A 116199-nucleotide genomic window follows, 5' to 3' on the forward strand; every position below is an offset into this window, starting at 1 on the left:
GTTAGGGTGCAGTACTGCAGGCCACTTCAGCTGACTGTTATCTGCAGTTCAGCGGTTCTAATCTCACTGGCTCAAGGTTGACTCAGCCGTCCATCCTTCCGAGGTGGGTGAAATGAGGACCCAGACTGTGGGGGCGATATGCTGACTCTGTAAACCGCTTAGAGAGGGCTGAAAGCCCTATGAAGCGGTATATAAGTCTAACTGCTATTGCTATTGCTATGCATGGCAGAGCTGAGCTAGGGTGATGGCTCGCGTGCCCATAAGGTGCTACGTGCAACCTCTGGCACGCGTACCATAGGTTCGTCATCACGGGCATAGAGTCTTTAATTTGCTTTTCTTAACAATGGTCTCCCTTCCAGGTAATTGCTGCTTCTGGTCTTATGAGTTATTTCTTGCCATATTGGCTCTGATAAATTAGTTCAACATAAAATCAACATATTGACTATATTTTGTTTTTACCCAGTTCAGGTGAAGGACCTGAGATGTCATTTTTATTTGTTTTAATTTTAATTGATGAAATAGAAGAATCAAAACAATATATTTGTGATTGCACAGTTTAAAATGATTGCTACATGCACTATAGAGTGATTCAAGCAAATTGGACACAATGGGAGAAAAAGAAAATGAGGAAAAGGATTAAAAATAATATCATTTAATATCATTATAAGATTAAAATTAAAATCTAGAGCAAACATATTGCTCCACCTTTACATTTGTTGAATATAAAGGCATTAAAAAGCTGAATCCCAGAACTATGACTATTCTGAGATTAAATATCAGAAGATAGACTTTAAAATATAATATAAAAATATAAAATATAAATAAATACTGGACATTAGAATCCCTTGTCTTTTTCATAATAAATTACCTTTTAATTGTATAGTGACTTCCTGAATAATTGCTTTAGAAAAAAGACTATTACACTAGCATTATATGTTATTTGCAGAGATGGGCAAAGTTAGAATTATGTTCAAGGTTGAATTAGCAATCAAATAATTTATTCTCTCAATATTTGATAGCCACTCTCAGCTGTCAAGGAAGGTGGCAATTATACCTGCAGTTTTATGGAAGAATCAGGAAGTCGTTAGTGTTTATCAGAGAGTAACAGTTAAGAGTTGACCACATTTTAGTTGGGTAATATTCGGACATAAATGGGTATAAGAGAGACGCATATGTATTTGTATGGTATTTCTAGTTTATACTGCTATTCCAAATTGCTCATTTTAATTTCTTCTAAGCATTTTAGCATATCTTGATTTATTGTGGTCTTTTAGCCATTGTTAAAAATGTACTTTTTTAAACAATCCTGACAATTTGTTATGGATATTTTGAATATTTGAAAGCAATTCTCTAATGCTGGTTAATATCTGCAATAAAGATAAGTTGGAAAATAAATGTGCTACATTATTAATTGAAGGCCTCTAGAATAATTCATAATTACTGCCGATTTGCTACAAGAAGAATGTAAAATATTTTCTCAATATTGTTTCACCACAATAGAATTCATAGGGACTAGCAACTTAGAGCTAGGATATGGCACTTCCTACACCAAAGACACACTGCGCACAAAAGACTTCCAGAGTTCACACTGCATCTGCTGCAATTATATGAAAACTCAAACATGACAGGATATAAATTTATATTTAATTACATTAATGAATCTCAAACTTCTTAATCTTTCTGCCTCCACACTATAATAAAAAACAGATACATCAAATGTGCCATACTTTAAAAAAATCAATCAATCAATCAATCAATCATAATAGAGCCGGAAGGGACCTTGGAAGTCTGCTAGTCCAACCCCCTTGGTTGAATAATTATCATGCAGAATCTCATATGAGTAGAAGATTTGATATATAAGATGAGGTGTCCTGTCCTTAGAATTCCAAGTATTTAATATAATTTAATAAAGATTAAACTACTCAAAGATTACCTGGAAGTTAAAAGAAAATTTGAATAAAAACACTAAATAAATCATTAAAATCACAGAAATAACTGAATTTGAGTTGACAAATGGAACTCCATTTTATGACTGTCTTTAAAAACAATCTTGTTGGATTTTAATGGTGATGTGATACTAGGAGAAGGAAACAGCAAAATATATGTTTATGGCATTAAATTCATCAATCTCATAATTAACAGTTTGAATACCACAGAAAGAATGTAACCTAGTTATACCCACAACCTTCTTTAGACAATTAGATAAGAAGACAATTTTTGTATAATCTAAGATTTTGAGTTATCTTAGTAAACAGATGGAGCACATAAAAGTGCAATGATTTCTTAGTTTATATTTGAGTAAAATATTTACTCAGTTGTTTCTTTCAGCTTCCACGGTAGCAAGGAACATTGTTAACATTTATAATTGAGTCTTTCAGAGCACAATAAATCCAGCAGATCAAATAGTGAGCATCCTGGTGTCCTCGTGCTGTTCAACAGACACATTGGTCTGGATGATAACACAAGACAACATACCAGTGGTGGATTTCAAAAAATTTTAGAACCTCTTAACAATGGGTTCATTGTTAACAATGAATTAACAATGCTCTTGCTTAGCAACTAAAATGTTGGCTCAGAAACTCTGGCATTTGAAGCACGCAAGTCTTAAAGCTGTCAAGTTACAAGGCCCTTGCACCCCTAACCCTTTAGAAAAAAAACCCCAAGGGTGTTCAGCTCCATCACTCGCTCACCTCGCCCGTCCACACTATCCTAGCCCAATTCAATGTCAAGTCCCATACCTGGGAGTGGAGGTGGTGAAGGGAGAAGCATGGAGAGGTCCAGCGGCACAATCCACCAGACAACAACGGCAAGCTCAGGAGTTTTCTCCTGGATTCCTCTCTGTCCTGCCTCCTCCGATCTCCCAAAAGGGGGGGGAGGTTTAGAAACATTATTAATTGACTTTTACTTAAAAGATGTCATAAAGGTGTAATGTTATTGGATGATTTTTTGAAATAGCTAATGAATGCCATTATGTGGTTGTGTCTTTAAGTATGAATGATTTGAGGTAAAAACATGTTCAAATAATTGTAGTCAAATGAGTTGTAGTAGTTGTAGTTGTAGTTAAGTTTATTTATACGCCGCCCTTTTCCCTGAGGGGACTCAGGGCGGCTAACAACTTGTGTGGGAGGGGGAAACATACAATGACATATAAACACAATGTATAATTAAAATTGAGCAACATTCATTCAACTTTCGGGTGGGGGCGGATTATACTCTTTACCCCCAGGCCTGACAGGATAGCCAGATCTTGAGGGCTGTGCGGAAGGTCTGAAGGGTGGTGAGGGTACGAATCTCCATGGGGAGATCGTTCCAGAGGGTCGGAGCTGCCACTGAAAAGGCTCTCCTCCGCGTAGTTGCCAGCCGGCACTGGCTGGCAGATGGCACTCGGAGGAGGCCTAATCTGTGAGATCTAATGGGTCGAGAGGAGGTGATTGGCAGGAGGCGGTCTCTCAAGTACGCAGATCCACTACCATGAAGGGCTTTATAGGTAGTAAGAAGCACCTTGAAGCGCACCCGGAGATCAACAGGTAGCCAGTGCAGCTCGTGGAGGATAGGTGTTATGTGGGCGAACCGAGGTGCGCCCACGATCACTCGCGCGGCCGCATTCTGAACTAGCTGAAGTCGCCGGATGCTCTTCAAGGGCAGCCCCATGTAGAGCACGTTGCAGTATTCCAGCCTAGAGGTCACAAGGGCACGAGTGACTGTTGTGAGAGCCTCCCGGTTCAGGTAGGGTCGCAACTGGCGCACTAGGCGAACCTGGGCAAATGCCCCCCTGGTCACAGCCGACAGATGGTAATTAAAGGTCAGCTGTGGGTCCAGGAGGACTCCCAAGTTGCGAACCCTGTCTGAGGGGTGTAATGTTTGGCCCCCCAGCCTGAGCGATGGAACACAAGCCAAATTATTGGGAGGGAAACACAACAGCCACTCGGTCTTTTCGGGGTTGAGTACAAGTTTGTCCAGTCCCTGACGGCCTCAAGACCCTGGTTCATCACGTCCACCGCTTCATTGAGTTGGCATGGGGCGGACAGATACAGCTGCGTATCGTCCGCATATTGATGGTATCTTATCCCATGCCTCCGAATGATCTCGCCCAGCGGTTTCATGTAGATGTTAAATAGTAAGGGGGACAAGACCGACCCCTGCGGCACCCCATATGTTAGGGGCCTAGGAGTCGATCTCTGTCCCCCAACCAACACCGACTGCGACCTGTCCGAGAGGTAGGAGGAGAACCACTGCAAAACAGTGCCTCCCACCCCCACCTCCCGCAGTCGTCGCAGAAGGATACCATGGTCGATGGTATCGAAAGCCGCCGAGAGGTCAAGGAGAACCAAGATGGAGGCATGGCCTCCATCCCTGGCTCTCCAGAGATCATCGGTCAATGCGACCAAAGCGGTTTCTATGCTGTAACCAGGTCTGAAGCCCAACTGGAAGGGGTCAAGGTAACTGGCTTCCTCCAAGGACCGTTGAAGCTGGAAGGCCATCACCTTCTCAACAACCTTCCCTACAAAGGGAAGGTTGGAGACTGGACGGTAGTTGTTGAGGACAGCTGGATCCAAAGATGGTTTCTTCAGGAGGGGTCTCACCACCGCCGCTTTAAGTGCAGCGGGGAAGTGCCCCTCCCGAAGGGAGGCGGTGACAACCGCCTGGATCCAGCCTCGTGTCACCTCGCTGCTGTTGGCAACCAGCCAGGATGGACACGGGTCCAGTATACAGGTGGAGGCACTCACAGCTCTCATGGCCTTGTCCACGTCCCCAGGGGCAACATCCTGAAACTCAACCCAGGGGTGGTCTACCAATTCATCCTCTTGTGCCTCAGCTGGATCTGCAGAGGAGGAGTCCAAATCCGACCGAAACCGAGCAACTTTGTCCGCTAAGAATTGGGCATAATCCTCAGCCCTACCCTGCAAGGGTTCCCCCGTATCCCTCCTATTTAGGAGGGAGCGGGTTATCCTAAACAGGGCGGCTGGGCAGGACTCAGCGGACGCAACCAAGGTGGCAATATAAGATCTCTTTGCTGCCCTAAGTGCCCTGATGTACTCCTTGGTGCAGGTTGTTAAGAGTGCTCGGTTCGATTCGGATTTATCGGACCTCCATAGGTGCTCTAGGCGTCACCTCCGGCGCTTCCTCTCCCAGAACTCCTCGGTGAACCAAGGAGGCCTCCGGGATCCGCCGCCTCGAAGGGGCCGTAGTGGCGCAATCCGGTCAAGGGTCTCCGATGCTGCCGAGTGCCAGGCAGCAACCAGAGTCTCCACCGGACTGTGGGCGAGAGTATCAGGAATAACCCCAAGCTCCGTCTGGAACCTCAAGGGGTCCATAAGTCGCCTGGGGCGGAACCACTTGGTCGGTTCCTCCTCCCTACAGTGGGGGTTTGGCCTTCGAAAGTCAAGCCTCAGTAGGCAGTGGTCTGACCACGACAGGGGTATGATCTCATTACCCCTCAGACCAAGATCACAAGTCCACTGCTCCGAGAGGAATACGAGGTCGAGCGTGTGACCCGCAGAGTGGGTTGGGCCCCGAATTATCTGGGTCAAGCCCATGGCTATCATGGAAGCCATGAACTCCTGCGCCCCATCAGAGTGTTCACCGAGCATAGGCAGATTGAAATCCCCCAGGACCATAAGCCTGGGGAACTCAATTGCTAGCTCGGCTACTGACTCGAGGAGCGAGGGGAGGGCTGCTGCAATGCTGTTGGGAGGCAGGTACGTTAGCAGCAGACCCACTTGACCCTTGAGGTCCAACTTCACCAGCAGGGACTCACACCCGACAAGCTCCGGAGCAGGGATCCTACGAGGTACTAAAGACTCCCGAATAACAATAGCCACACCCCCACCCCTTCCCTGAGCTCTCGGCTGATGAAGCACCTGAAATCCTTCTGGGCACATCTCTACGAGGGGGACTCCTCCCTCCGGGCCCAGCCAGGTTTCAGTAATACATGCCAGGTCTGCCCCCTTGTCTAAAATTAAGTCCCGGACGAGGGGAGCCTTGTGAAATACAGACCTGGCATTTAGCGACAACAGCCGGAGACCAGGGTCCTGATTACTCGCGCCATCTGGCCTCGGAGTGGGACTCATAGGGCCGGAAGGAGGGATCTCTGTGACGTAGCGAACCCTCCTTCCCCGGTAATGGCCAGCCCTAAAGTCCCCGCCATATCTGCCCCTCCCCATTACGACCGTAATGCTCCGGCCCACTCCCGTGTCCGTGGTCCCCCCAACCACACCTATAGCTCCCACATTCCCTGACAGGCCCTCCGAATCAAACACACTCATTCGTTCACTCAGACAATCCCCACATGATAATTAAAAACACATAAAATACAGCAATATAGGGTAATAAAAAAGTGGGAACATTCACTCAATCACATGCAATCTCATACACTCATCATACCAATTAAAAATTAAAAATTAAAAATTGCGCAGCGTGCAGAGAACGTATGAGGCTTATGTAAAAGATCTTAATAGTCTTAGCCTTCTCTTCTGTAAGTCTGGTGAGAGTTCTGGTGAGAGTTCAATGAGGGGGTGCAGTCCAGAGAGGGGTGCTCCGCCCCTCTCCCTTCCTCCACGTCCCAAAAACTGTGCCCAAGGCCGGAGGAGTTTCCTTTGAAAGGGCTGAGATGACATCTCTGAGCCTCCACGGGTGGTAGTAGACACACTAGGTGGGCCAGGTTGTAAGTCCAAACATCCAGCTACTGTAAATAAGGGGAGCCAGGTGGCAAGAAGGGCCCCGTAGCCGTGAAAAACCACACAGGACAAGCCACACCTAAAAGAAGGCCAGATTAAATGGGGCGGAAGGGGGGCATCCAAAAGGGCCACAGGGGCAGCAAAGGCAACTGCCTGATCTCACCCGGTGCCTTGCCAGGCCAGCCCCTTCTCTGGGATAGTCTAGTGCAGTCCAAGTAGTATAAGAGCGAAAACAAAAGATGTCAAAAGGAGCCGAGGGCGCTGCGTTTCGCAAGCCGGCGGGGCCGATGGAGCGGGGGGGGTCACTTAAGGAGGCAGCGGCAAACAGACCAACTGCCCAGCTTCATCCAGCGCCGCTCCGAGTCGTCTACCACCTCCCCGGGATTAGGATCACAGCCACCAGACACCTTCCAGGGCTCCTCATGGTCGACGGAAGAGACGGGGCTAAAGTTGCAAAAAGAAGCCGCCGAGGACGGCGCCGTCAGCGCGCCGCCGCCATGATCGTGGTTTGTGCCGCCGAACGCTGTTGGGAATGCTGCGGGTAATTTCCTGGCCCAGGGGCTGCCCAGCCGCGACAACTCTCCAAATAAACGGCAATTCGGGTGCCCCAAATGTCGCTCTACCGCTGGGCCCCCCTCCTGCATGGTCCCAAGCCAGGTCGCTGGTATATTTTAATGTTTTTCCGCTCACCCAGACCAGAGTGGAGAAGGTTAGCGGCCATTCGCCTCGCACATGCGCAGCTCTGAGAATTGTGATACATTGATAGTAAGATATTCAAAGATTTTTGATTTAAAGTGTATAATCTAATATGAACTATAAGTAATGACTGTGGAAGAAATGCACGAAAATTATCTGTAACCAATCGACATGCTTTCTACAAGATGTAATGAAGGATGATTCTTTTTTTTGTGTTTTTGTCCAATTAAAATAAAAAAAACTTTTCAAAAAAAATTTCATTGTTGGAAGAAGAACAATAAAGTACAGTAAAACTCTTTCTGATAGGTTTCCATTTTCAGTTCTGCCCTAAGAGACTCTTGGGAGAAAAATTCAGATATGGACATGAGGAAATTGGTCATTCTGTGATATCATTCTTGCATTGTGCTGCACACATCACAGGTGTCTGATATTTTTATTTTAAACTGTCTAGTTGATGAAGTGCAAACACTTGAGTTTTATTATGATTACATTATAATGAAATAGTCTTTCAGGTTGTAACTCTAAAGAGCTTGTTTCACAAAAGATAGGAGAAAAAAACTTGGAGGCTTTCTTTTTCTAATAGGATTGTGGCTGTTGACAGTAATTTGGGCATCCCAGTTGTTACATTCATTTGAAAAAAGAATTAAAGAATTAAAAGAACTAAAGCAAAATATTTACTTTAAACTCCAGCAGTTTTAATCATAATTGCACTATTAAGATGTGTTACTCTGTACATGCTCTAATCCTTTCAGATGAGTATCTCATGTAACAGACTGATGTGAAATTCATTTGAAATAGTCAAAAATGGTGTTAAGGGGGGTTCATGCTGGTAATAAATGCTTGTGAGGTCACAGAACAGAGATTTCAGTTATATAAGGAATTAGAAAGAGGTGTTCTATTGGGTGATCACTATTGGGTGATTCTTCAATGGTCCTGATCTTCAAGTTTTGAAGTTGTAATTGAGAATTTAATGTTTTCACTGTAGGGTACACGATTTGGAATCTACAAGAAAATTTGTTATTAACAAGGACAAAAAATATGGTCCTCAATTTCAGTGGAATCAAGATCAATAGGAAGATTGCTATTTATTAACAAAACTGAAGTGTTCTAAAGAAAATGGTTTTATCATATTAAATATAATAGAATCTATAGCTACCTATATTTTGGGCTATTGCCTGAATAAAAAATTGCCTGATACTGATAGGCGACGGTGATTTTTAAATACAGTACTTTTTAATGTACAGTATATCCTTGAGTCTCTAGGTATGATGCTAGTTCACTTCCTCGTGGTGCACCGTGGATAGCACGGACGTGTGTACCAAATGACTAGCAGCAATTGGCAATCAGACTACATTGAAGAATTGGCAATTAATGACAGACACCATTGTAAAACTCTTGACTCTCTAAATACATGGCAATGGATAAACAACATCAAAAGCTTACATCGGCCCAATGTCTGATTTTTTCAGCCTGGACCACCTTGTCCTTGGATGGCTGGGTGGACTGGACATTGGCATTTGAACTACTATAAGTAGTAGTTCAACGGTCAAAGGTGTCCCTCTTTACCAATGTGAAAATCTGGTCACCTTAATCTAATGTGAAATTTCTATTTAAGACTCATTCTACCAGAAAGAAGAGAAAAGCTGTAGGGAGTTGGAAGTGCAGCATCTCTTGAAACACTGCTGCTTTCAAGAGTTCCTGATTAAGATAGCCTGAAATGGATGGGGCCTATATTATTTGATCACACAGACTAAAAGCCTTCATGTTATTCGAGAAAAAGATGAAAAAGGAAGCCAAGCTTTCTATGCCCAAAATATCATCTTCTCTGTAAAGACTACTTATTATGTTGAACACTGTTACGTTGGAGGAGAAAACCTCAGTTTTGTGATAGAAAGGTAGATTAAAAATATCTTAAATTGATGAAATGATTTTGCTAATTAATTATTGCACCACGTTTATGATTTTTTTTAGTGATTTGCTACAAAAGATTTATAAATATCCCAAACAAAACTAATGACATAATGATTTCTGACAGTTACAGCCCACTGAATTTTTGTCTTATTAGAAAACCACACAGCGTGGTAAGTGGTAGCGAACAGATGTAATAGTGGCAACATCATATTCTAATTAATTAATGATTGCAGCATATCAAATGGGTTATTTATAAAACTGACAACTAGGTCTATAAGTTTAATTACTCATAACACTTTAATTGGCTAAAAGGTGTTTCTAATTTTTCAGTAAGTGGATGATTATAAAAAATATTTTTAATGTATGTACTATCCTAAAAGCAATTTTCTAATTGCTCACAAAAGAAAAAATATTTGTTCTAAGACAGGGATGTCAAATTCAATTTCATTGAGGGCCGGATCAGGATTGTTGTTGCCCTATGGGGGGCTGGGGTGGGCATGGCCAGATGGGCCCGATCAACTGGGTGGGAGTGGCCAGGGTGGGCATTTCGAGCTCAATGTCGCTCATGTGGGGGAGGGGGACCAGGTCTGGCGCCAGGGCCTGATCCACTGGAGGCACCTCACCAACCCTTTTGGGCAATGTGGGGGCCCCTGGACAGCAACATGGGCTGCCTGGGATCCTGAGAGATGGATGTCTGGCTCTTGAACTTCCAGGCACTGGGACCCTGCAGCCTGACCCCACTTTCCCTAGGGGATGCCTGGTCATGTTTGCCTCCTCCTCCAGGTTGCTGCTGCTATGCTCACTCTTCTTGCCTGGACTGGGCTTCCCGGGCTGCGGGGGGACTGAAGAGTGTCAGGGCTTCTGCTGGTGAGGGCTGCTGTTGCCAGTGCTGCCCTCACAAAGTGAGGAAAGGATAGGCAGGGGGTGAGGCAGGGGTGCCCTGATTGTGGGGCTGTGAGTTGTGCGGGTGTGGGGTGCATGAGACAGCTCTGGGGCTAGGCTTGGGTAGGGCAGAATGGATAGGGGTTTCTTGGGCACAAGGACTCCCCACCCTTCCCATTCACTGGGGCTGTTGTGGCTGGGGCGTCAGGCAGGAGGCTCATCCCATATGTCTGGCGGAGCTGGAGGAGGAGGTTTGGACAGTGTAGGCTGAACCCTGTGGTGACAGCAATGGCAGCAGGCAAAGGCAGAGGCATGCAATTTGGCCCACCAGGTAGCTGTGTGGCTACCTGTCACATCCCAATTGCAATAGCCAAGGTAAATAAAAACAAATGATGAGACACAGGCAGAGGTGTGGGGAGAGGCATGTGATTTAGCTGGCCAGCTGGGTGGCCATCCACCCCATCCCAGATGTGGTGGCAATGGGCAGCCAAAAATAAATTGAGGACAGAGGCAGAGGTGTAGTGTTAAGGCATGCAATTTGGCCTGCTGCGCAACCATCTGCCACATCCCAGCTATGGCAGCTGTGGGCAAGCAAAAATAAATGGTGGGATGGAGCAGGTGAATAAGTGGGTGGCCGCCCGCCATATCCAGCACGCCGGATCACATTCCTACCTCTGCCTCCACCTCCACCTGCTCCTGGGACAGCTGGCCTGGTAGTCTCAGTGCTTGGACCCACCTGCGCTGGGCAGGCAGCAGAATCCCAGAGTGCACCAGTGGAGTACAGCAGCTGCTGGACAATGTCAGCTCCTGAAGTGGACCATGGAGTGCCAAGCAGTGTTTGAAAAGCTCAAACGAAACGCTGGTAATTCACCTGCTCCTGGGACTAAATTACAGTCGCTACTCCCCCCCCCAATCCCTTCCTACCCCTGCAGGGGAGCCTTTGACCCGAGAAATACTGCAAAAAGAATTAAGCGTGGCCTTAGCCGATGCCTTAAAAAACCATGCAGCTGTGATGGAAATTAAAATAAAGGAAGAGATATCTGCTGCTCATAAGGAATTGTCAGAAGAACTTATGGACTCGGTTCAGACTCGGAACCAGCAAATTAGAGAGGATATTCTTGAGGCTTCTAAATGCCTATCTGGTTATGTCTCTGGAATGGAAGATAAATTGGAAGATTTTAGTGATTCCAATATTAATCTGGTAATGAAAATAGATGTGGTTCAACAAAAGGTTGGTGATGCAGAAAATGAAATTATGATGTTGCAGTATAGACAGATGGAATTTGCCTTAAGGATAAGTGGCCTCAAAGAGAAAAATCAAGAAAATTTGAAGCAGATTTTCTCAGAAGCCTTTGATCAATTGATGGGAAGGTCAGGAGGGAATTTTGACTGGCAAATTGACAAGATATATTGTGTTAATTCCTGGCTTGCCAGACAAAAGCAACTTCCAAGAGATATTGTGGTGTATTTTGCTCCGAGAGATATGAGGAATTTGATATTGCAAGAGTCTTACAAAACTAAGCTTCAAATTGGGGGTCAGGAGGTGACTGTTTTGAAGGAAATACCACCCAAAATGTTGAGATCGAGGAAAGACTATGCCTTCTTAGTCGATGAGCTCAAAAATCGCCAGCTACAGTTCAGATGGGAGGCCCCAGCCGGGTTTGCAGTTACTTACCGGGAGCAAAGATATCGTCTTAACTCAGTATGGAAGGCTCAAGATTTTTACAATAATATACTGAAGGCTGGACATCCCCCCCTCCAGGAACCAGAGAAAGAGAACAAGAAGGGCAGGATAGACAGCAAGCTATCCAAGGACCACCAAGGCTGGACTAACTTCCTCTCTCAGAGTTACAAGGAGCGAAGGAGCAAAGACAAATCTGCGTGATTACCAGGTGAATGGAACAAGAGCTAAAAAAGCAACAAGCTTTACAACAAACACATGCTATCGTCCAAGAATTCACAGGTTTTAGTTCTGAAGCAGTGGGTGGAGCTAGGCTGAAAATCAAACTACAGGATTTCCAGATGGCTCTTAAAAAGCTTCAGGGAGCTAAGGATGACAACTAAGTTCTTAACCTGGAACGTTAATGGTTTAAACTCCCCACAGAAAAGGAAGAAAATAAATCATTATTTGAAGCAATTTAAGAATGACATAATTTGCCTGCAAGAGACTCATATTAGATTAACTGACCAGAAATACTTGATTAATACAAGACTTGGACGACACTTTGTAGCTTCTGCTCCTGAGAAGAAAAATGGTATAGTTATTTACTTAAGAAAGGACATGAAAGACGAATTAATTGAAGCAGATTCTCAAGGAAGATATATTGCAATAGAACTGGTATTAGAAGAGAAAAAGATACTCCTATTGGGAATATATGTTCCCAATCAACAGCAAGATAAATTTTATAAAACGCTCCACACTAAGTTAGTACATTGGGAGTATAGATCTTGCATATTACTGGGTGACTGGAATGGTGTTATGGATACCAAGAAAGACAAGAGGGGTCTCTGGCAAAATATCCAAACGCGAGCGAAACTACCTAAGTCCTTTTTTGATATGATGGATGATTTTGAACTGAGAGACATCTGGCGAGAAAGGAATGCAGAAGAATATGATTTTACATTTTTCTCCAATAGAGAAAAAATTGATTTCATACTAATAACCAATGATTTGCTTTCTAGGGTAAAGAAGATGAAGATATGTTCCAGAGCTTTATCAGATCACAATCCGGTTTGGATGGAACTGAAACTTGGGGCGCAAGCAAGAAGAACTTGGAGATTGAATGAAAACTTATTTAGATATGAAAAAAATATTAATGAATGTAAAAAATTGCTAAGAGAATATTTTGTTTTTAATATGAACAAGGGTACATCTATGGAAATGGTTTGGGACGCAAGTAAAGTGTATATGTGAGGAGTTCTAATAAATTTAAATAGGTTACGTAGACATAAACAGAGGGGAAAAAGAATCAAACCACAAGAAGAAATCAGGAAGAGAGAACAAGAGTTAATACTAAACCCAGGAGATAAGAAGATTAAAGAAGCAATTATTTTATTAAGAAAGCAATTTAATATGCTGATATCAGACCTATTTAATAAGATCCAAAGGGAAGGGAAGGTACCCCCATCTTGGAAGACAGCCTTCATATCTTTGATACCAAAAGAAGATCAAGATCTTAGTCAACCAAAAAATTATAGACCTATATCATTACTTAACACAGATTATAAAATCTTTACTAAAATACTAGCGAATAGGTTAATGTTGGTTATTCAGCAACTGATTCATAATGATCAAACAGGTTTTATACAAGGGAGACAAATGAGAAGTAATGTAAGACAAATTGTTAATATACTGGAATTTTTGGGAAAGAATAACCAAATCCCTGCTGCGCTTATATTTCTAGATTCCGAGAAAGCCTTTGATCGAGTGAATTGTCAATTTTTATTGAAAATAATGCAAAAAATGCAAATAGTAGAGCACTTTTTACAATCAATTAAAGCAATATATCAGGAACAAACAGCCCAAATTATAGTCAATGGAAGCTTAACAGATTGTTTTAAAATTGAGAAAGGTGCAAGGCAGGGTTGTCCCCTATCCCCATTACTGTTTATTATAACTCTGGAATTATTGTTGAATAAAATTCAGGGATCAGATGATTTACAGGGATCAAGATTAGGCATCAAGAATATAGAATACATGCTTTTGCGGATGATTTGGTTATAACATTAACTCAACCACAGGAATCTAGCAAGGTTTTAATGAATATGATTAATCAATACGGCCAAGTGTCCGGATTCAAAATAAATTTGGGGAAAATAAAGATGCTAGTTAAAAATATGAACACTAAACAAAGGGAAGAATTAGAAGGAATGACAGGATGTGAAATAGTTAATAAGGTGAAATACCTAGGAGTCTATATCTCAACCTCAAATGGGAAGTTATATAAGTATAATTATGAGCCACTATGGCGCAGTATTCAGACAAAGATGAAAAATTGGGAAAAATTACAATTATCTTTGTTGGGAAGAATAACAGAAGTGAAAATGAATGTGCTATCTAAATTTTTATTTCTTTTTCAAATTATACCAATACTTTAAAAAGATGCAAATTTGCTAGAATGGCAGAAAGGCATTAATAAATTTGTATGGGCAGGGAAGAAGCCGAGAATAAAACTAAAAATAATGCAAGATGTGCGTGAGAGAGGAGGTTTGAAATTACCAAATTTAAAATTATATTATGAAGCAGTAGTTCTATCAGCAATCAGTGATTGGATTAACTCAACAGATGATAGAATACTTAATATCAAAGGGCATGAGTTGGTATATTGGTTCGCATGCTTACTTGTTATATGATAAAAAGGTGGATAAGAATTTTAAAAGTCATATTTTAAGGAATGCTCTACTGCGGGTCTGGAAAAAATATCAGTACAAACTAAATTATAAGATACCCATGTGGGCAATTCCTAGACAAGCAATAGAAAACATAAATATAGTACAAAAACAGGATGTAATTACATACAGACAGCTTTTCACCTTAGAAAGAGGTGTATTACAATTAAAACCCTTGAATGTACTAAAAGAGGAAAAGGCAATTCAAACATGCTTTCAGTATGGGCAGTTACAGGCCAGATGAAAATAAGATCAAAAAATTGAACAGAGGTGGGTGATATGGGAGAAGGTGATGCAGGAGGGGGTGCACAGGTAAACCCACCAGTGGCTGGCCAGGTTAGGTGGTCTTAATAGAATGGACCTTATACATTTAGATTAGCGTGACATTTCACTCTGGTGCCCTGGAGTTCCAACTTTGACTTTTAGCTTCCAACTTTGACTTCTGACTTCCTCATAAGTATTAAAAATAGTGCTGGAACAGTGTGGCAAGACCCTGTAAAGGAGGGGCATAGGAAGCCAGGCGTGGGTGTCAGATAGAACAGAGGTAAAACAGCTGACAGCTTAAGACATTATACGAACTTCTCTTTTTGTATTTTTCCTATGTACTTCTCTGTTTGTAACATTCCAAAATGAACTTCTCCTTTTCGAAATGTCATGTTTGTCTCGTGTATGGAAACGCCTTGAGAATGCACAGTGTGGAACACGGCATAAAAGTTGCATCCTGGGCAGAGCCCAGACAGTTCAGATTTTGGTGTGTTAGCACGTTGAACTCGATGCATCAATAAACCTGTTTCTCTTGCACCTTCGTGGTCTCGAGTCCTGGTCTTTCGTAAGTAGATTGCAAACCTCAATCTGCTGCAACAAAGGGAGTGTATGCAATGCAGTGGGTCCTATTCACTTGGCGGCATTTCCTGGAAGGGGCAAGGATGGCATTTGAGGTACGGACTGACCATAGAAATGTGGAAATGGCCTGAAAACTACATGCAGGTTATCCCCTAAACAAATCCATTGGGCCCAACATTTTAATCATTTTAACTTCACCCTGCATTATGTCCCGGGAAGAAGAATTGTATGGTGGATGCTTTGTCTAGATTACCCCAATACAATGGTGTTAAAGCTGAAGTGGTCAGACCTGTTATCCCCTTGAATCAGCTAGCAGCCCTGGTAACCACTAGAGCTCAGGGGAAGGAGGAGTCTGAGATTCCAAATGAATCGCGTGAGAAGCTCAAAAAGACACTAAAAGCTGATAGATGGCTTACTACTCACAAAAATGACTGGTTTGGGTCAGGGCCAATTATACATGCCCTCAAGCTTGAGAAGCACCATATTAAAGGGCACCCATGACTCTAAGTCAGCAGGACATTTTGGATTTGTTAAAAACCCTGCAGTTGGTCAAGAAGCAGTTTTGGTGGCATTCCTTGAAGAAAGACATTATAGGTAGTCCTTATGATCTGCCCATCATAATTCTGAGTCATACATTGGTTCCTAGTGTGCCTGACCCAATTTTACAACCTTTTTTGCAGCAGTTGTAAGTGACTACAGTGGTTGTTACGTGAACCAGCGATTTGCTATGGGCCAGTTTTGCTGAAAACTGGAAGTAAATGCTGGTTTTTAGCAAAAATGTCATAAAACCAATCACTTGACAGTGGGATGTTGCAAATGGCCATAAATGCACCCTTTTGCCAAGTGCCTGACATGCAGTCACATGATCGCAAGGGTGCTATGTGGGAAACCCATTGGAAGTTCAGAATCTGGTAATACATATCTCGGGGAGTTCTGTTGTAACTTCAAATGGTCATAAGTCAAGGACCACTTATAATTGTTAAGGAATTATGAAGGGACACATGTCATCAAAGACATGACACACTCTGCCTTTCACTGTATAATCATCATTCCAATGAGCTATCTGCACTCATGGCTTTTTATTCTTCAGCTATTCCAAGAGAAGTTAACATGAATGACTTTGTCATTTGACTTTCTCAGTTGCATGTTACTGTCCCTGCTAAAGAACCATGCCCTTGAGAAATAGGTGTATAATTAATTTTTCTTTGGAAGAAATTCAGACAAATTATTCAATCATTTTTTCTGTTGATTAATTGGATAGAGAAAGTTGAAAGATCATTTATACCCTGCTCATATATAACTTGTTCCAACTCAATAACATCTGGATTTTGTTTTTAGGCTGCTATGGTATTCATTCATCAAATGGGAATTAACTGAGACTGGAGCTAACAGCATAGAAATATATTCCATAATATATTACCTGATTTAAAACCAGTTCCTTCTATTTGTTGATGCATTCATCATTAGAGTTCAGCAACCTCAACTTTCCCTTCAGCAGCTGTACTTGCTAGCTGCCTCAGACCTCATTTAGGAGGACTTTCAGGACAATCAAATGATATTATTTCAGAGAATAGAGGGAAGGGGGAAAAATTAGCAGCTCTAGTAACAACCAAACAACAAAAACAGCAGGAAAAAAAGGCCAGAAAATATAAAATGAAATATCCATCTGGCTGACTAGACAGACATTTATTGCAAACACTTACAATAGGTCAACATTTCCTTGCTGAAATTGATCTGAGTAGATATTTATTACACATATAAAAAGATTTTGAAGGAAAGCATTTATAGATTTATAGGCACCCTTCATTCAAGCAGTGTACATATTGTTCTCTTCTATTTTTCCCACAGCAAAAATCCTTAGAGCAGCTCAGGTCCATGCTGATAGTAAACTAAAACCTGGGCTTTCCTCTCATTAGTCCAATGGTACCTCAGCCCAGTTTTTCTCAACTTTGGCAACTTTAAGATATGTACACTTTGACTTTTATAACTCCCCAGAAACACTGTCTTAGCCACTACATCAGTTAAGTGCAATTTAAAAAGAAACCCCAAAACATTTCTACTGTATTCTTTGGTCTCTAGGGAGCTGAAAAACACAACAAGCTGCTAAAACAAACAAGATTCAGTTATCTTATTTAACAACAGTAAAGTGTATTCCTAAAATCCCTATGTTGTCTGTCTTTTGATTTTACTTACAGAAAACTGATATTCTGAAAGCTTCTCCTTAAAAGTTTGCTCATTTCTTACTTATTCCCAAGTATTGTACATTCTACATCTAGTGAAGAAAAGTTCAGGATCTTTCAGAGTACTAATATAGATAGTCCTCGACATACAACACTTCACTTAGTGACTATTCAAACTTACAACAGCTGTTTAAGAGCGATTGCGCATTCCGACTCTCATCACCCTTCTCACACCCCTAGGTGCTCGGGATTACAGGACCCTGGTCTCCAGCTGGTGTTGCTTAACGCCAAGTCCGTGGTACATAAGGCTCCCCTCATTTACGACCTCATACAAGAGGGTAGACCGGACCTGGCATGCATTATGGAGACCTGGTTGGGCCAGGAGGGGGGTGTTCCCCTTAGTGAATTATGCCCACCAGGCTTCTGGGCATTTCACCAGCCAAGAGCCCAGGGCAGGGTTGGGGGGTTGGCGGTGGTTATTACAGAAAGTCTCAGACCTCAGGAGGTCACTGTGCCTCAGATAGGTGGGTGTGAGTCCCTTTTTGTGAAATGGGGCCTTGGAGTTCAGGTGAGCCTTTTTGTTACGTACCTGTCTCCCTGTTACGTTTCATCAGCCCTGCCGGAGCTGCTGAATATGTTAGCTGGATTGGCGGTTGATTTCCCCAGGCTTATGATCCTGGGGGATTTCAATCTGCCTTCCATTGGTGAGACATCTGAGTCAGCTCGGGAGTTCATGGCTTCCATGATGACTATGGACCTAACTCAGTTAATTCAAAACCCCGCCCATAATGGGAGGTGTCCCCCACCCATAATGGGGGGTGTCCCCCACCCATAATGGGGGTGTCCCCCACCCATAATGGGGACACATGCTTGACCTGATTTTTGTCTCTGGGCAGTGGATGAATGATCTAGATTTAGGGGATATTTCTATCCAACCCTTGTCATGGTCGGATCATTTCCTCATCAGGCTTGACTTCCATATTGCTACCCCTCACTGCAGGGAGGCAGAACCGACTAGATGGTTCCGCCCCAGGTGCCTGATGGACCCTGAAAGGTTCCTGATGGAGCTTGGGACTTTTCCTGAATCCCTTGCTCACAACTAGACTGAAGCCCTAGTGGAAGCCTGGGATAGGGCAGCCACTGGGGCTTTGGATCATGTTGTGTCTTTGCAGCCTCGGACCTGGTGTCGATCCCGGGTAGCTCCCTGGTTTACCGAGGAGCTCCAGGAGATGAAACACCAGAAAAGACACCTAGAAAGTCGTTAGAGGGCCAGCCGGTCCGAATCTGATCAAACAATAGTAAGAATTCATATTAAATCCTACTTAGTGGCGATAAAAGCGGCAAAATGGCAACGTTTTTCCGCTCTTATCGTGTCCACAGATAACTGCCCAGCTGCCCTGTTTAGGGTGACCTGCTCCTTACTTAACCAAGGAGCTGGGAAAGACCCCTTGCAGGGTAGGGCTGAAGAATTTGTTCAGTATCTGCAGGATAAAATCGCTCAGATCCGGACAGGCTTGGACTCTGACTGGGTAGACTCGGGCAAGTCAACGGGGATGAATCTTGTGGAGACCATCTGGGATGAGTTTGATCCTGTGACCCCCGAGGGCATGGACAAGATTATGGGGAGACTCAATGCTGCCACTTGTGTGCTGGACCCGTGTCCCTCTTGGTTAGTCTCAGCTTCCCAGGAGGTGACACGAGGCTGGCTCTAGGCAATTAGCAACGCTTCATTGAGAGAGGGGTTCTTTCCCACTGCCTTGAAGGAGGCGGTGGTGAGGACCCTCCCTAAGAAGCCTTCCCTGGACCCAGCTTCTTTAGCCAACTATCGTCCAGTCTCCAACCTTCGCTTTGTAACAAAGGTTGTTGAGAATGCAGTAGCACGTCAGCTTCCCCAGTCCCTGGATGAAGCTGTCTACCCCGTTTCAGTCGGGTTTGAGGCCCGGATACAGCACAGAGACGGCATTGGTCGCGTTGGTTGATGATCTCTGGCGGGCCCGGGACAGGGCCTCTGTCCTGGTCCTATTAGACCTCTCATCAGCTTTCGCAGTAGGATACCATCGACCATGGTATCCTACTGCGACGACTTGAGAGGTTGGGAGTGGGGGACACCGTTTTACGGTGATTCTCCTCCTACCTGTCAGATCGATTGCAGTTTGTGTTGACTGGAGGGCAGGGATCGACCCCAAGGCGCATCACTTGTGGGGTGCCCCGGGGGTTGGTTCTCTCACCCCTCCTGTTCAACATATATATGAAACCACTGGGTGAGATCATCTGTGGTTTTGGGGTATGGTATCATCAATATGCTGATGATACCCAACTTTTCATCTCTACCCCAAACCACCCAAATGATGCCCTCAACGTGATGTCCCGATGCCTGGAGGCTGTGCGGATCTGGATGGGGAGGAACAGGCTCAAGCTCAATCCCTCCAAGACGGAGTGGCTGAGGTTTCCATCATCCCGATTTGTGCATCTTGTTCCATCTTTGATGATAGGGGGAGAAATTTTAGCCCCCCCCTTAGTTTAGAACAGTGATGGGCAACCTTTTTGGCGTGGTGTGTCAAAAATCAGCAAAAAATCTAGCATAACTCGCGTTGTGTGTCACTTCGACAAAAACATAATTTTGCGCAATTTATAGTTTAAACTACAAAAATGTATAATGGCGCTCACAGTTCCCGTTGGCACTCCGCTGTTCCCTGCTGTGGTGCGGTCGTAACCGACAGTCCCAGGAGTAGACTCTCTGTGCCGGCCTGACTGGAGAGAGGCGCACACTGTTCCCGCGCTCCTCTCCTGCGGGTCCTCCCTCGCCGCGCTGATGACATGTGTGCGCACGGCACGCACGCCTTACCAGCAGCCCCTGCGCTCAGAAAGGGGCGGCGACGATACAGTAAGTGAGTGTGGGCGGGGGAGATCACACGTCCCCCCCCGTTCCTCCAGCACAGATTCTTTCATCCTCAGCGGCCGTGCAGGAGCCGAGGATGAATCGCATGAAATCCTGTGCGTGTCACCCCAAATGGCTACGCGTGTCAGCACTGACACGCGTGTCAAAGGTTCGACATCATTGGTTTAGAAGAACACCTGATGGCTGTGACCAGGGGGGCCTTTTACCAGGTTCGCCTGGTACGTCAGTTGCGCCCCTTCCTGGATTGGGATGCTCTGTGCACAGTCACTCATACCCTCATCCTTTCTCGCCTGGACTACTGTAACGCTCTCTATATGGGGCTGCCCTTGAAGAGCACCCGGAAGCTTCAACTGGTCCAGAATGCAGCTGCGCGGGTTATCATGGGGGTACCTAGGTGCTCCCATGTTACACCCCTTTTAGGCGGCCTGCACTGGTTGCCGGTTGTCTTCCGGGTGCGATTCAAGGTACTAATTATGACATTTAAAGCGCTCCATGGCTTAGGCCCAGGGTACCTGTGAGATCACCTACTGCCACTGGTAGCCTCCCATCGTCCAGTGCCATCCCACAGAGTTGGCCTCCTCAGGGTACTGTCGGCCAGACAGTGTTGGCTAGTGACCCCCTGGGGGAGAGCCTTATCTGTGGGAGCTTTGGATCCCTCTGGAATGAGCTGCCCCCGGAGCTTTGTAGAATCCCCGACCTCCAGTCCTTCCGACGTGCCCTAAAAAGTTGGCTTTTCCAGCAAGCCAGCCTGGCCTGAACAAAACAAAATAAATTATTGAGCACTATTAATTTTAATTTTAATTTTTTTTAAAAAAAATGTCATTGCCAATTTTAATTGGCTTTGGGATATTCTATTTAATTTTTTTTTAATTTTTGTATTATGTGTTTCTTTTAATGTTGTACGCCACCCTCAGTCCTTGGGAGAAGGGCCTCATATAAATCTAATAAACCTATAAACATAAACAACGGCACTGAAAAAAGTGGCATGACTGTTTTTCACACTTCTGATCTTTGTAGCATTTCCATGGTCAAGTTATCAAATTGCAGAAACTCACTTAACAATAGAAATGTTGTAGCTTAATTGTAGTTGTAAGTTGAGGACTACCTGTAGTGTTTTGGCATAGCTAGATTAAAGCCTTGGGGTGTTTTCTTGCAATAATAATAATAAAAAGCAAAGCTGCAAAGACAGAATCATAGCAATAACAATAGCACTTAGACTTATATTTCACATTATAGTGCTTTATAGCCCTCTCTAAGTGCTTTATGGAGTCAGCATATTGCCCCTAACAATCTGGGTCCTCATTTTATCCACCTCGGAAGGATAGAAGGATGAGTCAACCTTGAGCCAGTGAGAATCGAACTGCCGAACTGTTGGCAGCCAGCAGTCAGCAGTAGTAGCTTGCAGTACTGCATTCTAACCACTGTGTCACCATGGCTCATTATAGTGAGAATGTGGCATATAAATAGGAATTTAGGAAATTTTAATACATGGAACAATGACATAAATCAATTACACAGTTATATCTTGGGCATCAGCAGATTGAAATCCTGAAATCAGACAATTTCAATCAAAATATCATATTGTTGAATACTCAGGTTTTGAAAAATAATGAAGGGCCAGCATTAATAGGGAAGGATATATTAAGGACAGTATTCGGGAACAGTACAACCCACAATCAAACTATAACAATTAGAGTTTGCAGCAAGTTTTGAACATTAAAATCATCAAGGTTTATACTTCAATCACTGATGCAGAAGCAGAGGCAGAACACAAATTTTATGGTCAAGTCTATTCTGAAATTGATAGAACTTGCAAGTAAGATGTACTCTGTGATGACCTGGGCATGGCACGAAAGGAACACAGTGAGAGAACAGGTCTAACTCCCCTTTATTGCTCCAACTTTGCCCCCCAATGTCCCCACATTTATTACAAGTCCTGGTGCAAAGCTGTCGCATGCACCTTCAATAGCCTCTAACTGTGAGTAGTCCACTAAGCCAGGTTAGCCAAACAGTAACCAGAGCAAGAAATTCAGTGAAGGAAGCAAACTGGGCAAACCCTACACAGTAATCTCCAGGTGTCAGCAAGTGCACACAAGGCTCCACAGATTCAGTGTTTGTTCCTGACAAATGCCCTTCCCACTGGCATCTTACATCTCAGTCCCCAGGTGAAGGGGGCAGGGCATTCTCCTCCCTTGTAGCCAGCTCAGTCTGTGTTGGTCTCGCCTTCTGTCTTCTCTCCGTGCTCTAGGATCAGGAGGGAGTGGTCCTTGCTCTTCACTTGAGCTCTTTCTCTCCTGCTCCTCCCTGTCTGCAAGCCTTTCTAATCCTGAAAAGCCTTGCTCGGACTGATTCTTCCCCAGTTTCCTCCAAGGCCAATGGAGCCACCCTCTCGATCTCTGTCAGTTCTTATTCCAGCTCATCTTCTCCCATAGATTCAGACTCTGAGGGGGCATGACACTATCCCCCCCCCACAGGGCCCCCTCCCTGGGACCATGTGGACTGGGACATTGCAGGAACTGGGCATGGAAATTGTGGACCAGATGAGGGTCATGAATGTTTGCAGCATCGACCCAGGTGAAGTCCTCCAGTCCATAATCTTTCCATGCCACAAGGTACTGAAACCAGCCCCACAACTGGCAGGAATCTCGAATGCTGTCCATTTCATACTCTGCCTCTCCATGAGGGGCTACCAGTCCCAGTGGTGATAGAACCAGTCGATGTGGAATGTTGCCCAATAGTGGTACTAGTAATGATCTGTGGAAGACCAGGTGAATCTACATGGCCTGCGGCAGAGATAAATGAAATCCCACAGGATTGATCACCACTTTGACCGGAAACAGGCCCAAGTAGCATTGATCAAGTTTTTTCAATGGCCACACTGTCAGCAGGTATTGTGTGGTAAGTCAAACCTGATCACCCATAGTTAATGGAAGGATGTCTCAATGATTCCAGTCTGCAAAGCATTTGTAGTCCTCCCTGGTTTTCTCCAGCTGGTTCTGAACCACTTGGTGCATGGCATTCAGCTCTTGGAGGAATGTATCTACAGTTGGAACTGGGGAGCCAAATGGAGCCAACATGAAGAGCCGTGGATGGGAACCATAACTGGTGAAGAACGGGGACACATGGGTGGATGCATGCTGAGTGTTGTTGTAGGCGAACTGCGCCACAGTCAGCACCTCAGCCTAATTGTCCTGTTGGGTGTTGCTGAAACAGCAGAAGTAATGTTCCAAGATAGCATTCACGCTCTCTGTGCCTTGTCAGTTTTAGGGTGATAGGTGGATAACAGACATACCTATAACTGCAATTCCATGAGTAAGGTCTGCCAAAAGTGTGCCGTAAATTGCATCCCCTGGTCCAACACTCCTCAGTTAGGTAACCCATGCAGCTGAAACACATTGGTGATCAATAATTGGGCCATTGCCTGTGTGGTAGGAAGACCTGCACATGGAATAAAATAAGCTATCTTGGTGAGCATGTACACCAACACCCAGATGATTGTTGTGCCCTTCGATGGGGGCAACTCGGTTATGAAGTCCAACGAGACTTCCCCCTATGGTCTTTCCAGCATGGGTAGCAATTGCAAGAGACCAGGGGCACACTAGTAGCATACTTGGCCTGTTGACAGGTGAAAAAGAAGTAACACTGCCAATTAGAGGCTTGGAGGCTTGGAAATATTGTTTTTCTTCTCTTCGTTTGAGCATTTGATAATCTTGTGCAAAGTAAGAGATGATGTTATATCTCAAGGACTCTGAGTTTGTTTATTGAAAATGATAGTGGGAAGACCACGGATGTTTATACAGGTGATTCTCTGAGTTCTATCATAGTGGAAAGCTTGGAGTTGAAAGAAAAAAGGTTGCACTGAACTTGGAAAGAGAACAATTAACTTTGTTTGGAAAAGAGCCTTCGATTCTACATAGTGGCAGTGTTTACTATTTGAAGGAAAAGATAAATACAGATGATGTTGCAGCAGGAAAAGAAAAGGAAGTGACATTACAGATGGTTATGCAAGAAATTCAAAAAATACAAATAAGAACAGAGAACATAGAAAAGAGAATAGAGAATATGGGACAAAGAACAGAAAAAATAGATGAAAAATTGAGAATATCCACCAAATGATGATGAAATATGAGGACAGATTTAAAAAAACTGAAGAAAAAGATGAACAAAGAGATAAGAAAATTGGAGATATTGACAGCAGATTGAGTGCGGTTGAAAAAGACAAGAGTGGAATATTGGAATGGGAGATCGACAGGCTAGAATTATACCTCAGATTCCAGAATATAGAAGAAGAAAAGGGAGAAAATTTGGCAGAAGTAATGATAGAAATGCTGGCAGAAGCATTGATGATAATCAAAGGGAAGATGATGGAAGGAATGGATGAGGCGTTTCGAGCCTTTACAAGTTATGCAGTGAAATATAAGTTGCCAAGAGATGTCCATACAAGATTTACTAAAAAAGCAATTAGAATACAAATACCACAAATGGCAAGAGATAAAAGATTGTACTACTATTGAATGGATACAGGATGATGTAATGAAATGTTATAATAAAAATTAATTTGAATTTATTTAAAGTTAGAATATTTTGCATAAAAGGAAGTAATAATAGTTATAGTCAAATAAATGATTAACAATGGTAATATTGTATACATATATATTAGATTGATAATATGAGATTTTATATAATTTGTAAGTGAGGACAATGGAGAGGATGAACAAAAGTTTTGTAACCAAAGATAAACAATTTTATAAAACATGGGACTTACCTTATCAATGGTTGACAAAGAATTTTATAAAGATGTATTACTACTGGATGGATTTAGGATGATGTAATGAAATGCCTTAATATAAAAATATCAAAATTTAGAATATCTCACATGAAATGATGATACTTATAGTCAAATAAATGTTTAATAATGATAATAATTGTATACATATATATCAGATTGATAATACGTGATTCTATATAAATTGTAAGTGAAGATTATGGTGAAAATGTACAAACATTTTGTAACCAATCAATACACTGTATAAAACTGGAAGACGGTTTTATGTTTTATGTTTGTCTGTACTTGTTTGTTTAAAAATAAAAAAAAATGTTTAAAAAAACAATTTGCAGAGGGCATAAGGACTTTGAGGACAAGGAAAAGATGCTAGCAAGATAATGATCTCCAGGCAGGGCTTGAGTCCATTAGTTTCTTCCACGACTGATACAATTGACACAACCTGTGTCAAAAGTCTAAATAGGTTCTTCCATCATAAAGTGCTGCAATAGATTTGTATAACTTGTACTCAAAATTGCTGTAATTGCCTATGTTTTTAAGCCATAATATTGAATAACATGTATGTGTACAAGCTTACGGATGACTTATGTCCTATTTTAGAGATAAAGATAGAACATTTTAGAGATAAAGATAGAACATAATCCTTTTTTCTCTCTGGCACAGGCTTTCCACCTGTGTCAGGGGGAAAAAAGAATGCTGCTATTATGTCTCTTCCATCCATGGATATTTGTATTGAGTAGGAAAAACATCCCACAGCATCTGTCAGTTCCACCATTGTCAATTTGGTGCCTTGCTGGTGTCCTGTCATCAAAGGACTGAGGGTGGGATGTGGTGGGTGGGAGAGAAATAGAAAAATAAACCTGTACGCATCTATTGTGGGAATTAGGGAGGGGGGAATGACATCTGAGGGAGACCAGATCAACATGGAACAATTTGTGCCTGGCATCTTCAAGGCCCTGAGTGTCAGCACTTCTTCATTGGATAATCAGGAAAGAAAACCACAAGACTCCATTGATAGAAATCAAGTGTACTTTTACTAATTATAAATGAACAGAAGCGAAGCAAAGCGAAGTCTGATTGTTTAGTCGCGAAAGCGAATAATATATTGTATAATTCATTCCCCTCCCTTTGGCATCCCATGTACAGTCCAATCATAATTCTCCCAAGGGTCAGGTGTGAGATAACTTCGAAAGGCATCACCAGGATGGAATGCCGGTGCCGTTGGCCTTGGCGGGAACCCTCCTCCACATGCGCAGTAAGGTGGACAGTTCAAACTCCAGAACCTTCCTCCAGCACAACAGTTAGTCCCCTCCCAACTACCATGCCCCCCCTCCCCATTTCAATGGCAGCCGAAGCAGCAGCAAAGCAGAGGCTGACATCCGGTCCTCCTCCGGAAAAAGGCGGTCAGACCTGGAAAAACAACAAAGCACAAACAAACAGACGAACAACAAGAAACGGAAAGCAAAAAACGGGGGGGGGGGTGAGAAAAAGTCAGGATACGTGGAAAAACCAAGGCTTGTCAGGATAAGCAGAATAGAATTGGCAGAGCAACTCAGGGGCCCGACATGTGATTTGTTCACCCATTCGGCATGAGACTGGGGAAAATGCTTCCAAGCCACCAGGTACTGAACACGATTCCGCCGTCTGCGAGAGTCCAAAATTTCCCGAATCTCAAAATGCTGTTCACCATCAATCAACAGGGGGGCAGGTGGCAGATCCACCGGCGGATGTGAAGACGAAAAGCATAGAGCTTTAATGAGATTAACGTGGAAAACAGGATACACGCGGCTGAGGTGCTTAGGCAGCTGCAAGCAAACTGAAACAGGATTGATGACTTTGACGATAGGAAACGGGCCAACATACTTAGACCCTAACTTCTTGGATTTCTGCGTAATTTGAAGGAACTTTATGGACAGATAAACTTGATCACCCACTTTGTAATTAGAAGGCCGAGCACGTTTCTTATCCGCCTGCTTCTTATGTGCGCAATGCACAGCGTCTTAAGTCTGAAGTGCTAAAGGCCAAACATGCTGAAGACGATCACTCCACTCAGAGATCGATGAAATTTGTGGCTGCTCCCGAGGAACTTCGGGAGTAGGAACAAAATTCTGTCCAGACACCACCCGGAAAGGGGTGAAGCCAGTGCTGCTATGCACAGAATTATTATAAGCCACCTCCGCATGTGGTAACAAGTCCACCCAATCATCTTGCTGGTAGTTGATGAAACAATGTAAATATTGCTCTAGAACAGAATTAGTCCTCTCACAAGCCCCATTAGTCTGAGGGTGGTGGGAGGAGCTTAAGCCCTGGGCAGAGCGTGCCTGTTGTCTAGTTTCCACAGGAGCTGCGAGGCTTGACGTGAGAACAACCGGCTGGACCACGCTGAGCTTAGAGCAGTTGTACTGAGGGAGCCTGGACAAAGCATCAGCCATGAAGTTCTTCCCCCCTGGGATGTATTTCAGGGTGAAATTAAAACAATTGAAATGCTGAGTCCAGCGCATATGCTTAGGGGAAAGTCTCCTGGGAGTTCTCAAAGCTTCCAAATTTTTATGGTCAGTCCACACCTCGAACAGGTGCTTAGCACCCTCTAGGAAATGGCGCCATGTGGCCAAAGCCCAATGAACAGCAAATGCCCCCTTCTCCCAGATTGCCCAATGCCTCTCTGTGTCAGTGAGTTTGCGAGAGGTGTATGCACAAGGTTGCAATTTACCTTGATCGTTTGTCTGAAGCAATACGGCCCCGACCACCACATCGCTGGCATCAGCTTGAACCACAAATGGTTTGTCCATGTCCGGGTGCTTCAGAACAGGTTCCTCGGCAAAAAGTCGTTTTAACTTCTCAAAAGCAGCTTGACACTCCATGGTCCAATCCAGCGGCTTGCTAGGTCTGGGTTTTGGGCCACCTTTGGACTTTAATAAGTTAGTGATGGGAAGAGCTATCTTAGCAAAAGAAGGGATTAATTGGTGATAGAAATTGGTAAAACCTAAAAATTTCTGCAACTGCCTGCGGGTACGAGGCGCCTCACACTCAGTGACCGCTTTGACCTTAACGGGGTCCATCTCCACACCCGTGTGGGAGATACGATAGCCAAGGTAGTCCACCTTTTCTTGATGAAATTCACATTTGGACAATTTGGCATAAAGCTCCGCGGCTCGGAGCTTCTTCAGCACTGTATGAACCAACTTGACGTGTTTGTCACGTGTTTGTGTGTAAATAAGGATATCGTCCAAATATACAATAACGCCTTTGTAAAGGTGGTCATGCAATACCTAATTAATTAATTGCATGATGACCGCAGGCGCCCCCTGCAGGCCAAAAGGCATCACACGGAACTGGAAACAACCCAGGGGACAGTTGAAAGCTGTCTTCCACTTGTCTCCCTCCTTAATACGGACTCTATAGTATGCTTCCCGTAAGTCCAGTTTAGTAAAAAATGTGCCCCTTCCCCAGCTGGGCCAGCATATCCCTCATCAGTGGCAATGGATAGAGGTTCTGGGCCGAGACAGAATTCAAATTTTTGAAATTCACACATAATCTGAGAGAGCCATCTTTCTTCTCCCTGAACAGCACAGGAGCAGCCACTTTGGGTCTAGCTGGTTCAATGAAACCTCTTTCCAAATTCTTGCCAATAAATTTCCTCATCTCCTCCATCTCCCTGGGTGACATAGAATATATCTGGGGTTTTGGAAGCGCCACTCCAGGCAAAATCTCGATGGTGCAATCAGTGGGTCTGTGGGGGGGGGGAATTTATCGAAAGATTTCTCACTAAAAACTCCTCTGAGGTCCCAATATTCCTTCGGAATTTTCTCTTCCCCTTCGATTATCTCCTGCCCCCTGGCTGCCAAAGTGGGGTTGGAGCCAGCAGGCTCTGAGGCTTCAACCTCCCCATCTGGGGCTGCACTAGTGCGAATGCGTAGCCACCCCTCCCTCCAGTTAATGCGAGGGTTCCATTTACGAAGCCAGGGGAGTCCTAAAATAAGGGGGCGGTCCATCCCAGGTGCCACAATAAAAGAGATCAATTCTTGATAGGTTCCCATCTTCATTTCTAGTGGCTCAGTATAAAAATGGGCTGGGCCCCCACCCGCAATGGAACCATCAATTTGGCAAAAAACAATAGGGGTTTTCAAAGTTATCAACTTCAATCCCAGTTTTTTCACCATCGCTGGACTTATCATACATCTGGAACAGCCAGAGTCCAGCAGAGCTGAAAGCTTCTCCGTCTCACCAGCAGGTGGCACCCTTAACTCAATAGGGATTAACATGGGGCCTTTATTTGAACTCACCCAACGATGTGAGGTGTCGTCATCAGATTGGTCAGAGGAACTGGTGGTAATGTCCCCTTCCTCCTCCTCCTCCGGCTGGAAATGCTGGGGAACATTCTCAGCAGCGCACGCAGCCTCTCTCTTCTTCCTCGGGCCTTGCCTGTTCTCCCCTCCCTCCTGGTAGGGGGTGGAGAGGTTTGAGCCAGTTTAACACGGCAATTCACGGCGTGATGGCCTTCCTTCCCGCAACGGAAGCACGTGAAAGGCTTGGTCTTGCCGGCGAAGCTTCCCTTCCCTTCACTCCTGATGCAAACTGGGGCTTTTTGGGCTGGGGGGGGGCAACCTCTCTGCTTCTCCCTCTTTCATGCATTGAAGTCTGGCCAAATCTAACTCAACATCTGCTGCATTTTCGTACCAAGCAGCAACTCGTCGGGGAAGGTGTCTGTTAACGCACTGTTGGTAAATGTCCTCATTCAATCCCAAGGCAAACTGATCCAACAAAGCCTCTTCTGACCAACCTCTCATATAAGCTGACAGCTGTTGAAATCCTGAACATATTCAGCCACTGGTCTATTTTCCTGCTTTAGGGCCATAAATTTCATCTTCCTGCGTTTCTCAATGAGCGGGTCATCAAACCTCCTCTTTAGTGCAGCCATAAAGTCAGTAAAATTCCTCAGGAGAGGGGAATTGCATTGGTGTAAGCTGACCAGTCGGCCGCTTTGTCTTCCAATGAAAGTAAGACCATCCGCACTTTCATCTCATCCGTTTCTAAATCTGGGCCATAAATTTCCATATAATTCCAAATCTGAATGACAAATAACCCCAACTTCTTGGGATCACCGTTATATTTCACTGTCTCCTGCCCCCCCCTACTCTGGCAGCAGCCCTGGCTGGGTGGGGGGGAGGCTGGTTCTGAGTTTTATTGCTCCCAACCTCCCTCAGCCTCTTCACCCTCCCTTAATCTATGCATGGAGTACCATTGTTCAAATTCTTCCGCTTGCTCCCTTTCCATCGCTCTCCCACGGGTCTTGAGCTCGGACAAAGCTTCCTCAAGGAGCCGTTTTGCCTGAGACAATCTGTAATCTTCAACCCCAGCCTCCTCCCATTCAGCTGGTTTCTTTTTCGATCTCCTTCTGGTGACTCCCGCATCCAACTCTTCAGATTCCTCTTTTTGCCCGACACCCAAAGTCCATCAGGGGCGAACAGTAGGCTCTTCCATTCTTAGGCCAGCCAGCCTTTCAGTTAAAAATGGTTCTGCAGTTGCCCCTTCAGTCTCCTCTTCATCGCTCGCATGCAAAGACATTCTTTTCCTTCTTGTGAGTACACCCTCCTCAGTAGGTTGTAGCTCCTGGTGGGGTGTGTGAGACTTCGCTTAATTGTCAGCACTTCTTCATTGGATAATCAGGAAAGAAAACCACAAGACTCCATTGATAGAAATCAAGTGTACTTTTACTAATTATAAATGAACAGAAGCGAAGCAAAGCGAAGTCTGATTGTTTAGTCGCGAAAGCGAATAATATATTGTATAATTCATTCTCCTCCCCTTGGCATCCCATGTACAGTCCAATCATAATTCTCCCAAGTGTCAGGTGTGAGATAACTTCGAAAGGCATCACCAGGATGGAATGCCGGTGCCGTTGGCCTTGGTGGGAACCCTCCTCCGCATGCGCAGTAAGGTGGACAGTTCAAACTTCAGAATCTTCCTCCAGCACAACAGTTAGTCCCCTCCCAAATACCATGCCCCCCTCCCCGTTTCAATGGCAGCCGAAGCAGCAGCAAAGCAGAGGCAGAAATTTACCAGAGCATACACCTTAGCGTTCCCAAAACATCTCAGAGGTATTGCATTGACTGGATTTGGACAGGTCATGAGGGGGGACGCCACAGGGAATGAAGGAAATAGTTTTGTATTGTTGCACGGGAAACTCAGATTCTACCTGACTTTTCTGCAACCAGCATCTTTTAGTAAATGTACCTTTCAGTTCAATCAAATGGAGTCGAGGGTTTTTCTTTCCTAAGGGATCAAACTGGGATAGGTCTGACATTAAGTGAAATTTCCAATTGTGATCAACCTGGAAAGGACATCACCTCTACTGTGGGGGCTGTACACATGATATCAACTCAAGGGAGCAATCAGGAGGAGATTGAATGCTGGAGGGAGGCTTCATCTAGGCCTCCTCCAGAACTAGATCTCTCCGAATGCACAGGAAAGGCAGCGGTGACTTGCTGAGTGACCTGCTGAGACCCATATGGTCCCTGGATGTCAGGTTGGAAGATTGGGAAAAGAAGTCTAGGAGGGTGACTTTACCTGTGAAAGACACGACAGCTACCAGCAGAAACAACAAGTGAAGCTGAAAAAGCTGGAGTAAGAGATGAGCAGAGTGTCAATTCCACCAGCTTCAGCATGGCATCGTCCCAGCATTCTGTGATCAATTGAGGAAGGGAGAGGTGAAGAAATGGGAAATAAAGCTTTATACATTTATGGTGGGAAATTTGGGTGGATGATTTGACAGTTGAGAACAGAGAACAGAGCATTTTGGAATCTCATTTGTACTTGCACACTGGCATCTTCAAGGCTGTTTATCCTGAGTGTGGAATTTCACCAGCCCAAACACCTTATTACATCTTGGTGGAGCTGGATTGGTGATGCACAGATGGCGATGCACGGGTGGAGGGCTAGGGGAAACCATGTGGGAATTTTAAATCTGCTTGAGTCTCATGTGATCAGCATCTCATAGTAAAGCCTTTTAATTTCAAATAAAGTTGAGAGTTTTACTTCCCTAAGGGATCAGACTGGGGCAGGTTTGACATTAAGTGGAATCTGCAATAGTGGCCAACCCAGAGAGGACATCACTTCTACTATAGGGACCATGTGCACATTATTGGCTCAAGGGAGTGACCAGGAGATCAAATGCTAGATCCCAGGCTGGACTCTCTTTAGATCTTTGAGAGCTGTAGAGAGCTGTGACAACCTGCCAGGACCCAGGTGGTTTCTGGATGTTTGAAGGAAGGAAGACTGGGAAGGGACCTTTACTTGTGGAAGCTGTGTGGAAGCTCCAGCAGGAACAGAGGCTAAAGCTGGAAGAACTGGAGGTGGAGGAAGAAGAGGAGGAAGAGATAGGCAAAGAGCAGAGCCAGGCCAACTGGATGATGGAGCAGAGCATCAAATTTATGCAGTGGGCTTTCAAAAACATCAAAGCCAGTAAAGTTCTTGCCCATGCCTCCCAGCCAGATGATCAGCCATGTCCAGCCTCAGTGGCCGATGGGATGACTACATCCACCATAGCAGGCAATGTAGGAGGTGGATCCATGGCTGCAGCAGCTCTAGCATCTGTGGGGGTCAGCCCAGTGTGGGGTGCCTATGGGCTAGCACTGGTGAGGAGGAGCTGCAAGACCCCATCACTGGGCAAGAAGCTTGATGGAGATGTCTAGTAACTGGGGTTCTTCCTAGTCCAAGTTTGCACCTACATGCATGAGTACAGTCCCAAAATAGTCATGAAGGGTGGCAAGGTGAGATCTGTCACCAGGCCCTGGAATGGTCTGCAATGAGGTGGATGGTCACCCTCCATAATGATGATGGCTCTGAGCTGAGAAATTTCAACCACTTCATGGAATACACTTCAAAGACCTGCTCACCAACCCCTCCCCATTTTTAACAGGTTTGTGATGGACAGTTCTATCTGTGAGAACATGGGAATGAATCACCTATAAAAGTTCATGAACCCTAGAAAACTCTGCAATCGTCTTGGGGTCCATAGGGTCTCCCATTCTAAGACTGCTTTCACCTTTCCTGGGTCCATTTCTATCCCGCTCTGGAGATACGGTGCCCTAAGTAGTCTAAGCTGGTCATGTGGAAGTCACACTTGGATAGCTTCGCATATAGCTGGGCGTTAAGCAGCTTCCTTAATACAATCCTTACAAGCTTTGCATGCTCTTCCATGGTCTCAATGTAAATTCAAATATAATGCAGGCACACCAGCACTCATTTGTTCAAGTGTTCATGTAAAACCCCATTTATCAGCTGCATGAATATGGCTAGTGCCCTCTGTAACCCAAATGGCATCACCCGGTATTGATAGCACCTCAAGGAATGGTTGAATGCAATATTCCACTCATCTCCCTCCCTAATCCTCACTTGGGACACTTCCCTCAAGTTCAGCTTAGTGAAAATTTTCCCCTTGGACAAGTAACCAACATTAGTATTTGTATTTATTAGTTTGTCAAACATGTATAAGATAGCAGGTATATAAACATGGATATAAATGAAAGAAAACATGAAAACATCTCTATCATCAGGTGGAGGGGTTACACCCTTAAGTGTAAAATATGATGGAGAACCCAGCGGCCTCGGGTTGTTTATTATTCAGGTCTGGAATTATATGGAAATATATGGGCCTGATTTGGTTACTGATGAATCTAAAGTGAGAATAGTGTTAATGGCTTTGGAGAAGAAAGCAGCCGACTGGATGTTCGGATTACATAATAGTAACTCCCCTCTCTTGAGGAATTTTGATGACTTTATGGCAGCAATGAGGAGAAGGTTTGATGACCCCCTGACCGAGCGTCAAGCTAGATTAAAATTTACGACCCTCAGACAGGGAAAGAAAACTGTGCCTGAATATGTGCAGGAATTCTGGGAGTTGTAAGCCTATATGAGGGGATGGTCGGAAGAGGCCTTGTTGGATCGATTCACTGATGGCTTGAATAAAGATGTTTACCAACAATGCATAAACAGGTGCATTCCCCGCCGTTTGGAGCCTTGGTATGAGAGTGCTGCAAATATTGAGCTGGACTTAACCAGGCTTCGTTGCATGGATGAGGGAGAAGTTGAGAAATCCCCTCCACACCACCCCTAAAAACCCTCTCCCAAGGAGTGAAAAAGGGGGTAGGGGAGGTTTTGCAGGCAAGCCCAAGCCCTCTGCTTGTTTCCGCTGTGGAAAGGAGGGGCATCGTGCTGTAAATTGCCGAGTGAAGCTGACCCACTCCGCTCCACCACCACCCCCGGAGGGAGAGGAAAGCTGAGAAGCCTCCAGACAAGAGAAAGGAGGCCGCCTTTGCTGGGGAAGATGTTTCTCAACGCTTCGAGCCAGAGGAGGGAGGGAAACGGAAGTCCCAGCTCGTCTCTACGACAGTGATTATGAGGACTCTCAGCACTGGCTTTACCCCTTTTCGTGTGGTGTATGGCCAGTATTTTGTGCCCATTCCTGAGATTCCTCGCGAGCAGCTGCTATTATCTTTGCTGTCTGAGTGGACTGATCGCCTTCGGGACATCTGGCATTTGGCACTCCAGACTCTAGATGCTGCGCACCGCGCTCATAAGAAACAGGCTGATAAGAAACGGACTAAACCCCATGAATATAAGGTTGGTAATCAAGTTTATTTATCCACTAGATTTCTTCAAATGATGCAGAAGTCGAAGAAGTTGGGCCCCAAGTATGTTGGCCCGTTTCCAATTGTCAAGATCATCAACCCTGTCTCCGTCTGTCTCCAGTTACCTAAGCATCTCAACCGAGTTTACCCTGTTTTTCATGTTAATCTCCTGAAGCCACAACTCACTTCTTCCTTGAGAGCACCTCTTCCTCCTCCACCTGCCCCACTTTTGATAGAGGGAGAGCAGCATTTTGAGATCCGTGAGATATTGGACTCTCGTAAGCGGCGGAACTGTGTCCAGTACCTGGTGGCTTGGAAGCATTTTCCCCCATCTCACGCTGAATGGGTTGACAAGTCCCATGTTCGAGCTCCTCATCTGCTCCGCAAGTTCTACTCTGCCTATCCTGACAAGCCCTGATTCTTGGACAGTCTGCTAATTTTCCTTTTTTTTTGTATTTTTTCTCCCTTCCCCTTTCTCTCTTTCATATCTTGTTGTCTGTCTGTTTGTTTGTGTTCTTTTCGTTTCTGCAGGTCTGATCACCCTTTTCTGGAGGAGGGCCGGATGTCAGCCTCTGCTTTGCTGCTGCTTCGGCTGCCATTGAAACGGGGAGGGGGGGCATGGTATTTGGGAAGGGAATCATTATGTGCTGGAGGAAGATTCTAGACACTGGCCTGACCATCTCATTGCGCATGTGGAAGAAGGGAGTTTCCCACCAAGGTTAACTGTCCAGCATTCCATCCTGGTGATGTTTTTTGAAGATATCTCCCACCTGACAGTTGGGTGAATTATAATTGGACTATGGACTGGTATTCTTTGCTTTTGCGTCTAATTAACCAGATTCAGCTTTGCTTCGCTACTATTCATTTGTAATTAGTAAAGGTACACTTAATTTCAAGCAAATGGAGTGGTTTCTTTCCTGAATATTAAATGAAGTAGCACCTGACAGGAAGTATAATTATTTACTCTCTAACAACTTTTGCAATAATCATTTCTTCATCCATATTTACAATCTACAGCAGGGCTGTTAAATTCACAGCCCATGGGCCAGATGTGTCATGCGTTGGCCACACCTAGTTTAGTGAAGGGGGGGAAGTCACAATACATCATGACGATGCAAGCTTGACACCCCTGATCTACAGTATTTAATTTTTAAGGAAATAAACTTAATACCAGAGATTGGTTAATAACACTGAACCTGATCTAATCTTATAACCTACATTTTTGCCACCTTAATACACACCTCCATGAGCATAACAATATTACAGCTCTCTACAGATAGTGCCATTGTTTAACCTTTAAAATATGTTATGTTTCTAAACCTCTAAATGTAGAAGAGTGTGGTGTCTTTTATTTTACTGATTCTATGAGATTTGGATTTCACCGTTTAGTTTTGTAAAAAAAACGACTGCAAAGTAAAGATCTGAAGTGCCCGCTTTTCATTTAAAAAAAGGTTACCCTTTTTTCTTCAGACTCTGTGGCTATCATTTGTTTCTCTATATGTCAATCATAGTCACATAAGGTGTGATTAGTTCAGTGCAATGGAAAATGAGTGTAAGCTTATTTCTTCTGAAATTATTGTTTATGAGATTTGCTTTGTTTTTATGATTATGTAATGGCTCAAGGTGGGCCCCTCATTTGCAGACAAGAGCCATCTTCTTGAAGTTCTGGTTCCATGGAGCAGTTTTAAGAGGGGAAAAGATCTTACAATAGTCTCTTAGCAGAATTTAAAAAAACATTTTGAAATTTTGTTTTGCTCTCCTAGATGTCTTAAATAATGCAATCTGTGTTATAATTAAAGTCTGAAATGTATTTTTCCCTGGATTTTAGCTGAAGAAGCGAATACTCAGCGGGGATTTAGAAAATGTTTCCACTTTGTTTATACATGGTGATTTGAAGTTATTTTAGTTATAGTTTTGTTTATACTGGATGATTTGAAGTTATTTTAGGCCATTGAAAACTAGGTCATTTCTATTTCATCTTGTCTGAGTTACTGAAAATGTCAGCCTCCAACAAATTCCTTTGAAACATTTACTTCTAACTTTGGAAGTATATTACAAATATATTAGCAAAGGTTTTCTGGGCTGCTGTAGTAGTTGACTTTCACTCTCAAGGATTTAAAGAAATCAGTGGTTAAAACTGTAGATGATTAATTGCATATCACTTTTAACTGCATGGCATTTTGCTGCTATTTCACAAAGTAGGTTGACAATAACAATGGAGAAAACTTACCCGTAGTTCAATGTTTTTCAACCTTGACAACTTTAAGATGTATAGACTTCAACTCCCAGAATTCCCTGGCCAGCATTGCCAAGGTTGAAAAACACAAACTCTTGTTTTATTCTATATATGAGGCTACGTGTGCATATCCTGTCTGTTTTGTCTACCTATCATCTTTCTATCAACTATCTATGTCCAAGAAAAGTTCAGCTAAATATTCTTACCACTACTTGAATTTTGGGAGCTCTGTAATGTATTTTCCAGCTTTCACTCTTAAATTGGCTTGTTTTACTCTTAGCTCATAATCTCCTTGCTGCAGTTTTTAAAAAGCAGATAAAAAATGGGAGGCTTGATCCACACTGCTTCTCTTGTAATTCGTTGCTTTTCGTTTTTCATATTGAAAATATCTATATAAATCCCAGGTACAAAATAAATTATTCTTCTCTGTTACATTGCATGAAATTTTAAACATGACTCAAATAAAAAGTTTTGTAGTGTACCCATAAATAAAACATGGTGTGTAATGTTAAAGGAGAATATGTTTAATTGCATGTCATTTCATTCATATGCAGTCCTTTTGGCATTATAAGCATCCAGTGTTCCTCTCTGCGAAATGAAAACAGGATGTTCAAATATTGGAGAACTAAACCTTGTCATTTTGTAATTTTTCAACATCATGGGAATAATTCATGCTGATGGAGACTGCAGGCAAATACCAAAATTGGCTGCTCAATTAGCCAAATTAAATATTGACAAAAGAGAGCGACAACTAGATCTACTTGTGGCCATTCATTTCTGAATCATTTATACACAAAAGCATGTGGAGATCCTGTAAAAATTACACCATCAGAATTAACCATTTTAGGTGCATCCAATGTTTTTGCTGTAATGGAAAATACTAGTAGTGATACAAACTGAGATTTCCAATATTTGCTGATTCTACTCACAAAGCAAATAATAGTTTTGAAGGGAATAAAGCAAGAGGTTATGAGGATTAGCAACAATCTGTGCTTTGACTTGTAACAACAGAAGCATTGTTCACTTTACTACAGAGGAAGATTCATCGATTTTATTTGGAAAGATTGACATGATTAATTTTCTCTCTTTGAATGAAATAGAATAACAGCATAACTAACATGAACTTGATTTATCTATATTTATTGTTTTCAGTAGCTGGCAAGACTGCTTTCATTGTATACCACCCAGAGTTACTTCAAGTAAGATGAGCAGTTATATAAATAAATAAATTTGTATTAGATGTAAAGATTTTTTTTTGCATCTAATCATATTTATGACTACGTCCAGATCATAGTTGTGCAGAGGGAGGCAGTATTTATTTAAGGCAGAAGTACACATACATCACAGTGAAAAAAGTCACAAAAGAAAAACAGGTTACCTCCTGTAACTAGTTTGGTTTGATAATCTGTTCCATGTTTATCCTCCCAAGCACAATTTATGTTTCCCTTTGTGTTACAAAGAAGTAATGCGGGCAGTCTTGGGCTCCAAAATACCCAAGTAAGCACTTGCGCAGGAAACAATACCCGAGTCTTATGGATGCTCAGCTGACCACTTGAAAGAGTTCTGGTAAAAGGTGGGTAAAATTTGTTTCTTTGATATGGTTTCTGTGAATCATGCTTACCTAGAATAGGATGTAGGGCACTTGTCTTCTATTAAGCCATGGAAAACAATATTGCTCCGACTTTTCACAAGCTGTCATTTGTGTAAGAGATTTGCCAACTAATAAGATGTGGGGATAGTTGCTTTCTCAGTAGCTGGCAAACCACGCTGAGGAATGCAATGTCAGCACAATGATCCTTAATGATCAACCCTTAATAAGTGTGAGACATGAGATTTGGCATGTAGGCACATCACATTGTTTGCAGCAGGAAACCATGAGCTGTCCATTAACCATCACATTGATAACATAGCCATATCATGAGCTTTGTCTAGCCAATCATTACAAGTGTACTTTGATCAATGAATCAGCTTCTGCCACGGACACAGTGTATGACAATAAAAGGGAGCTCCCACAAGCTGTTTGGGGTACCTTCCCATTAACCTTCTTCCTGCCTGTGTGTTTTTCTTCATCACAACAACAATAAGAAAATGAAACATTATTTTTAATTCAATAGGCAGATATGCAGGTCCCTCCCTATAGCTAGAAAAACACATTAGCTATATATTTCACATTTAGTATAATGACAATACTGAAATGTATTGTGCGAATAAAGAATGAAAAAATGTTCCAAATTTGAGGTTGATACATGGGAAAAGTAGGAAAAGCAGTAGTTGTTTGAGATAGAATGTGGCGTATCTTCTTAGAGACAGGTACTGTAAGTTCAAGCTATAGAATCATCTTAGTTGGAACTAGAGGAACAGAGACCAGACACAGATATTGACCACCAGAAATATCACCTTAAAGAAGAAAGGGTCTGCTAAAAAAGAGATTTAGAAGGTATATGTATCCCAGGCTGAAATAAGTCCGATTTATGGAGAAATACTAATAAGTCTAAAGATAAATTCCTCGAGCTGTTTGAAAAAGGAGTTACTTGTAGATATGTTGAAATAGGAGAGAAAATAAACCTTGTGGAAGATTAAAGCCTGGCTCTAAATGTTACGAAAACAGAAGGAACAAGTAAAAGATTGGACAGTAGGAGGCTGTAAATCAAGCTCTAATGAAATAAGATAAATGCTAAGGACTAATATGAAGGCTCTAATATATGGACTTTGGCCAGGAGCATTTGAAATCAAGGATCTAGACCAGTGATGGTTAACCTTTACGGCACTGAGTCCCAAAACTGGTGTGTGTGCTGGAGCACCGGAACCCAGAAGAGAGCAGCTGACCGGTGTACATGTCTGTGACGGAACCTGGAAGAGCAACTAGCAATGGTGTGTGTGAATAGGTTCACCATCACGGATCTAGTCTGTCAGATCTGATAGAAGATCTGTCTCATATTTGGACAGTTGATTTAGTTGCATCTGAAACCAAAGGTAAGGCAGTTTCTTTGTCTCTGAAGAAATGAAGGAAATTCTCATTGGTATGTGTCATATTGTTTGGAGAATTCTGATTATATAAGTAGAATCAGTGACACACACATATAAGAACTTCTGGCCAGGCTCAAAGAAAAAAGTATCCATAGAGGCAGGATGGTTTGTTGAAGGCCATAGTGCCATTCTCTAAGGTTACTTGTATCACTTTATCTTGAGTACCAAGTTAAAAATATTGTATTGTATATTGTATTGTATAAGTTTATTTATAGGCCGCCCTTTTCCCTGAGGGGACTCAGGGCGGCTTACAACTTATGTAGGAGGGGGATACATACAATGACATATAGGACAGTACATAATTAAAAGAATAAAGCAACATTCATCATTCGGGCGGGGATGGATTATAATCTTTAACCCCAGGCCTGACGGGATAGCCAGGTCTTGAGGGCTGTGCGGAAGGTCTGGAGGGTGGTGAGGGTACGAATCTCCACAGGGAGATCGTTCCAAAGGGTTGGAGCTGCTACTGAAAAGGCTCTCCTCCGCGTAGTTGCCAGTCGACACTGACTGGCAGATGGAACTCGGAGGAGGCCCAATCTAGGCGATCTGATGGGTCGCGAGGAGGTAATTGGCAGGAGGCGGTCTCTCAAGTACCCAGATCCACTACCATGAAGGGCTTTGTGGGTGGTAAGTAGCACCTTGAAACGCACCCGGAGATCAACAGGTAGCCAGCGCAGCTCGCGGAGGATAGGTATTATGTGGGCGAACCGAGGTGCACCCACAATCACTCGCGCGGCCGCATTCTGGACTAGCTGAAGTCGCCGGATGCTCTTCAAGGGCAGCCCCATGTAGAGCACATTGCAGTATTCCAGCCTAGAGGTCACAAGGGCACGAGTGACTGTTGTGAGAGCCTCCCGGTTCAGGTAGGGTCGCAACTGGCGCACCAGGCGAACCTGGGCAAATGCCCCCCTGGTCACAGCCGACAGATGGTAGTCAAAGGTCAGCTGTGGATCCAGAAGGACTCCCAAGTTGCGAACCCTGTCTGAGGGGTGTAATATTTGACCCCCCAGCCTGAGTGATGGAACACTGGCCAAATTATTGGGAGGAAAACACAACAGCCACTCAGTCTTTTCCGGGTTGAGTACAAACTTGTTAGCCCTCATCCAGTCTCTAACGGCTTCGAGACCCCGGTTCATCACGTCCACCGCTTCATTGAGTTGGCATGGGGCGGACAGATACAACTGCGTATCGTCCGCGTATTGGTGGTATCTTATCCCATGCCTCCGAATGATCTCGCCCAGCAGTTTCATGTAGATGTTAAATAGTAGGGGGGACAGGACCGACCCCTGCGGCACCCCATATGTTAGGGGCCTAGGGGTTGATCTCTGCCCCCCAACCAACACCGACTGCGACCTGTCCAAGAGGTAGGAGGAGAACCACTGCAAGACAGTGCCTCCCACTCCCACCTCCTGCAGTCGCCGCAGAAGGATACCATGGTCGATGGTATCGAAAGCCGCCGAGAGGTCAAGGAGAACCAGGATGGAGGCATGGCCTCCATCCCTGGCTCTCCAGAGATCATCGGTCAATGCGACCAAAGCGGTTTCTGTGCTGTAACCAGGCCTGAAGCCGGACTGGAATGGGTCTAGGTAACTGGCTTCCTCCAAGGACCGCTGAAGCTGGGAGGCCACCACCTTCTCAACAACCTTCCCAACAAAGGGGAGGTTGGAGACTGGACGGTAGTTGTTAAGGACAGCTGGATCCAAAGATGGTTTCTTCAGGAGGGGTCTCACCACCGCCACTTTAAGTGCGGCGGGGAAGTGCCCCTCCCGAAGGGAGGCGGTAATAACCACCTGGATCCAGCCCCATGTCACCTCTCCGCTGTTGGCAACCAGCCAGGAGGGACACGGGTCCAGTACACAAGTGGAGGCACTCACAGCTCTCATGGCCTTGTCCACGTCCCCTGGGGCAACATCCTGAAACTCAACCCAGCGATGGTCTGCCAAATTATCCACCTGTGCCTCGGCTGGATCTGCAAAAGTGGAGTCCAAATCCGACCGAAACCGAGCAACTTTGTCCGCTAAGAACTGGACATAGTCTTCAGCCCTACCCTGCAAGGGGTCCCCCGTATCCCTCCTATTTAGGAGGGAACGGGTTATCCTAAACAGGGCGGCTGGACGGGACTCAGCGGACGCAACCAAGGTGGCAATATAAGATCTTTTTGCTGCCCTAAGTGCCCTGATGTATTCCTTGGTGCAGGTTGTTAAGAGTGCTCGGTTCGAATTGGATTTATCGGCCCTCCATAGGTGCTCTAGGCGTCTCCTCCGGCGCTTCCTCTCCCGGAGCTCCTCGGTGAACCAAGGGGGCCTCCGGGATCCGCCACCTCGGAGTGGTCGTAGTGGCGCAATCCGGTCAAGGGACTCCGATGCTGCCAAGTGCCAGGCAGCAACCAGAGTCTCCACCGGACTGTGGGCGAGAGTATCAGGAATAACCCCAAGCTCCGTCTGGAACCTCAAGGGGTCCATCAGTCGCTTGGGGCGGAACCACCTGGTCGGTTCCTCCTCCCTACAGTGGAGGTTTGGTCTCCGGAAGTCAAGCCTCAGTAGGCAGTGGTCTGACCACGACAGGGGTATGATCTCGTTACCCCTCAGACCAAGATCACAAGTCCACTGCTCCGAGAGGAATACGAGGTCGAGCATGTGACCCGCAGAGTGGGTTGGGCCCCGAATTACCTGGGTCAAGCCCATGGCTGTCATGGAAGCCATGAACTCCTGCGCCCCATCAGAGTGTTCACCGAGCGAAGGCAAATTGAAATCCCCCATGACCATAAGCCTGGGGAACTCAATTGCCAGCTCGGCTACTGACTCGAGGAGCGAGGGGAGGGCTGCTGCAATGCTGTTGGGAGGCAGGTACGTTAACAGCAAACCCACTTGACCCTTGAGGTCCAACTTCACCAGCAGGGACTCACACCCGACAAGCTCCGGAGCAGGGATCCTACGAGGTGCTAAAGACTCCCGGATAAAATATAGTAGTTCCTTTGAAAGATGATATATTTCAAGTAGTTAATATGATAATGATCCTCTGCAACCATTTCAGAGCTCAAATAGTAAAAATGAGCTCCTTTCATTAGGTCATGTCTGTAACAGACTTGATGGGAGGTTAATAGAAGGTGTATCTTCAACAAAGTTTTTTAAAAAAATACCTGCCTAATGAAGGTAGAATTGTACTATAATTGGGGATATCATGACATAGTCTGGTAGTTTATTTCAGGACTACCAAACTCCTGGCCCACAGGCCAGATCCAGCACATGCTGGCCATGCCCGGTTTTGTGAAGGGGGGGGAGTCCCGATACGTCCCGTGACAACATGAGTTTGACATTCCTGATCTATTTCATATAGGATCAAAATTAGCACTGAAAAAATGTTTTTGGTTATCATTTAGCTATGGCTAAGAATTTTGACTATGATAGCTGCCATGTGGCTAAGAAGCTGAGCAACCATGTGGGTGCCAGGGTGCCAAGTAACACCCCTCAATAATAGAAGACTCCATCCTCAAAGTTCCATTTTATTAGAGATGTCGGGAAAACCCGAATGTGAGAGTTCTGGGTTTTCCCCACCCAAAAGAAAGACAAAGATGCATCCCCTGTATCCACAAGTCCATCACATGGTCCAATCAATTCACTGTCCCAACTGGAGACAACCTCCCATCCAGGTGCAAGCCGAATGCCCTTGACTCCCAGAGAAAGGAATAATGTTATGGCTAATCCGCCATTGACTCCTTATAATCCCCCCTCCCATTTTCCCAGGCACTAAATTTATATTTATCTTGATTACTATTCATTGGTCACGCCAACCAGAAAAAATACTTTTGTACATTCACCATAGTCCCCCACAAATATCTCAAGTTATATATCAGTCTGACAAATCTTCCCCTTGGTCTACCAGGACATAGAATTCTTCTGTGACAATTCTATACCTTGCCACCAGATGAGCTAGGAAATTCTGGGAGTTGAAGTCCGGACATCTTCAAGTTGCCAAGGTTGAGGAACACTGCTCTACAGTCTATAAAATTAACAAAAACTGAAGGAATTACTGATTACTGCAAAGTAGAGAAACATTGTATATCAGGATTACATTGTCAAGTGAAAATAAATCCTTAAAGTCTGTAAACAGAAGTATACCAAATAATACAGAATTATTACTTCCTGTGATTTTGAAACTATATTTCTATTGTTGGAGCAGATTTACCTTTTTTTCATCATTCTCTTACTTACAATACAATACAATACAATACAATACAATACAATACACAATACAATACAATACACAATACACAATACACAATACAATACAATACAATAGCAGAGTTGGAAGGGACCTTGGAGGTCTTCTAGTCCAACCCCCTGCCTAGGCAGGAAACCCTATACCACTTCAGACAAATGGCTATCCAACATCTTAAAGACTTCCAGTGTTGGGGCATTCACAACTTCTGGAGGCAAGCTGTTCCACTGATTAATTGTTCTAACTGTCAGGAAATTTCTCCTCAGTTCTAAGTTGCTTCTCTCCTTTATCAGTTTCCACACATTGCTTCTTGTCCTGCCTTCAGGTGCAATGGAGATTAGGTTGACTCCATCTTCTTTGTAGTAACCACTTAGTTATTGGAACACTGCTAGCATGTCACCTCCTAGTCCTTCTTTTCATTAAACTAGACATACCCAGTTCCTACAGCTGTTCTTCATGTTTTAGTCTCCAGTCCCTTAATCATCTTTGTTGCTCTTCTCTGCACTCTTTCTAGAGTTTCCACATCTTTTTTAGTTTGCAATGAACTTGTTTCACAGTGATTGCAAAGGGGTTTTCATTGAAACTGTCACCAAGCCAAACATCTCTCATCCTATAATTAGAAACCCATTTCTCTAAACTACCATGATTGCTTTGAAGTTTATTTCTGACTTCTTAAGGTATTAACTATCCTAGCTGCATTTTTGATGAGCATTCCCTCTACCTTCTTATCCAATAATAAAAATACTGAAAGCTTCTGATCTAGGTATTTTGGTATTGAGGTCATTGCTGTACTTCCACTTTAGTTTAATTAGAACCACTCATACGAGGTGTTTGAATTTAGCTTAATAGCTGCTTAATCATTGTATAATCTAGACTACGCATCATAGTAGGAATTTAAGATAAAAATCAAGTGCATTTTAATAATAATAATCTCTGGATGTTCACATATAACTTCTGAAACTTCTATTGATAGGTTTATATTTATATTTCCATTACATTCATGAAATTACAAATGCACATTCTGCTTTAAGTTCTACTGGAAAAAAAAGACTGACTTGCCCTAGCCAAATTGAATGAATCACTTTCAGAAGCAGATGCAAACCCTAAAATGTGCATTCAGGGATGAGAACAAATACCAGAATTCAAATTCTTATTGAATAAACTGGAGGTCCTGGCTCAGGCTTATTATTGTGACTAAAACAGAATTGTTTCACCTAGTATTTAACTTGAGAGTTATCAGTCTTCCCAGGTAAACCAGTCAAAAATACAACCAGACAAAACCTTTATTGTAAAACTACATTAATAGCATTTTTCAAATCTGAAAATATAAATCTTCCACTGTGGCTTTAACTGCCTGGCCCATTATGGTTGGTCTTTCCTAGGTTTCTTTCTGACCATTATGAAATGGTGAGCACCCTCCTCTCTAAACTGATTTTTTCCCAGACAACATCGCTTTCCCTCTCCTGAAGGTCATTCTTATAAAACATTACAATAGTTTAGCTGTTTTGACACTAATACACTTTTGAGGTTCTGCTTTTGCCAAAGGAAGTGACATAATTACTTATAACTACTTGAGTTTCGATTCTTTAATTGTCAACAATTATTTCACCCAACAGCAATCTTCAAACATATTAGTTCCACCCAGCAAGTCAGTACATTATGTCAGTACATTATGTAAGAAAAAGGAAGATAATTCATTCTCTTCATGTTCTTGTTTCTTAACTATGCTTCATAGTGTTCTCTATGTTCTGGAAGGATTGGTAATTTTACAAAACATATGCCTTTGCCTTTGGATTTGCTCCTCCTTTGAGCAATTTGTCAGTTGTTTCATACTAGCAAGATGAATGGAAACATAGACATTCTACTTCTACTCTCTTCCTTTCTCTCTGTGTGTGTTCCTGCCATCTGTTTTTTCTCTTGATTGATAATCCTTATTTCCCCAGAGTTTGTGGAACAAGTGTTCAACTTGCTTCAAACTGTCTTTACTTAGAATTTTTTTAGAAAAACATGGAAATTGAACATGGGTACACAGGTAAGTGTATTCTTTTTTAAAATTCTTATTTGTCAAGTATTTTTATTTACATATTATGTTTAAGGTAGTCCTTATTATGTGTCCAGTTCCTTTAACACAATTTTTGGCTCTCTATCTCCCACTCTCACCTCTTCGGCTATATGTGGTAAACAAAACATTCACTGTAACTAGACAGTGAATAAAATATTTGCATTTGCTTTACAAAAGAAATGAATATACAAATGTTCAAAACAAAAAACTAAATAGACATGCAAAAGTTCAGCTTCTTGGTGGAAAAAAAAATATTTTAGAATAAAACCCTGTTTTAAAATTTAAAGATGATTATGTCATGTGTCAGGCTCTACTTTGCAATCAGTGTTGCCTTTTCTAAAAAAAGAACTTTGGATCGTATCTCATTGTCCTATTGTCTTTTAAAAATTTTCTTTTTTTTACTTCTTTTAATTTTCTTGACTCCTTTTTTAAAATTCTCTCCTTAGAATGACATTTGGTCTCTAGTTGCCTGATAAACTTTTCTTTTGGTTGCTTTTTTTATTACCCTTCTTTGTAATTTAATCCTGTTTTCTATACTTCCATCATTGCCTTTTTCCTGTCCCATTCAACTAGGAATTAATGATTTGATGGCACATAATCAATTCAGCTAAATGGACACATCTGCAAAAGATTATTTGAATATTATATGCACATATTAGATACCCTATTTCAGTAATGCATGTGTATATATTAAAACAGGGTGAGTTCCATTGCTGTTAAAGTGATTTTTTGGTGCACCTACCATATGTGTGTGCAGATGCATACATAAAAAGTAGGTGCACCAAAAAATCACTTTAACAGCAATGGAACTCACCCTGTTTTAATACGTTGCACATTAATGTAGGGTTTCAGTCTTATGATCATGGCTACCACCTTGACTTTTTTGACCTCCCTCTGTGCCTGCAGAAAAATATCCTTGTATTCCAATCTGTTAGCATTAAAAATGCTTGGAATGGCAATTGTCAGATTTGGTTCACTTTACGTACTAGCAAAGCCAAAAGCAGTAATTATTAAATAAGCAATGGTTTTGTACAGTGCCTGAATCCAGTCTAAGACTATGAATAATATTCTCTTGAGTTATGCAGTACATTAAAATTCAGCTTCATTTGAAACTTACTGGTATATCCCAAATTCCTAGGTCTGTCTTTGATTGATTAAAGGAGAAATGTCCTGGAATATTCTCTTTTACTCCCAGATCTTCAGGGTGCTGAATTCAGCACTTAGTCATTCATTTTCTGATTTCATGACTGATTTTTGAATGGAACCTAGTTAACCACAAAAGAATAAATGGCCTATTGTATCCTGACAGTGTTTGTTTGTTTGGACTACGACTTGCTTCTGCTTCAGAAGTAGAAGTAACAGTTCACTAACTCCTGAATTCTGTTTAATACCATAGGTTTTCCAGTAAAGTGGACCAGTTATGATTTTTGCATAGCAAAACAGGCATTTCCCCCAGATCTGGTAAAGTAGATATGCAGATAAAAGTGGCAAATAGTCCCAATTATAGGAATAACCATATGCTCTCCAATATTCTGACCCACCTCTTTAAATATTACTAGTAGTCTAAAATTGATTTTGTGAGTAAATGAGGTATTTCTCATTTAGCAACCACAATTGCTTATCATAAAAAGATCACTAAATGACATGCTTGCTATGTTAACTCCATGCTAGGGAAAGAGAGGAAGAGAGAGAAAGAGAGACATCCTATAAACCAGTCTTGGTTGCTGCTGTCTTATATAGACAAAATTCTCACTCTAGCATGCATTGCATCAGGCATAGAAATGTGAGCATAAATGCATGTATGGATTGGGTTTTTTTTTTTACTGTGATTTACTACTGTTTATTACTGTCATATTTGCAAATGGTTGTTAAGGAGTCACTTGTTAAAATAGAACTACTCGTAATGGCCAGCTAAGAAGTAAAATTAAAAATGCCTAGCTGCTAAATGCTTCTTTCTTTAGCTATCTGTGATTGGCCAAAATTGCATTCGAAAGTTCTCAGAAGGAAAATGAAGGAACCACAATTTAAGTCTCCAGATATTTACAGAAATTTTAGTTCTTTATTGAGGTCATGATTCAACTTACTATAACTGATGTATATAAACTCATGGTAAAAAAAGTTAGTGGCCTGGCCTAATTTTGAGTGGTTAGTTTTTAGTGTGATTTTTCTTTCCTAAAACTTAAATGGCATAGTCCAAAGAATTCTGCAATGCCCCACCAATAAAATCACATTTATTTTTGCAGATACAATAAGTATTCTTGCCTTGGTTACTTTTCTATGACTGTTTTCCTCCTTGAAGATTAGTTGAAAAGAAGCTTGAGCAATTTGAATTTGTTGACTTGAATTTAAAAGGAGGGCAATTATATATTTTAATCCAAATATCCTTTAGTAATTGGGCAATTTGAGCCTTGGAATTTATTTATATCCTCAATGCCTATGGTGACTTAAATTTAAAATAGAAACAAAGCAAAACAAACAAACAAAAATCATGGATTTCTTTACTATAATTGCATATTTTAACATTACTAATTTAGCGATTTCAGCAGGTTCCATGTGGTGTATAATATAAAAAAATAATAATGAAAGGAAGCAGTCATATCTGCACTGTGACAATAAAGGTAGTACCATGAAAAATGAAAAAGCAGAGAAAACATGAGGAAAATGTGAGTAAATGCAGGTTAGGGGTGGGTTCCTGCCAGTTCTAACCTCTTCTATAGAAGAGGTTCCACAAATCTACCGGTGCCATTTAGAACTGGTTCCAGCTCCCTCCACCCGCCAGTCCGCACATCATCAAGATGAAGAGCAAGGGGATGAATTCTGGGAGTTGAAGTCCACAAGTCTTAAAGCTGTCAAGTTTGAACATCCCTGGGGTTTTTTTCTAAATGGTCTTGTAATTTGACAGCTTTAAGACTTGCGTGCTTCAAATGCCAGAGTTTCTGAGCCAACATTTTGGTTGCTAAGCAAGAGCATTGTTAAGTGAGTTTCACCACATTTCACAAGTTGGCCACTTCCACCCAGTCACATGACTGCCAAGCCACTCCCACCCGGTCACATGGCCGGCAAGCCACTTCCACCCGGGCAAGCCACTCCCACAAATCAGGCCACACCCACAGGAGAGGTTCTAAAAAAATTTGAAACCCACCACTGGTGCAGGTGCACATATATTGATTTTCCATAGTACTAATAATGACTGCCGAAAGTAAGGGCAAAAGGAGAATGAAGAATTATGTTATTGAAATGAATGATAACTGTAAAAAAGGATCAAAAGCACAAAAGGCAACAAGAGAGAAAGTTTGTAATTGGAAACAAATGACCCCTCCTCCTCCTCCCAAATTGGAAGCACAAATGTGCTGATTCTTGCAAGACAAGAAGACAAAAGCTGCCCTAAAATAAGACTTTCCAAATGTTCAGTTGTGAAACCTGTTAGTTAAACAAGCATACAGCCTAGAACTCCAGATGAACAAGAACACACATGACAGAAAATTGGCAGTAAACCAAAAAGTAAGCTCTTTATTATACAGTATATGCAAAATTAAAATTTCAAGTACAACAAAAAATAGACCTTGATTTTTACAGTTGCTATATTTGGGAGGTTAATGTTTTAACATTTTAACTAAATTAATCAGCGCTCAACAGCTAGAGTATGACTGTTTCTCCTTTATGTTCAATGTGGTGCAATTAATTTTACTTCTAGTATATTTAGCCTATTTCAATACTTGTCTTGATTGAAGCAGTAGTGGATTGAGTTTTCCATTTTTTGTACTATCTGCAATTGTACCAGTTTGTAAGCCAGTCATCTACAGGTAGTCCTTGACTTACAACCACAGTTGAGCCCAAAATTTCTGTTCCTGAGACATTTACATGAATTTTGCCCCATGGCCTTACTTGACAGATTTGTAAGTGAATTACTGCAGTTGTTAATTTAGTAACATAGTTGTTAAGTAAATCTGGCTTCCCCATTGATTTTGCTTGTCATCAGATTGCAAAAGATGACCACATGACACCAGGATATCGCAACCATCATAAGTATGAACCAATTGCCAAATGTCTGAATTTTGATCATATGACCATTGGGATGCCACAATAATTGTGTGAAAAATGGTCATAAGTCACTTTTTTCAGTGGTGTTGTAACTTTAAACAGTCACTAAATGAACTGTTGAAAGTTGAAGACTAACTGTATATCTAGAAAAATGTCCACATTATATACGCATTATATTAAGCTTTTTAAAAAAGTAATATGCATATATTGGGTGTCTATCTGAGGGCATGGATACCACTAAAGTCACTTAAGTACCCATATTTCTTCTGTCTGCTTGAAACATGATTCTCATGGATGTTTACTCAAGAGAAAGCCTACCTCCAAAGAGATTTCAGGCACGTTCAGTGAAGCCAAAGAGAATAACTTTATTATTTTTTCAACAACTCAATGGAACTTATTCCTAAGTAGGTGTGCATAGGATGCTGTTGTGGATCGGCTGGAGTCTTTGGAGCTGTTATCAGACTCTGACAGCGAGGGGCCTTATGAGTCATGCTTGGGAGAGGAGGAGGGCTCAGGACAGGGGTCTGACTACGAGCAGGGCTCAGAGAGACTAGTTGGTCCCCAGTTACTGACTGAGCCTTGGATCAGTGGGGAGGAGACAAGAGAGGTTGAGCAAGAACCCTCCTGTGAGTCTTTTCAGGATGCACGTAGGAGAAGAGCTGACCACAATTGAGGACTCATAGGAGGTGATTACACATAGCTGTTGCTCATTAGAGTCTTCTCCTATAAAAGGACTGCTGGTGCCACGCCCTGGTTGCAGAAGTCAATGTCGTTCGTTTATGGAGAATTCAGTTCCGATCCTGTTTGAGTTTGTGAGACACTTGGAGAAGTGATTTTGCTTCTTGAAAACTTGGTGCTGTAAGAGTTTTGTTTCTGCATTCTGCTGCGTAACCCTTGTTTGCTTTGTGTGACTTTAGTTTTGGAGCAGGCTAAGTGGGGGCCAGAGCAAGATGCTATCCTGATTATGAAGCAGCCTTGTTGGGGACTGCAGATACACATTTTGTGTGCAATATGGTAAGTGAAGAGGGAGAGAAGTACTCACAATTGCTCTTGCAGTTAGAAATATAAGTAGCCCTTGGATTACTACAATTGGGACTAGAGTTTCCATTGCTAAAGCAGTTGTTAAGTGAGTCACACCCAATTTTATGACCTTTTTGTGCTCCAATTGTGAAGTGAATCACAAATGTTATTTGAACTTCAATTTTTTGGGTCAATTTAACGGCTCCTTTTTGAGAAAAGTGCTTTGGGAGAAAAATGATCTACTTCAGTTGTAACAAACTTGTCTTGTCTTGAAGGTCATGCAAAGTGCCAAGAATTTGCTTAATATACTTATTGCAACCATTTGTGAGTCATACTTTGGAAGCTAGCTCTGAGAGTGGCAGACTTTGAAGCTATTGTAACTTCTTCCTTCAAAGCTTCCATTTCCTACTTAACTCATCTCCAAATGTGCCACTCCTACAAAGAATCCTGCTCCACTACACTAATATTGGCATCAAGGAAATGGTACAACCATTCCATTCCTCTGGTTTCAGATGAGGCAGATTTTTCTAGAGAATTGTCCTAATATGACGTTCACCTCAGAAACTTTCTCCAACTGCTTTACAGACATTATATAAGAATTAATATTCCCGGTCAATATGACTCTTAAGAAAAACAGAAGGGCAAAGCCCTTTCGAGGCCAAGGAATCAATCAGATAGAATGGGAATAAAACTTGAAATGTATGAAATTTGGAATATGATTTATATTTATTTCTTACATTTGCAGGCTGCAGCACTCATCTGGATAAGCTGCTATGCTGAGGAGACATGTGGTTGAGACATTGATCTTCATCTAACATTATCAGTTGGATATTTGCTTCCAAATCTTTAGCAGGGCATCTTCTCTTCAGTCACTTTAGAACATATCAAAACTCTTATAAATAAGAACTATGCTGCTCATGTATGAATTGGAAGCCGTTAAAGAGATATAAATTGCTTAATCTATTGTGGAATCCTTGATGCTCTCTGAGCTTGATTGTTTGCTTGCAGTTCTTTCATTACCTTATTAGGTAACATCTTCAGTGCTAGAAGCAATGGGGCTTGCTCCGTTTATATACAGCAGCTTGTCCTGTCTGTTTGTGGGTGTGTTCAACTCTAAGCTACATATATTCTATTCTATTGATAATTTTATTTCTCTGAGTTGTCACTTGTGAATTTATACCACACACACTCGTCTAGTTAGGTGCCTTCAAATCAACTGCATCCATGTTAACCACAAGGGTTGAGTAGGAGTTTTGCTTAGTTGCTTGGAGCATAAGGAAGGGGGTACTTCTGTGAAATGATTCTGTAAGCTCTAGAAAGCTACAAACACACCTTTGGATCAGTGAACAACCAATAATTCTTCACAGATAAAGAACTGCAGTTGAAGGTAAGTAACCAATTTGGATCCACCATAATAGAAAGATGGTAATTCTTCCAAAGACTTATGTTTACAACTGTTTTGTTACTATTTTGATCATTTATAAGCCATTTTAACAACTTACTCAACTTCTCACACACCCCCCCCCCCACGTGTTACATGGGCTATCTGTTTTAAAAGTACTGGTAAGTTTTAATTTTAGAAACTTCCTTCATCCACTTTCTTTCATTTTTCTAAAAATGTATCATGGTAAAAATGGTAAAGGAGAGCATTTTTCAAGAAAAGTTGTAGGTTCAAAACACATTAATTTTCTTAAAAATAACTGTTACTCTTACAGTGCTTTTTAAAATTTTTGTTACATAATAATGCAACTCCTTTGATTGGCAGCAGAATAAGGTATTAATTGTATCAATAGCAATAGCAATAGCAGTAGACTTATATACCGCTTCATAGGGCTTTCAGCCCTCTCTAAGCGATTTACAGAGAGTCAGCATATTGCCCCCAACAATCTGGGTCCTCATTTTACCCACCTCGGAAGGATGGAAGGCTGAGTCAACCCTGAGCCGGTGAGATTTGAACCGCTGACCTGCTGATCTAGCAGTAGCCTGCAGTGCTGCATTTAACCACTGCGCCACCTCGGCCCTCGTATCAAAGACAGTTACTTAAAAATAATAGGTATCTGAAATGACATTTTATAAAAAAATGTGTTTAGTCATTTGTTTGCAGTTACGCACTTAACTGGCGTTGAAACAATCATTTCAGAATAGGAGTTTTACTCTGAAGGAAAAGATACCTAGTCTATTGAAATTTGGAGGCTTTTCATTGTGGTAAATTTCACGTAAAGTCACTTACCAAAACTAACCTAATTGTGAGTCTGGAGCATTTTATCCTATTTCCATTTTTAATAATTCATTTTAAGTATTTTATGAAATACTTAGGGGTACCTTGGAGCCACAAGTACAAAAAAGGGAAAGAAGAGCAATACTGAGTTTATTCATTTATAACCTAAGCAGATGCTACAACTGTGATGTCCTTGTAGTAAGGATATTTATTTCATTTAAATTTATTGACTGTCTACATCCAGTGAACTTAAAGACTTAAAACCAGCTACAAATATTAAATAAACAGATAGTTTGAACTATCATGTTTTCGTGACTAAATCCATAATTGACTGACCAACTTAGCAGACTTTACACAGGATGATCTGGGATAAAAATGAAGGTAGTTTGAGTTATGACCACTCATTTGTGACTGTACAAATTTATGACACTCCATAAGTGGTACCTAAGACCCAGTGGTGGGTCCCGAATCCTGGTGCAACGGGGCCGGGCATCCACCACGTGCATGTGCGCAGAGCACATGCGTACTTACCGCCCGTGGCACTCCAGCTGCTTGGCAGAGCGTTGTGGAGGTGCCGTACACTCCGTGCGCATGCACAGAAGCCCTGATCGGCTCAAATACAGGTAAGGGCGGGCGGGTGGGCCCTCCAGAGCACGGTATTAGAATGGTACCTGGTGCTCCCAGCAGGCACCAGTACACCCATACCAGGACATACTGGTCGTATTCCACCACTGCTATGACCAGTCCTTGAAGTTCTAGCTATTGCAGCACCCCGTAGTCACGATTGCAATTTGGGCACTTGGTACCTGATTCACATTTATGACAGTTGCAGTTACATGATTGCCATTTACGACCTTCCCTGCTAGCTTCCCACAAGTGAATCAGAAAGCTGGTAGAGAGGGTGGGTCGTCCCCCCCCCCAGGAATCCCAATATGAAGAACAAGATTCCAGGGATGTGATACTCCATACTTTAAAAAAAATTGAAGGATTTTGCATACTTTTAAACGTATGTTTATGAAATGGGAATATTATCCTAGTCTAACTATAATGTACTACAATATCCAACAGACCTCTTATATTATTAATAGGAGTCAGATGACTGAACCAATTTACCTTCATTCTTTTAAAAAAAACTGTACTATCACAAACCTACTGTTTCAACCCATTGTGTTCAAACACTGCCCTCAATTATCCAACAATCTGCATACTAAGGTTAAATTTTCACTATTGAAGTAAATTAATAATTCATGTAGACTTTTTCTGGACCTATAAAGTAAATAGCACAAAGCCAGTCCTTTTGAAACCATGTAGAATGGAAGGCGATTTAATACTACATTTTAAATACAGATTATACTGAAGTGCAAGAAAAGGGTTATAGCTTTGAAAATGTATTAAAATTGTAGTTTTTTTTAAAAAGAACTGCAGTGAACACTAATTTATTTCACAATTTGAATTATTCATATGTAACATATTAAAATAGAAAATACCTACTAAATTTTACATAGAAAATATGACAAGTTATAAAATACTGAAAATATTTAAGCACCAGAATATCAATATTTGACATTTTTATGGATATATCAAGAAAATATTCAATAAAGTGCAATTAATTTCATTTCAACTTATAGTAAGCATTTTCTAAAAATATTTTTAACATTTAAGACTAGAATGCTCCTCTATTTTATAGTTAGTTATCTTACTGAAGAACCTTTATGGCAGAGGTTTATTGAAAGCACTCAGATTTGAGTTGAGAAACAAATGATTCAAACAGTTTGGCTTTGTTGTGGAAATGAAAGTGGTATACTTTTTTAAATAGAGAAGATAACCTGAGTGAATCCCAGAAAACTGTGTAGCTTGTGATCAACAGCTAAATATGACAAATCAGTATAGAATAGATCCAGGAACACAAAAGGTAACCCCGGAAATATATTTCATTATTACACAAGTAATTGTTACACAATTAATTGTTCTGGATTGAAACTGCCCTGCCAATTATTATGCCTTTTGATAAAAGTCTTAGTGTTTCAGTATTTCTTTGTCTCTATGAGTAAAAATAAGTTGACTCAATGACAGCAGGGCAGTATTTTTTAAAATGGGGTCTTCTAAATTAGTCTTCTGTTATCAGCAGAATGAAAAAATCATAATTATACGCATTAAAGCTGCACCTCCAATATAGTTAAGTGTACAAGCTTTTGAAACCCTATAAACTTTCAGGAATTCATTAAAAGTGTCCTAATTGCAATGGCAGTGACTAATCGAGAAAAAATAGGGTAAGTAGTACTATTAAACTGAACATTTGTAACAGCAGTTGCATTTAATAACAAAAATGTGTTCTGCACTGAATGCTACTTTTTGCTACCGGTATTATCTAATAATTTCCCTACACATGGAGAATTTGGGGTAATCTGAGATTTTTTAAACAATGAATAACCTGACAATATAACAAAAATCTCTGTGCACAATGTTTACTTCATTTGCATAATGGCAAATGAGAAATTCTTAGATATGATATGCTCCAGATTAATGTTTTGCAGGGGTAGGGGCCATCGTTCCCCACCTCTTTTACAGCATTTTGCAGTGTAACAAAAACATTCAGAATTTATTTTAAGGCTTGCTTTGAACCATATATCTTCATTTTGTCTCAGGTTGACAAGAACAAACAAAAAAAAAGATTTCACATTAATAAATGTGGGTACCTGATATATATTTATCAGCTTCAATTAATTTTAATGAAATATTGAGCCTAATTAAATGCAAGGAATATTTAAGAGATATTTATTCATATTTCAAAATTATGCTTGTTTTCATGAATTTTCATATACATCTTTCATTCTAAACTATAGGAATCATTAATTTATAATATTCTATCAGTTATCCTAAGATTATTCCAAAATGTATTCAGTAATATTGCATTAGTGACACATTTTCACTAAAAAGGATACTGAAATTATAGTACTGTATACAGCACCTTTCTACATGAAACAAGTTACAAGAGTCTCATAAGAACATCTTTGGAACTCTGGCAGCCACCTCTGGATAATAGAGCTATATTGAGCTATAGCTATGTAATAGAGCTATAGTTCGGTGTAAAATAGTTGCAATATTTCTGGAAAATATGAATAAGAATTAGGAACGAGTTCTTCGGTTTTAAACTGTACATTCATGGGCCATGGTGGTACTTCGACACCAGGACATTGTGGTAAATGGGATTCTAGTCTGCTATTCCCCAATTACATTTCAAAGGAAATGTTACATTTCATGCAAAAAATTAAGCAATTTATCTGCATGACAGAAATAAGTTACTATGGTGTCCAGTGGAAAGACTCTGTTATTACCTTGTTTTTTTTAACATTTTAATAAATTAACAAAATCATATGTGCTGATTAAAGGCAAAGATCGCATTAGTCCTTTTTTATTTTTTTAAAAAAACCTATATAGATCTCACTTTTGGCCAATAAGGAGGGCCCATGGAGTAATACTGGTTCTTTGTCTTTTTACAGCACAATTGCATAGATGTGACATTATATTGAACTTCCTGGAGAACACAACAGAAAGTAGCAAACAATAGTGACTAGGATAAAGACTAGGAAAAGTGTAACTTGTTGGAACCAGACACAACGGTCAATCTGTTCTTGAAGTCTTCTATTAGCTTGTAGTAGTTGTCTTAACTGGAAAAAAGAGGAAAAATAGAAGATGTTATCAACAAAGATGTATTTTTCCCAGTTGATTTTGTCTACAATTTACCAGCATACAATATAGTGGGGATATAAATAGAAACAATTGTAAATCTTGTTTAAAATCACCAAATCACACACATAAACCAAACTATAAAAGAAACAAGAGATGTATTTCACTCAAATGTATCAAAAGTATTTTAAGGAAAGGCACAATCTTACAATTTAATAGTTTGAATATATAAAAGCAAAAAAAAAACTAGTTTGGAAGTATAGATGTACTGATTTTGATTTTGCATATCAGAATTATTTATTCATTTTAAAAGGAAAAAAAATCCACTAAATCAAATGCAACAGAAAAGACCAGTTTTAAGGGTTCCTCACGTAAACTTGACTAAGATCAAAACTTTTTAAAGTATGGTTCTTCTACGTTTCTGTTGCATTATCTAAGAAGTGATGTTACAGGATTTAGTTAGTACAAAGAAAGAAAGAAGCCTACAGAAGAGTCTTGAATTTCATAATAAAGACCAGTGTATGTATGAATGAAAATGAAAATGCATGTTTTGAACATTCATTCGTCTTAGAAAGAATCTGTTACTTTCAGGAGGAAATCAATTTCAGGGTGAATTGGGGAGGCAATTTTTATGTTTTAATATAAATGTATTTAAGAATGAAATGTTATAGAAATATATCTAATATCAATTATGTAAATTAGTTAAGAATGGAAGCTGAGAATCTAAAAGTTGTATGTCTGTGCATATAATGTATAGTACTGGAAAGCAGCTGATTTTCTATTATGTCAGCACTTTGGAAATGTCAACAGCTTTTTGGAGCCTGCCTTATCAAGAGATTTGGGTGAGTGAGGAATATACTAAAAAATCCCATTTTTTAATTTCCCTTGCTATGGCGTACTTAAGGAATGGTATAGCACAATTGAAAGAAAAGTAATAATAATAGTCATATGTGTTACCTGAAGGTGTAAATCTTCATTGGTTTTTGAAGGGCTGTTAAAGGCATTTTCATTTATGGTTAAAGAAGAAGGCTTGCTACTTTCTACAACATGGCATCTTAACCTGATATAGAAAATAATTATTTTGAGTTCAGTTCTACAGAATTATAGTTGTTTGTTCCTTGGGTTTCCATTTTTTATCTTAATGTTTTTCATATTTTATGTTTTTATATGATTCCCTTTATACTCTGGCATTAAAATAAAAGAGAAGAACATCCAGAAAATCACTGCATAAACAAAATGACACTGAACCAGTATACCAAGCAGAATATGGGAATGGGGCAAGGCACTGCACAAAATAGAAATATTCCTTTTGTAAAGGAATATATTTGAAGAATACAAAATCAAGTATAAAACATATGTACATACATAAAGCGTGAGCAAGACAAACTGATGAGGTGAAAATAATTAACTGGCTTTCTTGGCTTTTCTACAGTGTAGACATTGAAAGGCAACAAGAAGAGACAAGACAAAAAGGAAACTGCAGAATCTTTATTGACAGGATATATTTGTAAATAGAAATACCTCCCTTCCCAAAAGTTTAGGTTTAAAAAGACCACCTTTTTTCTTGTTGAACTGTTTACAGCTCTGGCCACAGTTTTGTCTTTTTTTAGCAATTTACACATGTTTAGTTTTATGCAAACTAGCTTTGTAATATTTAGCCAACTTTGACTGGTCTCAGAAGGTAAGTAAGATCCAGTCTTGTTAATACTTGAATAACAAACCACCAGGAAATTTTAAGTTCAACTGAGAAGAAAACATTGTGGAAGAAGGCATTTAATGATGTCAATTTGATAGTCAATATAAAATGTTTACCTATGTTCCATCACTTTATTTCTAGGAATTTCTTTCCAAAATTGAGATAGTTCCTGTGCTCGTATTCCAGAACACTGTTCCATTTCTGCTGCCATAACTAGAAAACGGTCTTGCAAAGAAGCCGCACAACCTAATCAACCAAAACAGCTTAATAAAAATTATTATATTTCATTTAGATATAATCAACAGCCCATAGGGGAAAACATTACATTTTGATAGATGTGTACATACTATGTTCATAGTTATTTTACATAGTTAATTTACTACAACAAATGTAGCACAGCAAATACTGAACACAAATGTGCAACTCCCAAATTTCACAAAACTCTTGAGAAGAATAGAAGATGAAAAGGAAAAAATTGTGGAGACTTTATTTGACAATGTATTTAGCCAAGTGCAAATCTTCAGAAAGAATAGTTTGAGTGGATGATCTTATAAGACTGATGGACAGTAAGATAACTTATATTCAACATTTTTAAGTTAATTGAAATATATTTTCAATGTAGAAATTTACTTAGAACAAATATAACTGGGTTAAACTGGGTTATTTTATTTATTTTTCTATTATAATGTCCTAAATAATTTTTAGTCAAAGATATACATGTTTTATATTTTAAATTTATCCATGAGAAAGTCATGTGAAATACTTTCAACTAAAATCAACTTGCTATAAATTTTAAAAATGAGCAGGGCATATTTGCACACAAATATTTTATATTTTTATATAGTATCTGGCAATGAAGGCTATTTAAAAATATTAATCAGCATTAGCATAATGTAATTAAACTCTGTAGGGTACAGCAAAATTTATTTTTCTAAGCTTAATGTTTTTTTAAATTGTTTTAAATAGCTCATAACTTGAAAATGCATGAAAAATTAAGTTTGTTTTTATGAAATTGGAAAAACTTCAGATATATTTTAAGAAAGGTATTAGAAGACAATAATACAAAAGTAATGAGACTGAGAATTCAGATTTTACCATTTTGTGGATACTTTATTTCAAGATTGGGAGCAATTTTGATTCTCTTTCTTCTCCCGTCCAAACAAATGTAATATGGGGATAATTGAATTAAGTTATTTTAATTAAGGCAGAATTTAAGAGCTGCCATTTAAGTTTAAATAGATGATCTGATTTCAACTGTACCTTCTTTCCAGAACTTGTACAAAAATTATCAATCTTCTCAAGTCAAAGTATATTAGACAATGATTGCATTCTATGTGTAAATAGCAATGCAATTTGTTACTTACCCCCATGAAGAGATACAACAATATCTACTGAAGTGCCAGGTTCACAACTGCTGTTACTTGGTTTTACTCTGTACTTGTCAGGAGCAGTTGTTCTCACCTATATGAAGGATATCTGCATTAACAACAGTTCTCCCATAAACCATTTTATATCTGAAACCTTTTTCTATTTTTAAGGAAGCTGTGCAATTCAGTTTTGTCTTTTTTCATGTCTTTATAAGGAATGAAGCAAATATTTTAGGCATACTTTTAAAACATGCATTTTGTAGTTTAATAATAATATTTAATATTCCTTGAAATGCACCATCATGGCAAAAGGATGATTGCCCCCTTCAGCCCAAAGGATTCTTCCAACTAGGGAATATTACTCAGGTAACCTGAATCTTTCCTGATGAATATAGAAATACCTAGGGAACTACAGAGAAAAATCAGATTTTTGAACTCCATGACAAGATATTTTTTAAAAGCAAACTTGCAAATATAAATATATTTATATGCCCCTTATCTACCATCTAAATAATTTAAACATAAAAACTATTATTTACCTTAAATGCCACTGCATTTTTAGTAACATTTGTCAGAACTATCAAACATTTTTTCTCTGCAGTTTCTTTGGACCCAAAATGCAATTCCTCTGCCGGACTATTGAAAAACATAACATTTTCTACAATAACTATTTGAAAAGACTGCAGGCTTACATTATTTTCTTTAAAATAGTTAAGCAATTTATTTAAAACAATTATATGTGATTTATTAGGCTCAAAAACAATACTTCAAAAGCTTTAATTTTTAAGGAGTATTTTAAAGGCTTTTAACAATACTTCAGGTATTTTTTACAATACATAGTATAATGTGCAATGGAGATGAAATTCTCCTTTGCATTGCAAAATATGAAACATTGTTAAAATAATGCAACATTTGAAAACATGCATTATTTGAAAAAATACAATCGGACTCCAATGAATCGAGGACAAAGCAATCACAATATTTAGAACAAGTAACAAAAAGTCTTCTCAAGTTTGTTTTGTTTTTTTGAGTTTCCTGCCCTGTGCTTCACAATATGGTCAGTATCTTGTTGAACAAGAATGATGGATGTTATGCTTTGATATATTAATGTGCCCTATTGGAAAAGGCTAGCCCATTAGCTTTAGTATAGCAGCAGCTCTTCAATGTCTTTCCCTGTCCCAGGAAATACATTTTAGAAAAAAGTAGAACTTGAATTGAAGATGTGCAAATTGATCTTCAACATCTAAAGTTAAATAACCTTTTTCATATCTTTTACCAGTCTATAGCAGAAATATTGGTAATTTTCACACTGAACTTATTGGCTTTCAAAATATAGCTTATTTGGGACCAAGGAATTGGCAATAATAAAATTTATAATGTATTTAATTTAAATGTAACTGTCCATATCATCTTAGAAATGGCTTCCTAAACTTGTTATATTTAAAAGAAGAACTCTCATTCAGTAAACACTTTGTTTTTGTAACACATACTGTTATTAGAATAGATAATTTTTCAAATGGTTCTATAAAGGACTACAAAAAAGCTTATAGAAAGTGAGGCATAATTACATTTATTTTGTTCCAAACTGAGAAAAGGAAAATGCTTTGTAATCCAGCCGTCAGAAGCTGTCCTGTCCAAAATAATCTACTTCTTCAATTGAGGCTGTGCTATTAAACCATGTAAAAGTCTACAACGTGAAGGTAATTATTACTGTCATTTACCTGATATGCAATAAAGATCCTTTAAAAGTGGTAAGTACTTTCTTGGCATTTTTTGTTTTAGAATCTAATTTGTCACACTCTTCTGATTTTGGAGTCTGTTCTGAAGTATTTCCCTAAGCAAGCAAACAAAAACAGCAACTATGTATATTCAGGGTTAATTATTTTGTACAATAGAATAGAATTATACAACTACATTTTCAGCTATTGAATTAGAGTACATGAAAAATAAGAATACCAAATGTAAGTAGGATCATATAATAGAGAGAGAAGGGGAAAGGGGAAGAAAAATGAAAGCTATATAGTCTATCCTACTACGTACTGATGTATGTTTCAAACACTGCAAAGTTTTATAGAAATAATTATCTTTTTCACAATCTTGAAAAAAATCTGGTGCTTGGTATTGTAAGTGATGTATTATATATCCTAAACCTTCAAAACAAAGATGATATTCCTATAAACACTGGGAATTCTTTAGAAAAATGGTTACAATTAGCATTTATAAATAATTTTTACTCTCACTTCCTTTTTAAAAAGAAGTTGATCATTTATATTGTATCATTCATATTGTGAGTATCATGATGGTTTTACATAAATCTTGTACAGCTACATATGCAGAGTTTTGTTTATTGTACTTCAGGAAGCATTTTATAAAGCTGGAAAAGACAGAAAAGGCTTGCCAAAATGATCAGAAGATTAGTATAATTCTATGTGGAAAGGGTACAATATATATATAGCTAAGCCAGGGAAATAGGTATATATTGTGTCACAACCTCTGGTATTTATCAGCACAATTGCAACACAAATGTAACAAGGCAACATAAAAAAAAAATGGCTTTCTGCCTGGATGGCTCCCAGAGTGACCCGATAGACAGAAAAGGGAAGCAGTATGCTCCCTCCCATATTTGGGCGTACCGGAGTTCTGACACAATACATACCTATTTCCCTGGCTTAGCTGATAAAGGAGAAGAACCTGTGGCTTAGTGGCTAATATAACTGCCTAATATGCAATACAGCCCAGGTTCGATTCCCAGTAAGGGTATGGCTAGCTGATGAGAGCTAAATAGCTTGAAATAGATCTATATAAAATATAAAAAAATATCCAGAGTCATCCAGTGGAGGGAAAAGACAAGAAAATGTACAGAATTTGCTACATAACCTTTGACAGAGGAAAACTTATACAATATCTTCTATAGGTGGCACATCCCACCCACAAGATTAGCTAAAATTAATAAAAACCTATTGCCACGATGTTGGAGATGTAATGTTGCACTAGGAACCTTTTACCATATGTGGTGGGAGTGCCCGAAAGCTAGGGATTTTTGGCACCAGATAAGAAGGTATTTGGAAGAGATGCTAAATCAAAGCATGGAGTTGAGGCCAGAACTATTTTTATTAGGGCTCAAAAAAGAAAAATATGGCAAAGATGGACTATATTTAATGCTGCATATATTAACTCATTTTTGCACAAAAAATATATTGAAAAATAAAGAGAATCCCTCTGAACAAGAAATAATAAGTAAGATACTGATGTGCGCAGAAATGGACAGATTGACTCAAAGACAAGGGTGAGACGGAATCTCACGAAATCAGGGACAAATGGTACTGATGGTTAGAAATAAGGGAAAATGGTCAGGACAAAAAAAAATGAATTGGAAAATAGGGTATTAAGATTGTGTGATAGGTAGGAATCGGATATGTATCTGAGGGTCAGTAATCAAATAAAAAAGGGATTAATGGACTGATAATCTGATTGACTACGCATACCTATGTAATGGATATAAAAGGTAATTGTTCTAAGATTCAAAAACTATATGGAAATGTTCATACCAGAAACATCGCACTATGTCCAAAGTTTTCAATGTTTATCTAATAAAAAACTTTAAAAAAAAATCTTTGATGGAGGTTACAAATTTAGCTTTGAGGGGAGGGATAAGAAGATTGAGGTAAGATAAGGCCACTGATACCTATTAGTTATGCATGACTGCTTTTTTTCTAAAAATCTGGCAAGTAACAAGAGCAGACAGTTTATGATGTTAAGAAGACATAAGCAAAAAATGATTGCAGTTTTGTACATTTAAATGAAACTAGTGAACATGTAAAAGTTAAAATTTTGGCAGATAGTAAAGTGATAGCAAAATGGCAAAATGGTCCGTACATGTTTCATGGGTCTTGGGGAAGGTAAAGATTTCATATGCTGCTCCAAGGCTTTCAAATTCAGTGTCATCTTTACCTTCCAACATAATACTACACTTTATTAATTAACATATATGAATATATATTAGAAGGAAATTTAAATACTGCACTAGAATATTTCCTATAGTAGTTAGTATACTTTGATGTATGAACTAATGAAAGCCAGAGAGAATTGTTATGTCTCCATGACCATAAATGTGATGAAATATATTTGTAAGCCGAATGCCCAAACTATAATTAATGGGTGGAAAGACTGGTTTGCCAAAGAGAAAACACACAAAACAGCAGTATTAATCCTCCATAATAGCCCATGCGTTGCATGGTAAGAAATATAGGTAGTCCTTGACTTACAACCATTCATTAGCAGCCATTTAAATTACAACACTGAAAAAAATGGCATGACCATTTTTCATACTTACAACTGTTGCAGAATCCCCATGGTCATATGATCTAAATTTGGGTGTTTGGCATGTATTTATGATGGTTGCACTGCCCTAGGGTCATGTGAGCTATTGTAACCTTCTCAGTTAGCTTCCAACAAGAGTAGTCAATAGGGGAAGCTGGATTCACTTAATGACTGCATGATTCACCTAACAACTGCAATAATTTGCTTAACAATTATGGCAAAAAGGCATAAAATGGGGCAAAACTCAACAACTGCCTTGCTGAACAACAGAAATTTTGGGTCAATTGTGGTCATAAGTTGTGTAAAGTACATTTAGATGAAATAAATGGGAACAAAGAGATGGCAAAGATTTTCAGCACATCCTCTTGATATGGATAGGACTGTCAAGTTACTGAGATAAAGATATCAATGTATTAATGTATGGCATAGACACATACACACCAGTTTAGGTACTAAATGTAGAAATTGGATGTCACTTCTACAGTACAAAAGCAATTTTTTATGTATGTGAATACTTTGGAGGATAGGACTGCAGCTTAAGTTCCAGTCAGTATTGGTAGGAATATAGGGCGTTTTAGCTAAAACATTTTGATGATGCTAGATTGTCTTTCCTTAGGTTAAGTAGAAATATGAATCTTGGAATAGCTCCAGTATCAATACTTCTTTGTTTTAATCTATATTTTACATGTGGGCATCAATTTTGAAATACAGGTTGTCTTTGGGTTACGATTGGGACCAAAATTTCAACTGTTCATGGGCATAAAACACAGTGTCACATGACTGCCTCCCTTAGCAACAGCAGTCCTGGCAGTTCCAGTTGTCATTGTAACTGGAAAACTGCATGAGTCATTAAGTGAGTACTTCACACAACTTCTTATAACAGACAAAAGAATCAAAGTTATGTATCAGAAAGTGAAACACAAAAATTGAAGTTCTACATCAGAACAAAAAGGTATTCCTCAGATGAAATTTGGCAATATTAACCAAGAATTAAAATTGGCTGTCTGCAATGAGCATATAAGTTTTTTTATAACATGGACTTTAGATTCTGACAGCAATATATCATGGTCAAACACTTCTTAGGCATTTTTATTAGGTGTTGCAAATTAACAGTAACATGGGAAATATAGACATGCAACAGTGAGATATGTCATTCTCTTATGTACCCTTCAGTTGAGGGATACCTTTTTTGAATTGAGTTGTTGTTCTTCAGTAGTATCTATGTTGTCTTTGTTATTGGTTTCTACTTCTTTGCATTCAGTTTCATCTTCACTGGCAATAGGTCCATTTTCACATAATGGAGTTTGGAAATCATCATCAACTAATGGAGGATAACTGTATTTGAAAGTATCCTATAACAAAAAGAAACCATAAGAAACAAATACTGTATTTTTCAGAGTGTAAGACGCACCAGAGTATGACGCACCAAGGTTTTGAAGAGGCATTTTTTAAAAAAAAAATTAGGTAGCTAGGTAAGTAGGTAGATAAGAGGGAGAGAGAGAAATACAGTAGGTAGGTAGGGAGAGAGAGAGTAGGTAAGTAGGTAGGTAGATATTTCCAGGTGTATTTACCCATGTGCTGGAAAAGGAAATCGCTGACAACCTGCAGCACCTAAGACTTGTTTCTGCTGGCACAGCACTTGATCAATGAAATTCTCATCAATCACTCTAACTAAAGAGCTTTCCGAAAGGAAAAAAAAAGTTTTTGTTCTCTGCAAACCTCCCAAAAATGGCCCGTTTTTCGGGAAAATGGGCCCATTTTTTTTCAAATAAAAAGCATGAATAGCCTTGGGGGGCTTGCAGAGTGCTCTGGGGGGGGGGAAGAGAAAAAAAGGCCCATTTTTCATTTTAAAAAAAGTGCATGCATAGCCTTATAGAGGCTTAAAGAGTGCTGCTGGGGACTGGGTTGGGGGGGGGGGCAAAAAAAGCCTATGTTTTGCTCATTTCTGCCCTCCCCAGCTCCAGGAGCTCTCTGAAAGTCTCCATAAGGGTATGCACAGTCATTTTTGTGAAGGGAGCAGGGCTTCTGGAGGCAAAAATACGCTGTATTCGACGCATAAGACGCACCCAGATATTCAGCCTCTTTTTTGAGGGAAAAAGGTGCGTCTTATACTCCAAAAAATATGGTACATTATTTGTGGCTATGAAAGACAAGACTTGTGGGTGGACAGAATATGAAATTTTATAGAAAAGAAACTGGATTCAATTAGAAACAATCCCAAAAATAATGTGGGTGGAACAGTCAACTTTGTTCGCTCTTTAAGTGGCTCCATTTTACCAGAAGAGTTACCGGAAACTGAAATTGTTTGCTTGTTCGTTTTCATAAATCTAGAATCTACAAGATTCTGAGGATTTGGTGGACTACCAAGTAGCAGAAAGATCTCTCTTTGCTGCTAACACTGGAAAGGAAGTACTAGGTTCTTTAGAACACTGACTCAGTGTTTAAAGGAATGTATACCTTCCACCAACTGCATTTTGCAAGAGAGAACAGCAAAGCCCTTAGTAAGCTGTACTGAGAAACTGGCGAGCTTGAGAACTGGGTTGAACTGGGTTGAACTGTGGGCTGCAGTTTCCATCAGATAAAAGATTTGATCCTAAGAAATACACTACGATTGTCAGTACTATTTCCTGGTGACAACTACAGATTTAAACTGCAATGAAATGCCACAGCTAAATACTTTTTCCCCATTTGGAGAATCATACTTTCAGATTCCTTCCAAAGCTGCTGAATCTGGAAAGAACAAAGGATATGGATATGCAGATTTTGGAGGGATTTGCACATTCCTAATACATAATGAATGAATATTTATCCAAGGCACCTGAGGATAGAACAAGAAGCAATGGGTGGAAACTAATCAAGGAGAGAAGCAACTTAGAACTGAGGAGAAATTTCCTGACAGTTTGAACAATTAATCAGTGGAACAGCTTGCCTCCAGAAGTTGTGAATACCCAAACACTGGAAGTCTTTAAGAAGATGTTGGATAGCCATTTGTCTGGAACGGTATAGGGTTTCCTGCCTAGGCAGGGGGTTGGACTAGAAGACCCCCAAGGTCCCTTCCAACTCTGCTATTGTATTGCATTGTATTTCAACCTTCACTAGTCTTCTATCTTTTCTTATGCAAATATGAAATCCTGTAATAATCACAAATGACATTTGAAAAATATTCTTATAGGGGCTTACAAAACATGACCTTGGAGCTGGCTAATTTAACTAATTCATTAGTTAGCACTGCAGCTAGATAATTAAGGATTTTTTTAAAAAAAAAAACCTTAAATCAGAGAAAGCATTAGTAGACATAAAACAAAATAGAAATTTATAAAGATTGAACAAAATGTTCGTTTTCCCATGAATGACTAATTCAATATCAAATATATTGAGTGAATATACTAGAATACTAATAATTCCTTTATTAGTTATTAATAGTCATCTCATATACATTACCATAATTGCACAATTGCATACTTACAGTCCCACCCATATAAGGTGGTAGGTATTCAGCAGTTATGTACTCCTGGATTTCATTCTTATTGGTCAACTTCAACATGGTAGCTGCTTCTGGACCCAGCCAATTTTTTACAATTTTAAAAGCAGCTAGATAAGAAGAGAGGAATAATCATGATAGTAAAAGCTTTTTCCAACCTATTTTTATTAATATGACATATAATGCAAATTCAACTCAGATTAGTGCAATTACTTAAAATTGGAATCATAAAATAACTTAACAGAGTCCCACGTTTGGGAAAAAAAACATGTTCAGAATCGACTGGAACATAATAATTTTAAAGTGACTTTTGATGCCGCAGATAAAATAAACTTAGAAATCTAAAATACATTCATGCTTTTAATTCAACTGTTAATCATAAGAATACCCCTCCCACTAATGAACTAAAAAACATTTGAAGAAATATTAACTTCTACAGTTTTTTAAGGTACTCTCTAAAGATAATTTAAAATTGTAACTCACCATTCATTACCCAAGGCAATTCAAAAATCACAATTTTTGCTGCAAGAACAAAAAAGTTTTTATTTATCTGTTATTTATTCAGAAAATTTATTTGCTGTCAATCTTGTATCCAACAACTCTGGGAGGCTTTTGTTTCCATGAGCTCATTACAGAAAGTGTGCTTTCATAATTTTTTGAATCTTAAGGATGAAATTAAATCAATCTTGTTAAAAAAAGTTAAACTACAATCCAAGGTGCTCTTATTGAAAATGAAAATGTCACAAGTTTTCTTCAGCAGTATATCTATAACACTATTCTTCAACTCAATCATCTTGCAGCATGTGGAATCTTCCAAACTGATATAATATGTCCTAGCTTCTTACCTCTCTTCTCTCACAGGCCAGAACTTTTTCTGGTTATTCTAACTAGGTCAGATCCTCTGTTTTCTGTCATGCTGTTAGAGCATTGCAAAAATATTCCTATACATCAGCATATATGTCTTTGGAGGACAGTTCAGTAGTCCAGTGCTTGAGGTTTATGCTTCTTTTTGCTCTTTATACAGATTATCATAGATAACATTTATCCATCCTATCTTAAATAAATTATCTGACAAAGAGGATGACTCTGTCTGTCACTTCTCCCATCTGACCATCCTGGGTTGCCCAATTTGATCGTATGTCTCTGCTTGTGACTGAAAACTTCTTTTTGGCTTCATTTTTTTCTATTTTATCTTTATTTCAGCCATCTCATTGGTTGCTTTAAGCCCTTCAGAAAGATTTGATATGATATGGATGGCTTCATACTTACTGAGAAAGTTAGGATAATATACTTTAAAACAGCTAATGATATACCGGACAAAGTCAAAATCCTAAAATAAAAACAGATTATTTTTATTATTAATAATGAGTCAGCAGATATTTTGCTTAGAAATCACCCTTAGAGAGTTTTAGAAGTGAGTTAAGAGTTTCAAACATTTTTATGTAGCATATAATATATAAAATTGTATTTCCTTACTAGAAAAAATATTCAAAGGATAAATCTTAAGTAAGTTTGTTAAGTTTATACAGAATCAATCTATTCAAATTGCCTATAATTTTAACTGGGTGTGCAGTTTTAATAAAACCCTCTCAGAGTTCGTAATAGTTACAATGAGAACAAAAATCAATCCATATTGCACCCTGCATGCACTCTCATGAGATTTTTTGCTGACTTGTCACAAGAAAACATTTGACTGCTTCATCAGAAGGCTGATACAAATGTGTTTTTCCCAATAGCTATATAATGATGAGTTGCTGTTAGGTCTTAAATAGATTTCCATGGGACTTTGCAAACCAGCATACATTATTATATAATTTTCTCCAATTAAGTAAATAGAATACTTATGCTAGCTTTTATTAAAGAGCTAAGTTTGTGATTCATGAGCCAGTCAATCCAGAATACTTAAAATGTATGCCAAAGAGCAAATAATTAATTTAAATTCCAGTACTCTACCTAGAAGATTATCTAAGACTGTTCCGTATAAATTCAATTTTAAAGCCACAATAATATGAAATAATTTTAAAAATGCTTACGATATTACTCAGTCCAGTGTCAGCCATGTCGAACACCACTGTCAATGGCTTTCCATTTTCTCTTTTTGCATAGCGCTCTAACCAAAAGGCTACTAGTTTCTTTTTTTCAAATTGTGTTTTAGAATCTTTTGTATGTAATTTCACTCGGAACCAAACTAATGTGGGGAGGGGAAAATACATATAAATGTGTCAAAAAGGTAATAACAACTTTTAGGCTATCTCTAAATGAAGATACTATTTGTTTGTTTTTTAACATGTGTTTTCTTTTTTTCATATGTCTCTGTAACTTCTTTATTCTTTTAATTTAAAATCTTAGAACATAAAACATTACAAATCAAAACTATTTTATACAGAAATTAATTTACTAATGTAACATTAAAATCATGTTACTGAATTAAAAACAATAATTCAATGTGGATGATTTGACAAATATAATGTCCAAATATAATTGTCTATTTTGAGTTGCACAGTATCTGCTGTGCACCTTAAAATAGGAAAACCTTTGAAAATTGCTGTTTGATTATGGACCACTACTTCAGAAAAATTCTGTATGTTTGATCCTTTTAACAACAATATTTTATCACATACTATCCTATCACTTTCCAGGAAGTATTTTGGTTCACATTTCAATCTAAGTGAGATAATGTCTGCACTTTTTAAATATTCCAATTACTATAAAGGCTATGCCTTCTAAATTAAAAATATACACCTTAACATATTGCAACGTTTAAAGAATCTAAAATGCCTAAAATTATGGTCCTCTAGCATCTTATAAAAGTATAGATTTCAGAGTCAACCATGCTGGGGTCCATAAATGATCAGAAGCTCAAATTAATTGAGTTTGTCCAGAATGCAGTCTACCCTTTTTTTATTCATCAAATAAAAATTGTAACATTGCAGTGACAATATGACCCTAATGCCTATTAAATTTAAGGAGAGTAATTATTTATTTTTACTGAATTGGATTATACCAACCAGATTTGAAATCCTATATAGTTATGATGCAAACGTCAGTAGGAAGACTGAAAACAGACAGAACAAGGACCTTTGTATAGGAGCCTCAAAAAGCAGCATTATGCATGGAAAATGTACAAACCTCTGAATCCACTTTTATGTGATGCAAGTCACTGTCACATTTTCTATCACTTCTTGTGATAGATTTCTTGTACAAAAAAACTATTTTATACACAATTTAGCCTCTTGAATTGCAAATGAACTCACAATCCTTCCAAAAAGAATACCAAATAAACATTAATTCAATCCACAATTTAGCCCAATTTATTCTGAATTATCACTCAAATCATTACAGCCCTCAATTAAAAAACAACAACAATGAACATGTTCATACATGATCATCCATGGTTTATTTCATTATGGTTTATTGAATAAACCACAATTTGACTTATTTTAAACCAAGACCCAAGAAACCATATTATGGCTTAGTGAACAAAAAGTTTATTTAACCCTTAACTAGATAGAATAGGAAAAAAACAGTAGCATTTTCAAATTTAAAATGAAATCTAAAATATGTTGTGTTATAGTTATATCACCTCTAAATTAAATATAGTATTAAAGCTATTTATATATCTGTTATTAAAATAAAAATGCAATTGCTCTTTTAAGACAGATACATAAAGATTGTGTTGCTCCTCTTAAATTTGTCAGTAATTGTAAGCAATTTTAAATGTATATCAGTACTAAAGAAATACATGGGTTTTGTTAAACACCTCCACCACCAATGTCACTGATTTCAGTGACTTTATACCAATCCCTGTATTACTTTAAATTCTTCACTCTGATTCCATTTGTATTAATGAATAAATAAATAAAATTGTAAATTTGACTTACATATTTTATTCCCCTCCTTATCGTAACCATGTAGGTAAATAGCACCAACGTCAAGCAACAATTTTGGAAAAGAAGATTCAGTCAAATCTGAAGAAAAGAATCTTGTTTTATTATTACAATATTATTTTAGTATATCACATACTGTAACAGCAATCTAAAATCTTAAATAAAAAGGGAATATAACATTGCTATTTTTTAATCCAAATAAAAGAAAATGTTTTAATTCAAAGAAAAGTTATTTCCAATCACTATATTTTAGACCAAAGAGTATCGGTGATAGTTACAACCTAAAGAGTAAACCAAATTTAGATACACATTATTAAATCTAAAATGGAGTTTTAAATATTAGTTTAAAGTTAATTATATAATTTATTCTTATGTAATAGCTACAGAACCCTTGACAATGAAGGAATTAAGCAACTACATTGAAAATCTGCAAGCAGAGTTCATGGTTTGATTCTTGGATACTGCACAAACAAGATTCCTGGACACTGCTGTAAATTAGATCAGCAGTCCCCAATCGTTTTGGCTTTATGGACTGGCGGCGACAGGGAGGAGGGGGAGAAGGGATGGTTCTGTGTGAGCAACGGATGAATATGCACAGCTCCATTTACACAATCGGCGGACATGCATGCATGCTGCTCACACAAATGGAGCTTTCCTTGCGCAGGCGCTTACCCACTGCTTTTGTAGCCTGCTACCAGACAATGGGTCAGGGGTTGGTGACCTCTGAATTATATTTTATATATATAAAATATATATAAAATATATGTATGTATGTATGTATGTATGTATGTATGTATGTATGTATGTATGTAATTATATTATATATATATAAAATATATATAAAATATATGTATGTATGTATGTATGTATGTAATTATATTTTATATATATAAAATATATATAAAATATATGTATGTATGTATGTATATGTATATATACACATACACATACATACATACACCAGTAAGGGTACATACATATACCCTTACTGGTATATATTTATATATATATATATACATATACATATATATATAGTGTCACAACCCCTGGTAAGCCCCAATTATGGGAGGAAGCTAACTGCTTCCATCATCTGTCAATCGGCTCGTCACAAGAGTCCATCACGACAGAAACCCAATAGTTTTACTGTTGCCTTTGTTATATTTGTGTTTATTTGTTTTATTTGATAAATAAATAAAGGGAGACTAGTATAGATCTATTTCAAGCTATTTAGCTCTCATCAGCTAGCCATACATACCCTTACTGGGATTAGAACCTGTGCTGTATTGCATTTTAGGCAGATGTGTTAACCATTAAGCCAACCATTAACACATCTGCCTAAGATGCAATACAGTACAGGTTCTAATCCCAGTAAGGGTATGGCTAGCTGATGAGAGCTAAATAGCTTGAAATAGATCTATACTAGTCTCCCTTTATTTATTTATCAGCACAAATACAACACAAATGTAACAAAGGCAACAGTAAAAATATTGGGTTTCTGTCTGGATGGGCTCTTCTGACAAGCCGATGGACAGAGAATAGAAGCAGTGAACTTCCTCCCATATTTGGGCATACCAGGGGTTGTGACTTTAAATACACACACACACACACACACACAAAGTAAAGGTATGTCTAGCTGATGAGAGCTAAGTATGAGCTGATGAGAGCTAAATAGCTTGAAATAGATCTATACTAGTCTCCCTTTATTTATTTATCAGCACAAATGCAACATTAGTTAATTTATTTAACTCTTCCATTATGTCACTAAAATTTCTATGTTATTATATTTAAAGTAAGCACACTTATTATATGAAAATAAGGTATTATATGTACAGATGGTTGTCAGGTTATCATAGCAATTGACCCACAATGATGTGATCATAAAGCATATTATGTAACTACATCACTTAACAATTCTTAGCAACAAGCAGTCCTGGCTGCTGTTGTTAAATGAGGGCCATGCAGGTTGTTCAGCAAAGACCTCACATGATTATGAATTCAAACTTCCTGCCAGTTTTCCCATTGATTTTATAGGTAGAAATCTGGAGGGGAACGTAAGAAATCACAATCACATAACTGCTGGGATGCCGAAATGGTTGGAATCACAAAGACCTACCATAAGTACCATTTAGTCAGTACCATGTAACTTTGAATAGAACTTTGAACCTGAGACTACCAATATAAACATAACATTTAATAAGCATATTTATTAAATTTGTACGCCATTCATCTGATTATAGTTATACCCAGCTTTGAAATACCTAGTTTGATTTTCTTTCATTTTAGAATACAATTTCCTCTTGCAACAGTTACTTTCAGCTGTTTCTTTTTTTATCAAATACATATCAAAACATTTTTCAAACTGGTAAGAGATATCTTACCATGAACTGCATACTCTTTCCTCCACTGAAAGCTTTCATCAATCATCTTCAGTGTATCATCCACAATATCATCTCGCCATATTAAGAAATTATCAACCCAGGTATCATCCTGATGCAATCTTTCTATATCCCTGGAATCATATTTATCTCTTTTTGCTGATCAATATGAATAGAAGATAGTTATTTAATATATGTACTCGTAAAAAACTGGATCATAAAGAATATATTTAAAAGAAGTATTTGTAGCAAGCTAGTACTTAATTTATAAAATAATTAAACAAAATATCCTTTTTCTTGACTTATGGATGTAACCCTCCCCCCAATTGCAAATGAGTTCTAATTAATTTTCAAGTCCTCGAATATTTCAAACCTAAATGCCTGCAGAAGAAATACTTTTTCAAAATCATATTTGAGCTAGCAGGAAAAATGCAGCCTAGCCTTTCTGCTATTGAGAGGGCTGCACAACTGAACTGGAAAATCATATTTTTATTAAACATAGAACTTTATAAGTTTGGTTATACATATGATTCTCTGTTTTGTTTATCAAAGAACTCATTCTGTGAAAACCTAGGTAAGAACACAAATTCAGTATGAGAAGGTTAAATTTACAATAGGGTAATGTTAAGTGTTGTTTGTAACCATAATGTGTATATTATTATATTATTATTATATTATTTATTATAATTGTATAGTATGGACAGGTCAGTAATGCTTCTTTACTCTGCATCTGGTTTTTATCTTTAGATTACAGATAAGTAATAAGCATGAAGGTAAATGAAGGTGACTCAAGGAGCACCATGATATAATGGGCAATTATTGCAATAAACAAATTACATTGGAAGTGTATGAAGAGGTAAGTGGAACCAAATGTTTACCTCTTAATAATCTTCTTAATCATGAGGATTTTCAAATTTAAAACTGTAGTCATTTACACAATCTTTAGTAGTCACAGAATACAAATATAAAGATATCCAAAAAGGAAAATTCAAGCTTTTTAAATCAATGTACCTCTGCCAATCATCAATATTTTTTCTTTCCGTTCTGTAATGTTATAAATGTACAGAATAAACTATAGTATAAACAGGATATTCATATTACCAACCTGATAAATATTCTGCCTCAAAACGTTGTCTGGTTTCACTTATTAAAGGGCCTCTGTTGCCCTGCTGAGAAAGAACACAAACTCATCAACACATTAAACATTTCTATTTTTAGGTTGAGCAAACTTCACTTTTTCAGTCTACTGTTCTTTGGTTTTCTACTGTACTTCAAGTTCAAGTAATAAGTGCTAAGTAAGCAGTTTCTAAGTACATGGAAAGCTCAGGAACGTGTTCTGTTATTATAAACATTTCATGTAAAGGGTGGGTTGCTTCATTTGAGAGTCATTCTACTATTGTTACTACCAGAATTACAAGTCCTAGAGGACAGGAGTATTACAACTCATTCTGTAAACTAGGTTCTGCAAAGAGGTCCAAATACATTCCTCTTATAAATAAGTTTGAATCTCTGCTTAAAAGTCAATTTTAAGCCAAAGTTTCTTTGTTTGACGTCCTCAAAAAGGAATACCTGTGGCCCACTGTTCTTTGCAAGAATGAGGTAACTTTTTAAGCACATCTGGGAAAGGAAGGGGGGACGCTCTGCACCAGTTTCACAGGATCAGATAGTCCAGCTGTCCCTATGAAGGAGCCTCTCTATATACCTGTGTACAACTGAGCATTTCTGAGCAGTATGGTCACAGGTTGTGGGAAGAAGGGCTAAATTATCTTTTCTGACGATCTGCCTTACTAGACTCTAAAAAGAGGATGCTGTCTTCTTATCTCAGCCATCTGCAGTGGAAACATACTCAACTATATTTGAATTTTGTTTTATTTGTATCCTGCCTTTCTGTTTTACCTATCTCCACAAATGAATTCATCGCATTCCCCTTTCCCTAGGAGGGGAAGATACGAAGAGTATTCTTTTCCACCTCTTGTGTTCTGTCTTCCAGACTGTCTATCCTCAAGGGCACGCAGCTACTCACATCCGCCATGGTCCTGCTCACACCAGATTAGGAGCCGCAGCAAGGCGAACGAGAAAAAGGGAAGAAACACTCGAACCAAAAGCAAAGGGCGCGTCACCCGGGCTGAAGTATGAATTGACACCAGCCGCCGCTGGGTACCTTCGGCTACAAGCGCCGCACGACAGGCCAATCACCGTCCTTTCCTTCGGCAGCAGCACCACCTCCTCTTTAAAAAAAAAAGCAGCGAAGAAAGTTCCCACCCTCTACTTCCGCTTCCTTTCAAAGCCCGTCCAGCCCATTCCCTGCGCAATTCCGCTGCCTGCTAATTGGTTGCGTTGCCGTCTCCTCGGGGAATTGGCGTCTGACGCTCTGCAATTTGCGAAACGGAGCCAGTCCTTTCAATACGCCCCTAGCGTGGCGGGCTCTTTGATGGATGGCAGAGCGGTTTCGGGTTTCGAGTTTCGAGAAGGTCGGCGGAAAGCTTTGCTACGTTGTCTGAAGGGGATGAACGCATGCTGGTGTAAAAGTAATTGCGTGGTATGTTTTAATACATTTTTGTACTGCCATGCCCTGGTCCATTCTGCTGCACGTCCAAGTCTTCGATTGGGAAGATGGGATCCAGATCCTAAGCACAGGAGGTGGGTGGGTAAAACCATTTTGTAGCCTGGGTTATCAAGAGGAGGATGTCCCTGATAGCAACCGCCAGCTTGTCATGGAATCTAGGATTTAAGCATCACAATATAGTATGAAATCTTTTCAGCGGGGTGTCAGCCCACAAAGAAAAAACAAGTTGAACCACAGACTTGTTAATTAAAATGGGGTCCGTGACTCCTACTGAGTCTTGATCCAATCAGAACAGAGCTGGAAGGGACATTGGAGGTCTTCTAGTCTAATCCCCAGCTCAAGCAGGAGACCCTATGTCAGTGATGGCGAATCTTTTAGAGACCCGAGTGCCCAAATTGCAACCCAAAACCCACTTATTTATCGCAAAGTGCCAACACGCAATGTATCCTGAATAATGAGGTTTTACTACCTAAAATAATTATAAACAAAGCAGAGTTCAGCTGTTATAAGAAAAACGTGATAAATGCACTTTTATACCCCTTCATTTTTTCTCTGTTTTTGAAATATTACATTTAGCAACAATAAAAAAGAAAAACTTTTGTAATATCATGTCTCTCTTTCCCCCTTTCTCTTTCCCTTCCTCTCTCTCTCTGCTTTCAGCCTGCTCGCAACATTTATTACTACTATTTCTCTCTACATACACACAACACCTCCTTATTGTAAGTCTCTCCCCCCCCCCTTGAACTGGTGCTGGGTGATGAGAATCTGATGTCTGGAGGCCCAGGAGCCCAGGAGCAGCGTGCCAAAGCTCAGCTGGTTGGCAGGGAGGCGGGGCATCCCAACACAAGCAGCTCTGCAGGAAAAGATACTGACATCTGGGAGGCCAGAATGAGCCAAGATGATGCAAGTTTGCATTGCGGCTCCGCACTAAACTTCACTTTGCTGCGCAAGGTGCTGTGAGAGTAGGGGGCAGGCCATGGAGGCAGCAACAGCAAATGTATGTCGACGAAGGCGGAATGTTGTTTCGCACATTTTTTTAGTCCCTCAAAATATTGTCTCCCTGCAAATGACAGCGAAAAATGTGACAGAAACGTGATGCAGTTGGGCTGGGGTGATGCCACCTCTGGCATGTGTGCCATAGATTCATCACCACAGCCCTATACCATTTCAGACACGTGGCAGTCCAGTCTTTTCTTAAAAACCTCCAGTGATGAAGACAAGCTGCTCCACTGGTTAATTGTCTTCATTGTTAGGAAGTTTCTTCTTAATCCCAGTTGTTCTCTCCTTGGTTAGTTTCCATCCGTTATTTCTTGCTTGCCTTCTGGTGCTTTGGAAAATAAGTTGATCCCCTCTTCTTTGTGGTAGCCACTCATATACTGAAATGCTACCTACTATCATGTCATCCCTAGATCTTCTTTTCTCTGGACTAGCCATATCCAATTCCTGCAACTCTTCTTCATATATTTTAGATTCCAGGCCTTTAATCATTTTAATTGCTGTTCTCTGCACTTTTCCCAAAGTTTTAACATCTTTTTTGTAATGTGGTGACCAAAATTGGATATAGTATTTCAGGTGTGGTCCTACTAATCCACATTTTCTTTATTTGGAACTGACAACTAAAAAATAAAATCAGAAAATGGGGATTTTTCCTAGTCTCCCAGGGTTGAAATACAGGTTCTGGAGAAACGGTAGTGGAAATTTTGAGTAATTCGGAAAATCTGCAAATACTACCTCTGGCCGGCCCCAGAGTGGGGTGGGAATGGAGATTTTACAGTATCCTTCCCCTGCCATGCCCACCAGCGCCATACCCACAGGACCGGTAGTAAAAAAAATTGAATTTCACCACTATGGTCTCCTAATAATTTGATCTACAATCCCTTGAAGATGGCAAATAATTATACACATAATAATTGTCCAGGTTAATATTTATGTGGACGAGGTTACCTTGACTTGAAAGAGTGCTACATTCTGTGGCATGATAGTGGAATGAGGAAATTCTGGTGTTGTAAGTCCTAACCGTGCCAACTTCTAGGTAGGTGGACCAACTCCCAAATTTCTTTAAAATGATCAACCACCCTGTGGAATTGTGAGAGTTGAAGTCCCAACACCTAGAAATTTCTATAATTCAGATATAGAAATAAAGATATGAATAATGCTAACATCTTTACTTAATTTTAATATACAAGTGACATGTTAAAAAGTTAATATTGGCAAGATGGATAGCAGCTGTTGCACTTTTACAATTTTTTAGCTTCATTAACAGTGGATTTTGAGCAGATTAAGCTTGTGTTTCAACAACGTGTTACGAACACGGAAGAACAGCGCAGTGTATTTTGGAGGAGCCAATCTTAAGTACACTCAAAGACTTCAAAATATAGAATCTATAATGTCACTCCTTTTGAAATGGGTTACCACTATTTTTGAAAATAAATTCCAGACAATTTCATATGCAATGTCACCCCGTTCTCATGGTGAGGATGTTATTGATTGAATAGTTTTATACTGTATATTTTATACTATTTCCTATAGTAATATTCATGCACACTTCATAATTTGAGATCTAATTTTTTACTCTTTTCATAATTTATTAGTATTTATCCAGAAAAGTGTAACTTCTTCAAATACTACAGACGTTTGTTCTCGACCACAGCTTGCTTAACTGCCCATCTTAGTTCAATTGCTTATACTGTTTTATCATCTGTTTTACTGAGATTTTGGGGTTTAAAACTATAATATTTATTCCGACACTCTTTTCCATAAATAAGGCTCCCATCAGTGACGTGCAGTCAGGGAGGGCAGGGGAGGCAGAGCCTCACCACTGTCATCATGAAAAGAAAAAAAAATGTAAAAGGAAAAAGGCTGAGGTAGTTCAGAGGCTTTTTTAAACAGTTAAGCAGAGTCATCCATTGGGGACTCTGGCAGCAGCTAACCCAGCCTGACCTCAGCAGCTCTTGCCTTTTTCCTTTTATATTTTTACATTTTCATGATGGCAGGCAAGAGCAGAGTTGAAATCCTCTGTGGTTGTGAAACAGCTGGAAAAGGTATGTGGGTCGGAGGGAGGGGGAGGAATTAAAAATTAATGTAATTTGTAAGTAATTTGTGTGTGTGTGTGTGCGTGCGTCCGGGCGTGTGTTTGTTTCTTCACTCAAACAAATCGCTCTCAATTTGAGAGAGAGTTTGTTTGAGAAGAGAGGGAAGGGGGTGGGAGAGGCAGGGAGGGCAGCCCGCCAGCTTTCTTTCTCTGTGTCGGGGAAGCCTGCCAGTAGAGGCGGGTCTTTTACCCGCCTCTGATGGCGGGCTGGCACTTTATTTATTTTGTCGCAAAAGAAAGAAAGCAACTTTTGCCCGGGACGCCTCTATGTCAGACATAGTGGTGGGGCGGGCAAAAGCTGATTTCTTTTTGCCCGCCCCATGTTGGACATAGCGGCGGGGCGGGCAAAAGCAGCTTTCTTTTTGACTGCCCCACCACTATGTCCGCCAGAGAGGTGCCCTGCCGCTATGTCCGACAGAGAGGCATCCCGCCGCTATGTCCGACAGAGGCGTCCCGCCGCTATGTCCGACATAGCGGCGGGGTGTGCAAAAGCCGCTTTCTTTTGCTGCAAAAGAAAGAAAGCGGCTTTTGCCCACCCCACCGCTATATCCCCCAGAGAGGCGTCCCGCCGCTATGTCCGACATATCGGCGGGGCGGGCAAATGCCGCTTTCTTTCTTTTTTGCCTCACCAGCCATAAACCTCACCGCACATCACTGGCTCCCATAATGTAGACACGTGTGTTGTTATCTTAGGGGAACAAAGACTTAACTCTGTATATTCATTATATTTTGTAACTTATAAATAACATTTGTTTATATGTAAAGACTTTATTTGTTCTGCCCTACTTCAGCCAAATTTTTCTATGTCTGGAATTGTTTCTTATTGTAGAAGAGTATTGTAATAAATCCCACTCAAATACAGCTGCAAATGATTTTACTATGAAACATTTTAAAGATTTTGTTGTTGTGAAAAAATATGCCTTAATGATTTCACTCTTTCTTACTCTAATAGAGGAGTCAAAGGTAGAATCGAATTGAACAGAACAGACCTTGGAGGTCTTCTAGTCCAACCCCCTGTTCAGGCAGGAGATCCTATACCATTTCAGACAATGGGTTGTCCAATCTCTTCTTAAAAACTTGCCGTGTTGGTGCATTCACAACTTCTGGAGGCAAGTTGTTCCACTGATTAATTGTTCTAACTGTCAGGAAATTTCTTCTTAGTTCTAGTTTGCGTCTCTCCTTGATTAGTTTCCATCCATTGCTTCTTGTCCTGCCCTCCGGTGCTTTGGAGAATAGCTTGACTCCCTCTTCTTTGTGGCAATCAGTTCCCAGTTTTAAAAATATATTGTTTTCTTTTGGACAACCATGTTTTAGGATTAAGCTGATATTATTTTTCAGAATTTGGTACGTTTTTAAAAGTATATATTCATAATATTTTGGCTTCTTCTCAAGTACTGATTGTTATTTATTGAAGTTGTTATTTATTGAAAGTAAAGTAATCAAAATCTTTCGCAGTATTAATAAAGTTCTTTACATTTTCAGATTTAAAAATGTTCTCTGGATCAAAAATTACAGAAGAATCCTTGTAGTGGAATTTAGAGAAACACCAATCTTAATATAATAGAATCTTGTTAAGAAAAGAAAATGTCGATGCATCAGCAAGAGAAACTGTTGTCTTATAATGGGATACTGCTTCTTTTCCAACTATCGAGAGGGAACAATTCACAGAGCGATGATATCACAATTACTACATTGCATGTGAAAAGAATGACATTTGACAATGGCACTAAATTATTTAATGAGGTGTCCACTGGATCGTTTTGCATATATGGTGAAGATATTGAAATTATTCACTGCAGCAATGCATCTGACTTCAGAACTGGAATTCTTCACCCTTGCATTCTTTTGAAAAAGAAGAAAAAGAAAAAAAATAAATATATCCTATTGTTGTTTCATATCCATAATAAATTTGAACTAGTTCTGCAGTTTAAATTGGACTATGAAATCAAAGAACCTGTAAAATTATTGGCTGGTCCAACAATAATATGGTATTATGAAGGACATCTGCTACATATTTCTCCCCAAACTGGCACTGTTTTATGTGCCCCTATTCAGTTTTCTTCTGTCCAATGGGCTGGTCAAGTTAAGGGTGAGGGTATAGTTGTTTTAGGAACCAGAGCTGCTGGTTTTCTGGGAGACAATAAGCAAAGTAATGCTAGGTCAGACCTGGCCATCTGGGGATATGAGTGTTTTGCATATGGAGTTGACAAACAAAAAGTACTATTGAATGCTAGTTTCTTGCCTCACGCTTATGGCAGTGTGGTGCGTTGTGTATATGTTTGCAAAACTGAAATAAAAAGAAGCACATTTAAGACGTCACTGATAGCAGTTACTTGCAAAGGCCAATTGATTTTCTTTCAAGATGGTTGGCCTAAACACCACCTGCAGCTTCCATATGAAAATCCTTTTTCAGTACAAATAGCTTCAATGGATGGAGATCGCCAATTGGTGATTGTGATGTTTGCTTCTGGAGATGTATGTGCTATATGGAAACATAACTTGCAGGTATTGAACTGATGTTCTAAAACAATTTTTATTAGAATTGTGGAGATTCTGTCTCATTGTTTTTGTAAAATATTATATGCCTAGTTATTCCAGTCCAGATTGTTGAAAGAAATGAGGATGCATGTACTGTTATTTTACCTAAGTGTTGAACATTCAATCAAACAAAATCTGTACCTTGCTTATAGGACAGCCATAGTTTACATAGGAACTTAATGTGCATTATGTAGTTCTGACATATGAAGGTTTTCTTGGTCCTTATAGACACAAAGCTTATTTTCTAAAATGAGTGATACAATTTTGACATAATTTAATTGATTCACTCCTTCTTAATTTTATATCTGCTCTGTATCTTAATTAAATCCTATTTCTTTATATCAAACCTGGCTGAACATACCTATTTATTGGTAATGGGCTATGTAGAAGCTCACAGATAAAAAAAAATATTTTAGAGCTGCAAACTATCAATAAGTTCTACAAACACAAACACCCACATATATACAGGGAATAAGACCAGGATATTTCGGGCTTAAATGAAATTCTAACCAATTTATTATTTATTTTGATTAGATCTAAAATATAAGCCATGGGCAGGACCATAGTTTTCAAAAGAACAATTATAAATTAAATACAACAGTCACAGTTAGTGCATGGTAGATTATAAAGTGCTTGTGTTCAATCTTGGATTTACAGATCATGTTCTGTGTAAACTGACATGACAGCAATTAAAATTATTCTTGTGCAGTGTGATCATGTAGTTGCTGTACCAGGTACCTTAAACTGCCTTTTCAGTAAGTACAACTAACATCTTTTAATAAATGCAAATAATGCCTATCACTGCAAACATTTCAGATAAAATGCTGTCTTACGTATTTTAATTATGCACTGTATGTATATAACTATTTTTTTAAAAATCATTACAATTCTGATGTTCTAGGTGGCTTCTTGCTGGGAGAATGTGAAATCTGTTCTGGTAGATGATTTTGCTGGTATTGGAACTGAACAAATCTTAATTTTCTTTAAGAGTGACTCTATTTCAGAAACATTAAATGCATTTCAAATAACAGATTTTGGAAATTTTAATTATGAGGTAAGATATGCTACAAATAATTGGGAAATGTTTATTTTAAAAAGAATTATGCCAATTATTATTTTAATGTTTAATGTTTTTATTTAATTTAAATTTAGTTTAAAATTTAATTAATAATTTAATATTTAAGTTCATATTTCAATACAGATTGTAGCACTGCATACAGGATTTCAATGAACATTTTGATTCAAATTACCGTACTGACTTTAGTCATTTCAATATCTTACAAATCAAAACTTTGATTCAATTAGTTACAAAGCAGACAAAATCCTTCCTATATAACACTTAACATGGTTTATTTTTCCAGTACAAAGTACTTCTAAGCATTGGCCTTGTAGATTTTGGTTCACCATCTCCAGAACAACTATAAGTAGTTCAAAGCTTCTATTTATGTTGTATTTCAGGTTCTCATATTATTTCAGTAGCATAGTGAAATAAACCACATATAAACTACAGTGGAATGGATCACACAAGTTAAAACTAACAAAATACATTATGGCACCTTATGGTACAGTGTATAAACATAGCCTGTGTTTAATCTTAACTATGACTTACTGAATAGCATAAAGTCAATTCTGCAACTTATGTATGAGACTATCATAATTTATCTCATCTAATTCTAAAAATTAGGGTTTGAATGACATACTAAGCTTTGTTTCTTGCTTCTAAAAGACAAAGGTTGGATTTATTTGATGTAAATATATAGAGGGTAACATATAAGTTCCAAGATGCACTGTGTTTAGTTTTGTGTGATTTAGCTTTGTGATCAAACATGGCCACTGCATATGTCTCATTTTCAAGCTTTTTAATTACTATTCAGTCTTAGTGGTATGATTGGCATCTTTAGAATATTTTTTAAAATTGTGATCCCCCATCTAATCGATGTTACATCAAAAATCAGACTACAACTCCATGCAGCATATTTTAGAATATATATATATATAAGTTATATCTGGTGTGGGGGTGGGTGGGGTGGGTTTTTTTTGAGGGGGAAGCGGTCTCTTCTGTAATATACAGGGGTGAACACAAAACAATGTCAGTCTCTTCTGCTGCCTGACCAGAAGAAGTGTGATTAGTTTCAGTTTTCTATAGAAAGATCTTAAATTTATGTTTGGATTCTTGTGCAGTTCTCCACATAATAATCTGTAAATCTTTGGTGTTTAATTAGTATGTGCATTGCTTTTTCTTAAGAGTAATATAAACTATGAAAGTGACTGTTCTGCTGAAGAGATACAAGAGAATCGCCTTCGTACTATCAAAGCACTTGAAGCACGATTACAGGTTTGTGTGTAGCATCTTTTTCTTTTTCTAGGATATACATTTTGTTTTATTTAATGAAACTTGCATTTTGACATGTTTTCAGTCCATCTACAATGTAGGTTTCATTACAGGCAGAACATTAGCAACTATTCACAATTATAAGCATGACTAAATATATATCGTTTTACTTGAGTTTAGAAATATATTTCTGGAAGTCTAGAAGTCAAATTTCTAACCTAAGTAATTTTTAAAACATAAAAATAGATCTTTAGCATTTTTCAGGAAGAAAATACCATGATGTTTACAAAAGTATCACAAAGCCTCTGTTCTCTTATGTAGGCTGGTTTTGCATCTGTTCGAGATATTCAACAACATTTATGCCTCAAAGAAAAAGTTTTGATAGAAAGCTGCCATGCATTATTAGATCTTGTTCATGATTGCAAACAAAGAATTCCTAGGATCAGAAAGGTATTTTGCAGCAATGTTAAAAATAGTATGTAATTTTTTCCTATTATATAAGTACAGAACTTGCCATTTCTAGTAACAGAAGCAAAAATAATAATGGGTCTGGTTAAACAAGTAATGTAATTATTTTTTTAACAGAATGCTGGTTCAAAAATTGTTGCTAAAGTACATTGATGGCTAACCTTTTTCGGATCGCATGCCAAAAGGAGGAGCGCAGGGGGGAGTGCGCGGGCGTGTCCACACCCATAATGCTATGCACATGACACCCGCGTGTATGCATGCATGTTTCCCCCCTGCACGCATGCGCATGTGATCCCCGCCCTCCTCCCTGCTTTTGGGCCACGATGGACCCATTTTTCACCCTCCCCTGGCTCCAGAGGCTTTCTAGGAGTCTGGGGAGGTCAAAAACAGCCTGCCCTGCCGCCCCGGAGCCCTCTGGAGGCTTCAGGACGCTTCCTTGAAGGCTCCAGAGTGCGAAAGCAGCTGTACAGCCAACCTAAAAGTTCCAGAATGCTGACCTCTGGTTTGTCCGTAGGACCTATTTTTGCCTCTGGCGCCTTCAGGAGGCTTCCCTGAAGGCTCCAGAGTGCGAAAAACAGCCCAACACACAAACCAGAAGTCCATTCCCGAACCTCCAGTTAGCGTGTTGGGTGGTTTTTTTGGCCTCTGGAGGGCGAAAAATGGCTGAAAAAGGTCGAAGTCAGCTGGCCAGTGCACACATGTGCACTGGAGTTGACAGGGCAACACCTTGCATGCACTAACAAATGGTTCGGCATGCTACCTGTAGCACATGTGCCATAGGTTCACCATCACAGCTATAGTGTTTAGAGATCACTGAAATATTCTACTTGCCAATAACACATATATTTATAATATTCAGGATAATGGTAACTTTTCAGTACTTTATATGTACTGCAATGCAATGTGCTCTACATGGGGCTGCCCTTGAAGTGCATCCGGCGACTGCAGTTAGTTCAGAATGCAGCTGCGCGAGTGATAGTGGGCGCATCGCGGTTCGCCCACATAACACCCATCCTCCGCGAACTGCACTGGCTACCTGTTGATCTCCGGGTGCGCTTCAGGGTACTAATGACCACCTATAAAGCTCTCCATGGTAGTGGATCTGAGTACTTGAGAAACCGCCTCCTGCCGATTACCTCCCTCAGACCAATTAGATCGCACAGATTGGGCCTCCTCCGAATTCCATCCGCCAGTCAATGTCGACTGGCGACTACGCAGAGGAGAGCCTTTTCTGTAGCAGCTCCGACCCTGTGGAACGACCTCCCCGTCGAGATTCGCACCCTCACCACCGTACAGACCTTCCGCACAGCCCTCAAGATCTGGCTATCCCGTCAGTCCTGGGGATAAGTTCCTAATTCGCCCCACCCGAGTGTTGAATGTTGAATGCAAGTTGTGTTTTTATTGTCTTATTTTATTCACCTACTGTTTTTGTTTTTGTATTTGCACTCCCCCCCCCCTTTTTGATTGTAAGCCGCCCTGAGTCCCCTCAGGGAAAAGGGCGGCCTATAAATTCCAATAAAATACAAAAATACAAATGTAATCATATCACCTGGGCACTTGCATAGTGCAATTTACTCAATTTGAAATTGAGGGGAAAAATCAGAATGGGTATAAATACTTGATAAGGATAATTTAAAATCACATACATTTAATGTAAATGTGTACCATACTGTGGTAATTTTAGTTGATCCTCAAGTTTATATATTAGTTAAAATGCATTTTGGGTTCCATGATTGTCTAATTTGTAACTATAACAAATTTTCATTATACAAATAGTTATTTGGCTTTATATTTAAAAAATATTAATCTTTCCATCTAAGGAAAATCTTGTTTCTCTTTGGGATGAAACAGAGGAAGAATTTGATAATGGTGTATTGACTCAAACTGAAGATGAAGAACAGATTGTGAAGAAGGTTTGGTATCGTGTGGTGGATGACCAGTTAATAGTTGGGGTAGAATTCATGGAAACATTTGACTTGTGAGTAGTTTAAATTCTATATAATCATGTTGAATCATTGGCAACATTTATATGGTCAAAACCTAAAATCCAAATTGAACATATATAATTGGCGGCATTTATATGGTGGAAGCTTGAATGCCAAAATAAAAAAAGTCTAGATATATAGATATTTAAAAGTATTCCAAGACAAAATTTTGTATGCTACATCTTATGAGTAAAAATTGAATATATATTTAATTACATTGTATTTAATATAAAGTTGGCACAAAGCTGTTGTGAATTATAAATATCAAATACATGTAGTCTTCTACTTACGACACAGTTGAATTCAAACTTTTTGTTACTAAGCAAGACAATTATTGAATTTTATGCCAGTTGCCAAGTGTTCCAAATTTTGTACATGTGATCTTAGAGATGCTGCAACAATCATAAATTCTGAAAAATAATCGTAAATTACTTTTTCCAGTTCCCCTTGAACTTTGAAAGTCACTTAACAAATGGTTGTAAGTTGAGAACTACCTGTACACAAGAACATAGTACACTACAAATGCTGAAGCTATAAATATATTTGTTTACATCTTTTGTTTTGAAGCAGGCAACTCAGTGATGCCAGTTTATCTCTGATAATTGGCCAGAAGCGCCATTTACTTTCTCCATCAAAATGCCACTGTAGAGTAGTTACAGTGACAAAAGCTTCAGAGGCTGAGCCTCTATCATGTTGGCGCTTGGAACCATTGCCTAAAAAAATCAAGTTAAGTTGCCTCAATGAAGAAAGCAACTGCAATGGAAAAGACTCAGAAGTGAAGAGGAATAAGGCAAAAGCCATTACAGCAGTTACCCATCTGTCCCATTTCTTGGCATGGCATGAAATAACTTGTGTGGTACTGCTTCATGCGAAGAAGAGCAGTAACAGTGAAAACTGGCAGAAAAGCAAAAGATTGACTTTGCTATGTGGAGATTTTTTACTAAGCCTGGTAGAGATTTCTACTGGAAAGCTTTCCATAAATTTGAAAGAGTGTCCAGGTAAATATATATTTACTGTAAGAAATATTTACAATAAAGAATGAACTTCATATTTTGCTCAAATTAAGATTTCCATTAGTGTTTTTATACTGTATTTTGTACTGTATTGTCTGTATGTTGTAATCGTGATCAAATTGAATATATTTGTTTCAAACGAACCTTTTAAAAATATTTAGAATAACATTTCCTGTAACATAAATAAGATAACACTTTTTTCTTGATCCCTGTCCTAAGACCATGTCTCAACCCTTCTTCACTCTCCCTTTATAGATAGTCCTTGACTTATGATCCGAATTGAGCCCAAAATTTTTGTTGCTAAGTGGGACAGTTAAGTGAGTTTTGCCCCATTTTACAACCTTTCTTGCTGCAAAATCATTGTAGTTGTTAATAACTTTTTTGCTAAATGAATCTGGCTTCCCCATTGACTTTGCTTGTCAGATGGTGACAAAACATGACCTTGGGACACTGCAGCTGTCATAAATATGAGTGCATTGCCAAGCATCTGAATTTTGATTGTGACCATGGGGATTGTGCAATGGTCATGTGTGAAAAATAGTCATAAGTCACTTTTTCAGTGCTGTTGCATCTTTGAATAGTCACTAAACAAATTGTTGTAAGTTGAAGACGACTTGTACCCAGTTTTTATAGGCTTTTGGAAGAAAGTTTGGAATTTCCTCATTTATTGCAAATTAACTTCATAATTCTGAAGCAACCCCCCCAGATGTTCTTTGTTAATTCTAGGAATTATGTGGAAGCAATATACAAGCAATATTATATATGGGTCTATCAGAACATATGTTTCATTAAATAATTTCTTCAATTATGACCCCAACATTCTGAGCATCAAAAATATGACACTTTACTAAACAAAAAAATGTAATAGTGCACTTGCTATTAGATACTTTCATTTTAGTATGTATGAGTACATATTATATATCGTTGTGCATTTTTGTATGCCACTTAAAGTTTGTCATGTCTGAAATGGTATCTAAACATAATAAAAATACATTTTAGAAACAAAATTAAGTAGATATCAGTTTTAAACATTGTACTTCTTAGCTTAATTACATTTTTTTAAAATGTTGCAGGTTCTACAGAAGATCTTCTGGCACTCTGTGCAATATCACACAAATCCTCTTTCAAAATAATCTCCTCTGACTGCACATTGCTTCCAGTAAATAAGCGTTTATTGGAACAAATGGAGTGTGCACCAATCGAGAAATATCCGGATTATATGGTCTGCTGGAAATCTGGAAATCTGAATGGCACTCTTTTCAAGTGGAATCTAAAAACACCTTTTGAAGGATTTTTAACAGTATTCTGCAGGTAGCAACCATTGAAAGGCTAAAAAAGACTTCGTTAGCTTCTTAGGGAGTTTTAACAACTCTGCTGAATTATTTTGTAGAGGTAATCATTGTATATGTTGCTGACAGAGGATCCCTAAATGATCATTTTTTAATCATTGTCCTGGTATCTGCTAGATAAGTGTTTCATTTGTTTATTAAAGAAATTTAAATAGTTTACATAAGGTGCCATAGAAAAACTGTAACTACTGGCTTAATGTAGTATCTGATACAATTAAGAGGAATTTGAAAAAAGTACTTTATTTTTTCTCAGAATTAACATTAATAATCAACCTTTAATTTTTTTATTATGTAATGTTTTGGAAGAGAAGTAATATTTTCAACGTCATAGTGCTGCTAAGTAAATTTCAAATGAATCTTAGAGAAGAAGTCATGAGAACATGGTACATAATGCTGCCTCTGAATTTTGCAAGTTTTTGAATGTATAAGACAGGAGTTTTTCACATTGTTTTTATGCTTGGCATTTATTCCAAAGATTTTTTTTCAGGCAAAGTAGAGTTATGGATTTTTTTGGTCATGAGAATTTTGTTTTCCATGTAAATCTTTCCATTGAATACATAGTGACAACTGCTTTGTTTGTCTATATCACAGACATCAACTTGCCTTGTTCCAATGCCTTCATGCCTTCATTGGATTGCTACCACCAACTTGCAAGATAAAATTACTGAAGTTAGGAAATAAGAATCTACTTGCTGAACATCTTGGATTGACTTTAATAAAAGAAACAGAATTTTTCCAAAATGTCTTATCGTCAACTCTGAGACAAACTGAAAATAACTTTTTTCTGAAAAATGAAGGAAACAAAGAAAATAATAGTGCCTCCATAGTTGGACATTTCAAAGAAGCATTTATAAAGGAACAAAAGCAAAGTATGCTGAGTATGAATAGAACAGTGAGTGGTTCCTTGTTCAGAAAGTATATTTTGAATTTGTTTGATCTGCAGATGAATTCTGATATGATGTCATGGTTATGCTCTTCATTCTGACTTTATGTTGCAATATTTATTAACTAGAACTATAATTAGTTTATAATATATTTAATTAGTTTGTAAGATTAAAAAAACCAAACCTGCTTGTGCTTTAGTTGTATTTTGGGAAGTTTCTATTACAAGTAAATTATTGTGCAAAATTTCAAGGACTATGGGCAATTATTACCTGGCTAAGCAGACATACATTTGCCAATATATATGCACTTCTCACAATTTTGTATTCACATATTGTTTTATTCTAGAACAGCAGTTAGGAGTCTTTACAGGAGAGGAGGAGGATGGAGTGAAATACTTGATTTTATACCATTTATAGATAAAGGATGGTATAGTGGTATGCCCTGATATTTGCTATAATCAGCATTGAGTTTTCTAAGATGTGTTATCTAGGAAAAAATCCTGCAGCGGATAGCTGTATTAGAATGATTTGATAGGTACCTTGTTGCAATGAGATACTAAGAACAGCTATCAATTGTTCACTTATTTTTGTATAGGTAACATTTGTCACAGCAGGAATGATGTATGAGTGCTTTAAATTCAGCATTCAGGATAATTTTTTCCAGTTAATATTCAATATGGACTTTTTATCTATGGAATGCTGTGGGTGACGACTGATAATGATAATAAGGATATTCTTGAATACTGTTGAACAAATCTGAGAACCTGCAGAGTTCTGCAGGAGAACCTGCTGCATGAGTAAATTAAATTATCTCATGAGTGTGTTCCGTATGTGTATGTTGTATTCACTACAAATATAACAAATATTTTATCATCATGTTCTGTTTAAGATAATATGTTTAATGTCAGCATACATATATTTTGGTTCATACTGTACATACTAACAGCAATCAGCATTCACAATCGATCATATACTAGTTTACTTATTGCTATAATAATCTTAAAAATCTTTGGCTGTCTCTGCAGCTTAGTAATAAAATATAGTATGGAAATTGGCAATGTGCTTTTTGTAATCCTGTGCATAGAATAATATGGCATGTTGTTCTGGCAATTATAGAACTTGATAATTAAAATTTTCACTTTTTCTTGATCATTCTTAGATTGATATGGGCAAAGTGCTAGTCAGACCTTGCTTCAGATAATTACTATTTGTTAAAATACATTTAAAACATATTTGGCACTACGAAAGAAATAAAATGCAAATGTATGGTCTATAGCAGGGGTGTCAAACTCACGTTGCCATGGTGTGACGTATTGGGACTTTTTTCCCCTTGGCTAAAATGGGCGTGGGCATGGGCATGGCCAGCGCCTGACCGATCCAGCCCACGGGCTGGGAGTTAGACAGGCCTGGTTTATAGCTTAAAGCATATTTATCAGAATCTTGATTTTAAAATTCTTTTTCAAAAGAAGTGGATTGAAGAAAGCAAGTTATTGCTATGATGAGGAAAAACAATCATTTCAAAAGCATCTAACTGCAGGTTCCAGAATGTCTTTGGGAAAATTAACTGGAAATATTAAAGTTTCCAACTGTTCTTCTAGTTTCCTTACTTTTTTGCTGTCTTCTGTTTCATGGTCAAAGAATACCTTTCTACTTCTATTAATTCTCAAGCATTGGCCTCTGATTTTAAAGATCTGTTGGCAATTGATAAATTTCATATTCAGAAAATAATTTCACGTTTTCTGTGATTTCAGCCTGCAAATCTATATCTTTTAATATTTCTCTTAGGTTAGTTATACTAAGCATTTTCACTTCAGCAACTGTTGTCCATTTATTATATATGATTACAACTAATACAGCTATCCATACATAATAGTAATGAATACATTATTTAACTATAGATGTTTATGTAACTAAAGTAGCATCATGCACATATAAGAAAGAGGAGGTAAATTTCTTGGAATACTTAATATTTTGCAGAAAGTTTCCCTAAAAATAGAAAAATGCTAAGAATAGTATATACATAAATTATATGTAGAACAGCCCAGTGCACAGAGCAAGAAGTTCCCTGATGGGCTCCAGCATGAGCCTGAAAGCTTGGAAGAATAAAACTTTGGTCCTGGTGACCGACTCAGATTGAATCCTGCAACATTATCCTGACACACCTATTTTTACCTTCATTCATGACACTGAAATAGTTTAATAAGAACCAGATGTACACATGATATAGCTTGCAGGCCCACCTTGTGGTATGAGAAAGAAAATAGAGCATCTGAATAGTATTGCTTAGATGTATTTATAAGGGTGAAAATACTTGAGCTTTGAAATAGTGATTCTGTGAAACTAATTACATTTACTGTAATTTATCTGGAGACTTCATTATTTTCTAAATTAACACATCAATAAATCCAGCAGTCTAGAACTGTGCTTGTAATGGACTACTTGGGTTATTGCTTCCCACTTTGGTACACATAAATATATTTGCAGACTATTATCTCAATATGTGAGATAAACTCCTGGATAAGTACTTTCCTATTACTCAAAGTAATGTAAAACAATTTAAATACACCGTGTTTTCCCCAAAATAAGACAGGGTCTTATTTTCTTTTGACCCCTGAAATAAGCGCTTGGCCTTATTTTCAGGGAGGTCTTATTATTTTTGAGGTGCGGGAGGTGGCGAGCGTAGTCACCTCATGGCTGCTGCTATGTTGCAATATTTTCAGGGAGGGCTTATTTTCAGGGGAGGGCTTATTTTAGTGCATGTACTCAAAAGTCCAATTGGGCTTATCCTGGGAGGTCTTATTTTCAGGGAAACAGCGTAGAACTTACATTATTAACCAATATGGGACAAAGGATAGGATCTTAGATATTAGATTTTGGAAAATTGAAAAGTTACTAAATATTTGATACAATACAAGTTAAGTCTTACTGTCTCAAATCTTTGTAAGTTGCAGTAGAGCCAATTTTGCTTTTTATTGATCTATGAAGTAAAATTCACCCCTAGTACATTAATTATAATAAGCCAGCAACTACTTGTTTACTACAAAGAACATTGTATATATTTTGTGTAAGTTGGGTTTCAATTATATTTCCAGGTTTTAAAATAAAAGTTTTATTTTTTTTATCCTGTGTGAGACTGATTCATAACTAAAAGGAAACATGAAGGGCTGAAACACTTCTAAATATATGCAGTCATGTGAAAAAGCAAGTATATCACATGTAAAGTTTTCTTTTTTAATATATATGCACATCAATATTTTATATTCATTTAAACCAGAGGTACCCAACCCCTGGGATGTGACCTGTTTGGAATAGGGCCACATGAGCGGTGTGCTGGCATATGCATGTGCACCCACCTAGACTTGTGCAAGGAACGGACTGGTTCCCCCCTCCCCCCACCAAGCTGCCAAGTCATAAAGGTTGGGGGATGCTGATTTAAACAATATATAAAGATAATAGTGATATACTTAAACAAAAAAAAAGTACGAAAAGAGTTTGCAATAACTTATTCAATATATAATTGTAGACATGGCATTTCCTTCTGTGGAGAAAGGTAAGTACATCCTTGGCTCTAGTACCTATATTGTCCCTTTTGGCAGGAACAATCTTAAATAGGCATTTCTTATCATTGTCTGTCAGACACTCACATCAACTGGGAAGATTTATTTTCCTGCTTCTCCATGCAGAATTCTGTGCAATGTCTGAGGGGTTACATAGCCCATTTCAATTCACCCCACAGTACCCCATGACTTTGAAAGGAGATTTAGATATGGGCTTTGGGTTCACCATTCCAGAACTCTTCATTTCTTTGTCCTGTTCCTCCCCACCACCACCCATCCCCCAATTCCCTGATAAATTTAATGGAATGTTTAGAGTCATTGTGGTGCAAGGTTCACTTTTAGTTGAATTTCTGATAATGGTCACAGTTTATCTTTAAGCACCCACAGATATAATGAAGAATTCATAGTGAGTTCTATGATGGTGAGCTGCCCAGGTTCTGTAGCAAAGCAGTACCCAAACCATAACATTTCCACCAGCATGTTTTGGCATCAGATTTTCCCTAGTGAAATGCTGTCTTTGGTTTTACTATGGCAAAACCATAGTATCTTCTGATACTATGGCTAAATAACTATCTTGCACCATCTATCTAGAACACTATGTGTCCATAAACAAACTATTGTTACCTAACGTGCCTATGTTCTGTTCAGCATAGGCTTCCTCCTGGCCCGCTTCCCATGTAGATTTAATTTATGCAGCTCTTTTTAATGGTGTACTTGCATACTTTGTCATCAAGAGCAGCAAGAGCTACCTATAGGTCACATAATGAAATTCTAGAGATTTTAAAGACACTTCTTTCAGCATCTTGTATTCTATTCTCAGGCTGAACTTGGACAAAGGCATGGTGATACCAAACACTTTAATATAAGAAAATAAATCAAACCAAATATCTGAGTTTTAAAGAAGACATGGTCCTTCCAGATTCTTTCTAACAATGTTCTGATTGAGTGCACTTAATTCTAAACACTTGAAATAGTGATAAATATGGGGCTGCGCTTAACTTTTCTACATGGAACATTTATATTGAGATATATTTAAATTACACAATGGACTACAAAATGTAAATAATTCATGATATTTGTAATATTTCACTTATTTATCAATACTGTTGAAATGATCAAATATCTATATTTTGAAATATAATTAAATATCTCAATGGGGTAGTTTTTCATACTACTGTACCTCTATGATATGAGACTGATATAAAAATCCTCCCACCTTTCTTTTTACCTTTTGTATGCCAGGACAGAGAGTAAAGAAGATTATCTTGACAGAGAAGAGGATTATCTTGAAAGAACAGTGAGATCTGTTACAAAAACAAGGCAACCTGCAAGATTCTGTTATTAGAACCAATTGTAAGGACAATTTAATCTTCTGGTGAAGTTGATTTCTAGGTCTCATCTACACTATTTACATCAATCTTCCATGTCTTACTGTGAATTACCTCTCCACTCTTATAATCCTGGAAATAAGAGAGGTTTCTGTCTGAAATGTTTTTTCTTCTTTGTGCATGATTGAATCAATTAATCAATTAATATTTTTCACCTTCTTTTTTAATGGAACTTGCTTATTTCTGCTCTCTACAGACAGTACAGATTGTGGGTGTGTGTATCACAGTCTTGGTGTGAAGGATGCCAGGTGAGTGGTGGTAGCAGTAAATACCAAACACATCTACCAGGGCAGAAAGCAAGATAAGATGTGTAGTCCTGAGAGAACAATTTTGAAACTTCTAGTCTCACTTTATGGGATCAGCTGTGCCACTGTAAAATTAAGATGATTATAATGAATTTGTTTCTATCTATCCACACATATTTACAATTTAGCAACACATTGTGATCAAGGAAAGAAAATCATTTATCCTCTGGGAAGCCAAAGTCGTGCCACGTAACTCCTATTTCTAGGAGGTTGGATATATGAACAGCAGTATAAGAGACTTAAGCTAAATTTGTTCTCATCTAGATTTTCTTTGTTTTAAAATCAGAACTTCATTCCTTTACAGTAAAGTGTCTTTTCATTGACCAACATGAAAGCATCAATTCTCTTGAGGTTGAGGCTGGCTTTTTCTCAGTTTTAGTACATGTGAAAATAAATCTGTTATGCCCTGCTTGGCATTGAGGACTCCTGTTCCTTTCCATTTACATAAGCTTTTAGCTTCAGTGTGATTGCTGAGTTTCCAACTAGAAGTGATCTAACTCTAGCATGCCAATCCAGTAAAGTTCTACTTTGCCAGTAAAAAAGTAATTACTATGATTGCAAATAGGTTTGAGAAGTATAGATATTCCTTGATTTATGACCATAATTGGGATTGGGAAATTAGTTGTTAAGTACAGATAGTCCTCGACTTACAAATGTTCATTTAGTGACCATTCAAGTTACAACAGCACTGACCTATGACTGCTTTTCACACTTATAACCATTGCAGCATCCTCATGGTCATCTAATAAAAAATTCCGATGCTTGGCAATTGGTTCATATTTATGACAGCTGCAGTGTCCTGAGGTCATGTGATCAGTTTTTGCAACTTTCTGACAAGCAAAGTCAATGGGGAAGCCAGATTCACTTAACAGCCATGTTACTAACAGAACAAATGCAATGATTTACTTAACAACTGTGGCAAGGAAAATTGTAAAATGGGACAAACTCACTTAACAAATATTTCATTTAGCAACATAAATTTTGGATTCAATTGTGGTCATAGGTCGAGGACTACCTGTGGTGTGGTTGTTAAGTGAGTCATCACATGACTGCTGGGAAGGCAGAGCTGCAGCTGGAGCGTGTTTGCAGTAGTGCCTCCCAGTTTTATTTTATTTTATCAATTTTTAGTACTCCCATTGGATCCTTTTTTATTTAATTAACATTTTTTGGCGCAAATAACAGCGTAGAGTAGACCATAACACAAACAAAAGCTTTTGTTGCTGCCAAGGATTAAAAAGACATGAGAAAAAGAAAGAAACGTCATGGCACCAGCCAGAGATCTCTCCCTCCAGCGAAAACAGCAAAACAACCAAGAATTGAGGAGCACTTTGTTGGCAAGAGATCTGTAAGTAAAACTAATCTCTCTCCCATTCCCAACAATCTGGAGAGATTAGAACGGGACCTGCAAAAAGATGTGGCAAAACAGCAGTTCTAGACTTTCCTGATCTGGGGGGTGGGGGGACAAACTGAAAGCCAGCTCTTCTCACAAACAACCAGTACAATTACTTCCTATATAGAGTCTGAGTTAAAGGCTGAAAAAGCGAACAACAACCAGATAATTCAGAGTACGGAGAGTTTACCTTGGGAAAATTCAACAGAGTTTATGGCAAAGCAATGCCTTCTCACAGCGCAAATGGTGGTTTCAATATTCGAACAATTAATTGCCATCCAACACGATTTAGAGACATTGAAAAAAGACTTAGCTGTTTTTCTTCAAGTACTATCGGGCCCCAGGCACCCCCACTAAAGTTCTTACAGAAGACTTGGTTAACTCCCATATGCAGGATAAGGAAGAGGAAAAAGAGCCGGAGAAACAGTTAAAGAGACGGATAAAAAGTGGCAGTCCACTCAGAAAAACAGTCCCTCCCCAGACAAGGCAGCGAGAGAGAAAGCTATGAATAAAGAATGATGAGAAGTCAGGAAAGCATCTCTCCCACAATTACAATAATCACATCGCTCACTACAAACCCAACAGATTGCTTTTAGAATTCATATGAACGGACTTAATTATGGACATTGGAATACCAGAAGTGCAGTACTAAATTCCCTAAGCCAGCTTCTTCACTGTCACAGGGATCTGATTGATCTCTGTGCTGTGGAGTGGCTCAGTGAGGCCCCAAATTGGAAGCGGATTCTCCTGTCTTTCAAACAGACCACCGTACCACAGATGCTATTTAAGATGAAGGCATATTTAGACTTTCAAATGTTTCCCATCAGAGTCTTTGGTGAGGAAAGGGTTACTCCGTTAATTGTTAACATGCGAGCTTCCAAGGTGCTGCCTCTCCTCATTTTCAACCTTGAGAGTGGGAGAGAAAGACAGTGGGAGTCAACCAGCCTTGTCCGGTGAAGAGATACTTAACAGCACAGAAGCTGGTCTCATTAATGCTTTTGGAGCTCTCCCAAGGAAAGAACAAAACAATATATTATTCAAGTTAGAAAATTTAAAGAAATCCCTTTTGGTCACAATGGATACAGCAGAGCTGTTTATAGATCTGGTTCCCCCAATAATTGAGCCTCTCACTTCTCCCCCAGAGGACAAGGGATTGCATGAATACAAGATCATGGAAAATAGAAGACAAGACCCAAAGGGGGCATTAGAAGTCCCAGTAGAGATGGAGATGCTTTGATCCCTGTGTGAATATCCCATGACACCTTCAGCACCAAACCAAAAACCTGGAGACGACCCACGTCAGAGCCATCATCTCAAAGAATGAAATATGACCTAATAACTCCTTGTCCTACACCCAGAGAAGAGGCATCGGAATGGCAAGCTCTGTTAGCTGGTGTTAAAACCTCTTAGCCTGAGCAAGTTCCTCAGGAGTCTACACAAGACTTAGATGGGATCCCCCTACTTTTAAAGAAGGCCAATTCTGTGTGTGATGACACCTCAATCCATGGCAACAACCAGACTTCCCTTTGTATAATCAAAAGATCACCCACTTTCCCTTATAACCTGGACTATAGCGGGTTGGGCTGTTCCAGCAAAAGACCAACTCTTTTTTGACTATATATCACAATTTGACATCCTCTTCTTACAGGAAACCTGGGCTTCCATAGGGATTCAGTTAGATGGTTATTGGGTTAACTCAATCCTGGCTGTCCCAAGCAAGGTGGGGAGGGAGCTAAAGGGGGTATTTAGACATTAATTAATACATCCTTGCAATTTAAATGTGTATCACTATCACCTTTCCAGCCATGAGTTGTAACTACATTACTCTTATTTAGACAGGTGCAGATTTTGCTCTTTAATATCTATATTCCTCCACTTAATAAGAATAATGTGATCAACAAGATTTGGGACAGCATAGAAGATTTTATTCTTGGCTGCTCAGACAAATACCCCAAAGCAACAATAAGTATAGGGGAGGGACTTAAATGCTAGAATGGGACCAAATGATCAAGCATTATTTAATCAATTTAAGATCCACTATGATGAGAATGTAACAGGAGAATCCCTGCATTCCAGACAATTTAAAGAGCCTAAAGCAAATCAGGCAGGTTTGTGTGTAAGACAGATGACTGTACGTTTGGATCTTTGTATCCTTAATGGGTCCACATGGGGCAACTATCCAGCAGAATATACTTATCGGGGAGCATGAAGAAAATCCACAGTTGATTACTGGATAATATATGACCTCCTGAAGTTCTTACAGAAGATGGAGGTAGACTCTTGACTGGAAAGGGATCATAATGCAATACTCCTTACTCTCACATTACACCAGAAATCTCTAAGGGCAGGCATAGCCTACCTACCCAGGTTAGAGAGTCAAAACACCCAGGTAAAAATTAAATGGAATGAGAAAAATGCTAAGGAAGTTACCAAATGGATGTTAGCTCCAGAAACCATAGAGCTACTGTATGTACATCTCTACTAAGGAATACGTTTGGAGGATCTTACTTAGAGGGGTTTGAAACTTTAATTTTAAATTTGAATTCAGTTCTCATGAACAGAACACTAGCTCACTCCAAAAGGCCCATTTCAAAGAATAAAAATGGTTCAATAGAGATTCCGTGCAACTAAAAAGGTTATATAATATGTAGTACAAGACAAGTAAAAATGGAGATGGGCGGGGCTTCACGTCACAATGACACGACATGCAATCTTGGGTCTCAGGATTGCTGTCGACATCTCTGTTTCTGGACGGTTCTTTTGAACCTAAACTGTTTTGAAGGAACAGTGATAAAGAAGAGCATGTCTGACAGGTGCTCCTTCGTTTAATAATCAAGAAAGAAAGCACTCAACTCCATGCTTAGAATTAAGTGTACTTTTACTAATTACAAACGATGAGTAGCAAAGCAAAGCTGAGTCTGAGTAAATTGGCGCGAAAGCAATAGATAACATGTATAATTCAACCCCCTCCCCTTGGCACCCCATTTCATAGTCCAATAATAATTCACCTAACCGTCAGGTGGGAAATGTCTTCAAAAAGCATCATGAGGGTGGAATGCTGGACAGTTGACCTTGGCGGGAAACTCCCTTTTTCCACATGCGCAGATAGATAGTCAGGACAGCTCCTAATAACAATCCTCCAGTACATAATGATTCCCCTCCCAAATACCATGCCTCCCCCTCCCCGTTTCAATGGCAGCTGAAAAGCAGCAGCGAAGCAGAGGCTGACATCCGGCCCTCCTCCAGAAAAGGACAGTCACACCTGCAGAAACGAAAGAACACAGACAAACAGACGAACAACATGACATAGAAGAGAGAAAGGGGAAGGGGAAAATTAGCAGTCCACATAGAAATCAGGGCTTGTCAGGGTAAGTAGAGTAGAACTTGCGGAGCAGACGAGGAGCTCGAACATGGAACTTGTCACCCATTCAGTGTGAGATGGGGAAAATGTTTCCAAGCTACAAGATACTGAATAAGTTTCCTCTGTTTACAAGAGTCCAAAATCTCCTGGACTTCAAAATGCTGCTCCCCCTCTATCAAAAGCGGGGTGGGCGGAGGCGGAAGAGGAGTCCTCAATGGAGAAGTATGTTCTGGTTTCAGGAGATTAACATGAAAAACAGGATAAACCCGGTTGAGATGCTTAGGCATTTGGAGACGGATGGAAACAGGGTTGATGATCTTGACAATTGGAAACGGGCCAACATATTTTGGGCCCAATTTCTTTGACTTTTGAGTCGTTTGAAGAAACTTAGTGGATAAATAAACCCGATCACCAACCTTATAGTCATGGGGTTTAGACCTCTTCCTATCTGTTTCTTGTTTCTTATGCATGTGGTGTGCAGCATCCAGCACCAGGTGCGTCAAAGGCCACATCTCCCGAAGGCAATTACTCCACTCGGAGAGTGAGGACACTTGTGGTTTCTCATGAGGAATCTCCGGGATGGGCACAAAATCTTGCCCGTAAACAACACGGAAAGGGGTAAAGCTCGTGCTACTGTGCACGGAATTGTTGTATGCCACTTCAGCATGAGGCAACAATTCCACCCAATCATCCTGCTGGTAGTTGATGAAACAACGAAGATATTGATCCAGCACAGAATTAGTCCTCTTGCAGGCCCCATTAATTTGAGGATGGTGGGAGGAGCTTAAGCCCTGGGTGGAGCCAATCAGTTTCAGGAATTCTTTCCAAAATAGCGAGGTGAACTGGATGCCCCTATCTGAAATGATGCAGTCCGGCACCCCATGCAAACGATAGATATGCGAGATGAACAGTTTAGCCAGAGATTTGGCGGATGGGATCTTGGAGCAAGGAATGAAATGAACTTGCTTTGAGAATAAGTCAGTAACAACCCAGATTACTGTATTTCCTTGACTCTCTGGAAGTTCAACAATGAAATCCATAGAGATCTCTTTCCACGGGGCTTCCGGGTGAGCTACCGCCTGGAGCAACCCTTGGGGTTTTCCCGGGGGTGTTTTGCAGCGGCACAAATGGGACAACTAGCCACATAAGACTCAATGTCTTTTTTCAATGAAGGCCACCAAAATTGTCTCTTAATGAGGTGCAAGGTTTTGACGAACCCAAAGTGTCCAGCCATGCAGGAGTCATGAGCCTGTTGGAGGACAGTGGTTCTAATGGATGTAGGGATGTATAATTTTGCACCAATCCAAGCCAATCCATCTTTCATGGTGCATTCATTCATGTGTTGCTGGAACCAATCATCCTTTGTAAGGGCCCCCTTTAATTCAGAGATAAAGTCTTATGTGACCTCTAACTTAGAAGTTGTCTGACTCCTAGTGACAACAAGAGCAGCCAGACTCCTTGTGGGAATGACAGGTTGGACAACACTGAGCTTTGAACTGTTGTACTGCGGGAGCCTGGACAAAGCATCAGCCATAAAAATTTTCCCTCCCGGAATGTATTTCAAAGTAAAATTGAACCTATTGATGCCCAGCGCATCTGTTTGGGAGACAGCTTCCTGGGGGTTTTCAACGCCTCCAAGTTTTTATGGTCAGTCCACACCTCAAAAGAGTGTTTAGCACCCTCTAGAAAATGATGCCAGGTCGTCAAAGCCCAACGAACAGCAAAAGCTTCCTTTTCCCAAATAGCCCAGCGTCTCTCAGTGTCGGTCAGCTTGCGAGAGGTGTAAGCGCAGGGTTGTGATTTACCTTGTGCATTTGCTTGAAGCAGTACTGCCCCCACCACCACATCACTGGCATCAGCCTGAACCACAAAAGGTGCGTCCATGTCTGGGTGTTTCAGGACCAGTTCCTCTGCAAACAGGAGTTTCAACTTCTCAAAAGCAGCCTGACATTCCATAGTCCAGTTCAAAGGTTTGCTAGGTTGGGCTTCGCTCCTCCTTTCGACTTAAGGAAATTAGTGACTGGGAGAGCTATCTTAGCGAAGGAGGGAATAAATTGACGATAGAAGTTAGCAAACCTCAAAAAACTCTGTAACTGCTTACGTGTGCGTGGGGCTTCCCATTCGGTGACAGCCTCAACCTTTGCTGGGTCCATCTCTATCCCTTTGTGGGAGATCCAATAGCCCAGGTAATCCACTCTCTCCTGATGAAATTCGCACTTGGATAATTTGGCATATCGTTCTGCAGCACGGAGTTTCTTCAGAACTATGCGAACAAGCTTCACATGTTCTTCACGTGTTTCCGTGTAAATAAGGATATCGTCTAGATAGACCATCACGCCTTTGTAAAGATCGTCATGCAAAACTTCATTAATTAGTTGCATGAAGACCGCTGGCGCCCCCTGGAGGCCAAACGGCATTACTCAAAATTGGAAACAACCAAGGGGGCAGTTGAATGCAGTCTTCCATTCGTCCCCCTCCTTAATTCTGGCTGAATAGTATGCTTCCCACAGGTCCAATTTAGTGAAAATTCTCCCCTTCCCTAGTTGTGCTAGCATGTCCTTCATCAGTGGTAAAGGGTAGAGGTTTTGGGCAGAAATGCAGTTCAGATTCATAAAATTCACACATAAACGAAAGGAGCCATCTTTTTTTTTCTCTGAATAACACTGGGGCAGCTACCTTGGGTCTTGCTGGTTCAATGAAAACCAAATTTTTATCAATGAATTTTCTTATTTCGTCCATCTCCCTAGGGGTCATTGAATAAATTTGGGGTTTCGGGAGCTTCACCCCAGGTAGAATATCAATGGTGCAATCTGTGGCCCTATGAGGGGGCAACTTATCAGAAGATTATTCACTGAAAACATCTTTCAGGTCCCAATATTCCTTCGGAATTCTTTCCTCCCCCTCAATTCTTTCCTGCCCTCTGGCCGCTAGTTTGGGGACCGTTTTATCAGGCTCCAGATCCTCCATCCTCCCCTCAGGGGGTGTGGCTGACCGAATTCATAACCACTCATCTCTCCAGTTAATGCGTGGGTTCCATTTACGGAGCCAGGGGAGTCCTAAAATAAGGGGCCAGTCCATCCCTGGGGCTACAATAAAAGTTATCATCTCTTGGTGGGTTCCCAGCCACATTTTGATGGGCTCTGTAGTAAAATGAGCAGGACCGCCCCCCGCAATAGAACCATCTAATTGGCAAAATGCAATTGGGATTTTTAAAGTTTTCAGTTTCAAGCCAAATTTTTCAACTATATCTGGGCTTATAATGCAACGTGAGCAACCAGAGTCTAAAAGAGCCAGAATTTTCTTTTTTTGTGTCAGAAGAGGACACTCTAAGTTCAACTGGGATAAGCATGGGCCCTGAGTGGGAACTTACCCAGCGGTCTGTGTCCTCATAGTCATTGTCGTCAGACAAACTGGGTCTTCTGCTCCCTCCATCCTCCGGCTCGAAGTGTCGAGAAATCTCCTCCCCCCTCAAAACAGTTTTTTTTTTCTTGCTGGGAGGCTTCTCAGGTTTTTCTCCCCTCCGGGAGGGTGGAGCAGTGTGGGTCATCTTGACTCAGCAATTCACAGCACGGTGCCCCTCCTTCCCACAGCAGAAGCAGATGGAAGGCTTGGGCTTGCCTGTGAATCCTCCCCTTCCCCCTTTTTGCACCTTTGGGAAGATTGAATCAACCAATAACTTCGGGGGAAATTCTGCAGGTAATTAAGCAGTTAAAGGCAGGGAAGGCACCTGGTACAGATGGCTTGACAGCGGCTTATTATAAAAATCTACAATTAGAAATGGTAGAACCTCTTAAGGAATTATTTAATAAGATTCAAATGGAAGGTAAGGTACCCCCATCTTGGAAAACAGCTTTTATATCCCTGATACCTAAAGAAGACCAAGATATTACTCAACCAAAAAACTATAGACCTATCTCATTACTTAATGAAGATTATAAAATCTTTACTAAAATACTAGCAAATAGGTTAATGTTGGTTATTCAACAATTGATTCACAGTGATCAAACAGGTTTTATTCAAGGGAGACAAATGAGAAGTAATGTAAGATTAATTGTTAAGGCACTAGAATACTTGGGAAAGAACAATCAAATTCCTGCCACGTTCATATTCTGGATGCTGAAAAAAGCCTTTGATTGAGTTAATTGGCAATTCCTGTTGAAAATGCAAATAGAAAGTTTCTTACAATCAATCAAAGCAATATATCAACAGAAATTATAGTCAATGGAAGTTTAACAGACTCTTTTCAAATTGGAAAAGGTACAAGACAGGGTTGTCCCTTGTCTCCATTACTGTTTATTATAACTTTGGAAATACTGCTGAACAAAATACGGGGCTTGGAGGATCTAAAGGGAATTAAGATTAGGCAGCAAGAATATAGAGTGCATGCTTTTGTGGATGATTTGGTTATAATATTAGACCAACCGCAGGAATCTAGTATGATCTTAATGAATACGATTAACCAATATGGTCAAGTATCAGGCTTTAAAATAAATCTAAACAAAAATACTAGCTATAAATATGAATACTAAACAAAAGGAAGAACTAGGAGGAATGATAGGATGTGAAACAGTTAAGAAGGTCAAATACTTGGGAGTTAATATTTCAACCTCAAATGGGAAATTATATAAGTATAATTATGAACCACTTGGTATAGTATACAGACAGAGATGAAAAAATGGGACAAGTTGCAGTTATCTTTGTTGGGAAGAATAGCAGCAGTGAAAATGAATATTTTACCTAAATTTTTATTTCTTTTCCAAATGCTACCTATACTTAAAAAAGATGCGAACCTGTTAGAATGGCAGAAGGGTATTAATAAATTTGTATGGGCAGGAAAGAAGCCGAGAGTAAAGCTAAAAATAATGCAAGATGTGTGTGAGAGGGGAGGTTTGAAATTACCCAACCTAAAATTATTATGATGCAGTAGCATTATCTGTAATTAGTGATTGGATTGACTTAACTAATGATAGGATACTTAATATCAAGGGGTATGATCTGGTATATGGCTGGCATGCTTACCTGTTATACAACAAAAAAGTGGACAAAAATTTTAAAAGGTCATATTTTAAGAAATGCTTTATTGCGGGTTTGGAAAAAATATCAATACAAATTAAATGACAAGATACCCATGTGGGCAATTCCTAGACACGCAATGGAAAATATGAATATAGCACAAAAACAGGACATAATTACTTACAGACAGCTTCTTACCCTAGAAAGGGGTGTATTACCACTAGAATCCTTAGATGTATTAAAAGAGGAAAAGGTAATTCAAACATGGTTCCAGTATGGACAGCTACAGGCCAGGTGGAAAAGATCAAAAAATTGGTTTCATGCAAGTCGAGGATAATTTATTTAAACAAATAAGAGATCAAAGTTTAATGCATATAAAGAGGATATACAATGTATTAGTACAGATGAATTCCAAAACAGAACTAGTTAAAGATTGTATGATAAAGTGGTCTCAAAATATTGAAGAACCAATAATATTGGATACATGGGAAAGAATCTGAGTAAGAAATGTAAATTTACACAAGCCCAAAACCTGAGAGAAAATTTTTACAAGATATTCTATAGATGGCATTTAGATCCTAAAAAGTTGGCTTCTATGTATCCGAATTTACAACCCAAATGCTGGAGATGTGGTTCTCTCGATGCTACATATTTCCATATATGGTGGACTTGGCAAAAGGTTAAGGCATTTTGGATAAAAATATGGTGGATTATGTAAAATGTTCTTTAAAAAAGGATAAAGTTTGCTCCTCAGTTATTTTTGTTAGGTATAATTACTGACTGCATAGCGGTAGAGATTAACTTGATTTGCACTTAATAATTGCAGCAAGATTGTTGGTGGCGCAATACTGGAAGAAGGAAGACTTGCCTACAATTCAAGAATGGACATTGAAAGTCACAAATTTAGCCGAGGTGGCTAAAATATCTGCATATCTTAAAGATCATTCAAATGAAAGATATAAACGAGGCTGGAAAAATGGATTGATTATATACAAAATAAATACGGGACTAAGAAATTCCAGATAGCTTATGCTTAACATCAGGAATGATTTAAATTGTTTAAAGTTAGTTTAGCAAGGAGGAGCTAAGTTCAATGTAAAGAAGTTATCAATTTTTTATTCTTTTTTCCAATATATTTTAGACTGTTTTTGTTAAAAATCTATACCGTGTATGGGTTCTGGGAAGTCGGGGGGGGGGGAAGGTTGGGGGGGTTGGGGAGAGGGTGGGGGGGAGGGATATATATCAGGTTTGACGGGGCGTGTTAGATTTTAATGTAATTTGACTCCACATGTATACTGTTTTTTCTTATATTTTCATTACTATTATTATTACTATTTTTTCTTTAAAACTAGGATATGCTAAGCATATTGACATGTAGCAGAAATACACCAATGAGAGGAGGAGTGGGAACAGAAGGAGAAGAAAGATGGGAAGAGAAGGATAGGAGAGAGGGTAAGGGGGGAAGATGAGAAGGATAAGGAGGAGTGGATTGTAGAGAGAGGAGCAGTAGAAAGGAAGGGGAAGTAGAGTAGGAAAGGATGATGGAGGGAAGATAGAAAGTTGGAGAGAGGTAGAAGAAAGAGGTGTATGGAGAGCAGAAGAGCTATAATGGGTTTCTATTTTTCTGGGCATCGTTAACAAGAGGAACTGATGTAATTATTATTTAATACTATATGATACAGGCTATGTATAGTATACCTGTGAGTGTGTGTTATGAAAATGGAAATAAAAATATTTATAAAAAAAAGAGATACAATAAACAAATAATCTCAACTGTTTTTAATGATATCACAGTACTCTTCTATAGTGAAACAGATTCACTCTTGGGAATTGTTAATATTTTCCCTCTGTGAATATTTGGAAGTATTCAAGACAAAATCAACAAAATTTATAATATCATTAAAGCTTACAAACCTATTTATAATTGTTGTTATTTGCTGGATTAGTGATCTTCTATGCAAGTTTATTCTACCATAATAATGGGAGCATAAACATTCCATGAAGAAAAAAAAAGTAATTGCATTTGAATAACTATAAGGTTTGGCTGGATTATTTATTAAATATAATTCACTTGCATAAGGTTGCTAACTCAACAATTCTGGGCAATATGCATATAAAATATAACTCAATACAATAAGACAATAAAACAAAATAATAAAAGATGACTATAACCAGCGAATCACTATAACCCAATATATTAATGTCACTTCATTCAGGTGGAGTCATGCCCTACCTAACTAGAAGAAAAAGTGAGGACTTCAAGGCTTTTTTGAAGGTTGGGAAAGCTGAGATTCTTTGAATCAGGGTCTGTGACAACTCATCGCAACTCATCACAGACAATTCACCACAGCCAACTCGCTGTGGGACAACTCACTGCAATTACATTAATATCAAAGAAACAATGGAATAAAATCATTAAAAGAAAGGATGCAAAAGGAGGAACAGAATGAAATATGAATGACAAAAATTAAATTATTTTTTATTTATTTTAAATAATTAAATTGAATTATTAAATTGTCCTGTGGTGAATTGTACCATGGCAAGTTGGCCATTGTGAGTTGTCCCGCAGTGAGTTGGTCATAGTGAGTTAGCCACAACAAGTTGGCCATGGCGTGTTGGCCACAGCAAGTTGTTGTAGCAAGCTGTCCCATTCTGCTTGAGAACCATTTGGGGAGATACTATTTTGATGGGCATCACTGTGACAGATAGGATAACCCTCTTGGGTCTCATCAAATGTCTTGCTTGAAAGATGGAGTCAGGAGCATGCCCCCTTATTGGATCTTACCAGTGACGTGCAGTCAGGGGAGGCAGGAGAGGCAGGGCCCCACCACTGTCATGATGAAAAGAAAACAAAATGAAAAGGAAAAAGGCAGAGGTAGTTGCTGCCAGAGTTAGAGTGGATGACTCTGGTTAGTGCTTAACTGCAGGGGGAGGCAAGAGAATCACGGGACTCCTTTACTCTAGCTTTATGATTACTTGAGCAGAGTTAAGCAAGGGTTAAAAGGCGAAACATTCCTTATGCAAAGGAGGCACGTGATTCTCTCGCCTCCTCCTGCAGAGGGCACTTTGTTTAAAGGCTTTTTTTAAAACAGTTAAGCAGAGTCATCCACGTGGTGACTCTAGCAGCACTATCCCAGCCTGGCTAGCCTAGATCAGATGTTGCCTTTTTCTTTTTACATTTTCATCATGGTGGACAAGAGGAGAGTTGAAATCCTCTGACACAGTTGAAAAGGGTATGTGGGTCGAAGGGAGGGGGCAGTGGGGAGGAATCAAAATTATTTGTAAGTAATTGTAATTGATTTTATTATAAGTAATTTGTGTGTGTGTGTGTCTGTGTGTGTTTTACCTGCCTTATTTTTAAAGCCATGCTGTTGCGTAAAGCGGGACACGCCAGCTTCCAGCCATTTACCAGGTCCCGCTGTATGGTGGGGGCGGCGGCCTGGCACTTTAAGTGCCAGCGTGCCTCCCAGCCATAAAGCAGGACATGTTTCGCTCTATGGCGGAGCGAGGCAGCATGTACTTTAAAGTGCCGCTGTATGGCCGGGGCGGTGGCATGCACTTTCAGGTCCCGCTGAATGGCCGGAAGGCCTGCCGGCACTTTAAAGTGCATGCTGCCTCACCCCGCCATAGAGCAAAACATGTCCTGCTTTATGGCTGGGAGGCACGCTGGCACTTAAAGTGCATGCTGCCGCCTGGGCCTGGCCATACTCATGAGTGCAGCTCGGAACAGCGAGCTTTTCTGGTGGTAGTGGTGCTGGCGGCGGCAGCAGCAATGGGACATGCTTGGGGAAGGGAGAGCCAGAGCCGGCTGCCCATATTTGCGCTCCAGCCACCACTGTTGCTTCTGGTGCTGCTGCTGCTGCAGCCACCAGAGACTACTTCCCCTCCACCGCCAAGGGATGGGAAGGGAACACACGAAAGGAGGAAAAGGAAAGGGCGACGGCTCCAGGACCCAGCGACCTGCGGGAGCACCGGAGGAACTGGCCGGAGGTTGGGGTGCAAAGGATTTCTTCACCTCCGTCCACCCTCCGGCGGTTTTAAAGGGGCAGGACCCGGTTACCAGGCAGCTGGCGCTGCAGTGGCAACCACATTACCACGGATTTTGTTACATACGCACCTGGGCTTGGTCCGAGAAGCGACCCTCTAATGGGCTGTCACCTGAGGCTGCCTTGCCTCGTTTCCTCTGTCCCGCCAGGTTGCGTAAAAATGAGCAGCTCAATTCTCCCGCTCTCATTTTCCTCCGCCTCCGCGCTATTGGAAGAATTGAAAGAAGATATGATTTTTTGTTAATTTGTTTAAGCAAGCAGTTGAAGTTCCTTCAAGTCTTTTGGAATGTATTCTTCTACATATAGCTCACATTTCTTATTTAGCTGATGATACTTCTGTTAACATTAACTCATTGTAAAAATAACAGCAATTAAATGTTTTACCACATTCAAACGCATTACATGATTGGAGTAAAGTTAGCGACAGGGCGGCTTTTGCCTCTTGAAAAGCAGGCAAAAGCCGCCCTGCCGCCCCGGCACTATGTCCGACTAGAGGCGGGAAGCCTCTATGTCGGACATGATATCCCGCCTCTATGTTGGATATAGCGTCGGGGTGGCAGGGCGGCTTTGCCCGCTTGCCTCACCAGCCATAAACCTCACCGCAAGTCACTGGATCTTACAAGGTAGGAATGAGAGACAGTCCCTCAGATAGCCTGCCTTATGCTATAAAATACTTCATGGGAGACAACCAGCAATGCAACTCATGCAGTAGAGGTGTCATTGGGCTATATTGATGCATGCAAATATCTGACCACATTACTGCATTCTGAATAAATTCCCATCCTATTGGACAATGAATAACCTTTGCTGGGTAAATACTGTGGGGAGTTGTCATTCTGTTATGTCCAACAGGTTAGAAACCTATAAGAGGGTGGGGGAGCATGTGACCAACAAATAAATTCAGCTCCTGACCTGAAGAAATATTTTCTGCCTCCAAATGAATTTATTCATTCACAAAATGGGAATTAGGTTAGCAATACTAATCCTCTGTAATTTCCTCAGCTGGGTAGCACTAGTTGAACCAGATAAACTAGTTATTATTGCAAGCTAGTCATTTTACTCATTTGAGATAAAGTCAATTTTTAATAGGAACTTTGTGGATGAATTGAATGATAACACTGGAGTCTTAAAGTCAGGAATGTTTTTTCTACAGTTATGGAACTCATGCATATGAATTGATTTCAAGAGCTTGCTTCTTCTTGCCAAACTTTTATTTCATGCTATGAAAGTAAGGAGGGAAGGGAGAAGGGAGATGCATAATTAGGGCATTTATCTTATAGCACATAGATTCTATTTTAGACACAATGCACACAACTTCCTGGCACTGTCAATATAATGAGAGGGCAAGAGGTTTGGAAAAGCTTATATAAGTTTGAATCTTCTGAGTGCAGGTATCATCTGAAATAAGATAATAAATAACTGCATTATTTATTTATTTATTTATTATTTTACTTGCTACATTTTTATTTGACAGTATAAAGCAATGTTTTGTCCCACATCTTGACAACTTTGTAAAGTGCTTGGGTTGCCATCACAGCTGAACTATTTCTAAAGTTTTTGTCCCCTGACATTTATTTATTGGTTGCGCAAAATAAAAATGATTGTCATCCAGAAAAAATCTCATCTACATTTGCAGTTAAATCTGCAAAACTTAAATTTACAAACCATAAGGTAATATTTTTAAACAAAAGATAAAAATGCTTAACAAATGGGAAACTGTTCTGACCCCTTCCTCCGTCCAGTAACGAATGCCAAGACAAGCTTAAATGAGAATGTCCTTTAACAACAAGTTCAGACTCTCGGTGGCTGAAAGCCAAGTAAACAAACAGATAAGGACCTTGGCAGCAAGGCCGACAAACTTTAGCAGCAATTCAGACAAACTCTGGCAGCAATCCAGCCTGCCAAGTTTGTTTCTCTTTAGTCAAAGCGTTGACTTCTGCAAAAAGGGCATGGCACAAGCAGTCTCTTTTATAGCCTAGAGAGGAGCCTAATGACCATCAGCTGAGCATAATTACCTCCTGTAATTACATAATTGTTCTTGAAGCTGAGTAGCCCTTTGACGGCGTGCATCCTGGAACAACTCACAATTGGTTTCTGGATCCACTCTCCCTTGTTTCCTCCCCACTGATCCAAGGCTCAGGCTCCACCTGGTGGCCAACCAGTCTCTCTGCGCCCTGCTCGGAGTCTGAACCGTGTCCAGGGTCCTCCACATCCTCAGGGCCGACTCATAGGGCCCTCGCTGTTGGAGTGTGGCGGCAGCTCTAATGGCTCCTGCTGGGCCACAACAGGAAACTATTTAGAAGTAGCAGAAATCAATAATAAAAATACTAATATGCCTTTCTGACAGTGAGAACAATCAACCAATGGAACAGCTTGCCTTCAGAAGTTGTGTGGGCTTCATCACTTGAGACTTTGAAGAAGAGATTGGACTGTCATTTGTCAGAAATGGTGTAGGGCCGTGATGGCAAACCTATGGCACATGTGCCCAAAGTGGCACACGGAGCCATGTCACCTGGCACGTGCGACGTCACCCATTCCTCTTCTGAGTTTCTAGTGCGCATGTGCACATGACGATCAGCTGGCCTTCATGCGTGCAACAGTGCCAGAAACTGGAAGACTTAGTCTTCCATTTTCTGCCATGAGCATGTGTGCTGGCACGCGTGCAGGCTCACCAATAATCAGAAGACAGCTTGCTGGCCCGCATGTGTGCAGCAGAAATTCATTTTCCAGCGTGCATGCCCCCTGGGCAGCTCTTCTTCCAGGTTGCATGCAGGCACTCCCTTTTCGGCACTCGGTGCCGAAAAGGTTTGCCATCACTGGTGTAGGATCTCCTGATTGAGCAGGACTAGATGACCTATAAGGTCCCTTCCAACTCTGTTAATCTGAACTGCCTCTATGAATTATTTTGAATATTGGTCTTCCATATCTAAGCTAAATGTTCTAGCAGTAAAATTTCACAGGTTATTGTAATTAACTAGAGTATTGGATTAATGATACAACTTGTCACAAACAGCATTTGTTCAACTGATTATTGCTCTAGCATAACTCCAAAAACTTAAAACATATTATTAAATCTCATGATATAGGCAAAAGTTACTCGATTTTATTTGCTGGCAATTGTTCATTGATTCTGAAATTCAAATACCAAGTTTTTAAAAATCCCTATTAGCACCTGCTTATCTTTTTAACCATTTAAATTACAGATCATGGAAAATTAAGGATTCCATGGAGAAGATTTCCAAAGGTGAATATGGTGACCACAACCGCATCATTGAAGCCCTGCCCTTTCTATGTCTGAGTGACTTTTTTTTAGCCTCTGGTTCCAGACTCTAGCCCAAACTAAGTAGATCCTTTGCAAAGAAAAATCTCTCATAAACAAAAGGATCTGAAATTAGTGTGCTGAAGTGATATTATCTTTCATAATGCTTTAATTGAGGGAAAGATGAGCAATCAACCTCATAATATAATTAAAGTATTGTGGCACCTTAAACAAATTCACAATCACATTATGTATATCACAGGTCTATTTCATCAAACATATGGTTCAGTTGTAGAAGGTGAGTATTATCTATATGCACAGCTGTTGTAGGAAGAAGAAAAAGGAGAGGAAATGATGAAAAGAAAGTGAAGGAAATAATGTATTTATTGTGAGTAGTGACCCAAACCAACAACAACAATCTTATGACATCTTAAAGGCTTCCAGATTGAATAACATGCAACCCCCTAAATACAATACATCTCAGTCAGTAATATCTCATTGCAATCTATATACATAATTTTTATGCAAAGGAGAGATTTCACACTCCAACTTTTTGGAAGAGAAATGCCATTGCTTTGGAATTAAAGAACATTAAAGATGTAATACTTCTTCTAAACAGATTTCTGATTTTTACAACTCAGTAGCCTTCTTCTTCACTGAAACCTGGATAAATGAGTCAACTGATGATAGCATCCTTGCATACCACAGGGTTTCAGATACAGGGGGCAGACAGAACTGCAGAAATGTCCAGTAAAAGAAGGGAGGGAGGTCACTGCTTTTAGATCAACAATCTATGGTGCAAAAATGTAAATGCACTAAAGAAATTCTGTAATTTGGACTTAGAGACATTAATTATCAATTGCAAACCACTTTATTCTCCATGAGAGTTTCCCCAATTCCTTCTGTTTCAACTGTATGTTTCTCCACAAGCTTGCATAAACAATGCATTACAAACTCTAGCTGAGCAGATTATGTGGGCTGAAGAAAAATACCCAGATTCACTCCTCATTGTGTTAGGAGATTTCAACAGTGCTAACTTAAGCCAAGAGCTACCAAAATACTTTCAGCATGTCAACTATCTCACTAGAGGCAAGAATACTTTAGACTAGGGGTGTCAAACTCAAGGTTTGTGAGCCCGATCCAGCCTGAGGAGTGCTTAGATCTGGCTTGTGAGACCACCTTGTAATAGCAAAGGTCTGGCCCATAGTGCCTCTGCACACGCCCCTCCTGAGCTCCGTTTTCACTGGCAGAGTGCTAGCAAAACAAACTATCACCAAAAGTGCCACTTGATCACAAGGCAAGGAGGCATCAAGAAATGTTTCCCCTTTTGCATTTGAGCATTTAAGAAGGGACAGGAAAGGAGAAAGGGAAAGAGGAAAGACAAAGAAAAAGAAGGAAAGATGTGAAGAGAGCAACGAAGGAAAAAGAAGGAAAGAGGGGAAGGAAAAAGAAGAAAGGGGAAAGGGAAGGAAGGAGATTATAATGAGAGGAGGGAGGGTCTGATGGAAGTCCTGTCTCAGCACTTGGCCATCAGCAGCCCTGCTGCCCTTTCCTTATCTCGTCCTCCAAGCATGGAGAAGGAGTGGGCCTCCCTCTGACCTACACACTTTGCCCTCTTGCACACACCATGATCAACCTGGCCAAGCAAGAACAGCAGCAGCAGTCTTAAGGAGGAGGTAAGTGCAGCCTGGCACCCACTCTTGGGCTCTGGGGTCCTGGTGCCCTGGGAATTTAAAGGCTGGGCTGGGCACTTGCCCTCCACTGTCTAGGGCTCTGGAAAGCCTGCACTGCCATTCGGGGTCCTCCACATGGCCTGAGAGAGACAGTGAGGCTCCTCTGGAGGACAAGGGGTTTGGCGCTCTCCCTGGTCTCACGTACACTCTTCCAGGCTCCCCCCAGCCCTGCCCAGTCCACAATAGGTGCCCCCAACATGAGTGATGTTGAGTTGGACATGTCCACCCTGACCATGCCCACCTGGCCCCCTGAGGTCAAACAACCCTGATGTGGCCCTCAATGAAATCAAGTTTGACATCTTTTCTTTAGACCATTGCTACATAACATTAAAAGATCTTATCAGCCTTACCAAAAGCAGCTATGGGACCAGTGACGTGCGGTGAGGTTTGTGGCTGGTGAAGCAAGCGGGCAAAAGCCGCCCTGCCACCCCGGCGCTATGTCCGACATAGAGGCAGGACGCCATGTCCGACATAGAGGCGTCCCGCCTCTATGTCGGACATAGCGCTGGGGCGGCAGGGCAGCTTTTGCCTGCTTTCAAGAGGCAAAAGCCCCCTGCCGCTAACTTTACTCCAGTCATGTAATGCGTTGATTGTGGTAAAACATTCAATTGCTGTTATTTTTACAATGGGTTAATGTTAACAGAAGGATCATCAGCTAAATAAGAAATGTGAGCTATATGTAGAAGAATCTATTCCAAAAGACTTGAAGGAACTTCAACTGTGTGCTTAAACAAATTAACAAAAAATCATATCTTCTTGTGGGATATTGGAAAGATTCCTGACAGCAAGTTAATGTGTCTTAAAACTTCATGGCAACTTCCTCTTTTCCATATATCAAGTAGTGAAATAATCTTCATTTGCCTAGGGCTGAATAAGATGTATGAACATGTACTAAGGCAAAGGGGCTTCATTTTGTTATAAAGTATAATCAAGGACATATTGGTTTGGCTCAATCAACTAATCTATGATTTGTTTTTGGCTTAACCTATTGTATGAACACAGCAATTGTGATCTATAAATCCATAGTTTAGAACTGATCATGATGTGTAAACAAGATGTGTTACATTAGTATATTAGACTAAGTAACTTCATATATTTTTTCCATTTTTTTTTTATTCAAGGGATAAAATACAAACTCACAGAAAATAACCAAGAACAGAACAAAACTAAACAGGACAAAATTGTTTGGGGGATTTTGTTCCTTGATTTGGCAGATATGCCATCTTAGCAAAACGTTTCAGAATCCAATCCTTAAACCTAAATCATAGTTTTGCCGGTTGCCTGAAGAAATATCATCTGCTACTGAGATGGATTAGAACTAGTTAAACGCCAAGCCTTCCTTGAAAGGTAGGGAAACCAAGTTTCTTAAGCATTTTGAAGCAAATATCATTTAAAGG

The 116199-nt window shown here is 39.6% G+C and overlaps 2 protein-coding genes across 4 annotated transcripts; one reads left to right on the forward strand and one right to left on the reverse strand.

The window, feature by feature from the left end:
- Positions 1–55414: 55414 nt before the first annotated feature.
- On the reverse strand, positions 55415–76769 carry MOSPD2 (motile sperm domain containing 2). 2 transcript variants are annotated; one of them, XM_032226602.1, is made up of 15 exons: positions 76548–76769; positions 75630–75690; positions 74528–74683; positions 72144–72230; positions 70296–70450; positions 69532–69592; positions 68746–68784; positions 68248–68372; positions 65966–66133; positions 62183–62295; positions 61001–61097; positions 60459–60555; positions 59211–59340; positions 58356–58458; positions 55415–57379 (listed from the first exon to the last, which is right to left on the reverse strand). In XM_032226602.1, the coding sequence occupies exons 1-15, from the start codon at positions 76554–76556 to the stop codon at positions 57233–57235; spliced, it is 1548 nt and encodes a 515-aa protein (XP_032082493.1). In that variant the 5' UTR covers positions 76557–76769; the 3' UTR covers positions 55415–57232. The 2 variants fall into 2 exon arrangements, with proteins under 2 accessions (XP_032082493.1, XP_032082492.1); XM_032226601.1 differs by having other exon boundaries at positions 75630–75693.
- A 57-nt stretch (positions 76770–76826) lies between these two features.
- FANCB (FA complementation group B) lies at positions 76827–92024 on the forward strand. 2 transcript variants are annotated; one of them, XM_032226915.1, is made up of 9 exons: positions 76827–77063; positions 81664–82686; positions 83621–83773; positions 84965–85054; positions 85373–85501; positions 87340–87497; positions 88072–88502; positions 89591–89828; positions 90458–92024. In XM_032226915.1, the coding sequence occupies exons 2-9, from the start codon at positions 81766–81768 to the stop codon at positions 90849–90851; spliced, it is 2514 nt and encodes an 837-aa protein (XP_032082806.1). In that variant the 5' UTR covers positions 76827–77063; positions 81664–81765; the 3' UTR covers positions 90852–92024. The 2 variants fall into 2 exon arrangements, with proteins under 2 accessions (XP_032082806.1, XP_032082807.1); XM_032226916.1 differs by having other exon boundaries at positions 88075–88502.
- The last annotated feature ends 24175 nt before the right edge of the window (positions 92025–116199 follow it).

Source organism: Thamnophis elegans, chromosome 11 (assembly GCF_009769535.1).
Source record: "Thamnophis elegans isolate rThaEle1 chromosome 11, rThaEle1.pri, whole genome shotgun sequence".
Lineage (NCBI taxonomy): Eukaryota > Metazoa > Chordata > Lepidosauria > Squamata > Colubridae > Thamnophis > Thamnophis elegans.

What these genes read in the sequence shown, in the direction of transcription:
- MOSPD2 (XM_032226601.1), bottom strand. An exon ending in GAAAGAGTATGCAGTTCATG is followed by an intron (nt 72,231 to 74,527) that starts GTAAGATATCTC and finishes TCTTTTCTTCAG; the next exon opens with ATTTGACTGAATCTTCTTTT. An exon ending in AATAAAGTGATGGAACATAG is followed by an intron (nt 58,459 to 59,210) that starts GTAAACATTTTA and finishes TTTCTATATCAG; the next exon opens with GTTAAGATGCCATGTTGTAG.
- FANCB (XM_032226915.1), top strand. Translation starts at nt 81,766, where the DNA reads ATGTCGATGCATCAGCAAGAGAAACTGTTGTCTTATAATGGGATACTG. An exon ending in CACTTGAAGCACGATTACAG is followed by an intron (nt 85,055 to 85,372) that starts GTTTGTGTGTAG and finishes TCTCTTATGTAG; the next exon opens with GCTGGTTTTGCATCTGTTCG. An exon ending in TTCATGGAAACATTTGACTT is followed by an intron (nt 87,498 to 88,071) that starts GTGAGTAGTTTA and finishes TTTGTTTTGAAG; the next exon opens with CAGGCAACTCAGTGATGCCA.